The sequence below is a fragment of the Liolophura sinensis genome, chromosome 6 (genome assembly GCF_032854445.1).
Source record: "Liolophura sinensis isolate JHLJ2023 chromosome 6, CUHK_Ljap_v2, whole genome shotgun sequence".
Lineage (NCBI taxonomy): Eukaryota > Metazoa > Mollusca > Polyplacophora > Chitonida > Chitonidae > Liolophura > Liolophura sinensis.
The window spans coordinates 56277393-56409672 of record NC_088300.1 but is presented as its reverse complement, the minus strand read 5'-3'; the positions used below and the strand labels follow the sequence as shown (position 1 = coordinate 56409672).

At 39.7% G+C, this 132280-nt stretch overlaps 3 protein-coding genes across 6 annotated transcripts; 2 read left to right on the top strand and 1 right to left on the bottom strand.

Moving 5' to 3' along the window:
• Nucleotides 1-13889: 13889 nt before the first annotated feature.
• Nucleotides 13890-35318, bottom strand: LOC135468534 (N-acetylneuraminate 9-O-acetyltransferase-like). 2 transcript variants are annotated; one of them, XM_064746835.1, is made up of 21 exons: nucleotides 35073-35318; nucleotides 32923-33034; nucleotides 32023-32206; nucleotides 31408-31512; nucleotides 28718-28766; nucleotides 28280-28351; nucleotides 27929-28019; nucleotides 27071-27155; nucleotides 26068-26192; nucleotides 25551-25612; nucleotides 24669-24765; nucleotides 23060-23174; nucleotides 22066-22155; nucleotides 19721-19840; nucleotides 19127-19283; nucleotides 18264-18352; nucleotides 17886-17987; nucleotides 17208-17348; nucleotides 16621-16698; nucleotides 15624-15716; nucleotides 13890-14728 (listed from the first exon to the last, which is right to left on the bottom strand). In XM_064746835.1, the coding sequence occupies exons 1-21, from the start codon at nucleotides 35179-35181 to the stop codon at nucleotides 14522-14524; spliced, it is 2283 nt and encodes a 760-aa protein (XP_064602905.1). In that variant the 5' UTR covers nucleotides 35182-35318; the 3' UTR covers nucleotides 13890-14521. The 2 variants fall into 2 exon arrangements, with proteins under 2 accessions (XP_064602905.1, XP_064602906.1); XM_064746836.1 differs by lacking the exon at nucleotides 35073-35318 and adding an exon at nucleotides 34388-34481.
• A 24096-nt stretch (nucleotides 35319-59414) lies between these two features.
• Nucleotides 59415-98424, top strand: LOC135467821 (fibroblast growth factor receptor-like 1). 3 transcript variants are annotated; one of them, XM_064745700.1, is made up of 8 exons: nucleotides 59415-59519; nucleotides 61291-61371; nucleotides 73581-73853; nucleotides 88628-88699; nucleotides 90104-90388; nucleotides 95523-95641; nucleotides 96097-96334; nucleotides 96588-98424. In XM_064745700.1, the coding sequence occupies exons 2-8, from the start codon at nucleotides 61305-61307 to the stop codon at nucleotides 96953-96955; spliced, it is 1422 nt and encodes a 473-aa protein (XP_064601770.1). In that variant the 5' UTR covers nucleotides 59415-59519; nucleotides 61291-61304; the 3' UTR covers nucleotides 96956-98424. The 3 variants fall into 3 exon arrangements, with proteins under 3 accessions (XP_064601770.1, XP_064601768.1, XP_064601769.1); XM_064745698.1 differs by lacking the exon at nucleotides 59415-59519 and adding an exon at nucleotides 60453-60577; XM_064745699.1 differs by lacking the exon at nucleotides 59415-59519 and adding an exon at nucleotides 60975-61197.
• Nucleotides 98425-105988: 7564 nt separating this feature from the next.
• LOC135466452 (leucine-rich repeat and IQ domain-containing protein 1-like) lies at nucleotides 105989-126958 on the top strand. Its single transcript, XM_064743925.1, has 29 exons — nucleotides 105989-106256; nucleotides 107201-107370; nucleotides 107532-107652; nucleotides 107911-108002; nucleotides 110957-111221; nucleotides 111507-111619; nucleotides 112048-112164; nucleotides 112506-112580; nucleotides 113326-113465; nucleotides 113666-113803; nucleotides 114018-114773; nucleotides 115222-115360; nucleotides 115961-116113; nucleotides 116417-116567; nucleotides 117048-117241; nucleotides 117764-117891; nucleotides 118316-118389; nucleotides 118680-118773; nucleotides 119532-119699; nucleotides 120575-121124; nucleotides 121502-121630; nucleotides 122323-122375; nucleotides 122606-122845; nucleotides 123452-123546; nucleotides 123760-123870; nucleotides 124060-124186; nucleotides 124622-124700; nucleotides 125316-125409; nucleotides 125714-126958. The coding sequence occupies exons 1-29, from the start codon at nucleotides 106247-106249 to the stop codon at nucleotides 125857-125859; spliced, it is 4722 nt and encodes a 1573-aa protein (XP_064599995.1). The 5' UTR covers nucleotides 105989-106246; the 3' UTR covers nucleotides 125860-126958.
• The last annotated feature ends 5322 nt before the right edge of the window (nucleotides 126959-132280 follow it).

The window sequence follows — 132280 nt, the reverse complement described above, 5'->3', positions numbered from 1 at the left end:
GAAATTTTGTATTTCGGAAACTTAGCGTAGAAACAGCAGTTACAAAGCGAGAGTGTATGTATCAGTGTGAGGCGCGAGGAGCCTTATGTGGTGCCTTCACGTTCAGCTACGAGGAGACGCGATTCCGCTGTCAGCTGCTGACAAACATCACCCTGCCGTTCACCGGAAGCGAGTTGGTAATTCCCTCCCACGAAATCGTCATGGTGAGAGACAGAGGTGAGTTACCGAAAAAACACACCAATATCGGTTTTGTCGCAAAAACCTGCCAATAGAACGCATTTGTAGAAAAGTTATATATAGGTGTCCAACAGCGCTAAATTCCACTTACACTGTAGCTGGGAGCTGCAAATAGCTTCTTAAAGGTCACCACTTGATCCTCAAGGAAAGAGATCTTCCCTTAGATGACTTACCAAAATATATTGGATGCCCTGATAGCACAAAGTATCACATATAACACCAGATTTATAGCTGCATGAAGAAAATACATGGTCACCCTTCTGTTCACGTTACTAGCTAAAGTTATACAAGAAGTTAAAACATTTTCGGAAACATGTTTTTCAGTTATACGAAAAAAGAGGCATAATACATGTGGATACTAAAAATTTCAAGACAATAATGAAAAAAAGATTCGAAGGGTCCAGTGCCATACAAATATGTATCTACATGAGAATTCTTGACTTTCTAGACTACTATCCCTCATCATGATGTTATAAAGTGATAAGCTTAGTTTGCCTGATTTTGTCAAGGGACAGGCCACGGCTTGATAAACGTCACAGCTCACTGCTTCGTGAACGTCACAGCTCACAGCTACATAAACGTCACAGCTCACGGCTTCATTAACGTCATTGCTCACTGCTTTATGAACGTCACAGCTTACAGCTACATAAACGTCACAGCTCATTTGTTCATAAACGTCACAGCTCACGGCTTCACAAACGTCAAAGCTCACGGGCTCACGAACGTTACAGCTCACGGCTTCATAAAAGTCACATCTCACACTTTCATAAACGTCACAGCTCACTTCTTCATAAACGTCACAGCTCACAGCTACATAAACGTCATTGCTCACTGCTTTATGAACGTCACAGCTTACAGCTACATAAACGTCACAGCTCACTTCTTCATAAACGTCACAGCTCATGGCTTCATAAAAGTCACATCTCACGGCTTCATAAACGTCACAGCTCACGGCTTCATAAACGTCACAACTCACGGCTTCATGAACGTCACAGCTCACAAGGCATGAAACGATCAGAGCTCTCCTCGCGTCGAGTATATATGGCACAAGATACACATGTTAACTATCCATTTATGAATGGCAATATCCCAGAATCTAAGGGGAAAATTCGACATTCATATACTACTCGTAATGCGCAAAAGGGCGTTCTAAATCGATAATCGCAAGGCCTTCTTCCGAAACGACGTAAGCCAACAGTTCCCAAAGGAACATGAGCGAAAAAATATATAAACAGAAAAATAAGGCTGATAACATGTAAAGTAAAAGTCATTTTCAAATGATGCAGTGAATACAGTCGATATTCCAGGCATGGCATCCATTTCAAATTTTGAACTCCTAACCTGTGAATAATTTCCAAGTCTAATTCAAATATAGGTATCTTGCTTGCGCTTTGGTTGCATAAATAAACCTCAAGCGAAAAAAATCTACGATAACCTAAATTTCAGGGGAAAAAACTATGCATAACGGTAGGTTAAAGTTTGTGCATTCGAGTATGTTTATTTATAGGATGATCGGTACATGTATATGTTTATGGGGCCTGGCTGGCACGTTCAACTGAAGAGTTGGTCTCGTCGAAGTGATCAGTGAAGTCACAGGATCGAAACCGTCTCTTGCTAATTCGACTGAGGTTTGAGTCAGAAGGGTTGTCAGGTACCTAGCAGCGGGCGGGGATTTTATGTACTCTGGTTCCCCCACCTATATAAACCCAGCTGCATGCATCAAATCCGTTTCTTTTCTCTCTCTGTTTTGTGCATTCAAAGCCTCTACTAAGTTTGGCAAAATCCGCTGTTATCAGGTATCAAGATTTTTTTCATTTACAGGGCAGACTCTCCGTGTGCTTGTGTTCCGGGCGTCAAAAGGCACCGGTCATAAGGTGTACAATCTCTACAGCTCAGCAGCTTTCTCTGGGTACAACCGGTTATCAGCAGCCCATGACCTTTCCACTCCACTCAACCAGCACTTCAAACACCCTGTTCTCGAGAAGCAGCCATGGGTCATACAACAGGTAATAACTTACTGTAAAAATTACGTACGAATTACGCCGGGTTTTGTTAATTTGTGTTCAGGCCTACAACTTAGCTATTTAACTAAACAGTGGCGATTTAATATCTATACCACGGTGGTCACATTGCCAGACATTCTTCGGTCCCAGTTCTTCGGGATAGGCTTCATGAAAACCAACCAGCGAATCCACGAAGAAACCTTTACAAATCGCCAAGTAGCTGACAAGCCTCCTGGCGTAAGCCTGCAATCGGGCGAAGTTTTGTCACGTGCGAAGGGTGGGGGATACCACAACTTGCATACCAGTGTTTAAATGAACTAGATTTAGCACAAAGTCAGATCTCATTCATAATAAAACAAGTAAATAAAATTCATTTCACATTTCCACAGCTAAAATTCTGACAGTTGTCTGAATGCAATGCCAAGTCGAGCAACGGTGTCATAAAGATTCAGCTCTGCAAGGCTAGTTAGAATTTACCATTCATACATTGGAAGTGGTCATTGATCAGTAGACCACAAAAAATCAGAAACCACCTGCTCCACCGATGTGGGACGATTTCCTATTTAGCTGCAAGGAGTCCTTTAGTACCATGAAATCAGAATCGCCAATATATGGCTGAAATATTCCTAAGCCATAATCATTCATTTATTCAATCTACAGGAATAAGTGAAAGAGACGTCTTAACCCAAAATACGGACGTGAGAGTACGATTGAATCAGTATCTAAGGAGTATTAACAATTTCTGATTTTAGGGAGGTTGGGATGTTCACACAATCACCAATCTTGCCAGTAACACTTGTTCTTTTCTCACAAGCAGATGTCGTTGTAATACTGCAACGGACACCTCCTCTCAATGCTCTTGTCTTTAGTACAGAATGACTGCAAACCTTTTGGCAGGAATGAAAATGGTAGGACTTCTACAACAAAGTCAAAACTCATCTCTACTGGATTGAGAGTAGGTTAAACGACCACAGCCATCTTGCGTGGTAACTAAATAAATCAAGTTTTAATCTGGAATTCTTACCGGGCCAAAGGGCACGTCATTTTAGAGCAACCGGAACACGATGTGGAAAACAGCTGTATTCTTGGGTGCATTATAGAAATAAACCGCACCTGATTGGTTAATACTGATAAAATGGCGACAATATTGATTGTCACTGTTTTCGATTTTTCCTCTTTTGAGTCGCGATACCTCGGTTATGAAACATCACGAAAATGAACGTTTTAACTTCATGGGGAATACTTCATTGATTCATATATACATGCACATTTGTTCTTGTGTTGTCGCTTCTTTCAAGGGATTCAAGCCAAACAAACACATGCACATGTGAAGTTCAAAGAATGTGTACGCATCAACCACGAGGCCACTCTTAATGGGGCCCAGTTCTATGAAGCGCACTCATGCAGTGTTAAGTAGCTAAGACAAGTTTACATCTCTACAACATACGTTGTCATGGTAGTTTAGGGCTTACTTACTAAAATGCGCCTCGTGAAACTGGGGCGTAAACAATACATGTCTTTGTCTTTAGAGTTAAGTTTCTGATGAGGAAAACAACACTTTGAATAGATGTTTCAATAGAAGTCAACTCTTATCTGTTGTTTTCTAAGTTACACTAGTTTTAGCACCTGTGCAGTGTGTACTATTCTTTACTCTCAGATGACAGCACAGGTTTGGAAGAGCGGAAACGTAGCAGCCGAACTAGCATTTAATGCAACGGGGGCGGAGAAACTCAACTGGTTCAGATTTCAAAGAATGGAGAGATCTGATTGGACAGATCTGACACCGGGCGACGGAAGCAATATTAAGAAATTTCTAATAAGAAGCAAGTAAGTGACTTGTCACTGATCTGTTCACGATACTGAGTATAGTACTGTAAACACAGAGTAGCTTACTGAAAACACAGGGTAACGTACTGAAAACACAGAGTACAGTACTGAAAACACAGAGTAGCGTACTAAAAACACAGAGTACAGTACTGAAAACACAGTACTGAAAACACAGAGTAGCGTACTAAAAACACAGAGTACAGTACTGAAAACACAGAGTAGCTTACTGAAAACACAGAATAGCGTACTGAAAACACAGAATAGCGTACTTGAAACACAGACGAGCTTAGTGAAAACAAAGAGTATCTTACTTAAGACACAGAGTATCTTACTTAATACACAGTATCTTACTTAAGACACTGAGTATCTTACTTAATACACAGAGTAGTATCTTACTTAATACACAGAGTATCTTACTGAAGACACAGAGTATCTTACTGAAGACACAGAGTATCTTACTGAAGACACGGTGGAGCGCACTGAAGACACGGTGGAGCGCACTGAATACACAGAGTACGTTACTGACAACGCAGATAATCCAAATGAAGGCAGGGAGTTTACTGTCTACATAGACAAAAACAAGAGTAGTGTACTGAAGATATAGAGTAGTGTACTGACGACACAGAGTAATCTATTGGCGACTCAGGGGAGCGTACTGACGACACAGAGAAGCATGCTGACCATATAGATTATCTTGCTGACCACACAGTGTGTCTTACTGACGACACGAAGAAGCGTACTAACGACACAGAGAAGCGCACTGAAGACATAGAGTAATGTATTGATGACGCAGAGTAACATACTGACGACAAAGGGCCACTTGAAACCGGTGATATACTTTGCCAATCTACCTCAGTCATTGGCGTTGCCAAGCTTAGAGCATTGTCTGGTTAACGGTTTAGATTTATTGAATGTCAAATGCAATACAAGAGATCGGGCCACACATTAGGTGAATAAATATGACAAGAAGCCGTATTTCACCGAGTAAGTGTGACCATTTCCCAATTATCATACTTTTGTTGCTGCTTTGCTTTTATTCTCTGTGCTGTACGACTGTATTACATTCTTTGTAAATGAAAATATATAGTAACAAATAAGAAAAACAATTTAAATAAATGCTTTCTATAACTGTCATTCGTTGTGAATGCCACCTACACGGACATTGGATGGCTATGTCTCCTACACAGACATTTGAGGGATTGGATGGACTGCCACTTACACAGCCATTGGTGGTGAATACCACACACACGGACATTTGTTAGGTTCCACCTATATAGACATCTGAGGGATTGGATGGACTGCCTCTTACACATCCACTGGTAGTGAATACCACACACACAGACATTAGTTAGAATCTCACCTACATAGACATTTGAGGGATTGGATGGACTGCCTCTTACACATCCACTGGTGGTGAATACCACACACACGGACATTAGTTAGAATCTCACCTACATAGACATTTGAGGGATTGGATGGACTGCCTCTTATACATCCACTGGTGGTGAATACCACACACACGGTCATTAGATGACGCGGTCATTGGTTGTGAATGGCCCGTACACAGACAATGTTTGGCTATGCCTCCTACACGGTCATTGATGGTGAATGTCACCTACATATACATTGGTTGGACAGCCACCTACACAGTTCATGAATGGTCAGCCATCTACATGGTCACTGGATGAACAGCCATATACACGGTCAATGGTTGCTTATACGGTAATTGGTTGGACAGTCACCGACACGTGTCACTGGATGGGAATTTGACTTATCTAAATGGTCAGTGGTTGTGAATGTCGCCTACACAAACATTGGTTAGGAATGTATGGTCATTGGATGGAATGCTACCCACACTGACACTGGCTTGACTGCCACCTATACGCTTATTGGTTTTGAATGCCGCTTACAAGGTCATTGGTTGTGACTGCCACCTATAATGTCATTCGTTGTGAATGCGGCCTACAAGGTCATTGGTTGTGAATGACTCCTACACGGTCAGTGGTTCCGAATGCCTCAGTCACGGTCAGTGGTTGTGAATAACTCCTACACGAGCATTTGTTGCGAACGTCTCCTACACGGTCAGTGATTGTAAATGCCTCCTATAAGGACATTGGTTGTGAAAAACTCCTACATTATCGTTGGTTGTAATGACTCCTAAACGGCCAGTGGCTGTAAATATACGAACAGTGGTTGTGATTGACTCCTACACGGTCAGTGGTTGTGAATGACTCCTACCCGATCATTGGTTGCGAACGTCTCCTACACGGTCAGTGATTGTAAATGCCTCCTATAAGGACATTGATTGTGAAAAACTCCTACATTATCGTTGGTTGTAACGACTCCTAAACGGCCAGTGGCTGTAAATATACGAACAGTGGTTATGAATGATTCCTACACGGTCATTGGTTATGAATGATTCCTACACGGTCATTGGTTGTGAATGATTTCTACATGGTCATTGGTTATGAATGACTCCTACACGGCATTGGTTACGAATACCTCCTACACGGTCATTGGTTGTGAATGTCTCCTACATGGTCATTGGTTGTGAATGATTCCTACACGATCATTGGTTGTGAATGATTCCTACACGGTCATTGGTTGTGAATGTCTCCTACATGGTCATTGGTTGTGAATGATTCCTACACGATCATTGGTTGTGAATGATTCCTACACGGCATTGGTTGTGAATGATTCTTACACGGCATTGGTTGTGAATGATTCCTTCACGGCATTGGTTGTGAATGATTCCTACCCGAGCATTGGTTGTGAATTACTCCTACACGGTCATTGGTTGTGAATGACTCCTACACGGTCATTGGTTGTGAATGATTCCTACACGGCATTGGTTGTGAATGATTCCTACACGGTCATTGGTTGTGAATGATTCCTACACGGCATTGGTTGTGAATGATTCCTACACGATCATTGGTTGTGAATGATTCCTACACGGCATTGGTTGTGAATGATTCCTTCACGGCATTGGTTGTGAATGATTCCTACCCGAGCATTGGTTGTGAATGACTCCTACACGGTCATTGGTTGTGAATGACTCCTACACGGTCATTGGTTGTGAATGATTCCTACACGGTCATTGGTTGTGAATGACTCCTACACGGTCATTGGTTGTGAATGACTCCTACACGGAATTGGTTGTGAATGACACGATCATATCGGTGTGATGTCACCAAAATGGGCAGCTTGAGAATTATTATGCCATAACAATTTATCATACATCTCATGATATCATCAGTTGATAATTATTAATGAATCCTATTATATGTCTTATTATGTATAAATTTTTATCAATTCGTATTGACAGTGAAGAACGCAGTTTCTGGATATCCAAATATGGTGGACAGTGTGTAGACGGAGGCTGGCTGGCTGTCATTGACGGACGAGATCATTGTTCATGGGGTCAGTTCGGAAGCTATCCTCAATTTTTGTACAGTGACCAGGATTACGGCATCACATGGACTAGCGCAGGTATGTGAGTAACGTTAGGGTTTCACCGCCAGTTATTTGAGTGTAAACCGTGGCGAATAGGATTGTGAAGCTCGGACAAGCGTCCAGTTTTGAATGTTTTAAGAAGTTTCTCAGAATGAAACCAAGCCACAAAGGGCGGGTAAATGATTTCCCTTTCATAAGTCCTTTCCATGCAAGAAACATACACGAAATTCTTCTTAGCTGCAAACATTTTCCGGAGAAAAGAATAATTTATACAAATACTTTCATTTCTTTTCCAGATACAAGGAGAGCTGACGATTTCTTGTTACTAGCGGATATTGAGGTCTAAGAGAAAAGTGTTTTTTGGTGGACGGGGTACCAATAGTAAGGGCCTTTATTTTTCCAGGAATGACAGCTAAACTATAGAACATTGCAGTCATAGATATGCCAGGATCGCCTTTTTGGGGGGTAATTGTCATCGTACGCTGCTATTTGCCGACTGCTGTTTGGTGGCCATGTGGCCATTGCAACGTGATCAAATTCCCAGTGAATGTGGGAGAGAATTTGAAGAATTGAAATATTGTCCAGCATCTGTTTTACACGTCCTTTTTGTGATTCATTTTTTCGGTGTGTAATAACGTATCACGGCCTGGGTGAGGCTCCACCATACCTCTTCTGAGGCCTGACACAGAACGACTTTGTTAGGCTAATAGGAAAAATTAACATGTGTAAAAGTGTATCGTATCCTTATATACCATACGAATGATCTTGCTCAATGGGCAGACAATACAAATAAACTTTTTATAATTATCTTCACATGAATTATGCTGCAAATGAGTTACAATCAGTGTTCTGCTTTTTTAGTCGCGACAAGCAGCTCTATATTTCGCTCGGTAAAAGCCTGTCAGTCGATCGATTTTATTATCTTTTAAGATGGGTCATAAGATCTTAAATGTTATATCGTAGCTTGAATTGGAGCTTGATTTTTTTTCTTATTGTCAAAGAAATATTTCAGACACAATTCCCATGGGTTGTCTCGGTGGCTGTAATTCATTTTCGTTGTCTTAAATTCTTCTTACTTTGTACAAAACAAGCATGCAAAAAGTTCTTGTATGAAAGAAAATGGATTTTGTGTAAAACTTTCATATGTAAAGTAAAACTTTCATATGTAAAGTAAAACTTTCATATGTAAAGTAAAAATATATTTCTAAATGTAATAAACTGTTAAACGTGTTCAGACGCCCTAACAGCAGACACGGTACGCCGCACTAGGTGCAAAATCACTGTAACAATAAACACTCAAGGAACTCGGGTATCCTGCCTGTCCAATCACATTTTAGAAATTTAACCTCAAAAAATGGCAGTTATCCATTCACTTGTATTCAGATCTCACGAATAAACAAGCTACAGATCGTGTTCTTAGCGGAAAAACTCTATGGATATCTATACTACCAATAAACCGACGCAGAGTAACTCTTATCAAGCTTACCAGCGCTTCAGTTCTTTTGGTCGCATTGCACACACATGTCAGAAAACGGCCATAGACCATAAACGGTTTTACATTTACTTACATGTTAAATTCAGCGCTACAGCTCGGACCCTATTTCTCCACGGCTTTTGGGACAAATATGGTCGAAAAAACAATAGAACGTGCATGACCAGCTTTTGTGGGATTCACAGAGCAGAATGGTGAAGATATCTTACTTGCATGGCTGCAATTCAACCTCTCTCATCGGGAGTGGGGAAGACAACATCTAGGAACAAACAAAAATGACTGGAATACAAAAATATACAGACACTGTATTATTCTTGAATTCGGGGGTACATCTCGAAATGATGACAAAGCACACGTTTAAAGTGAAACACAGGGCCGGAGTAATGTTTATGCCCATTGAAAGTATCTTAAATTGTCATTAAATATTTTTTAGATTTTTTTCAAACCAGTAAAATTTTTGTGAAACTTCGTCATCACACAGTTCACACGGCCGGCGTATTTCTGGTTCAGGTCGTGTCCTCCGAAGGGGTTGTTCTGGTAATTTTGACTCCTATAAATGTTTACAAAATTACAATAGGATTGTTGTACAACTAGATTCATGCTCAGTTCAGAAACAAATGGATATCAATCTAAGCACCACTGAGGCTGACTGTTGCTGGATTTTATGCTTCAGTTTTGTAGCGGTGGCCTCCAAGATGAAAACAGTGCTGACTAGTTATCGCGGACGTCAGAGAAATGTTAGGTGCACGACTGCCGTCAGTTTCTAAATTTAGCTTGCCACTGTTTACATACGCTGAGTTCAGCGCCTGCTGTCTGCCTCTGCCTTAGAGTATTCCAGAATGCGCTCAGTTCGGTGCCTGTTTGTTTACATCAAGTGTTCAGGAATTTTCTTATTCTGGACAATTCCACCAGGCTATATAAGACCTATAAAAGCAGGCCAAAGGGGAGAGAACAGAGAAAAGAGAACGGAGAATTATTGAGAGTTTTGGATGCTTTCGCTGTGTATTACTTTAGTAGGCCTTTTGTGCTGAATTTTGGTGTCTTTATAGCCTCTGGCTTTGTTATATCTCCACCGAGCACTTGTTCAGTCCGAACTTGCATATTTGATTCGTGCTCTTGTGTACACAGTGCTTATTAGTACACGGACCCTGTCTGTGGAATTTTGTGTATATTTCGTCATACACTCAGTTATACTGTGGATTTTCCCTCTTGTGAATTTGCCTCTGAGCATTTATGCCTGTGTGGTATATATTGTGGAATATATGCGTCCGTTTGGACTTGACACCGTAAGTACTTTAGTATTTGTATAGATACTGCTATCCTTTCTTGTTAAACTTAAGTACTTTAGTATTTGTATAAGTCTTATTATCTGTTCTTGTTAAAGCTAATAAATTGTTGTAAAATAAAATCTGCTGGTTTTGGTTACTTTTTTGTGCGGCTAAACTGTCGTGTATTTCGAACAAGCCATCTCTTTATAATACAGACAGTTTGGGTCGTAACAGAAAGCACCTCGGCTTGAACGCGGCGCTTCAATAACTTTACTGTAGTTTACAGAAAAAAAACATCCCTTGTGTATGGACGAGGCAGCGAGGTCGCGAAACGAGGTAAGGACGTAAGGAGGCAACGAGGTAGCGAGTTAGCGATGCAAGGCAGCGAGGCAGCGATAAGAGACAGTGTGGAAGCGGGATTAATATTAACTGCTTCATTACCTCTCTGCCTCGCTACCTCGCTAACTCGACCTTTTGAAAGGGCGAGGCAGCTAGGTAGCGAGGCAGCGAAGTAGCGATGCGAGGTAGTGACGCAGTTAATGTAAATTTCGCTATAATATATTATTACATTATATATTATTATTATATAATAGCCCCAGTTAGGTCAGTACTTCAGCTTAGCTGAGATGTGAAGGGAAGCTTTAGGAATTCGGGTGCAGAAGGCCGGGGGATGGGGGATGTGGCGCTTGGGCAAGATTTTTGTTGGAGAATATATAGTGATCGCTTTAGCTTCCATCATTGCTCGTCTTATTAACCTTGACTGCGCTATATTTCAGTACTATTTGGTTGTAGGAATTTGAAATTTAATTTATTATTTATTTATTCGTTTATTTATTTATTACTCAATTGTTGCTTTATGCTGCACTCAAAAATATTTCACCTATACGACGCCATTATGATGGAAGGAAACCCGGCAGAGCCCGTGGAAAACCTACGGCCACTCGCAAGTTGCTGAGAGACCTTCTCATGTACGACCGGAATGGAAGCCGGTCAGAGCTGGACTTGAACTCATGGGAAAAGAGGCTGGTGGGTCATCACACTACGTTAGCGCACTAACCTCCTAGTCCACTGAAATTTTAGGGACAAGTTATTTTTTGATTTCGCTTTTATATGGTCATATCATTTTACATAATGCTAATAATTGCGTTGTGCTGTGTAGCATTATTGTTTCTGTAGAACCTCTGACACCTTTGATGACACCTTCGTCAGTTTGCCGCTATTATATTAGTTTATCTTTGGGTATTTACGCTTCTATATGTGGACATGAACGTAAAGCCCGGGTTCAAAGTAATGACTGGTGTATGTATTAAATATCTTACATCTGATTGAGAGCAATGTAACGTGTTTGAGATGTCACTGCCACGTTGCTTTTGTCGCTGTGTCTTTTATTTTCTTTTATTTTTGTTTATTTTATGTATTTGATTGCCGTCTTTTGCCCTATTCAAATGCGTATCGAGATGTAGATCCAATAAATCATAAAGGAACTCGTTTATGCCAGAATTATTGGAAACCTACGGTGGACCATTTGTACTATTTAAGACTTTCAACATTTCTCGTAATTTACACCTATTCACAGACATTCTCTCGGAAAATATCAGTAAAGTGATCTGCCACCATACTCTCTCCCCTATCTGCAATGTATCCCCCCCTCCCCCCTCTTCATCACAGCTTCGATGAACTCCATCCAGGTGCCTTTACCACTATACTTTGAACTGGCGCCCTCAGGTCACGGAGGTTACGTAATAATAGCTCCGCAAACTGATGTTATGAAAAAAAGACTCGGTTAGTATGATCGTCGTCAATATAATACTTAATAAGGCAGCGGGGTAATTTACAGTCAAATAACGACAGGTCACCAACAGCCATGCGTAGTGGAAGATTCACTACCTTCCTGAGTGTATTCGTTGCATGCCGATGCTGCCTCGCTACCTCGTTAACTCGCTTTGCTACCTCGCCCCGTATGAGAAAGGGCGGGGTAGCGAGATGTCGTCTATGGGCTTCCATACCTGTATGGGAGAAAGACGAAGGAACAAATTTAAATTCTTCAGTTGTAACATTCAGAGAAAAAAATATATATTAAGATTTAATTAATTTTAAGCTTTCTCAGGTGAGATGGCATCTTCTCTATCCCATAAACCTTCGGCATCCTTAATAAATTTTGCACTGACTGCTATCTGTTATTTAGAACCTGCTGACTGAACGCTAAAATGAATCACAAAAAAATGTATTTGGGGGGAAGAATGCAGTTTGGGCCGAGACCGTTTGACATAATTTGTGATAAAATAGTCGAATATTACACGGCTAGTAAATCAACTGATTTCACGTCAGTGATGATCAGTAAATGATACAGTCCTGCCCCACAGCACTTTGTGAAATGGCCCTTCGGCTACACGTATCTAAATCGTTGTAACCGTCTCAAAATGATGTCACTTCATGGAGTGAATAGGTAAAGGCTACGTCACAGCTTATGCCACACAGCCTGATAGCAACGTGTTTCATGGGATAAAATTCTCAAGATGGCTGCTTCAACTCACTTTCCAAGTGTGCAGTATTGTCATTTTGTTATACATGTTATTCGGTGAAATCTAATTAAAATAATAAAGAATGATACTTTTTAGAAAGCTTGAGTATCCTGCCTTCGGTTGAAATATGTTTCAGCCAGGCGCTGTCTTGTCTTTCAGTGTTGAGTCAGGGTGCATGTGAGAAACAACACTATTATGTGAAGTCCGACTGCCAGTAACGAACCAGTTTCAATGCAGAGTCCAGGTTCAATGCAGAGTCCAGGTTCAATGCAGAGTCCAGGTGCATGTGAGAAACCACATTATTATGTGACTGCCAGTAACGGACCATAGGTTCAATCTGGAGTCAGGGTGCATGTGATAAATAATTACTGTAGATTAACGATCAATACGGCTCACTGCTGGGAACCTCGAAGTTTTTGTTGATTGTGGCATTGAGCTTGGAAATATGAGATTTGGCTGAAAACAGTCAGTTGATTATAAACCACGATGCATGACCTAACTGTGGAACCAGTCTGTAACTGGTCAAATAATAAGTTTGGCAGGAACATGACAGCTGCTTTGAGTGAAACCAGATAGAGAAATGACAAACACCAGTGCGGAGAATTATAGAGTGAGTGAATGTGCTTGGATTTAACGTCGTACTTAACAATTTTTCGGTCATATGACAACGAAGGAATCCTTAGAGTGCATGTAATGTGCCTCCGTGTTGCAGGACAGATTTCCACCGCTCTTCTATCTAATGCTGCTTCACAGAGATGCCTTCCCGAAGGCAAGTAATCCGCCCCGCCCGAGCCATTATACTGATACGGGTCAACCCGTCATTCCATTATCCCCATTCATGCTGAACGCCAAGCGAGGAAGTTACAATTTCCTCTTTTAAGGTCAGGTGTGACTCCACCCAGGATTGATCCTGGATCTACCGCCACAGACGCGGGCGCTCTATCAACTGTGCTATTGGGGCCTGTGGAAAATTATGGAAACACTTTTTTAAAACAGTAAGAACTCAATGTAAAAAAACAATCAGCAAAATATTGTAAATATTTATTTCAAAACATTTACATATGATATATGTTAACGTCATGGGCTGTTTCTCTTTTCGCTGTTTTAAATAGTATAGTTGAGTAAAACCAAAAACGTTCCTCTAGTTCATCTATAGAGCCCCACAGAAAAATACACTTACAGTTAAATAACTTATTTCCTCCAAAACGTTTTGGTCACAGGTTCATCAGTCATCACAAAGACTAATATACCAGATAGCGCTTTCGAGCGCAGATAAGTACGCATGAACAGAACTGGTCTTTCTGGGGCAAGCAAAAGTACATGGCGATTTATGCCTAAGCTACAACACTGTACACTTTGGCGACAGGCGAGGATTCCGCTCTCTTCTCCTTGTGTGTGTAATTTTGTAACTAGTCGACTTGAAACTATGCTTAAATCCCGGAAAGTTTCGGATGTCCCAGTTCAAGATTCACATAAACTGAGCAAACTTTGATTATTGTGAGTTACTTCCGACGGCTGCAATACTTTAACGTTGGAGGTAACGTTATTTATCCCCTCTATGACCCGGATGTGTCACTCGACACCCCTGTTCGCTTTAAGTTCATAAACTTCGTTTTTTGTATATAATATACCATAAATTAACCCACACGCTGGGTGTAAAGTACCAAGTCATAAATAACAAAATGTACAATTATATAACAATTTCTTCATACAAACAAATCAAGATTTGGGTAGTAATGGCGGCTTTGTTACTTTCCTCTGGATGAAGTATGAGGCAAAATGAGCGGTTGCCGTCTGAATCTCGCAGCAGACGGCCACAAAGATGAGGGTTGTTGTTAGAACGTTGAGCACTGGATGACCTGGGATGAACACCAATATCTTGTGTGTGTCATCAGCAAGCCAGATGTGATACTGGGAGATAAACAACTGAAAACAGAACATTAGCTAGTAAATTTAACGTGTTTAAAGACAACCAGCAAACCTATGATGTGGTACATGTATATATTTCAGTTCATTTCAACACACAAAAGGTCTTGTCTGTTAACCTGTATTTAATATTATTGACATATCACGACGCTGTCTCCTTGGAGCTGGCCTGACATGATGTTGACGTGTTCCTACTGCTGCCTCGCTGGAACACTATACCTAAAACACTAGACTTAACGCCCTTTCAGTCTCACTGTGCCCTGGAGAATAGAGGAGCACATCTTAATCTGTCCCTTAAGTTGGACATCTGGAGAGGAGGTAAAAGATCACCTAAAACACCACACATGACGCGCCGCCCAGTGTCACAGTTCCCTGAGGATTAGAGGACCAAATCTTGATCTAAACAAGGAGGTACAAAGACCACCTAAAATATCAGACCTTGTACCCCATCCAGTCACACCGTACCCTGAGGATTGGAGGACCAAATCTTAGTCTCTCGTCTTGTGTAGGGCGTAAAGAGAAAAATGATTGAATGAATGCTTGAGATTTAATGTCATACTTTTTGAGTCAAATGACGATAAGGAGTCATTAGGTGTGTGTACATATACTATGTCTTCTTGGGGCATGGAGAATCCATGTCGCCAAAGTGCTCTCCCCACTGAAGTAAAATGTCGAAGATATTAGACATGGCACCCCACCCAGTTACATTGTACTAACACCGGGCCAACCAGTCCTGTTTCCTTGCACTAACCACTCAGTACTGAGCGCCAAGCGAGACAGCTACAAGTACCATTGTTACGCCAAGAGAGGAAGTACAAAGATGATTGTTAACCAGACGAGCATCGTTACTATACAAAGTTCCATGTTCACGATACCTAAAATACATAAGACTTACTTCCAGTGATATCTTGCCGAACCAGGCAAAAAGGGTACTATAGGAAGACCGGATAGTAGGATGAGTGTTCCTTAACAGCACAAAGCTCAAGACCTCAAAATGAAATAAAACGCTGGAATTAGTGTGAAAGAGACAATTTGCCTTGTTCAAATACAACATATATAATCCCAGTGGTATAACAAAAATTAACGAAAGATAAATGTCCACATTTAAAAAGATTTCTTTCAGAATCTTTCGGTAGTTGATGTATATGAGCAGGATAAGACCGGCTTTTTGTTTTCATTGTGTTACTCGTAATTTATTAATGTCAATAATGTTTCTTTTATACTTCTGCTGTATACGTAACGTCTTCCAGCAACCAGCAGGCTCTGACCGGTTTCCTCCCACCATAATGCTGGCCATGGTATAAGTGAAATATTCTTAGCTACGTCGTAATACACCAATCAAATAAATAAATATACGTAGCCTACGTTTTACTCACATATTATATGTAATTTATAGCAAAACAATGATACGATTGCACCAGAAGAAGACAACATATGATGTGTGGTTTTCAAACCACATTTGGCACAGTCGGTTAAATAGCTAGATTGGTTAAACCATAATACAATCAATATTTACAGGCGACATTTGAGGAAAAAATTTTGTGTCGCCGACTATTTCTTTGGTGTTTGGAACAATATTTTTATACATACTGCTTAAGACTCATAGCTGTACGTGAGTTCAATAATAATATTAATGAAGTCGAAGCATCACCACGTAAAGGTTTCACAAGCATTAGATCAACATGCTGGGTTCATTATTAATAATAGTAATAACTGGATAATGATCCCGGTATGTGGATCGAAAGTTTGTGAAACCTTTTACATTTTCGTGGTGATGCCTCGACTTCATTATTATTAATAATTTGTTTGCAGTAAACAGAGATACATCACTCCATATTAGCACCGTTCCACAAACAGAAAACACACCAGCTCACTCTGTTTATGATACTTACCGGTAAATATCCGAAATACGGATAAATTTCGTTGCAGCGGTATTTATCGGGACATAGAAGAGCAAATGCTGGGTATGCCTTAGAAGAGAAAAAGAACAACGGATCATACAATTGGTTTTGTGACATATACGAAACAGGGAGCCATTTATTTATCACGGAGTGTTATGACCAGGGTTTTCGTAGAAAGAACACTAGAGATGTTCATGTCAAACGCTGATTTAGAACATGTACACATCGTACACTGCATACTCCGTACAGCCCAAGCGTCGCTCTCTGCATTCACTTTACACCACTACCACCACTAGACATGCTTGACCTTTGCTGCACGTGCGATGCACGTGGGCTTGTTTTAGTCCGTCAGAATCATGTTGTGCATACTTTAGATAAACAAAATGCGTGTGTATAAGGTGCTATTAGAAGCAAAAGTTGAGAGAGTGTTTTCGTGTTTTCTGACATCATTCCATGCCTCATCACCGTGACTCGTTCAAGATTTCTGTACAAAATTTCCCAGTGGTGGCAGTGCTGTAAAATGAACGTTGATAGCGAAGCATGCGCTGTAAGAAATATGCGTAGATTGTAGAACTTACCGCCATTACCGCCAAGGCCATGGCTATTATGAGGCGCGTGAACCGAACTGAGAACAGCGGCTTGTCTGCAGACTCTTGTATCAGATGGTTCCTTTTCATATACTGATAAGCCAAAGCGCAAAACATTCCACAAACCACACTCTGTAACAGATACACAAACTGGGACATTGTGACGATTTCGACTGATATTCGGAGATATTGTGAAGGGGGGTATAATAGTTTTGTAAACGTTTGTGATGTTCGTAAATATGCACGGCTACTGTAGATATAATGAACAAGATTGCACGAATACACATACTTCAGGTAGGTAAGTAAACTATGATGCGGGAATGTATAGATTCGAATGGATTTTATGTACTTGATAAGTATGATTTACACTGATGCTCAGTTACCAGTCAAACTATCACTCCATCACATAGTACGAAAGAGAACTGGATCCATTTTCGAACTTTCAACTTATTTTTTTTGGAGACTTTTTGTTGAATTTTATAAGTCTTTCTGAGACACGTACATATCATTAGACAATTTTAAGATGTGAAAATTTAATAATCCGAAATACTGAAATACGTTGAGAACAACCTGTGATCCCGAATACTTTTCCATAGTTATAGGATCCTTTTGTTACAGTATATATGTAGGATAGTACTGCCAAAGCCGTGTGTGGCTGCTCTGACTTACGTATCTGTCCAGTTGCCAGCGAAAGCGCCACTCATGAACGCTGTCGTCCAGAACAAACATACGGGCCAAGACTGGGATCGAGAAAAGACAGTCAAACCCGGTCTGAGAATAGACAAAAGACATAATATATAGACAAATGTTCTTTTCCACAATAATACGCCGTTAGCTTTCAATTCTGGCAGGCATCAAAAGAGAGAGAAGTAATCAACTGGAGGCAAAATAAGAGGTTAATGACAGGTTAGTGAAAGGTCAACCTTACATGTTTAGACCCCAGATTTAACAGGAAATGTTCTCTTTAACAGGAAATGTTATTTTTACAGATCCCCAAAGGAAATTGTGAGCCCACACGAATGTTCAATCACACATCAGCATGCTTACCTTACAGACATACAATAACGTGATGACAATTGTCAATACGACAAGCTTTGATCCCATACCCGCGTACCAATAGCCTTGGTTCTGCTTACCTACAGAAAGGAAATAAAATATACCCTCAAATGGTGCAGTTGTTCCGTTCAGCAAATAACATCAGTGCCTGGCCTAAGTCAAATGTTGTTTGCAAGCTGTGTTATCAATAGCATGAATTAGCTATTCAACAACGACCCATTAATTGTTGATAACGCACCGTTAATAATTTTAATACCCTTGAAGGGATATAGAATAGACGCTTAATAGCTGACAGTATGATCTGCGGGGTTAAAACCTTGGACACGCCAGCATAAAGGCATCAGATACCTAAGTTCAGCCTAGGCTAGGGATAGACGGGGCTTGCTTATGTCTCACACCAGCCGATCGGCGACGATTCTGTATTCCTTTGAAATTATCTATTTATCTGTATATTTGATTGGTGTTTTTCTCCACACTGAAGATTATTTCACTTATACGGCGGCGAATCCATCTGAAATAACCATTAAATAATTACTACATACCTCAGTTCAACATACACAAAATGTCACATTATAATTCAACGCTAATCGAATTATCATCATTTTAAAGAATTCTGGGCAGTGATCGTCGATATACTCATTCGATGGACGGGTGGGTTAAGTCCCTGATCAACTCAGTTGTAGACTAGAATCCAGGGCTCATTGGTCAGGATATGACTTTGTCTCAAAGAGTAGCAGATGCTTTGTTACAGAAATAAATATGATCGCCGATATGGGATGAAAAACTTGATTGTGGAATTAGACACTTGTATATTAGAAGTTGGAACTTTATTTCATCAAGGATATACAACTCACTTTCTATCAGGCTCGTTGTGATCTTCGGATACATCGCCATTGTGGTATAGATGACGACAAACCAAAATGATACCAGAGGAACGAAATAATAGAACTGATAGGCTCGATTCATCACAACACAGAGTAACAGGACTAGAAGGTTTAGCCGGATGAAAGTCTACAACACAAGGAATGAGAATTACATCCAACCAGTCAACATGCTCAGGTATAGTATTCAGAAAGTATAAACTGGCTGGATTGAGAACAATAGCTTTACCGAACTCAACTGTATGCTAATTATAACTGAATGGAAATAGTGGAGACTATTTTATCGCTAAAGGTGAAGATGTCCTCCTGCATCATGTCAATAGGTTAGGCAACTGGATATATTTATTTTGATACATATTTTCTTTTTGTTAATCGTCAGTTTCGTGCTCCGGACAGCATTTAAATTTTGTAAGGAGAGCCAACAACACAATGTGTAAGCAGCAAAGGGTTATATGCTGTTTAAGGGTTTTACACTGTTCAACCGTTCGCAAGAACTCAGGTATTGTCAGACGCTGGCACGACCCATTGTTTATTTTACCCGACGATGACAACTAGTATAATACTCACCTGAAGAACCCGCTTGACACCAAAATCTCCTTTGAGAAAGAAAAATGTAAATTGCCCATATCCATTGAGGAATAAGTATGACGTCACAAGGAGCCTGACTACAAAATAAATAGGTAGGACCTGAAAAAAAAGAAAGTGCATTTTGATAATCCAAAACAAGTGAAAATTCTTATCCTGCTTTGAGACATACAGTGAATCTTTTGCCTATGGTGGCCATTTCCATTATCGGTGTCATAATCTGTACCCAATACTTTGTTATGTGCACGACTGCCGTCAGTTTCTAAATATAGCTTGCCACTGTTTAAATATGCTAAGTTCAGGGAGTGCTGTCTGCCTCTACCTTAGAATGTTCCAGAATACGCTCAGTTCGGTGCCTGTTTGTTTACATCAAATGTTCAGGAATTTCTTATTCTAGACAATTCCACCAGGCTATATAAGACCTATGAAAGCAGGTCAAAGGGAGAAAACGGAGAAAGGAGAATTATTGAGAGCTTGGATACTTTTGCTGTGTATTACTTTAGTAGGCCTTATGTGCTGAATTTGGGTGTCTCTATAGCCTCTGGCTTTGTTATATCCTATCTCCACCGAGCACTTGTTCAGTCTGAACTTGTATGTTTAATTTGTGCTCTTGTATACACAGTGCTTATTAGTACACGGACCCTGTCTGTGGAATTTTGTGTATATTTCGCCATACACTCAGTTATACTGTGGATTTTCCCTCTTGTGAATTTGCCTCTGAGCATTTATGTCTGTGTGGTATATATATTGTGGTATATATATTGTGGAATATATGCGTCCGTTTGGACTTGACATTGTAAGTACTTTAGTATTTGTATAGATACTGCTATCCTTTCTTGTTAAACTTAAGTACTATAGTATTTGTATAAGTCTTATTATCTGTTCTTGTTAAAGCTAATAAATTGTTGTAAAATAAAATCTGCAGGTTTTGGTTACTTTTTTGTGCGGCTAAACTGTCGTGTATTTCGAACAAGCCATCTCTTTATAATACAGACAGTTTGGGTCGTAACAACTTTCTTTTGTCGATCTCCTAATTCTTTTTGTTTTTTGCTTTTGGGCAGGTTTACGTCATATGATTTAGTTTAAAATGCAATTCTCTCACTAGCAATGGAAATTGTGAAATTCATTTTTACAAAATATTTATCTGACATATCTGATTTAAAAACAAATGATTTGGTGTAGCCAGTTTTAATTATTATATTCATATCTAAGGGACGACAAAACAGTGAGGTTATCCCAGGGTTTATATACTGGCTGTTCTTGTTTAACGCCATAGTCAAGAACTTTGCATTTATATACGATGGTACATGACCAGTATAGTATGGGTGGAGAAAACTGGAAGGGCAGGTGTGAGTGAGTGAGTGAGTGAGTGATTGCTAGGGATTTAACGTCGTACTTAACAATTTTCAGTCATATGACGACGAAGGAATCCTTAGAGTGCATGTAATGTGCCTCCTTGTTGCAGGACGGATTTCCACCGCTGTTTCATCTATTGCTGCTTCACTGAGGCCACGCCCGAGCCATTATACTGATACCGGTCAACCAGTCGTTGCACTATCCGAAGGGCAGGTGTGAACCGCCGGCAAGTTAACACTTGTTATGATTGGTCGTAACAACACCCGTGAAATTTTTGACGTATGACATGTAATACTGGTGGAAGGAAAGTGGTTTACAGCAAACTTTACGTAAGACGTCACGAAATAGTACCGCCGACACCTTATTGCTCAGGGGTCCAAAGAACAATGGATGGCAAATTTAATTTTGCAATTTGAATTTACCCACATCAAGGGAAATATAACACAACTGAACAACCTCACCGTGAGAGCCTCTAGATCACAAAACCATCCAACGACATGCACAACAGTCAAGACTGAACCTTACCTGTTTTCACCTAATTATATGCAAAGTGGGTGAGCTGATGGCCTACGGCGACCAGAATAAATCAATAGATCAGTTGATTCCTTCATTTAGACAATTGTCATCATATTTATAGCGCTAGTTCATGTGCATGTCACCAAGATCAGACACAGACGAGGTAAGTAGTTCAGTTGCTCAAAAGTGTATTAACAGTTAAGCTCGGTGTTAAGTTTAGCCTGGACTGAAGACCCATTAGTTCTGCTTTAGTACCAGATAAGATTTAAGGCTGGCTTAAGTTTAATACACTGTTGAACAACTGGGCGCACCAGGGTTACCTCAAACACGAGAATCGTGAAGCTAAGAGGCCCTATATAAATTGTAATTTTGAGAAAGTACATGTACGTCGTAGGGCTGAACTTCCCGGCATATCCGGCTAACGCCCTGACACGTTTTAATGGAGACAGGCTTACCTTACTGGCCCCTGTGAAATGATAGACAAGGATGACAAGCTGCATCCAGCCCTTCCACTCTTCCGTCTGCTGTCTGTGTAACAATGACACCTGAACCAAGAGAGGACATGCCCAAAACGATGTACATTCTGCCATAGGTAGCCATATTTAATAGGTATGTTTAATCTGATAACACTATTACTAAAAGAATAGCTAATTAACATAATACATTTCCTGAAAGATCTGAGGGCTAAGATTTTTTTCAAATTTGTGTGTATGTATGCACAAGGTTTTAGGCAAATTTGTTATCTTGTATATAATGCAAACCAAATGAATGATAACAAAAGGTTAACGACGAATGTCCGATTAGAGGCAGCCACACATTGAGTGATTTTTCAAGTTGTTTAGGTTAACTTGCCAATGCAATACACTTGGACGTTCAATTTACGTCACCGGAAGTTGGCTACTTCCATATATGGTCAGGTTATTCTCTCGTACGTGTGCAAACGTTTCTGAACCAGTTTGAATATTTCATTAATACAATGGCGGCCAGTTATGGTGAGAGGAAACAAGGTAGAGTCCGGACGAAAACTACGACTATCCGCAGGTTGCTGGAAGACGTACGTACACATACGACCGCAAAGGAAGCCTGCCTGAGCTGGACTCACAGCGACAGCATTGGTGAGAGTCTCCTGGGTCATTTCCACGGAGGCCCTCCAGAAAAAAATGTAAAAATTAGTTGACTGCATATTTGAAAATAGCAGATATTTGTGATATTCAAAATCGCTTCCAACATTATTGCGTCATATCGGTCATATGCTGGCCACCGTCGTATTAGTGAAATATTCTTGAGTATGGCGTGAAAGGCCAATCAACTAACTAAATAATTCCGACTTATTTAATATAATGATGCCTCATAATAAAGACACACCGAAGACACCAGAAATAACACCCAGCTACAGTATACTAGTTTACGGCTAAATTAATATCTGAAACATCCTCAAGCCCAACTTACGTCATCTGACTTCTTGAGAGTTAGAAAACCGGCAAGGGCGACAAGTGATAGAGAAATGAAGAACCTGAGATGTGAATACTGCTTGACCTCCTTTATGATCCAGTCAACATCCTCACTGCAATGAGAGAAAATCATGTAAAGACGTTATCTGTACCCACACCCTTTGTCTGACTGCATGAAAAGCAACCACTGTAACCATTTAGCCATAACCCACTCAACCTAACGGTCTCGTGGACCATGCGCAGTTCAAGGGAAAAACTAACAAAACTCCACATTAAGCTGATAGTACCTCGTGACTTTCAGACAGCTTGATCTTCTCACCGTACCCTCCAATATTACCACGTAATTATACCAAACGTTCTAGTTGCTGGAATTGTTTCTTTGTGCATTTGTTTGCTCTTAAATCGAGGAACACGAAGTTTTGGAAGAGTTGCGCAGAGAAACTGCTTCTAATGTGTCGAATCGGCGGTAAACAACATTTACTGCATCTTCACATGAGCATTAAAACTTCCCTAGCGTAAATCGATGTCTCCCGAGTGGTCCCCATAATCAAATAACGTGTTCTGTGTCCGACGAGCCAAAAATGATCCATGGCAACCGCACAAATTCACTAAAATAAATACATTTTCAGAAATTACACCCACTGTGGGCACCATCTCGTTCTAATAGTCGTACATACACGTGATCGGTGTGAGCAATCATTGGAGTAAAACTAGGCAAGTTGACTGTTCCACTCCCCCTGTCGTCAGATGGCTTGAATCGCGTCAGTCTCGCTTGTCCTCCCAAGTGATCATAATGGTGACAAACAGCTTTCGGACACTTTGTGTGTAGTGTCAGTGCGGTTGTCATGGATCTTTTTTTGTTCGGTGAGACTCAGAACACGTTAGTTGATTATGCGGACCACTCGACTGACATCGATTTACGCTAAGGGAGTTTTAATGTGCATGTGAAAACGCTGTAAATGTTGTTTACCGTCGGTTGAACACATTAGAAGCACTTTCTAAACGTAATCTCTCCCAACACTTCGTGTAGCTCGATTTAAGAGTTACATTCCGCAACTACTAATACACACTCTCCGACGAATAGTGACTCAACCCATTGACAAAAAGTATAACGTTGCAAAAACGCTCCATACACCATTCATTAAAAGAAATTGGCTGATCAGTAGATCAAATTTAATTGAAAGCTGATATTGTTTACCAAGTATTAACCATAAAACAAAACCCGATACGAGATAAATTTATGTAGTATATTAACACAAATTCACAAAAAATATTAAATACATGAAAGTAGCAAAGAAAATAATACGCTGTTGTTCATGACTTCCTGTAAATATACAAGATGTCCTAGCAAACAAGTTAGAGAGACATACGTTTAAAAGAGCGATTGACATTCCGCTACGAGATAAATTTATGCAGTATAGTAACACAAACTCACAAAAATATTAAATACATGCAAGTAGCGAACAAAACAATACGATGTTGTTCATGACTTCCGGTAGATATACAAGATGTTCTAGCAAACAAGTTAGAAAGAAATCCTTTGGAAAGAGGGATTGACATTCCTAGGCAAGTCGAGTTGTGTTACAGTTGCTGCTGATCCATCTTACCGATCACATAAATGGAAGTACGCCATGATTAGTCCGAGTTTGATGATGGAGCCCAGTAATTCCAGTTTGTGGCCCATTTTCTTGGCTTGATCACTGTCTAGAAAGTAAATGTACGAAATCAATAAGATAACAATCTGAGCGCTGCTCCAGGAAATATGCGCAGGTTACGTTGACCGTAACTACCATGGAGATCACGTCAAAGCTATATGTTGACAAGGTATTTACAATATACCTAATCTATACACGTCTGCTTTGAGGAACAAAGCGTTGAGGTTAGCTGGTAGTCAAACATGTCTGCACCGTGTTTAAAATATCTGTGTTTACAGTATATGTATTAGCAATATCTGTGTTTATAATATCTGTATTTTACAATATACATGTTTACAATATTTGTTTTAACCATGTGAAACCAAACCCAACTTCATTTCATGAACCTACATTTCATTTATCATCCACAGAGTTATTTTCGCTCTCAGATATATAAGAGGTGAAAATATACAAATATGGAAGGAATGAATGAATGAATGATTGGGGTGTAACGCCGTATTTCACATTTTTTCAGGCAAATTATGATATAGATTATAGAAGGAGAACATGACACCAAATGATATTTAACAGCATGGAGGGCTGAGGAGTGCTGAACCAAATGTGATTAATCAGGAGAGCTGGCTGCAATTTGAATCAGTCTGTTCAAATCAACATCAGCTACTGTGCGTGACATCATTTCACGCAGCTATACACAACACACTCCTGGTGTTAACGGAGACAAATCTCTTTACGATCTGAAAAGTTGTCCAGTGCCTATTAAACACATTTCCAAACAAAACGTGTAGTTTGACCATTTATATCCGGGAGACCCGTGACCCGGCTAGCTCAACTCACCTGTAGTATTCCCTAGCCAACATCGTCGTATGTAAACTGATACACATTCGTAGATTATAAACCTGGAAAAGGGAAACACGAAAATATTGCTGATTTTGCAGGTTACTTCAGCATAACGATCTGTCACCAATATAAGTCTATATAAATATATCAATAAATATATGTCTGGTTTTCTGCCATATGACTAGCTGATGTGGGTATAAATATATGCATACTACTTATTAAATCACATCTACGGACATTAAAGAAAAAATGAAACGTTAATAATTTGGCTGAAGCAATTATACTTAAATCTTATTTGTTTGAAACTGTAAGAAAATAAAATACTGTCACTTAAGACCAGACATAAAAAGGCAATAAGTATTACTTATATCACTGTAACTTCTTAAATACGGTCTATTGTTCAAATTAAAATAGGAAAAAACGTTCTTTCCACATTTGATTTCCCTGTTTAGAATTTGCTAACATTTAAAAGTGTGTTTATGGTTAATCAGTTAATGTAATTCAGCACACTTACAATATGACAACAACTGGAGTGAGAAAAGTGAACAGGGACTTCTTCTCGTTGCCACCAGTAAAACAGGTGTGAAGTTTGGAATGTAAATCTCTGTTACAGTGCCAGTTCCACAAAAGCTGAGATTTCTGCGAAGAAGAGTGAATTAAGTTCAGATGAGAAACTTGTAATTTCTGGTTTCAGTGAAAGTTCAACGAAAGCTGAAAGTCCTGCATGCGAAAAATAGTGAAATAAAATGCTTAAAATGTTTAAATATTTAAGAAAAGTTTCTGTGTACAAAAAAAATCGGCTGATTTGGTTGCGGCTTTAAGTCAGGCGTTTTTAAAGATACTTTGCGATATACGGTAGTTTCGTGCTCGATCACAAACCTGCATGACCGCCGTCATGTAAACAAAATATTGTTAAACATGTGCGGCGTAAAACTCTAATAAAATAAAAAATTGCATAAAAAGGAATTATGGCACTCAGAGAGCGTAAACCGCCACTACAAAAAAGGGGACAATACTCTGCATTTCTGTGGTAAATTGTTCATGCTAAAGAATCAACAGCATTCCAGGATCCCCAAATCACGACCAAAATTAATTAATCTGTAGCTCAAGGTCAAAATATGCACAACATTACATCCAAACTGAGATCCCTGCATAAAATTTTCCTAATTTATGTTGCTGACAGGCAGACAGATAAATTAACGTCAGTAAAAACATGACCCCCTACGGCGGGTGCTGTAAATCTGTCTTGTGATTACAACTGTTACATATCTAAATACAAGGGTAAAGACAAGGTGGAATCCGGCTCGGCCCGTTCTTGTATACATTCAGACTGGGGATATTTTATGTCAATTCCATTCTTATTCTATAGGCTATTATCTTTTCCTTTTACAATACAATGGCCCGTTTCACTACTGTACATGTCTGTACCAAACAATATATTTGTTCACTTACAGTTCAAACTAATAAAAAAGGATGTGGACAGTAATTCATATAAGACGTGTGAATATAAAGCTTACCAGATAGACGGCCTTCGAATGATCGGATGCTTTAAAGTTTGCGATTTTCAAAGCTGACATCCAAAATGTAACATGTGCTCTATCCCTGGAACATCAAAAAGTTTAAACATTTGTAATAAATCAGTTACAGTATTAAAGGAGAAGAAAATTTAAATATCAAACAAATACCACTGAAAAGAGTATGCATTTCCTCGCAGGTGCATGCCATAAAAATATTCTGATATGTGCCTCAAGCTGATAAATTATAAGTAAATTCAGCGCCAAAATCCGTTGTGGGCGTCTCTGTGAACTAGTCCTGAAGCCTCCTGTGTTAAGAGGAGAATTTCTGTCGGAAACCGCCGAAGTGCAGTTCGTACATTTCCGGTAGAAAATGTACGTGACAGCCGGTTGCTTCGGTGATTTCCGCTTGACGACCGGGAAACCGGAATCCTGGATGTAGGTTCCGAGTTTACACGAACAAGCCGGCAGGTTTAACGACTCTCACTGGCTGAAAGGCAACACACCCTCAGCATAGATTACAAGGTGTTAAAGATGGAGGATCAGCCTATAGTGCCATTTTAACAATTTTCTTCTCCTTTAAGATGCTCTTCATACTTTCAGCACAGCCTCACTTTTTCTTAGCCCCAAGACTCAGTCAGTCTACCATTTCATTTCCATGAAAATTTGTACAATACTATTCATAACAAAACACACAGGCAGAAAGCTACGAAAATAAGAAACAAAACTGGATATACAGTGAAAGAGATGATATCTAGTCCAACTGGTGACACAGAAAACAGAAAAATTTCAACTTGTTTTGTCCAAAACTTAAAGCCTCGCCCAAGGATCAGTTTATGAAAAGACTTTGACAAAACTTACAAGAACTTTTTGGACAAATTATTATATAGTGTCTCCTCTTTTGACAGGTGGAGAGATCCAAGTTCAGCAGAGGTCGCTTTCGTCTGAGTTTCTAAAAGAATGAAGAATAAAATAAGGGTATATGACATGAACAACAGAGGAAACCAAAGGAATTAAGATTGCTGTGACAGTTGGATAACAGTAGGAACAAAAACAGTTAGGATTGTTGTGATCTCCAGACAACAGAGAAAATCTACAGGATATGGATTGTTGTGACCTTCAGACGACAGAATAAACGATGAGGATTAAAATCGTTGTAAAAGCGTATGGATTGTTGGAATTATTACTTCGAAGACCGGTCAAAACACATACCAAGTAGCATCCACAGACAAAGGGTGTTCTGACAGGCTTTCTCAATGGTGGGCAAGGCCAAGGTCCAGTTAGCTGAAACAAACCAAGATAAAAACATTATCGATACTTGGGGTGTTTATTCCTAGGATACTCTATAGTCACAATAACCGGTTTATCATGCTTTATGACAATTACGCGTTGATATCATTCAGTAACTCAAGAAGTAGGTTTATTTCACAAAATTATGACAACGCTGGCATTCAATGAAGGTATTTTCAAGATGTATAAAATATGCCATATTATTCTTTTTTTTTTAATATATGAACCATTTTCGTGTTTTACGTTCTACAATTGCTACGAGACAAAAAAGGACAATTCTTGACTTAAGTATTATGAATTATACTTGAATGATATGGATTTACAATTTTTTCTGGTCCATTTATGTTGCCTGAATATTACCTTCCATAGATTCCTCATCCAGTCCCCCGTCCAACTTTCTTTCATTCTGCTGCAATTATTAACCAGTAGGTATCATTAAAGCTACGATTGATTTGTGCGTGTTTTAAATACGCATTTAATATTATACAGAGTAACTATGCTATTGTTTGACTGAAAAGTTTACTTTGTAAGACGTAAAAAGTCCATACCTAAAATCTTCAAATTACCGAAAGGGAAGAAAACGTATCCTTGCATGCATGAAATACCCAATATGCTAGACACGCAGGTCTATAGTTTTCATACACAACACAGGCCAATTTCAACAGCTGACACCTAAATTTACCCAGAGGCCTCCACGTGCCACACGTGCAGTGGCAACATGTGTTTCATATGCTAATTGCTTCACAATGCTTAAGTTCAAGGTAAAATAAAACAAATCAACTTAATTCAGCTTAAGTAAGAGAGGTTCAAGAAACTGTGGCACGCAACCGACATTTAATATACATATAACATTTATTGACTACCATAACGGAAAAATTTTTAAAAATTAAAAACAGACTACGTTTAATGAAGTGCGCATAATCTAAAAGACAATTTCTTCCTGATTTTAAACATGATCTCCACGATTTTTGTTCACCTTTTTGTAGTGAATAAATTAAAATTTGTGGTTCTACTTTGGGCCATATTGAATAAGCTGGCAGTGACGTCACCGATTCTTTGTGGCTGATAAACACACCCTGATTGCTGTACTTCTACGTTCAACATTGAATATACATGAAGTACTACATTTATAGGTGCACTTAATGTAGAAGTATAATAGTTACCAAAATAGAATCTGTGACGTCATTGTGCTTCAACTTCAATAAAACAATTAAAACCTTTTAACAAAAAATCGATCTCAACGATTGAAATTATTTATTGTCATGGATGTTTCTAAATTGTCAGTATCGAATGACAGTACATATCATTTACAGAAAAAGTATAGAAATTAAAACCATTATATAAGCAGGCAGCGTAAATTTTTTTCCATTTATGTAATCATATTGTAAAAACATTATTAAATGAAAGGCCTCAATTAGTATTTTAGGATATTACATCGTTAAACAGTGATAAATGGGACACACTTCAACTGTTTATAATTTAAAGTGAAAAAAAGCATAGCCTCGACTAGCATCTAAGACAAAATGACCCTTATTACTCAGAGTCCGGAAGAAACTACAAACGGGGACATAATGACCTGTGAAAATGGCGACAGTGTAACTAAAGGCAGAAATTACTTAATGGCCATATTGTATTGACGAAATCTTAGTCTCTATGAGTCGACGTTATGCAGAAATTACTTAATGGCTATACTGTATTGACGAAATCTTAGTCTCTGTTATTCGAGGTTATGCAGAAATCACTTAATGGTCATACTGTATTGACGAAATCTTAGTCTCTGTGAGTCGACGTTATGCAGAAATCTTAGTCTCTGTGAGTCGAGGTTATGCAGAAATTACCAAATGACCATATTACTGACGAAATCTTGGTCGAGATTACTTAGTTAAGTAATTTCTGCATAACCTCGACTCACAGAAGCTAAGATTTCGTCAATGCAATATGGCCATTAAGTAATTTCTGCATAACGTCGACTCGGAGACTAAGATGTCAATACAATAGGGCCATTAAGTAATTTCTGCCTGTAGTTACACTGTCCCCATTTCCACAGGTCATTATGTCCCCGTTTGTATTTTCTTCCGGAAGTGACGTATTACATACGGAGAATTTTCGTAGTTTACTCTGAGTAATAAGGGTCATCTTGTATAACAGTGTTGATAAATCATCGGTTCACGAGACTTAATTTCTTTGAACGAAAAATAAATGTTAGTTGTTCGCTATACGGGCAACAGAGACAGTAGGGACGGTATGGACACGCAGAAAACGTATACCAAGATACCACGATGGGCGTCCACAAAATTCAGATCGAATGGCACTTTCTCGTACTCGTTTGGGGTTAAAGATAAACATCAAAAAAGAAAATACTGGTGGATTTATGACCTTGATCTTTTCCCCTTCGTTGAGATTTCCCCGGCATTCTCTTTTAAGTTGGTAACAAAATAAACAATAGAATCTACAGGAGAAAGATCATACCTGAATTCAGAGGTTTATCTCCATAAAATGAAAATCATTAATAAATCATAAAATCTCCATAAAATGAAAATCATTAATTAATCATAAAATCTTCATTTTTTTGTTTTTGGTGAAATCTTATTCAAGCTCTATCTCGCCGGTGTTAAATTTGCTTTTTCACCTCCAGTGCTTTAGTCATGTGACAGACAGTCCCTGATGGTTGATTCAGGGCAGCTATGACATCATTGCCGAACACTGAGTAGCGTTAAACACCATACATACATAATTTTATAAATCAAATATATAAGGGAGAAATGTACCGCACGAGACCATATCGGGAACTACATGGTCGCCGTGGCTTAACTGTTAGCGCGCACGCGCGGCTAAGTGACCCAGTAAGCTCTCAACAATGCGATCGCTGTGAGGTCCCAGCCCATGTTGGCTTCCTCTTCGGCCGTGCGTGAGAATATCTGTCAGCAACCTGTGGATGGTCGTGGGTTTCTGCCCGGTTCCCTCCCACCATAAGCGGCAAAACGCCAGTCAAAGGAATCAATAAAACTCTAAACTTTAAAATGGGGGAAATTAAATACCGAGTAACTTACCCATCCCATTCCATGAACCACCAAGTTTGGGGCAAAGTTGCTCCGTTCTGTTAAAACCTTATACTCTAGACGAAGTTCATTAATGCTCTTGGCAGATCGGTATTCCTGTGAAAGCATATACATAGCACTGCATTATTTCATATCGGCATAACGGTGGCAAAGTCAAGTCTAAAAGGAAATACTGGGTTGAACAACAATACTCTCAACCCCAGGGAACCTTTCTGTCCAAACTGGTATACATGTACGCCTATAGCGACTAGAGGCTGATTCCATAGCATAGAGCTATTTCTGAATCTTTAAGTTGAAATACGATTGTAAAGCCTGAAGAAATCAAAATTTTGGTGACCATATCGGTGTTATCTTAAAGGTAAATGTTCCACAATTCCACTGCTAGTACCAAAAGCTGAGCATCGTGACATGGTTTCAAATGTCGAGTTTTGTGCAAATCGGATAGCTCCTTTGGGAGAGATGGCGGTGTCACACGCAAGGTAACAAGCTCTGAATGGATGATGTAATATTTCGACTGAGATCGACGTTGGGTCAAAAATGCTCTGAGGATAGCACAGTACTTCCTCTGTCGTCACCAGTAAGAGACAGCCTTTCTCGGATACTTACGAAATCGACACCCAGTATATTATCAGTCAGTGCTGCCGACTTGGTATCTTCAGGCACGACGTAGTCAGGTTTGACAAACGCCACCATTGATGTGAACAAATCTCTCGCCTGAGAATCTCCGATGAACAGTAAGCTGGTATTTCTTTTGTCTGTCGCCTTATGACTTAAACAATCCCGCACATCACTGTAACCAAAGAGTACTACTAATAAAACTTCACTTCATTCAGCCCCTGACATATATAGTATAATGGGTATAGACTTACACACATATCGCGTCTGCCACAAAAACCTAAATTTTAAACATTTTTAATGATTGCCAATTTAAGAAACTGCCTCTTAAATAGGCAATCATTGAAAGTGTTAAAAATCTAGGACTTTGATAATTCATACAAATTATTTAATGGATTTAGACAAATTTCAGCATCATTGGAGAAATTGTATTTGACAGCAACAAATAGTGAGAATACAGGCTATTTTGACGCTTTTGTGGATCACAAATCTCCATTTTTCTGTATTGTCGTCCATAAAACTGAAACATACGGGACTCCATGATACCAGAAGATTATAATTAAAGAGACGTGTGCTACTACAAAGTACTCTAATGCACAGTGAGTGGTGCATACACAAGCGAAACAACCGATCTCAGATTTCTGGTGCTAAAGCAACAATTAAAATAAATTTATATGTAGCAATCTCACGTTTCTACTTTATCGACGACTGCGATGCATTCTGGTAAGTTTAACAGTTCTCACTGTGGATCACGACTTGCAGACGACAAAATATTTCCCATAACTCCCCAGTATCGCCTTGTATATTTCTGAAACGGGTTAGTCACACTGGAAATGCGAAGTATCATATAAAAGGTATGGGTATATGCCATGTTAATATGACCCACAGTACCTGCTTTGATACCCATACATAGAGCATCCCTCCGGCTGAAACCAGGGCGGGCTCGTGTTGGCTAACGGGACATCTTCAAATATGGCAGCTCCACCTTTCGTCAAAGACCGACCTAAAATGATTAAGATTCGTTATACAAACAATGAAAACACAATAATACACTAAACTTTTACACGGGCTAAAATATTCCATTTCATTTATTCATCTTGAAAATAGATTTTGTTCACAATCTTTTAGACAAACGCGTCTGGCGGGAATAAAATCTCATGGGGCTTGATCTATCCCTTGTAGTGGATAAACAAGAATGTATAAAAACAGTCCGACGAATATCATCAATAAATATTCACAATATTCACAATAACAAAGCAGTAATGGACAGGTGTAAACATTAATATAACATAAAAGCGGCCACAATATTGCAGCACCACGTAGTATTAACTTGTGCTGTCCAGTAAGTATATCGTAAGGACAATTGTAGACAGAATTTCAGAGAAATACGTTTTTCTTTTTCAGATCCAGTTTTGACAGGTATAACGGTGGTACACACGTCCCCACCGGTCAAAGAACGAATAATTCGAATTTGAGTAACTCTGCTTGTACTATCATTGGTGTCGTCAGTGACAGTTATCACGAAATAGGTATTCAATGCATCCATAGAACACCGGTAGATCGCCTGATTGATTTATTTTATATGTTTGATTGGTGTTTTACGCCGTACTCAAAAACATTTCACTTATACAACGGCGGCCAGCATTATGGTGGGAGGAAACCGGGCAGAGCCCGGGGGAAACCCACGACCATCCGCAGGTTGCCAGGAAGCCAGCATGAGCTGGACTTGAACTCACAGTGACCGCATTGGTGAGAGACTCCTGGGTCATTACGCCGCGCTAGCGCGCTAACCGACTGAGCCACGGAACCCCCCCTCCCTCGCCTGATTAAGTAGTTCGTAAAACTGTACGGTCTTAAATTGTATGATATATGTTCAAATGCTGTGTTCTAAACCAAAAAAAAGTATAATGACACTGTTATACACAAATATTATTCCTTCATCAGACAGTGCTCAGATCTTGCCATTAAGTCAAAAAGAAGGGCCAAAATTATTATTCTGTAATTGACCAACCTTTTATGACACTCACCGAGCCCAAAGGGTTCAAGGCAATCACGCCTGTTCATGAAAAATAACCAAATTTTCCCAGACTATACCATAGCAGTTTGTCAGTTATTGAGATGGCCCCCGCCGGGAAGTGTAGACTCTGGATTTGTTCTCTTTTTTTCTCATTTTGTGTTATTGCAATGGATCATTTCTGGTTGGTTCAACTATGAACAGGTTAGTAAATTAGACAGTAGATTTATGCTAGCAGTTAATGTGCCTCACGGTCAGACCGACACATTTGGGACTGTTACTCTCCGTAAGGCTCTCGCAAATGTGTTGCTCGATGAGAGTTCTCCCACTCGGCAAACATACCTTAACCACTGAGGTCCAGTTTACCAATCTGGATTCCGTTGGTTCTGTTGCCTTTCCTAAAGTGGTTTGTCTGGTATCTGGCTATAGGGCCTTTTTTCATGGTTTTTCCATGTACTCACAAACTGATGTCAATAAGATAAACACTTTGCGGTTGTAGCACATGCGTTGAAGTTAACTGAGTGGCCTAAATGAGGCAAATATTTTGATGTCTACCAGGAGGTCGAAGCAATGCTAACTGATAGTTCACTTTCTGTGCTGCGCTACATGAAGGTGCAGTAGAAGTAAGTCAGATCTGTTCGTGGAAATTCACGTTTCCATTCCCCACCCACCACTCATCGCTGCGTAGACCAGCCAATGGAATTCCCGCTTCACTGACAACAGAACCAAGCGTCTCAAACATTCATTCAGAGCTTCAAATAGAAGTGGTCATGCACGACAAATATACATGGCGGTGTGGCTGGTTTATTTATAGACAGTATAGTCGCATGTTTGAAAGACCGAGTTGTGCGTGTACCCTGTGGGGTTGATGTGCACAACTGACAACTGTTCATGGCGTAAACCGACATAAAACAGGGTGCAGCTAATATTTATTTACTCAATTAATAACCGCAGTTGTAAATGACAGTTTCGCCCACAAGTTTTTTTTAACTACGAGAGGACAAGGCTGTATAAGGATTGAATTTACCTGGGTTTATACAATGGTAGATGAGAATGGCAGCGCTCAGGTAAAAGCCGATCTTCACCAGGTAGTCACCAAGCGAGCATCTATTGCTGAGAGCGATGAGAGAGTCCATCGCTGTTATCTCGGGCTGCCGCCTTTCTCCTCAGGGTCGGAAGTTCTTGTCTACCTTCACCACACCGAGGTCACACCCTCGCCACTGTACGTCGGTCTTAATAACACTGAGCCAGTGCTCACTGTGTGTAGTCAGTCGATCAGATCGAGGCCAGCAATATGCAGGCTATTAACTTCGCAAAATGGAAATGTGTACAGCCTCCCTGGCCACCAACAATCGTAGCCTGTCCTGTGTGCACCAATAGTGTATAGGCCTATATGTGAAACCTACCAATCCTGTCCTAACTTGTTACAGGCATTATATGCAATCCGATCAACCGGCCTATATAAACTGCTGTTCGTTCGCTGTCAGCGTGAATAGCTGTTCTAGGGATCTACGTAATACAAGTCCAAATGTCAACAAATCATAGATTTCTCCACTACAAGTATGCTATGTGAAGCGACTCCGACTTACGGTTCCGTCTCTTTCTCTCTCTCGCTGTGATCACAGACTCAATGATTTTGTGTAAGTAAGCTGACTGCGATGTGTATAGCACATGTACTGTATCCAGTTTGATACTAGATAGAGACGCCGTCTGTGAGTTCCCAGAGGTCTCTGGTCAATAATCCATTGTTATTCTATTCTATTATACTCTAGTTTTAAATGAAAGTTCATATTTATACGCTAACCACTGAATATATTCACACCAATAGTTGAAGAGCGAGCGGGCTATATAAGAGTGCAATATTTGTTGATAGGCCCTCCATGAAACAGTTCTAATGTTCTTTACAAAAAGACTTATATTCTTTTAAATTAAGTAAAATTGATATTCTCTACAGGAACATTGATCATTTATGCCAGCGCATAACATCAGTTCGATACCTCAAAAATATCCGGGGGCCTCCGTGGCTCAGTCGGTTAAAGCGCTAGCGCAGCGTAATGACCCAGGAGTCTCTCACCAATGCGGTCGCTGTGAGTTCAAGTCCAGCTCATGCTGGCTTCCTCTCCGGCCGTACGTGAGAAGGTCTGTCAGCAACCTGCGGATGGTCGTGTGTTTCCTCCCGGCTCTGCCCGGTTTCCACCCACCATAATGCTGGCCGCCGTCGTATAAGTGAAATATTCTTGAGTACGGCGTAAAACACCAATCAAAAAAAAAAAAAAAGAGTTTACCGAGGCCATATGGTTTCCTTGCACGCTCATACCTGACGCCATCATATGTGGGACTTTCATGCCGCATAAAAACTCAATCAAGTAGGTTTATAAATAAATGAAAACAGCGGACAGTGTTCTTTCTTCGCGATGAAAGCAGCTTTTTGATCAAGCGGTATGCAAGGTATACGTATATATGGAGTTATTTCGTTACCTCAAAATAGACACAGTTTTGAAACTTATCTACCTGGCAATGCACAGGTATTGTTTCTATGCATTGACTGTAAATGTTACTTTATCAGTTCATAATACAGACAGTATTAATTTAGTACAAAAATATGAACAATAATAATAATAATAAAATAAAATGTTACATATGGAAAAATTTGGTCATACGTATCGCAAAACAATACGGTGTAAAACATACACTGCATGGCGGGAATAAAACTCCACAGAGCTTGTTACTTCCCTAGAAAAATAAAACCGATTCTTCCACATCAATATATGTACTAAATACATAAATGCATAATTCTATAATATATGTTGTGGGTATATCTAATTTTTAAACATGTGAATAGAGTTATTTACAGGCTTTTACATAATTAAACTCCATTTGAAAGGTATTGTTTTAATCACGGCTTAAATACAGATAGCGACTGGACATGTTTATCGATAAGGTGTCCCATGCATATTCTATGTGCTGCTACGTTTGTCGATCAATATGAGAGGTTCGACCAATTACATGTTCCTCCCAGTGACACCTGTCGGTATAAATACAAATCCAGATGCACATGTCTTATAACGCAATGCACACAATCGCATGAATCATTTCAGTATACACACTTTGGGAACTGGAGTAAATACACTAGTCAACGCATAAGTGAATTACAGGCACGGTACGGTAATTTTCCAGTTATCACTGTAATGTTTCCACTGTACATTGAAGGTCGTTTGGAAGGTAAGTTTAGAGTTTGGGGTCACATGACTGCCACATGTACAGTGAAATTCACTGTAAGCGTAAATTACAAAACCATTGGCTGTATATTTACTGTTTAAAAAACATGCAAAGAAGCCCTTGCAATTAGATAGGAAACCGTCCTGTCATTGGGTTGCACAATATCGCGTTTCTAAAAATCTGGAACACTGAGGAATTGTATATGATCAGTAGCAGCTTTATTCCCGAGCTTGAATGTACTTTGGCATTCAGCTCCCGGGTTATAAAGGCTGTTGACGATGAAATAGGCCAAGCTAAAAATATTCGTTGCTAACCATCAGTCTACTGTTTGCCGTTTGATGCATACGATAATATCGTTGTCCGTCTATAAGGTTGGTATTTGAGACAAGTTTTGTCTTAAGAATTATATCGTGAATATACGTGTCTTTAATAGACATTCCTTGTGAAGCTTAACTGATTAACAGGTGCCCACTTTCTCAATGTAATTGTACGATATGCTGTTAGCTGACGTCAATACTAGTAACGCTTGTGTAAAAGTGTGCAACAATAGGAATCAAATTCGTTATTCTATTGGAGACAAGGGTTTGAACGGACGCAGGTTACCACTGGACCAACGTGGACAACGCCTTAGAAGTCAAGAAATATTATTATAATGCATGTAGTTCCTCAGAGTTCCTCTGAATTTCCAAATTTTTTTTTCATCTTATGAAAATATAGTTGCGTGAGCCAACACGATACTTCGTTATAGATCACTATTCCCTAACTTGACATCAAATATGTAGAAATGATACTGTTTCACGTAATGATACTTTTATTATGAAGGGAATTCATAAAAAGTATAAAGTGCATCACTCCAGTTTTTCACACACATGTTCTTCAGTAATTGTCCTTTATATTCCAGTAAGTTTCATTTATTTTTGTGCATGAAAATGAACCTCACTGCTGCGACAAAGTGGGGCGTTTTTCTATTTAGTTGCAAGGGGTCCTTTACCAACTTTTTGACAGTGTATATGCACACCGTATGACTTGTAATTGCATTCAAATGGGTCGAACAACCTACAGGTAAATAAATTTTGCCCCAGAATCAACCCCTGGGGCCTCCGTGGCTCAGTTGGTTAGCGCGCTAGCGCAGCATAATGACCCAGAAGCCTCTCACCAATGCGGTCGATGTGAGTTCAAGTCCAGCTCATGCTGGCTTCCTCTCCAGCCGTACGTGGGAAGGTCTGGCAGTAACCTACGGATGATTGTGAGTTTCCCCCGGGCTCTGCCCGTTTTCCTCCCACCATAATGCTGGCTGCCGTCGTATAAGTGAAATATTCACTCATAAAATAACAAGGGCTCCTTTCGTCTTTCACCTCTGAGTCGCCCCAGAGGCATCCCTCCTTTCTCTTAACTGCCATATAAATAATCTCACTGTGGTTGCACCTAGTTTATTTAGGCTACTGCTAGTCATTTAAGCCACACTGGTGGACGATGGCGACGATATAGATTTCACTTAGGTGCAACCTTCAGGGCGGGGCAAGCGGGTGCGAAATTGGAATGATTGTGAGGAAGGCGAGGGCGGAAAGAAAACAAGAGAAACTGAAACAAACTGTACTTTAGATGTTATATCTGGTGTGGGTGGATTCCCTTTATGCTCGTTGAATCCTGTGAACTTTGGTGAAGCCTTACATGAAGTTGTTGGGAGTCCGTGAAAAGACTGCCATCACGCGATTTACAGGTAACATGCTCTGGCAGTTTGATTAGGCTGACTTCTATATTGGGCAAAGGCATACAATGCTGCCAGCCATCTATGTCATGTCATGTAAGATGTTGAAGGAAGTGTAACAACTTTGGAAATCCAGGTGGCTTTACGTAAAGAGAAATGCATTAAAGCTGAACGGATGAAAAAAGGTAAAGATCGTCAGGTATCATCTTTCATTTTGCTTTATTTTGATCGAGATGACCTGCCAACAGAAGTGTCATTAGGATATGAGAAATTTACTGTAAAGCGTTATATTCCCCCTGTACTGAGATATTTCCGTTGCCAGCACCCGAATCATACGTCGAAATCTTGTAGAGGTTCCTCTCGCTGCTCCCGCTGTGGTGGCTCTCATAACTATGAGCAATGTCCAAACATAACCTCCCCTAAATGTGTCAACTGCGGAGGTAGCCATAGTGCTGCTTGTGGCGGCTGTCCTGCCAGGAAGGAGGCAAGTAAGACTCAGTATATCAGAATTACCGAGAATGTTTCGTGCTCCGCAGCTTTAAAATCTGTTCGCAACGCTCGTCCCGAACACATTTATCCCGACCATGTGCAGTCCGACCAAAACGATGTACAGTGTTCCCAGGCAACTAGAAGCCTTGAGCGTGTATCACACCCGAAACCATTTATCCTTAAACACAGACTACAAACTAATTCTATTGGCGTAAAGGCTGACAATGACATGGCTATCCAGACGGACTACTGGGTGTTACCCTCGCGAATGTTGTGGTAATGATAACAGAAATTTTGTTTCATTGTGCTAAAGTTCCTAAGAACTCGGAGTTATCAGTTTCATCGCTGACTGCACTCGTCGCCATCCTGGTAGTGAGATCGTTGTTCCCTGTGGCTCTGCTGAAGCAAAGGAACATCGCCGGTAAATGATGGATTATACAAGAAATCTAAACATCCGTGTGTATATTCCTCACGATGGCTTTCTGTATACTGCATTAAAACATTCAGTCTTTGTTTGCTCATGGTCAAGAATTCAAAGTTTTCTTAGCTGATGTTAATGTTGAGCCTGATGTAATTTGTCTCCAAGACACATTTCTGAAACCTAAGTATAACGTTACATTCCCAAGATATCTCATAAAAAGAAATGACAGAATTGGTATAGCCAGGGGTGGGCTGGATATGTTAATGAAAAGTGGTATTTCATTCACGAAAATTCACTTCCCAGAATTCTGTAGTATTGAAGTCCAGGGATTTCAAATTTTCTTTACAGAGGGTCGGGTTGAGAATAGATAAACTAGATATAATAGTCTGGATATTTCTGAGCGCAGTGTCAGTTTCGACTGCTAAGGGCCCTAAAATAATTTGTGGTGATTTTAATGCACGTAATGTGTTGTGGGGTAGCTCATCAACTCATGCCAGTGGTTCTGTAGTTGAAGACTTCGTCGATGATAATGATTTAATTATGTTAAAAGACGGATGTGGGACAAGACTCGACGTCCGCTCGGGCAAGTTATCTGCCCTTGGTTTGGCTTTGCGTTCCAATGAGTTATGTCCTGGTTTTTCATTGTATGTCTACTATGATTCACCTTATGGAAGTGATCACCACCCTGTGGCTGCTACATTCGTGGTATCACCACAATATAATGATGTAGGTAACCTGCCTAGATCGAAAATACAAAGAGCTGATTGGAGTACCTATGCCACTGAATGCTTGTCGTCATTTAATGAATCTGTTGTTTCTGATAACGTTGATCAATTTACTGACAACATTATAGGCGCTATCAACTCTGCAGCCAGTATCTCCATACCGAAGTCAGAGGCGGTCTGGTCGAAGCCCCCAGTTCCATGGTGGACGACAGAGTGTGCTGATGCCATACGTCAGCGTAAAAGAGCAAAGAACAGAGAGTCCCACACCCGCTTGATCAACGATATGGTTTTTTTTTATCGGAAATGTAAGGTTATTGCACAGCGTACAACCAAGCAAGCCCAGAAAGCCTATTGTCGAAAGTACTGCTCTGACATTACTAGTTCAGCACCACTAAAGAGGGTATAGGCCCAGGTAAAGGCAGTAAGTGGTGCTAAGAAGTCTAATAGTATTCCTACATTGATATCTGATAATTCATCCTGTGTTAGTGACTTTGATAAGTGTAATCTGCCAGTGGAAAAGTTTGCATACGTTTCAAGTTCTAGTAGCATTGATTCTGATTTTATCAAACACAAAAAACAACAAGAACTATTCCATAGTTTTGATAATATTTTATTCGATGATTTGGCCATTAATGACGAATTCTCTCTCCTGGAACTTCAGCAAGCTCTGAATAGGAAAAAAGATTCCACATCAGGGGAGGATGGGTATATGAATCTATGTTTAAAAAAGAGGGCCTCCGTGGCTCAGCTGGTTAGCGCGCTAACGCAGCATAATGACCCAGAAGCCTCTCACCAATGCGGTCGCTGTGAGTTCAAGTCCAGCTCATGCTGGCTTCTTTTCCGGCCGTAACTGGGAAGATCTCCAGCAACCTGCGATGGTCATGGGCTTCCCCCGGGTACTGCCCAGTTTCCTCCCACCATAATGCTGGCCGCTGTCGTATAAGTGAAATATTCTTGAGTACGGCGTAAAACATCAATCAAATAAAAAAATAAATGTTAAAAAATCTACCTGATGAATGCCTTAAAGCTATATTGCTGTTGTACAACACTATTTGGTCAAGAATGAGTCTTCCAGCGTGCTGGAAACAGCCATGGTGATTCCAATTGCCCAGAAAGAATGCTGCAGGGCCGGGGTGGTACCGTCCGATAGCATCAACATCGGAGCTGTATGAAATGGTGACCATGGTAAACTCCAGACTTGTGTGGTTTCTAACTAAAAATAATTTTCATATGTGCAGAGTGGGTATAGAAATAACCGTTGCACATCAGATCATTTAGTGCATTTAGAGTCCTCTGTCCAAAAGCCGTTTTTATACAGAGAGCCTGTCTTGGCTGTGTTCTTGGTTATCGAGAAGGCATACGACATGATATGGAGAAGAGGGTTACTCATCAAGGTGCAGGATATTGGTATCGGAGATAAAATGCTCGGCTGGGTGAAAAGCTTTTTGTCTGAGCGAGTTACGCGAGTTCGAATTGGTAAGACCTACTCAAATCCAATGAATATTGAGAATGGTACTCCTTAGGGTAGTGTAATATCTCCCGCTCTTTTCAACATTGCTACAAATGATCTGCCCTCTGTCCTTCATCTTATCATCCCTTGTACTCTTTTTTGCAGACGACAAAGCTCTGTGGTTCTAGTGCCAGGATCTGAACGCTGCACATCCAACAGGCTCGAGACGCAATAATACGATGGAGTAAGCTTTGGGGGTTCCGTTTTTCGTGTATGAAGTCAGAGGCGGTTGTGTTCACGAAAAGGAGGATTTTGCCGCACATATCGCTTAAGCTCGGTAACACCAATATAAAGCTGTCTTCATTCTTCCGATACTTGGGTGTTACTTTTGACACCAAATTAACCTGGCACAAACATATTGATAATGTTGTTCTCAAATGCAAAAAAAGTGCTTAACTTGATGAGGTTTATATATCGGAAAAGCCGTGGAGCTGATTATAAATCCTTATTCTTAATATATAGGTCGTTAATTCGATCCAGGCTGATTATGGATGTGAAGCTTTTGATTCGGCTTGCGATACTTTAACGTTTAGACTTGACTCTATCCAGTGTGCAGCGTTACGAATTTGCACTGTAGAGATGAAAACTACTACTCTAAATGTTCTTCAGGTCCACTACCGCTCTCAATTAGACGCAAACAGCACACAGCAAAATTTGGGATGGAGTTAGAAAGCTCTCTACATAATTAAGCCAGTTCAGTGTTTATGATTCTCTCTATAATGCCAAAAAAGTCACAGCCTTTTAATGTTCGTGCTCAGGATATTTTGCAGAGTGCTGGGGTCAGTACCGGAAGTTTACAGAAGGAATGTGTCCAGGCATCTCCCACCCCCTCCCACCCAGAAAGGTCCAAACACCATTTGTATCCATGGACCTGCACTCTCAGGTCAAGAAATCAGACAGTTCTCACTATATTTCTGTGATTTCTAACGAATACGTAAGCAGCAATTGGTCTGCATACATGCAAATTTATATCGATGCCTCTAAGTGTCATGCTACTGGTAAGACTGGGGCTTTGGTTTGCCTACCAGAATTGCGATATGAAATAGTTCTTAGATTGTCGGATAACCTGTCTGTATATTCAGCCGAACTCTGTGCAATTCTTAATGCTCTGCTCTTTCTTTTGGATTTAAGACCATTAAGAGCTGTTATATTCACAGATTCTCTTAGTGCTTTACAGTCAATAACGTCATTTAATGGGACAAAATGCCACCCTGTCCTGTACGAATTAGTTTTTCTGTCGTCCTCTCTATTCTTTGCTGGTCTTGACATTTGCTTCGCTTGGGTCCCAGGGCATTCTGGGGTGCCTGGTAATAAATCCTCATGTTGTAAACATCCACTAGGGTAAACAGTCACCAGCATAACTCCTCCGCTTGCTTCGACGTCAACCAGGTCCCCCAAGTAAAAAGAGACTGAAGCGCAGGGGACGCTGACCAGCAACCAGAACCCTTCAACAGTGGCCGTACGTTGCCTGTGGAATATCCGCATGGACTAAGCTAATGTTTCTTGTAAATGGTAGTAGGCATACTGTTTGAACAGTTTAAAGCGGTGGGGAAAATAATATCGTCTTAATGTGTGATTTCCAGGAAAGCATATCTAATGATTCATCATTTGGGCTTTCATCACGAATGAATAAGCTTCAAGATTAAATGGGTTTAAAAACTCCCCCCAAAATTAATGACAGTTTAAGATACTACATGCATTTGATTGGTGTTTTACATCGTACTCAAGAATAATCCACTTATACGACGTGGAATAGCTTTATGGTTGGAGGAAACCGGGGGAAATCTGACAGACCTTCCCGCGTAGCCAACAAGAGCTGGATATATATATATATATATATATATATATATATATATATATATATATATATATATATATATATATATATATATATATAAATTATAGGAAGACCATACATATATCACCATACAGAGGTGTAATGCACATACAGGTAAATTAATAATCATCTGTAAGACAATAGCCACGAGGCCTTTGTCAGAGATGAACAGACGACAGCCAGATGTGCCGAGTCAGAACAGTTATACTGCCACATGTAGGTGCGTGTGAACGATCGATATTGACAATCTACCCTACAGTCAATAAACAAAGGAGTTTTGCAGTTCTGTAACAGTATTTTTGTTATTTAAGAATATGGTTTAATTCCAGCTTTATTTTGTACAATACTGCCCTCATGGAAATGAGAAAAGTCTAAAGCACAATGACCAAGTTTATATGGTTTTTGTTAGAGTGTCTCTAAATATTTTTCTTTTTGAAATATTTAGGATACTTTCTAAACAATTTGTGACATATGTTAACCCATACTTAAGTCAGCCTGAGCATGGTAAGTATGACAGTGTATTTTCTATATTTTAATCATTTTTCTATGCTAGAAGATGCACAAAAATCCTACGTGCGATCATCACATTTTAGCTTCGGTCAATCGCTTTGCAGTATATTTGTCATCGTGTCGCAGTATCGTGTCATCGCAGTGTTGTTCCATACTTTCGCTATCGTGACATCACTTCGCACTATCCTGCCACCATTTCGTTCCATCGTCAGGTACAATCTGATGAAATTGGAACAATGTGAACGTAATTAAGAACCCCCTTAATTTTCATTGTGGCGATTTTCTACACAAGCGATTAATGTTCTTTATATCAAGAAGAGTAAAATGTGATTGGCAGTGAACCGTGTGACCCTTTGGTTAATGAAAAACATCGAAATGATTGAAATCCATGTGTTTTAATGATAACACACATGCATTTCTATCATCACTGGTTTTGAAGTGGAACAATGGCTTTACAAGTATGATTCTGAATGAACAGTGTTTAAGCTGTGGTTGAAATTAGTCAGTAAAAGCGTCACTTGATGTATTTTAAAGCGTCTTGATAAATGAGTTATTGACTGGATTTTGGCAGAAATTAAGACTATAGCTTAGCCGACGCATCAAGGTTGTAAACGGAAAGATATAAAAGTGTAGCGATATATGTATTGCCTGAAGATTTCATTTCGACTTCATTTCAAATGCATATTACAGGTTTAGGCCCATGAAGTACCAGAGCGAAGGAGCTGTTGTGACCAATAAGCGTGTCCGTCCAGTGTACAAGACAGTGGAATAAGAAACAGCATGTGACTGAAGATACATGTGCTGAGACATTCCATTGGACGGCTTAGTTATAAGACTAAGCTCTATAACTGGGTGCCGGCCGTATGTGGGAAGGTTTTCTAACCTCTCAGTGCTGAGTGCCATGCAAGCGAGGCAAAAACAAGTATACCATTTTTAAGTCTTTGGTATGACCCGACACGGGTTTGACTTGAGTGTACCGAATTGGACAACAAATAAATAACTTCACCATCTATTTACATGCAGCTGATTACATTTTTTTTCGCCATGCGGACTGGCGACATTGTTACTTGCTGAATTCTAAATGCGGTTTAGGTGTGTGGTGCATACTGAGCGGCTCCCTATACATAAAATGTACCACAGCCTGTACTATACTTTTTATTAAGTAACTCACTCTCACTTTTCCTAGGAGCTATAGTGACGGTATGCTATCTTACACATGCAAAATCACTAATTATCTTCCATCAATATAGATTATGCATATTTGTATGTCGCATGTGTGACTCAGTAACTTGTCAAAGGTCTGCGATTTTCCGTTTTTACTCCACCTACATGTAAAACATGACCATCATCGTATCAGTGGAAGGTTTCCGGTTTACTCCACCCACAAAACATGACCGCCATCGTATCAGTGGAAGGTTTCCAGTTTGCTCCACCCACAAAACATGACCGCCATCGTATCAGTGGAAGGTTTCCGGTTTACTCCACCCACAAAACATGACCGCCATCGTATCAGTGGAAGGTTTCCGGTTGACTCCACCCACAAAACATGACCGCCATCGTATCAGTGGAAGGTTTCCGGTTTGCTCCACCCACAAAACATGACCGCCATCGTATCAGTGGAAGGTTTCCGGTTTACTCCACCCACAAAACATGACCGCCATTGTATCAGTGGAAGGTTTCCGGTTTACTCCACCAACAAAACATGACCGCCATCGTATCAGTGGAAGGTTTCCGGTTTACTCCACCAACAAAACATGGCCGCCATCGTGTCAGTGGAAGGTTTCCGGTTTACCTCCACCCACAAAACATGACCGCCATCATATCAGTGGAAGGTTCTGGAGAATGCATGACGTAAAACAACAGTCAGATAAAAAATATAAAAATAATTGTTCATTATTATCCATTCACTTGCTATTCAAAATGGAATATCACCGCTGAGTACTTTACAATTCGAAACTGTTATACTTCTAGGACTCCTAGCTTGCAATTCTAATATCGATTTTGGTAAGTGTAACAGCAAATCTGTAGCCTCATACAATAGTTATGGCTATGTACGTCGTAGGGAAATCAACATATCTACGTATCAAAAACTAATAATTAGGATTTAAGTGAGCAGGATAAGTTTTGAATCAAAATTGTATAATTTGTTGGGGTTTTGTGTAGCTTATCCGCATCGCTATTCCCGGTGCAGATACAATTTCTTTTAATCGTAGAGAGAGGATATTGCATGATAACCTATACATGAATATTGCAAATATTGCTCCATGCGGCATAACGTCATGAGACGTCCTCACTGGCTCTGGTCTTTAAAGCCTTATATCGCTGCAACAATGAGTATGGAAGGCGAACAGCGCCAAAAATACATCTCCCAAATGAAAAAACCATCTCACAAACCAAACAAGCATTTTCCAAACTGAATAAGCATCTCCGAAACCAAACCACCATCTCCAAAACTAAACAAACATCTCCGGAACAGAACAAGCATATTCCAAACCAAACAACCATCTCCCCGAACTGAATAAGCATATCCCAAACCAAGTAAACATGATGTAAAATACATGGATTCCGTTGGCGATTGTCATTTTAATTTTGTATGTTATATCTGTAAATGTATTTTGATTGTTGTAGCTGCGTGGCGTTAGATGCACGCCTCGCTAAGCTTGTAAAGTGCACACACGCTCGATGTATTGCTTGTTTTCAGTTCCGCTCGCTTTTAGGTCACATGCTTTAAATCAAACAATATCATATACTCCCGGAATTACTCTATATTAATCACTGCATTGTTTCTGATAGATGGGTCGAGTACGATGCATTGTTATTACCTGTGCCAAAAACGTCGTATGATTTGTTTTTTCGGCAAAAAGGTAAGGTTGGTCGCACCGGGAACACTCCGAATTTAATTCGGAAAGAATTCCTGGCATACAAGACGGGCTTGATATAAGCCTATGATTCTCCGAGCACAGGGGGACAATTCGGTAAAGTCAAGCACAAGGTGGTGTGCGGTCACGGTGGGTTTCCATAATTTGGAAGCGTTCCCATTTCAGCCCTAAATTCAGTCTCCTGGCGGAGAGTTGCATGATCATTAAGTGTTTCCTGTGCAGACCACCCACCAGCCATCAACAAAGGGGCCGTCGACAAAAATATTGGCGTCTGTTCATCCGTCACACCTTTGCTGGCAACGGGTATGGAAGGCGAACACCGCCCAATATATATCTCCCAAACCAAACAAGCATGTCCCAAACCAAACAAGCGTGTCCCAAACCAAACAAGCATCACCCAAACCAAACAAGCATCACCCAAACCAAACAAGCATGTCCCAAACCAAACAAGCATGTCCCAAACCAAACAAGCATCACCCAAACTAAACAAGCATGTCCCAAACCAAACAAGCATCTCCCAAACCAAAAGCATATCCAAAACCAAACAAGCATCTCCCAAACCAAACAAACATCACCCAAACCAAACAATCATACCCTATACCAAACAAACATCTCCCACACCGAATAAGCACCTCTCAAAACAGCCAAGCATATATATAGGCATCACCCAAACCAAATAAGCATATGTCAAACCAAAGAAAGGTTCACCAGATAAGCATCTCCTAAACCGAATAAACATCCCCCGATAAAGCTAAGTGAAAGAAGCAACTTTCACCAATAAACAGAGGGCTCTTTAGGCGACTAAAAGAGAGAGAGAGAGGTAATTAACAGGGCTGGGTAAATGAGTTCAGTAATCAAACACTGCCAACTTGAGCATATGATCTTGTGAGATAATGTATAAAGAAATGTCTTTAATTATACATCGGAGATTATTAATGAGCCTAAAAGCAGCTCACAATGTAATTAAATTCAAGTGTTTGCCTGTTCCTACCATTTTAATTTTAACAGGAGAGGGGGCATGAGTTACAGTTCGGTTCTTTAAATTCAATTTGTGATTAGATTATATGTTTTATATTTGTATTAACACTAATGCTGCTCTTATTTTTTTAACATATTGTGGAGGTAATGTATTGCATCATTGAATATATATTACATTTAGCCTTTGACTGCCCCCTTCGACATGGCAATAATAAAGCTCTGCATGGTAATCTATGATATGCAGGCCTAGATATACAATCTGATATGATTGCAAACTATACTTATAAAGACTGATATCAAATTGTAGGCTGCAGACGAACTATTGGCTTACTCCATGACACTGACGACAATGAAATTAGTGCCTGTGTATTAATTACACGCATCATTTGTATTAATAGACATATGTATAAGTCGTTATATATACAGATACATGCTATATTAAAAAGGAAAAGATCACTCGAAGACCACATAAGTGTATGCGCATATTTTAAGGACATTTGAAGTGTTATATTTTTAGCTATACTCCTACTAGACTGTTTCTGTCTCAATACTTAATTGTATCCCATTGTTGAATATTTGTACTGTTTTCTTGTCGATTAATACATCTAACTTTCAAACATTATTATAGGAACATTGTATAGATATGCCAGATGATTACAACAACATTCCAAACAGTAGCCTATGTGCGGAATATCCTGTTACCCAGGCCACATGGGTATTGCGCGAGCACTGTAAATTCTTGGTCAACAGTCAATAATTTATGCTTATACGGGTATGTCCCGGGCTAAATAATAATAAAAAAGTAATAAAAAGTTGTTCACAATGCTGTCTTTATTTACACCAGAACCGCCTATACGCTACAACAATTTACTTATCAGAATGTATTTTTCGCCTCGATGAATGTATAGGTTAGCCCATGATTGACGGGGACTACACCACCTTGCCAGGCGAATCCGAGATACAATGTTGTGTTGTCAAAAACCGTGGGCACTATAGACAAATCCTCTCGATTGAGTGGTTGAGCGCGACGAGAAAAAAGATGGTATGTGTTAAAATACAACACTACAGTTTAGGATGCATACTTAACATTTAACCTCAAATTGTATTCATTTAAATTGTGCTGGGCCGTGCCCGTGTGCTTCATGGAGGGCTTGTTTTACTTAATTAACGCTGTGATGGCAGTGGGTTTTAAGCGTGAAGGAAAGCGGAATGTCCGCAGTTCACCGACCTTTCAAAATTGCCATGAGCCACAATTGACTTTCATGCAGAATGATATTTTGGTTCAGTTTAATGTTTAATACCACCGTGGTGTAGTTGTGTGATCCGTTACTGATGAGCTTAGTACCGAGTCAATTTCCGAGATTTTCATATATATATTTATATATATATATATGTATCCCAATGTCGAATAAAATTTTATTGGCCATCTGTGTAATTCCTTTGAATATGTTTGGAAATGTTATACATGTCATGATAATCATGAAGTTATTTAGAATCTTATGAGACCAGAATTTCCCTTTTCATTTTAAATCTTGGTTAGAGAAAAAAAGAAGCAAGAGTTTACTACGATAGTTTAAAGACCAAGCGAATTGCAGGGAAAAATATCGGAATTGGGAAAATGCACTCAATATAAGAAATACAGATTGGCGTGATGTTTTTATTGCCGCTTTCCACCGTTCTCCGAATATATATCTGAAAGACATGCAATATGAGTTTTTACATAGAATAATTCCAACCAATGCATATCTTCATACAATTGGACGAACATCAGATAATACTTGCTGTAAGCTAAATAAAGAAACAATAGTGCACTTATTTTTAAAATTCTCAACTGTTCAGCATTTTTGGGATCAATACGAAAACTTGATCAAAACTAACGGCGGGTTGCGAGGTAAAGCAAAAAATGTATTTATTTATTTATTTATTTATTTGATTGGTGTTTTACGGCGTACTCAAGAATATTTCACGACGGTGGCCAGCATTATGGTGGGTGGAAACCGGGCAGAGCCCGGTGGAAACCCACGACCATCCGAAGGTTGCTGGAGACCTTCCCACGTACGACCGGAGAGGAAGCCAGCAAGAGCTGGACTTGAACTCACAGCGACCGCATTGGTGAAAGGCTCCTGGGTCAGCGCGCTAACCAACTGAGCCACAGAGGCCCCTAAAGCAAAAAAAGAAACATAATTGTCCAATGTCCTAAATAATTTCATGACGCCTTATATAAGGCGATGTGATTTACCGGCAACCTTTCGAAACATTAGTTTAGACTTATTTTAGGCTTCTCGGGAGTGACTCGACGTTAACTCTGTACACGTTAGTCTGCTGGTGGGAGGTAAGTTTAAAATGTAAAGGGACAGTACTTTTGCACAAATAATGCTTGAATTGCCTCCCTTGCAAACTCCTGATTCAGTATGAACACTAACCACCTGTCCCAATCCATCATCATTCATAAACCTGACTGCCGTTATCTAAGTTAAATAAATTGACGTTAAGTAGAACGTTGAACATCCATCATCTGTACAGATCCTCAAGCACACATAAGACTGACCACGATCCTATGAGTGGCATCTTGAGATTGACGAAAAACCAACTATGAAAAGACAAATAGTTATTAAATAGATACCTATCAAACGAGCAAACACAAAATGATCAATCATGCACCAGTGACTTCATTTGAAATATGAATATAGCTAAGTAAGTCAAATCATAAGTCTGTCAAATGAGCAAACACATAATTCATAATTTTACATGTATGATTTCATTCTAGGCGACGAACTGACTAGCAGTGTTGATCATATTTGTTTATTTATTTGATTGGTGGTTTACGCCGTACTCAAGAATATTTTACTTATACGACGGCGGCCAGCATTTTGGTGGGGGAGACTGGGCAGAGCCTGGGGGAAACCCACGACCATCCGCAGGTTGCTTAAAGAGCTTCCCACTTACGGCCGGAGAGGAAGCCAGCATGAGCTGGACTTGAACTCACAGCGACCGCATTGGTGAGAGACTCCTCGGTCATTACGCTGCGCTAGCGCGCTAACCAACTGAGCCACGGTGTTGATCATAAAATTATCTTCCCGTTGTGCAACATAACCTTGAGGTCGCGTGTTCGAATCCAGCTCTTCGAATACCAAGCAGAATTTCACACTGGAGTATCTGGCCTCAAGGTTGTATGATGCATTGATTGGTACTCGAATGGGTTGGTTGTATGATGCATTGCTTAGTTCACGGATGGATTGGTTGTATGCTGTATTGCTCGGTTCACGGATGGATTGCTTGTATGATGCATTGCTCGGTTTCACGGATGGATTGGTTATATGATGCATTGCTTGGTTCACGGATGGATTGGTTGTATGATGTATTGCTCGGTTCACGGATGGATTGGTTGTATGATGTATTGCTTGGTTCACGGATGGATTGGTTGTATGATGTATTGCTCGGTTCACGGATGGATTGGTTGTATGATGCATTGCTCGGTTCACGGATGGATTGGTTGTATGATGTATTGCTTGGTTCACGATGGATTGGTTGTATGATGTATTGCTCGGTTCACGGATGGATAGGTTGTATGATGCATTGCTTGGTTCACGGATGGATTGGTTGTATGATGCATTGATTGGGTTATGAGTCGGTTGATCGTTCAATGGGATGGATGAGCTAGATCCATTAAATGCTTTTGCTCCTTTGTGGTGGTATTTTTACTGACCATATTGACAACCTTTGCTGTAAGTCCATGGTGTGAAACCGAGGGGTTTTTTTATACTTATACCTATTATTTTGTTTTACAAAAAAGGTGGTTTTTATTTCTAACTGTTTTTAACAAGAAATTCTTGTAAGTTTTCTGTTGTAATCTTTGCTTATGTATTCGGTGTTTGGGGTGCAAAGAAGTTTGTGACGCCACTGACATGCGTGTTCTATATGTCCACTATATCTGTTATCTCACTCTTTTCATAACGGAACATTTTGTGAAACCTATATTTGGGTAGGGGATAAATCAAATCGAACATAGCGCTACCCTTCAGTGCCAATTCTGCATGGGTTTGCTTCTTCCACCAAAACGTTCTAGCTGTTTCTCCACTTGCTCACAATTTTACACAGCATGTTCTTTGGCCACCCTATATAACTAAATGCCCTTCCCCGACGGCAGTGGTAAACTCACTGGGTGTTAATAATGCGCAGCGGTGACGGAATAATTGTCTGTAGTTCGAGCTGAGAGAGGTTTGGAGGGCAGGGTGTGAAGTGGCCGGGACTGGGTGGCGTGTCAGTCAACCCAGGCCTCAGATCCGACCGAACCAGCCACATTCACTGACAACCTGTCACTCACAACTCATCTACACAGTCAAATTCTATTTGGCTAAAAACTTAAAATGATTCAGGATTTAGAATCCTAAAGACCGGAAAGATAAAATGTCAGGCGATAAGATAGCGTTACACGTTAACTCTGCGAGCCTATAGGGGCGCGGGAAAAAGAGCCTGGCTCGCCAGCGGCAGCTGTTCTTGTGCTGGTGGTTGTTACGATGTCTATAGCCTGACCGCTGCAGTTACTTCATCGCCTAATCACAGCCACATCTCTTAAAAAGTCAGATTACTGATAAGATTGGGAACAAAAGCTTCATTTCAAGCGACGACAAGCTTTTTGTCAGCTACTGATTTTATTTAACCTAGTTATGATTTTAGAGCGCCATATTCTATTCAGACCGGGTACGAGGACGATGTCAGTCCTGTACTTCAAACGAACCGATATTCATTAAAGATGTTTCATTCCATCCGAGTGAAAGATCCTTCGTCTTGCCCAAAGTGGACCCCGGCCACTCACCGCACCTGTGTCCGAGCCGGCCAAGCAGATAACATCAGCCCCACTCAGCAGCTTCCATTAGCCTGGTGTCTGTCTTGTAAACTGGATTAAATATAGGCCATCCTGATCATAATCCGCTTATATGCGAGTTCCGAGACAAGAGGTGAACAGTGCCACGGAAAATCTGGCGGGCTTTATACCGGGTAGCAAACAGCATTTCCCATCGGTAAAAGATATGGGATTTCTGCCAAATATTAAAAGTATTCTGTCTCGAGTAAGACATTTTGTCAAAAATCAATCCTAATCTCGTTTTGAAACGGAAATTGTTTTGAAGATAATAAAATCCGATTTCAGGTGTGCTTTGGACAAGGGGTTGCAAAAGAATCCTCTTTCCCGCTGTTACATTGATGAGTATAGTGGCGACATGATCATGCAGAACAATCAATCGGACCATTAGACCATTCACGAACATAACATTATGCCAAAGAATCATATCGTCGAAAATTAATCCCACACGGTCACATAACGAAAACTCAATTACGCGCTAATCACCATAATCACCTGACCACATGATCAGACATTGTAACTCACATCATCACATGATGAGACATTTTAACCCACATCATCACCTGATGAGACATTGTAACTCACATCATCACCTGATCAGACATTGTAACTCACATCATCACCTGATCAGACATTGTAATTCACATCATCACCTGATCAGAAATTGTAACTCACATCATCATCTGATCAGACATTGTAACTTACATCATCACCTGATCAGACATTGTAACTCACATCATCACCTGATCAGACATTGTAACTCACATCATCACCTGATCAGACATTGTAACTCACATCATCACCTGATCAGACATTGTAACTCACATCATCACCTGATCAGACATTGTAACTCACATCATCGCCTGATCAGACATTGTAACTCACATCATCGCCTGATCAGACATTGTAACTCACATCATCATCTGATCAGACATTTTTACTCACATCATCACATAATCAGACATTATAACCCAAGTCGTCACATGATCAGACATTATCACCCACATCATCACCTGATAAGACATTATTTATTAATAGTCTCTAAATAAGCGTTATATCTGTTCAGGAAAGGAAGCATCCTTTATTCTCACGAGATTCGGCATCTATGGGTTCTTTATGGTTCATCAGGAGATTCCATCAGGCATATGTTAAGACATTGCGTTCAGCATCTTTAAGCTCACTATCATAACACTTACAGGCGCATTGCGTCCCACTCTTACCTTGGCTTTACATCACTGCCATCACCAGACAAACTTGGCCTTTGGAGCCTGTAAGACGCACGTAGGCTTCTTTAGGCTTAGCCTCATCACTTGTCTCCTCCCGCGGAACTACTTAATCAGCATTCATCAATAAAATGTTTCACCTTTTGGTAAGAATCATATTGTACATACTCTAGATAAAGAGAATGCATTTGTATAAAGTATAAAGTAAAGATAGATTGTTTGTGTTTTCTCACATGAATTCCTTTTTTCATCACCGTGACCTCAGTGACATCGGCGTTGTTCAAGATTTGTGTAGAAAATTTTCCATTGGTAGGTAGAAAGCGATGCATGTGCTGTAAGGAGTATGGCTCATTATAAGTGAGCGACACATGCGCTGTGAGGACTATAATTAATTTGATGTCACATGTCACCTAAACTAATTTGGATCTCTTGTATAACATTGTTTTCCATTTCATATTATATACTATTAGCGCATCCCAGTTGACCCCTGTTGGATGTTATTATTCATTAAGCTTAGCACCCACCTATATCTTGGTCCCTCGTGCACCTGGTGTGATATAAATTGGCTTCCTTCATGTGAAACCATGAAGTCAGCGTGTACATCAAAAGGGAGTGAAGTGGACAAAGGTATTAAGAATTGTCTCCATAAGGGGGGCTTGGGGAATCTAAGATGGTCGGCTTCAAGGAATTTCCCCTAGGATTGTCAGAATGAGTAAAACCCTAAGTGTTCTTGAGCACTTGAAGTCATCGATGGGTAACGGTGGACAGCAAAAGGCTTTGAAAGGCCGTAGCCATCTTCTCAGCTCCTACTCAGTGCGGAACATAACCCAGCGCTTCACCTGTCTGCCAGAGGGCCCACCTTATCTCTAAGAGTCCCAGCTTCACCGATGACGCTGTTTGTTTTTCTACTCTTTGCCTGTCAGTTATTAGTTGTGTTTGTTTGTTTCACTCAACTTTAATCCAACCAAAGAGATAACACACCTCGAATCGTGACCCTAAAAATTAAGAATTGGGCCAGTCCGGACTGAGGTGTTGTGATCATGTAGACTTGACTCAGATTACGATCTACGATACCACATTATACACACACTGTGTCCACGCTATCGTCCGTCAACTACGCACGTTCTGCTTTTCTGTCATCCTGTTCTTTTAACATCTATGTTTGTGAAAATTCTGAAGGCCCGCAATATGAAGCACTCACCAGGCATTCCAGTCGTCAGCAGGGAAGTGTTCTCACGGCCATTATCTCTGCACAAATCCCCCAACAGGAATTTCCTATTTAAAATAGACACAACAAATGACAACAGCGTCTCCAGTTATTAGATCATCTCCTAAATAAACATTTTAAGTGACAACCATGATTTTAGTGCAGTGTTGTTTTCACAAAAGCAAGACAAACTGAACTGAAAGAATGAACAGTATATATATCCATGTGTTCGCAATATATCAAATAATGTCCACCTGTTTGACTGCATGGGTCGTGATCAGTTAAGAACTTTAACTGTCAATTAGTGTAGCCTAATATTTTGAAGCTCAGTTCAGCTAAAATAAACATGGAGGCCACGTTAATTGCACCCACGGGTTCCAAACTCTGTGAATACGTTGTAGTCACACGGAGATAATCCGCGAGCCCCTCGAAATGATACTTTGCTTAATATCCTGCAGGTCGTGCGAGCTGATTAACATATTCGGTTATTCGGTTCTCTGTTCTGAATTAAACCTTAGCTGAAAGTACCAGTACCATCTGCGTTTCAAACCATTTGGAATTTTTCTTTTTTTTTTTGTGGGGGGGGGGGGATTTTTTTCAAGCCAGAATTTGGGCTCTGTTTATTTGTTTGATTGTTTTACGCCGTACTCAAGAGTATTTAACTTATACGACGGCGACCAGCACTATGGTGGGAGGAAACCCACGACTATCCGCAGATTGTTGGCAGACCTTCCCACGTACGGCCGGAGAGGAAGTAGGTTCTATGGATACCATATCTGACCATATTGGGGCCAGTGACGTCACTTCTGCTTTTTGCCATTTATACATGGCTTGGTTTCATGGTTCTGATGGCATATACATATAGATCTGTGAATGCACTGGCCACATGGGCCTTTAACGAACTATTTCAAGGAAAAAACACGGATGTTGTGAAACTGATACCCTCTGGGTCACTACAGATCAAGGTTGATTCTGATATTTTAAAACTATTCTACACGGTTGGAAAAATCCAAATAAAATAAATTGAATTATTTTCATGGACAGTGTTTAATGGTCTTTCATCTGATATACATTTCATTTTAGTGTTTTCTTTATCTTCAGCCTGGATCATATGACATCAGCTAATCTGGAATTTGTTTCATTTGTTTTCCTATGTAAACTCTGCTCTCTTTCTCGTCCAAACTGATCATGCAAGCCCCATCAAACTTTTGATAGTGCGGCAGCACTATTTCCTTATCTGATCAGTGTATTATTTCGCATGCATGCAGCTCGTGGTGTTCATACCTATACTGACACAGCTACAAAGATTCTTCATTGGCAGCATTGTTACTGTTGTCGCTCGATGTGCAGGCTCAAAAGCTTAATTGCCTTAATTGCAATGTACAACACTGAGATTCCGGGATACAATTGACGCTTAATTGTAACTAAACAACGATATCAATTTCATTGTGATACTTTATATGACACATGTATGACATTACTGTCTGTGTCAACTTAATTGTTGTTCCTTTTTATACTAATTGGTATTGATTGCATTAATGGTGCATTTATCTATCTAGCCTGAATACATGCCATGAGACATCGTCAGATAATACATGTACATGTATGTCGCTGATATACGGAAGAGAATATAATATCGTGCAGGCCATATATACAAAATTATAGAGCACAAGTAAAATAAACACACGAATACAAAATTATGCTACACCTATTGTTCATTCAAGCTCGTGTTGACTTTCAGAAACGCATGGTTTTGTTACTTTCATATATATATATATATATATATATATATATATATATATATATATATATATATATATAGGGCTCTCTCACATATTGCTGCTGGGCGCCTGATACACGCATACGAAATTTTGGCTCACTTTACAAATATTTAAGATTTTTTCGCTTAGGCTTTTGGATTGCATTCGTCTAACTGTAACAGTCACTTGAAATTTTTTATTCGTATACACACCATACATACAGCTGTAATTTCACAAGTGCTGATTAATTTTCTCGTGATAAAAACTATGCACGTGACGTACAAATGAGTATATGCTTTACTGGTACTGAATATTTACTCATACCAACATATTGTATTTACATGTATATATCGAATTATCCAGTAATACGTGCACCGGTTGGTACAAAAGGCGGGGCTTATGTAAAGCGCGTTTGTATACTAAACGGTTTATCAATACGTATTAATTCCCTTAACTAAGCAAGTTAATAAATGTATCACACGCGTTAATCCTTCGGCATCTTGCCAGGTGTTGTTTATTGAAATCTTATATTTATGCATAGTTTGTCAAGAATGCACGTAAATACCTGCGTAAATAATACAGGCTATATATGTAAACCATTCAAATGATACGTTTGCATGGCGTAGATATATACCTGAGGTTTTGAAAATTGTGGACCAGGACCAAAATACGGAAGTCGTGTATCTTTAAAGCTATAAAGTCTCCTTCTGCTCTATATTAGATAAAATGTTGTCTGAAATTAACAAACAGATGTGATATTATTATCTATATGTGGAAGTTAGATTAAAGCATTCTTCTAAAATTCTACAAAATGTATTTGAATATATTAACTTTTTTATAGCACATAAATATTGTTATAAATCAACTTGCAAATTGATTCTATACTTCCTTTCTAACATCACCAATAATTAATATACAATTGCATTATACCATTAATGCTGCTGAATTTGAGTGTTGCATTCCACGTATATGCTTACATAGGGTCGATCTTTCCTTCAGATTGGGGGTTTACTGACAGACGTTTATGCGCACGTCATACCCACATGCATGGTGGGGGGTCACATCGAGTACTATACGTATTATACATATACTCACCTCAGAGCTCTTGAAATTAACTATATGGAAGGAACATGTTTTAAATATCGATACAAATAAAATACGTCACAGTTTAGTAAAACACATCGTCGTCCCATCTATACAGGCGTTATAAAAATATAATCTCGCGCAGGGAAATTATTTACACTGTTGTTATGTAAAACGTGTGTTGTATAAATTTCTTTGTGTACTCCATTAGATTCTTAATGTTTATATTTGTTTATTTATTTATTTAGTTAGTTAGTTATTCAGTTAGTTATTTATTTAGACTGTTGTTTTACGCCGTACTCCGAACATTTCACTCTGACGACGGCGGTCAGCATTATGGTGCCTTGAAACCTTAAAGAGCCCAGAAGAAACTCAAGACCATCCGCATCCTACATTTTTTTTTTCACATAGAAGATAATCTCTGCATGCGCTTGAAATCGTCCGGAAACAGTATTATGTTACCTGAACACATTCGCGCTATTATACAAACTAAATACGGCTTTAGTTTATCGAGTTAACAAGGCGTCGCGTGAAGGCTATAGGTGCCTTGGTATCAGTCCCTCGACAGGACCTTATTGTCGGAAAGTAAAACTTAGAACTGGGCAGAGGGATCCAAACCCCCTGACAAGGGCATGGTTAGCGAATACAACATTGGAATTATTTGAAACGTAAGATGTGCAAAAGTGCGCCGATTTCAATACGAAGGTGGCCGGACTGCTCCGTGGGTGTATTGTGTTACTTGTGAGCTTTGTCCGGGTTACGTGCAGTCTATAATCTGTGCGGATACCTTATATCATCCGTGTCCCCTACCCCCGTAATTCTATACCCACGGGCAATGGTCAACACGCTAGGCCGGCTCCTCGCCCAACCACATTACACAAGAGCCGGTATATTTGAGAGCGGAAGGCCTCCGTACTATCATAGCAGCACGTGGAAAAACGTGGATCAGTAGATGATTTATACTATGGCCCCACAGCTCCACCTACTGGCACTTGGTTCACGCGTGTAAAAATCGGGAAGGGTTTCGGAGATACACTTTGTACTTTTTAACGCTCAACTCGATGGTAAGTACACCAGCAAAGTATATATGCGCTTCTAAAACTTTGGTTTCCAGATGTCGTATACCCAATCTTACATCTGACCGGACGAACACCGAACCCGGCCCTAGTCGAGTGGACGCCAGCTGACCACTATTGTTGTTTGCTAATGACGTGTTTTCTCGCAGTGGCTAGCCCCGGGGGCAGAGCCCACAAACCCAGGCACACACATAGGGGGACGGAGGCGGCCAGCTAGTCCTAACAGCAAAGCCGCTCGAAAGCGACATGTCAAGCGTGTCACGCCTTTCATTGCAACTTCGTCAGGGTTTCACTTACTTCATTGAAAACTGATTGGCTGACCGTCCTTTCATATAGAAGGGACCAAAGATCTGCTTTATATGATAATGAGACTTTCCCTTTCAATCCTCAGTTGAGCTTAAGTAGAAAATAGCCCGGAGCCTAGACTGGACAGAGATTATTGAGGTGCGTTATCCAACCCTCGTCAACAAGTGCTTTATTGCCAAAGTTTCATCGATGTTCAGATGAAACGGTGTATAGTGTGTAACACATGAATCAGTCGCTCCCCAGGCCAATAGATAGGAGTGTGCATATACAGTAAGCGACTTCATTAAGGGTGGGCCTTCCGTATATAAATGTTGTTAATTATAGATTCGTTGAAAAGCAACGGAAGAATTTCCGACATCATAACTTAATGTTTGTGTTAAAAGGTTTCTTTCTTTGATGCAAAGTTTACATCAGTTATGGGTGGTGCACGCATGCCTTGTCTCTCGCGCTGTACGTCCCTAAAGCAAACACTGGATTATACTGACCGCGCTCGAGAGTAGGGGACGAGCCGGCCCGTCACTGGCTCTCACTCAGTACAGGCAGCAGACTCGACCAGTCAGGCAGCGATGAGTTAACCAGGAACTAACTACCCCCGGACTTGTGTAACCGTGTTTGCCTCCTGAACAGCTCTAATCTTTATTGGAATGTACACTTATTAATCGACAGTCTATATACTTGGTGCGCTGGGGACGATATATTAGCTCGCCATGGATGGGATTTAGAGAGACACCCAGTCACAGGTATACCATTACAATTCTGTCTGCATGACAACTGATCAGACGCTCGCTTTAGCAGATCTGTATGTAATATCGAAGTTGTGCTGGAGTTCTCTCTTTGACTGGATACGTGTAAGGCTACAGTATAGGGCTAAGGGGAGAAATATGCGCTATGAGTTGATCTAGTTTCCTATTTCGTTCGTGGCCAGGTAAAGTTGACAGAGTTGACGAACGTTCAACAGGGAGAGGTAAACAGGCAGTCGGGCTAGATCGGGGCACACTGGAGCCAACCACTTCCCTTCATACAAACTCAATCAATTACCCGGCCAGGCCAACGCGCTTTGATTCCCCTTGTCTTTATCGCGCTCATAAACTGACCATAACATAGCTGTAGTGCTGTGCAGTGGTATGACAGTTCATAGCAGAATTGTCGAGCAGTGGCTGTACAGCAGAACTGTGACAGAGAGTTGGTCTTCCTTGAACAGGTATCCATACAACACCCCGGCAGGTCTTGTCCGCGCGGACCGTGAGTTTTAGACTACGACAACCTAGATTGACACGAACCAACGGGTTTGTACGTTGTGGGGACGACTTCAAATCTGACCACATAGTTCTCAGGCGATTGCTGTCTAGGATGCTCTGAGGTAATCAGTAGTTATGGAGAACGCACCAAACACGCACCTGCCGGTCAAACCTTGGATACATATGCTATAAATCTGCTTCATTTTCTACTCCAGGTTCGCTCGTAAAGATGGACCGCCTTAAGCCGTGGCAACTTCTACTTGTCCTGCAGCTTGTCGGATTCTCAGCCTCCATCGGTATGTTTACTTTATCTTATGACAATGTTTATTCCAAGCTTTCCCGAGTTTTACCATGAAAATCTCCGCAAATGCTGACGTTTGACACTGTCTTTGCCATTCACTTTTTAACTGATGCTTGCACCATAGACACCGGACTATATCCTGCACGGATAATTAGCTTTGCTGTTCATTAAAAACTTTGTTCAATATCTTCGGCTTCGTTTTAAATCCCCTAAAATTGCTCAAGTCGGCCTGCTCAGCTTTAGATCGCTGTGTAAATATTTAACTTATACACCATAAACTTCCTAAGTTTTTTTTCACTGCCCGGAAAGAAGCGACGGGTCGGGCCACCGACGCGCACTCGGCGGTTGTCGGGAGAGATACATCATAAAATATGGAGGCGGAGGAGAACAAGTGTTACAGTTATTGTAGCGGATTGTAGATAGTGACATTTTATGGGAATTTAATGGCCTGGTTGGTCATAATCGAATTTGCTCGCGAGTAGCGAGTCGCGTGGCTTGGCCCTTAACACTCCATTGTCGCTTTTATCAGGCTGTCAGTTTTATGGCTTCTTGGGACATTAAATTTATTTTATCGTCACACGGTCATTGAGATTGAGCCGTAGACTCGCCAGTGGTCATCTCAGCGTTACTTACACCCCTGGCTTTTACTGAGCCAGGGAAAACAATCAGTAGTCGCTTGATAAAACTGCTGATGGCGATTACAAATAAAGTTGTCACATTTCGAAGACGCGCCCCACGAGCGAAACAAAGCAGCATTTACTGAGCCATTTATTTACACACCATTATTCCTTTACGCGGGGAAATGGTTAAAGAATTTTTTGGGGTGAGCAAATAGATAAGATGTTTTTTTGATTGCAATGTCCTGTTTTGTGAATTCTGCCCGGGTCACAAGTTGTGGAGTTGTCGAAGGCCATTGTGCGTGTTGCTGGACTTCATGAAAGCGGTCGGCTGTACTTCATTATTGCTTTGTAAGGCTCGCTCGGTTCAACAAGCCCTATTGATACTCTACTGTTTGGTCGTGTACACTATTGAGCTAGGTCGTGTAAAGGCTTTTTTATATTCCTTTCTTCACTGCCTGAAAAGACCGCCTAGACCTCCAGTGGGTCGAGTTGGATTCAGACCAGGCTCATTTTGCAGGTTTAATAACATCAAATTTTACGAAACTATATTCCTAGGAGAAATCCTTTCGGTTAAGACAGATAAAAAGCCGGCTAAGAACTAGAGCTAAACTCTCCCACGTAAGGAGCTTAAGAAAGGCTTAGACTCAAAGCTGAGAGTAGTGACACTACTGAAAGTCTTGCCATGGAATATAAACGCTCTAGTACGAACAATCAGTGGCTACTCCACATTGCTGCAAAGTCTCAAACAGCCTGGGGGTGATGCATAGATAGATTATAGAGTGGGGATTTAGTTTCTTTATCTTTGCAGGTTTTTGTTAGTTTTAGTCCTCAGGCAAATGCTGGGTTGTTTTGTCAGTATAGCACAGTACCTCTCAGTGCATGCATGGGGAGGGGAAACAGTAAAATTTGACATAGTAGTTTTTACCATGAAGTGCATTTTATTTACTGCAGAAATATACACCATTCCCGTGAAATTAAAAAAATTCACTGCTGTAAAACAAAATTCTTAGCTGTGAACAAGTGTAATTCTTTTAATTACTCTCTGAATTTTACATTTAATTTACTTTGCATTTTCCATTTTAAATTAAGAAAATGTGCTTATTAAGGATTCAGAAGCCTGAACCATGTCAATAAAACATAGTGTTGTAGTTAGCAACATTTGATAAGACTGGAATCTTGTGGTTAAACCCTGGAAATATTTTTTTCAAGAACTGGTGTAAAACTTTTTACATGTCTTAATTTTGAATTTAAACCACATTTAATGAAGAATTAATAACTGTCAAGAGTTTCGAAGATATTTGTTGTAATGAACACATTTTAGAAATATAAAAATATCTGATATCTGGTTTGATGTCAGTTAGCATATATATATATATATATATATATATATATATATATATATATATATATAGTAAACCTGAAGTTTGTTTGAAAATGTGTACAAAATACTGGTAATGTTTAAAGATTCAGACATATTGCAGAATGATTTGTGGTAGTACTCATGTAGTTTTGTACAGAGAAATCCATACAGGTTTATGTAGAAGAACTTAGATACACACAGATGTAAGTTTAATCAATAGGGGAGATACTGTCAGCCTACCACCTGTCTGTAAATAGCAAAGATTTTCTCAGCCTTAGACTAATCCCAGAACTATTTACCTAGGCATGTTCTAAACGAGGTCTACCTTAATTAAGCCTGGCTGTGATAGAGCCCTTTCCAGTACATTAGAGTCATTAAAGAGATTTCTGCAGTGACAAGGTTACGACCAGGTATCACCAGTTTGTACTTGTTCTATCCTGGCCTGTTACTTGTAGAACTGACAATACACTTGTCAGATATATGCATAAAATGGAAATGATTTACAGTAACAAAAATCATGTTTGAATTACAGTATAGATATATTGATTTTAACAGCCTTCTGAGAGCCTTGGAGAGAAAAAAAATGACAAATAGCAAGGTCATTTGGTTCATTTCAGTGTGTGTATGTGTTTTTTTTTTTTTGGTTTGTTTTTTTTTTTTTTTTAAATTGATTTGGAATGAGATTTGAAAAAAAAACATGTTTTTAGAGCTCTGTATTGCAGAATAATGATAGGCAAAGGAGTTTTATTTGTAACTGTGTAAAATGGATGAATATATTACCTTCAGTATTCCTGGAAGAATGAGGTTCATGGTGTATTGTAATTCTTCAATCATTTCACATTTTTTGCAAGATATTTATTCAAGCTCAAAGTAAAGTTATAATTTCTGTGAAGCCCTAAAAAATGTAATTTTGTCTCAGATCAAATTAAAAACATGCACGAATTGCACTGAATTAAGGAGTTAGGGTACAACTACATTTGAAAAAGCTTTGGGTAAAGATGTGTGGTAGTATTTAGGGGACATGTGGCCAGTATTTAAGAGACAGACCAAGGTAATCGCCTGTTATGTTGTGAGAGCGGAGCATGGGCTGTATAAGAGCACAGGTAAACGTAGCCAGGCGAGGCCCTCTAGGGTTGACTTGGCCTAGGGCCACAGCCACAGCCACAGAGGCCCAGGTACAGCGGCCAGGTACATGCCTGCAGGAACGAGTCAGAGAGGAAACAAACTGGACTGCGCTGAAACCCCGAGAAAGTCATGAATGGAGGTCTGCGCATACACCTCTGTTGGTCATGGTACATATTTTCAGTGGAGTCCTGTGCAATGCTCAGGCAGTTTTTGTTGATTAAGCGAGTGTACTGAACTAGTTGGAGCAGAGCTCAGCTCAATAAGTGACCACAGATTAATTGTAGAATCAGGGGTTGACTCAGAGCTTTGACAATAACGTCTGTGTTTGCTGTACAAGCCATGCACAGTTCTTTACCATATTTGAAAACTCACATTGCAGCTGTGTGCAAAGAAAGAAAATAAATGTGAGAAGTGTAAGAGCACAGTGAGAAAATAAACCTTATGAACTTATTTGTTTCACGATGGCACACACTGGGTGGCAGTACAAGGCTCTGAAAATTAATCAATTTAATTATTGTAGTTTTCGGCCCAGAATGAATGATGTCATGCATGAGCTGGATACAAAAAGAAAGAAAACTGAGGTCAAAATTCAGCCTGCAAAACTTCTGTGATGTAATAACACTTTTATCACAAGAATTAGAAGTGAACATTTTTTTTTTACAGATGTTTGGTCATTTGATTAAAGCTTGTTAAAATAAAGCTGGAGCTTGTGAAGGATGTTGAGCCAGATCAGGTCAGGAAAAATGACAAGCAGAAACAGACTTGTGTAAATTTTGAACATTTTTCAAAAAAAAAAAAAAAGAGTAAGCCATGAGCAGTTTGGAATGAAGAGCTGAACTCATATTTACCCATCAGCATACATTAGAAGATAATGAGAGATTGACCAACTTCTTGAATGTGGAGAAGAAATCAGGGCTTTTGACAATCTACACTGCAAAAGCTGAAACTGTCTTTGTCTCACAATGGCTTTATAGTCTTCATCTTCCAATGTAATTTTATGAAAGCAGACATAATTGCTCTATCATGTTGAAATTGGAAATTTCTCTCTACACAGATTGCCGACAAACTGCAATTTTCAGTTGAGCATATCAGTTTTTGCGAAGGATCGCCAGTAAATGTGATTACAGTTGATGGGGTTTTTGTCGGTGGGCTGGAGTCATTAGTGAGTCTGTCAGGGGGGCTGACTGTCATTACTTGATGGCCTTGGGGCCTTCACTAACCCGCACCATTACAAGTGCTCCGTTGTTCCCCTCAAGTGCCAACACTTTTTGTCTTCATAAATATCGGGCTGGTTTCCAGTGACGGACATGGAAAGTGTTACACCCAGCGATTGACTTGAGATGGGCCGCCTCATCAGACGGACATGTCCGCTGGCCGCAGGCTCTTCCAGATGATGCATTCTCCCACGACATCAGACATGCAATCTTACTTGCCGCTGGTGTTTGTGCAGTGAGGCTGGTGTCCAAAACAGCAGACATCTGCAGCAATGTCCCCTCTGTCATGGACAGTGGCCAATAAAGTGGTAATGTAAAGTGTGGCAAATTTAGATGGAAAGTGAACTGCCTGGGGCACATTTCTTCCTTTTCCTCCCTCTCTTTTCAAATCCTGTAATTGTCCAATCATCATTGTCCTCTGTCCCTGTGAGCTCTGTTCCCATCTTTGACCCCTGTCCCTTCACTAGTGGTCAGATGGGATGGATCTAGGGTTCAGCAACACCAGTCTAACTTTACAAGTCTCATTCAGCTATATCAAGTGATCTCCAGCCACAAAGCTTGATTACACCTTCTTTTCCTCTATTTTTTTTGGGGGGGTGGGGGGGGAGAGGGAACATTTTTCTTAGAAACTGAAACAAATTTACCCAAAGCGTTAATTGAATGTCAAGTGGTTGGCCATATGGATGATTGATTGCTGAGGAAGGGGGAGGGGTTGACGGGGTTTGGTGGGGTGGAGCTGGGGTGTGGTGTGTATTAAAATGGCTCTGGACATGTATTCCATCAGAATCAGAAACTGACCATGTAACTTGAGAACTTTGTCGCATTGTGAAAATAACCCAATGAAAAAAAAAGTAATGTGATTGGGCGGTGTGAAGAATAGATTGGTTTAGGTGGCAGGAGAGCGGTGTGGTTTAGGTTAGCCCCTGCGTCGTCTGTCAGGCATCTGTCAAACAATAAACTTAATGCTATTGGAAAAAGATGAACTAACTCTGCAGTTCATCAAATGAAAAAATCAATGAGGAAAATTTTTACACCACATGTTTAAAAACTCTTCACACTTTGAGGTTTTGTAGCCGATGTTTTTTATTGCTTTTGGAGTATGACTGAGAAGATGGCAGATGCGGTCACGACTGAATATAATGTGTCTGGCATCCATGAATACTTGCCAAAAGCACATAAACAATACAGTTCATATATATCACAAATATAAGCGCTTCCAGACCACATCTTGTGCACACGTGCAATGACAAGTTATATTTATCGTGGGAATTGTGCAGAAACATCCTGACTGATTGTGGCAGGGTATATGAAGGGTTACTCATGGTCAGGTGGCTAGGCGGGTGGAATTCAAAGAACAAGATTTCTGTCTGATAAAAAACTACTAAGGCTCACAGGTGAATGGGCTAGCGTGTCCGCTACTACTATTGGCAAGTTTATTTGTTGATGGGGGGTGGGGGCAGGGGGCATTTGAACTGCCAGACTCAAAGATTTGGTCTGAACAAAGCTGGTTGCTCTTTTCGAGTTTCCAAAGGGTATTCAGTAGGTACATGGCCAGACAAAGTGCAAAGGGTGTACCAATCAGTTAACTTATCCTGATCAATATGCCAGTAATGACCAATCTATACAAGAGCAGTGGAGTATAAGACTTTTCTAAGGTTCTTTTGCACATAAGTAAATTTTCCATTAGAGTCCCTGATTGTGATAAACTGAAGACTATTGGAAAACTTTCTTGTCCTGTGTGAGAGGGAAAAGTGACTGTTTGCAGGTTTCTGTCAGAGCACTTCAGGAATCTTTAGAACAAGTCTTCTTCCTGGGACTTAATTAGTGACAAGGTCAATTTCTGGGCCCGGGTTTATGAAGTGTAAACTTGAAGCATGTTTCCTCTGTTGTTCCCTTCCAACTAGTGATGTTAGTCCTCAATAGGGTATTGGGTGGTGATCGACCCTGTCACAAGGAAGCCCTCTAAAAGAAGCCCTTGAGTTGAGAATGTGAATGGGGCCAGGTCGGCAGGAGACAAACAGCCCTGAGAACTGTTTACAGCATCTGTAAACAAGCACCTCTGCTCCCTGCTATTGACGTTAAGGGCAAACCTACACTCTCACTGGGTCTCAAGCATGGCTGGGCCGCCCTTTTTTTCCCAAAATGTCACCAGTTTACAACATGAACACTTCCTGGCATTGTTTACCTCAACAGCAAATATGTGACTGAAATATTTAGGTTAGAGAACATTCTACAGGATAAAAATCCTGTGGTGTATAATTTATTATCGGGCTATATGATGTGTACAGCTTCACTTAGTCAGCAGTTTTGTGGTAACAGGCAGCATAAGAGAGGGGTCATCGATTCTCGCTGACAGTAGATACATGCATCCACCAGCCAGACACATAAGACCAGCATGAATTACAGAGTCACATCATATCAGATCTATTTGGCAGAGATGCTCCTAGTAGTGTAGGTCAAGCATTTGGGATTTTGACACAACGATCAAAAGAAAGTGAAATGTGTGTGAAAAGTTTGTGTAGTAGAAAAAGAAGATAAGGATAGATTGCTGTAGAGAGGTCCAAAGTAAGGGGCATGTATGTAAAATCATGATCATGTTCTTGAGTTACAACCATGGCAAAAAGCTGTATGTTTGAAAATATAGGGCTAATCTAAATCACTTTGTGGTGTTGTATCATGGCACTTAAACAGTTTACAGATACTGAGTCATGAACTGCAATACGTGATCAATTTGTTAGATATGTGTAGTTGCTGAAGGACTGGCTATTCAGTATGCTGCGTTGTAAGGATGTGGTGTTGCACACTCAGTTGTAGGATTGGGGGCTGTTAGTTATACATAGGTTCTGCAACAGGACTTGATCAGTTGATTACTGGGGATATATGCTGCGTTGTAAGGATGTGGTGTTGCACACTCAGTTGTAGGATTGGGGCTGTTAGTTATACAGAGGTTCTGCAAGAGGACTTAATCAGTTCATTACCGGGGATATATGGTGTGTTGTAAGGATGTGATGTTGCAGTCTCAGTTGTAGGATTGGGGCTGTTAGTTATACAGAGGTTCTGCAAGAGGACTTGGTCAGTTGATTACTGGGGGTATATGCTGTGTTGTAAGGACGTGATGTTGCACACTCAGTTGTAGGATTGGGGCTGGTACTTATACAGAGGTTCTGCAAGAGGACTTGATCAGTGTATTACTGGGGAAATATGCTGTGTTGCACTCTCAGTTGTGGGATTAAAGGTGTTAGTTATACAGGGGTTCTGTAAGAGGACTTGATCAGTTGATTACCGGGGATATATGCTATGTTGTAAGGACGTGATGTTGCACTCTCAGTTGTAGGATTGGGGCTGGTACTTATACAGAGGTCCTGCAAGAGGACTTGATCAGTTGATTACTGGGGATATATGCGGTGTTGCACTCTCATTTGTGGGATTAAAGCTGTTAGTTATACAGAGGTTCTGTAAGAGGACTTGATCAGTTGATTACCGGGGATATATGCTGTGTTGTAAGGATGTGATGTTGCACTCTCAGTTATAGGATTGGGGCTGGTACTTATACATAGGTTCTGCAAGAGGACTTGATCAGTTGATAACTGGGGATATATGCTGTGTTGTAGGGATGTGATGTTGCATTCTCAGTTATAGGATTGGGGTTGGTATTTATACATAGGTTCTGCAAGAGGACTTGATCAGTTGATAACTGGGGATATATGGTGTGTTGTAGGGATGTGATGTTGCACTCTCAGTTATAGGATTGGGGCTGGTACTTATACATAGGTTCTGCAAGAGGACTTGATCAGTTGATAACTGGGGATATATGGTGTGTTGTAAGGATGTGATGTTGCACACTCAGTTGTAGGATTGGGATTGTTAGTTATACGTAGGTTCTGCAAGAGGACTTGGTCAGTTGATAACTGGGGATATATGGTGTGTTGTAAGGATGTGATGTTGCACACTCAGTTGTAGGATTGGGGCTGTTAGTTATACATAGGTTCTGCAAGAGGACTTGGTCAGTTGATTACCAGGGATATATGCCGTGTTGTAAGGATGTGGTGTTGCACACTCAGTTGTAGGATTGGGATTGTTAGTTATACATAGGTTCTGCAAGAGGACTTGGTCAGTTGATTACCAGGGATATATGCCGTGTTGTAAGGATGTGGTGTTGCACTCTCAGTTATAGGATTGGCGTTGTTAGTTATACATAGGTTCTGCAAGAGGACTTGATCAGTTGATTACCGGGGATATATGCTGTGTTGTAAGGATGTGATGTTGCACACTCAGTTGTAGGATTGGGGCTGTTAGTTATACATAGGTTCTGCAAGAGGACTCGGTCAGTTGATTATATATGCCCTGTTGTAAGGATCTGAAGTCATGTGTTGTAGGATTGGGCTGTAGGGTATATATGGGTTGTGCAAGGGGACTTGGTCAGTTGATTATGTGCAGAACATGGTACATATGATAACCAAAGGTTGAAGAGGGAGTCTCATCTGGCAGCAGTTAGTGATAATCTCTGACCTCTAGCCTCTCCACATTGTTTATTTGTTGTCTTTCTGGTCTACAGTGTGGTACCATTTGTCTGAGAGCTGTTTTAGGTAGAGGCATGTCTGACAAAATCATAGCCAGGGACTAGCCTCTGCTTGACAGTCTAGCTGGTCTCCTGTCTGCAGGAGTCATGGGTTATATGGAGCTGTTCTCAGTGCTTGCCTGTTGACATGTGGCTCCATCCCAGCACTAGCCCAGAGACTCTGTGTATTTGTTTAGCTGGAGCAGGATGGAGTCCAGCTGAGAGACACATCTTTTGTTTCTGGTCAGATTTGTCATACATACAATCAGGATGTGTTGGCACATGATGCCAGTGCTTCCCCCACCAGTTGCCAATTATCACCAGCCCAAAGACCATTTCTACTTCCCTGCCTACCTCCTTGAGCTTCCTTTCCTGATCTATTCCACCTGCAAGTCTTTGTCTCACACAATCACCAACAGCTTTTTTGAAAATCTTCCTGGGAAATTTGGAGTTCACCAACATTTATGTCTCTTCTGCATTGGCTTGTCATCAGAAATTCCAGAACATTTGAAAACATATAAGTTGGACAACACTAGATACCTAATCACTCAAACAAAGCTCTAATCAGTTTTTGTCAGCAAAACAACAACATGAAACTTATGTAGAAATGAGGTTTTGCTATAGTTTGTTATGGCAGAATATGTTTCATGACTAACAATTAAATCACAGTATCACATTTTTGGAGTATTTGGAGAATGGATTACTGTCAATATTGGTTTGGTAATGTCAGAGAGCTGTGATTAGTCATGAAGGCAAAATCTGAGGGAACATTGACACAGATATTAAGGTAAAACTGGTGGTATTTGCTGTACTGACAGAGATGAAGAGCTGTTTGATGTTGAACATGTTACCTGGTCTCACCTGGCATCAATACCTGATTGGTAATTGTGTGTATAATGGAGTGTTGGGCTCACAGAGAGCTTGGTAATGAGGAGAGCTCACACAGTTTCTATCATCATAGCGGACAGAAGGTCAGGAACCTCGTGGAGGAAGTCTTACAATGGCACCCAGAACACTGATGGGGCCCAGACAGCCCTTCATACAAGGCAGCTTTCATCTTAATTGTACCTGATATGACACATGTTTTCCTAGGACTTCCTTATCTTGCTGGCTGCTGTGTTGATCTGCCCACAAAGCCATGTCAAGCAATCATGATGTTCCTGATACTATTCTGTAAAACACTGAAGCATTTGACCTTGCCTCTTACCATTTTCCAATTTAGCAATTGTATTCAGGGACGGCAAGGCATAGACCATTCATTGTAAAGTGCAGAAAACTGTGAAAACCAGCATTGAAAGTCTTCAGATGGGCTTTCTGAGCTTGTATTGTTAATGCTGAAGTTAGCTTATCCTAGATGGGGATAGCGTGGAATCCCTATTGGCATTTGGCTTGTGATGGTTTTGAATAATGGTGGTAGCTACACGAACATGGATTTTCTCTCCTTTCATGTTCACAATTTACTTAATACATTTTGGTTACAATTCAGAAATAACCAGTATAATATCAGCACCCATGAGAAATGAGAATGTTATTTCACACTCTATCCATTTTTTTGTCTGACTATTTGGTGTTCCAGTTATATTTACTCACATTTCTAGGACAGGGGATTACTGTATATTATTTATGAAATGCTGTATTTACTTGACATCTTGTATGTGAGCTTGTATTTTAGTTTTTAATATTAATATCCCCAGATAATAATGGGGTACTGTTGAATGCATTACGAATACAAAGTTTTCATACTTGGTGAGTTGAACTAATAGCAAAAAGAGAGACTTTTGAGAATTGGTCTTTGAAATAGAAACAAGCACATTGATTGGGATATTGTTACCTATGTGTGGGCTTTTTCCCTTTATCCCCATCATGTTTATCTGATGGCCATCTAGGGATTATATGCGAAGAGAATCATGTTGTGATCTGGGTTAGGGATAAAGCAGAACATCCTGTATGGCAGTTGTATTATTGATAATTATACTTTGTGTATGTTTGTGAATTTCCGACTGTATCGGTGTTGCCCTCACAATTAGTCAGTGCTAATCTGCCTGTAGAGAAACACATGGGACAGGCTATTTCTCTATGCAATTATCTTCTGTAGAAAAAAACTTCCTGCATGGATATGTCAGTTTGAATCACATCGCAATTGAGGGCTCTTGACCTTTGTTAATGATGCCTAAGTGGAGGGTCTAGTTTGGGTAGACAAGTGCCCTGGTGGAATAGCCTAGTACTGTCATAACAGTTCCCTTGGCCTTGCCAGAAAGGCGTGGAAGCCAATGTACAGCCAGACAAGGTGTGCCAGCCAGGCATGAAGAACATAGTCTCCAGAGAACCAGAAAGATGTATTTTGTCCAGATTTCACCAGGTCTCCCTGATTAGATTTTGGTTTTCTCCCATGATTATGGTTTTGAGTATACTGAGGTTGGGATAAACTGGTGAATCTTATCCCATCCTGTATGGAGATAAAGTGGCACTAATGATTACCATATGGCCTGTGTAAGGCAGTGCTGTTGAGGCTTGGATGGATTAATACTCTGACTGTTAGCTAGGACCCGTGATGAGTAACAGAACATTTAACATGGCAGTAAGCTTTACTAGACAGCAAGATGATCCAGCTAATACCCAGCTATGTTTCCTGTTTAGATTTGTCTGGTTATCACCAAATCTTGGAGTTTGAGTTTCTATCACTGTCTTCAGCCTAAAAATAACTGAACGGTTGTCACAGAGAAGCATGGTTATACTGTTTGATCTGTAAAACCCATACAAGAAAACAAACAAATGGGAAAGTCAGTTCCTCGTGGTCCTGTATGACTCACCTATAAGGTGACAATTTCCGATAATGTACAGTGTAGAAAGCACTCTGTATACTGTAATAATATTAAACTTTAATAACAATTGTGTTGGAAGTGAAACAACCTATCAATCAACAGTTACTTTGATATAAGCGGATCATTTGCAACAATGAATGATTGATAATTACAAGAATCTGAATGTGGTCTTCAGATGAGAAGAGTGTGCCATGCTTGTCTCTTGGATAAATGAAAATTTTGTCCAAAAGTATCTCCCACAAAGGATATATGAAAGATTGACAATCTGTCTTGTGGTGTTGTCAAGAAAAGCAATCTTCTGGTGTACAACTGATGTGAAAAGAAACCTATCTACTTCCGTGACAAGTCAAACAAATCAAAACATTTGTATGATTATTATGAATTGACAGTTGTAATTTGTGTCTGTCACTGAATATTTTCTCAAACAATCAAATTATTATGTAACCTGTATACTGGCATGTTTGCACATCATTGTTTCATAATTAACTTTATCTGCTTATTTCAGGTCCCCCTCGCTTGGTTGGACAAGCCACACAACAGGTGACTGCCAGAGTGAGTTCTGTCATCAAACTACCATGTCCCGTAGAGGCGGAACCAGCAGCACTGATGCAATGGTTCAAGGACAAGTACCTGATACACCAGGGCTGGGAGAGATTCAAAGTCACCCAGAAGTGGCTCAAGATTAAAGAAATTGTGATGGAAGATGCTGGGCTTTATGTTTGTAAAGCCATCAACGGATTTGGCAGTGTCAGCATCAACGTCACCTTGAGAGTTGTTGGTAAGTTATGATTTCCTCAACCATAACAAAAGATATCATGATTTAATTAATTACTTTAATCACCCATCAGTTATTTCAGAATAAATAAGAAATTTAGCAGGTTTTCTGTTCAGTGTCCTTTAAAGTGACATAAATAATCTGCCCAGATTTGGGCATACAATAACAGCTTAAATAGAGATGTCTGGGAAAAGTATTCTTAATGACATCTGGAGACTTGAAGTCGCAGGTATAAAATGATTACTTTTATAATTTGTGAGGCTATGGTGTGTAAATGTAAGTATAAACTGAAAGACTTCCCAGCATAAGTGATATAGAGTTTTAGCATGTTCCAAAAGCCAGTCTTTAGTACTGTCTTGTATACTTCAACATCTGGAGGACTTCAGCACCCATTAGCAGACAAGTCCCCACGCTGGGCAATGTGGGTAAATAGAGAAAAAAGTGACTGTAGAAATATACACATGTTTACACCTGGTGCCATGAGCTGTCAATCAAAAGCTGGGATTTATCACCTGGTTTAGCAGTGTTTAATAGACACAAGATGGATGGGTCTGGCAGAGGACTGGGTTTGTTGCTCTCTGGGCACAGCTGTTAGAGCATACTCACTGTTCATCATTCTCACTGTTCATCATTCTCAGCTGATATAACACTGTTAGTGTCCACATTGTCCACAGAGCAGCCATAGTTACAAGGGATTTGTGAGGTCATTGTATACAACTGCATTCTTTAACCTTGTTTCTTGTCAACACCTTGTCAATTTACACCTGAGGAAGCAAGTCACAGCTGTTTGTGGAATATGTCCAGAAGTTAAGATTTGATATTCTCCTATTAAGAAACCGTCTAATTTAATTTCTTGTAGCCATATATATGTTTCTAGAAATGTGCATACACTGTAGTATAACTGTAGATACACAAAGCTAGCTTAAATGTTGGAATGTTTTTCCAAACGATCAGTATGTTAATTCCAATGAAATACACTTGATGTCCAGTTGAAAGAACCATAGCTATGTCATGAATTTATTGTGGCCATCTATACGTGTAGCCTACATATACGTGGGGCGAGTGATTTGGGTCGTGAGGTGAGTGAGTTGGGTAGGGTGGCGAGTGAGTTGGGTAGGGTGGCGAGTGAGTTGAGTACTGAGGCGAGTCAGTTGGGTAGGGTGGCGAGTGAGTTGGGTAGGGTGGCAAGTGAGTTGGGTACTGAGGTGAGTGAGTTGGGTACTGAGGCAAGTGAGTTAGGTTCTGAGAAGAGTGAGTTGGGTATTGAGAGGAGTGAGTTGGGTATTGAGGCAAGTGAGTTGTGTACTGAGGCAAGTGAGTAGGGTACTGAGAAGAGTGAGTTAGGTTCTGAGAAGAGTGAGTTGGGTAGTGAGGTGAGTCAGTTGTATACTGAGATGAGTGAGTTAGGTACTGAGAGGAGTGAGTTGGGTAGTAAGGTGGGTGAGTTCTATAGTAAAGCGAGTGAGTTGTGTAGTGAGGCGAGTGAGGGGCACTGAGAGGAGTGAGTTGGGTACTGAGAGGAGTGAGTTTGGTACTGAGAGGGGTGAGTTGAGTACTGAGAGGAGTGAGTTTGGTACTGAGAGGAGTGAGTTTGGTACAGAGAGGAGTGAGTTGAGTACTGAGAGGAGTGAGTTTGGTACTGAGGCGAGTGAGTTGAGTACTGAGGCAGTTCATCAGGAGATAAATTAAGCCTAATTGTTGAATCAGCATGATGTTTACCCTAGATTTTGACATGTTGTTAATTTTGAAGATGGGGAGAAGGCTGGCATTTCATCTGACCCTTGGTCTGAGGGTCAGTATCAGGGGGTGTAGGGGGTCATTGGAGAAGAGAGTGCAGCCCAGTAGGTTGGGGTAAACAGGAAGGGTCAGTTATAAGCGAAAAGGTCCAGTGTGTTGTGGTACTGGGTAAGTGCAAGGACTAGGGTTGGTCTCAGTTCATGTCTCAACACCCAACCCGGGGAGCGAGCAGAGGGCTGCCTTCCTGCCAGCGCAACAGGGTGGTTTTGACAGCATCTGAGCGACAGCTGGCTGGGAAAGGTCAAATCTTGACAAGAATTCAGCCATTAATGAGAAGCAATTGTCAAAACTACCTGCCTGATCTGCATGGTGTATACACATGTGTAAGAGATGAGGGCTCCGTGCTTTGATCAGTCACATGGAGACTATAGTGCTGGAGAGGAGGTGCCCCATCCCCCCAGGAGCAATAGGCCTCTCCGTAGTGTAAACACAGTTGTTGGTAGAGGGCAGTCATTAAGAGGATGGGCGTTAAAATACACAGTGCTGTCTGTAGTACTAAGTGTGTAGGTCATTCTGTGTGTAACCTACAGCAGCCAGATAGACTTGTGATTTGTTCCACCCACTGTGTGTGCACTCCTGATGAGGCAGTTTCTGGTCTGAATGAACAAACCACACTGCTACACTCTTGTCAATGTAGCTCACTATCCATCTGCTTTAAGGGGACATAAAAGCATTATGGCAGTCTGGTTTTTAAAAGCAAGGCACTATTAAAAAGTTGTTTGCTTAGGGTAACCCTGTTCACTTACCAGAGTCAAAATCAGCATTTTACGATTTGAAATAATTTTTTTTTTTTGTTTAAATCTGGTGGCACAGTCTGGTGGGTATATCTGTTGTAATTAACTTGCAAATATATCTAAGAGTAAATCAGGTCATCAGTGGAGATTTTTAATAATCTCTAAAATAACTTTCACATGAAAATCAAATTAAGATAATGGATGTAATTTTAGCCCAAATAGTTTATATTACTTTCATTCATAATCTTCTTTTGGGAAGGAAATTAGCTTATATTATATTAAGTATAAGTATATGTATTTACACTGGGTCTGGCTGAGGACCACTTTTTGTTGAAATGTGTGATGAAGCCCTTCGAACTTTGATACCCCGCAGAGGTTCTTCTCATTCTGTCCTCTTTGAAATTTAAATTTCTCAGTATATATGATATTACCAGTTGCACTAATAGCACACATTTAAACTACTGGTGACTTTGCAAAGTAATATCAACAGCCTCACAAAACTGCTCACTCACGGGGCACTATATTTCTGACTGGGTTATAGTGCCAAAGAATAAAATGAAGTGCCATTGAATTATGCCTTGTTTAAGATACCCGACATTAACTCTAAATTTGTAGTAGCATTAATCTACATTTGGTATTCTACATTCTACAGTAATATTTGTATATTTACAAAACATTAATACATGCCTGTTTTTTTTTTAATTGATGTGGATGTGTTAATAGCAGTTACAGTGAATGAACATAAGTGTTTAAATCGGACTGACGAGCACAGGGTGAAAACTTATTGCATGGCACATCACCAAGCTGTTATCCAAGTATTCAAATTATTATTCAAGTAAATTTTAAAAAAATCTTCAGCTTGTTGATTAACAACAATCAAGCACAATAAACAAGTAATGATATGTGATTGTACTGAAGGTTTATTTTGTTAACTTAAAAGTTTTTGATGATTTTTAACCCATGTGCAATAATTATTTGATCAACCTGAAAGAACTCATAGCATCATTGACAGACACATTTTGGGGGGGGAAAAGTTTTTGGGGATTGTTTTAAACAGGAAATTTAAGTTGTGTTCAGTGTGAACACTAATTTGATACAGGTGTGATTTTGGGAATGAGTTGTTTAAAGAGGGCAGGTGTAGTTCAGTATTGTCCACAGTTAAGGGAGCAGAAATACCTTGACATCCTGTTGTAAGACAAACTTCATAGTTGGGGTTAGGGGCAGACAAAGGAGGGGTGAAGGCCTGTAGTGGCAGGGTGGCAGGAGATTGTGTGTGGAGCCTGACACACACACTGCTGTCACCCAGTCACAGGATACCCTTTTGGGGTGCCCATTTCTGGCACATCTCCAATTAAGCTGGTCAGTCTGGTAGACCTGTGCCAGTTCTTTCCAGGGCTCTGTGCTGACACCAGGGTGTTTGGGAGGCTCAGATGACCCCAGGACCAGGCTGACCAGCATTTTCTCAGTTCTGTCCACTTTGTAAACAGTGAGCACAAATATTTTGTTTTCATTAACTCTGTGGGTTTGTGGATGAGGAGGTGTCAGCTGTAAGAGGCAGGGGTTTGTACAGCTCTAGAGATCAGCCCTTTTGGGACCTGTGACATAATGAGCTCTGTCTTTATCAGCAGTGCTAAGCCCTCTCATCTCTACAGCTATCAGTAATACCATCTCTGGGATTGGAACACTCATCAACATTGAAATATTTTTCTGCAAAACCCTGATGGTTGCTTGTGTGTGCTATTTTTTTATCTACAATTCGGGATAAAAAATAAGTAAAATGAAGTTGATGAGTTGAAAAGGAATGGAGAAAGTTCTTTCGTCCATCATATGTCGTGGACAACTGGTTATGGATATATGATGTAAAAGCTTTTAAAGTACCTTTCAAGATGTTTCTGATATCTGGAATTTAGAATAAAAAAAATTAAGTTTTGATATGTCATGCAATGTAAGACTAACAGCTCTGTGAAGAGAAACTGATGTGGGTGAAAAGTTGTGGTGTTGATGGGTGGTTAATTAAGGGGGTTGATTAGTGAAAATAGGCAGACTTGCTATAGATTAGATTTGGACTGAAAGTTAAAAGGGCGATGTGTTTTACCCAGGCTTATCACATGGAATACTGGTGGAGTGGGGTAGACTTGGAGCCTCCTAAGGGCACTTTAAAGAACCCACTGACCCTGGACCACTTAATGAATTCTAGTCAGTGTGTCTAGCTGTAAAGAGCTAGGGGTGGAGGCTGCTGTGCCTGGCCGCTGGATGGTTTATCAGAAGCTTTGGATCTTGCTTAGTTCTGCCCCATGTCAGTGTCCAATCCTCCTAACCATTGGTGACTGGTTGTCTGATCCTCCTACAACCCTGTGCACAGGGTTATCAGCCCCAGGGTGCAACGATTTGCCTAATTTGAAATATGTAAATCAAGGATCACTTAGAATAACTTAAAAACTGTCACTCTGCATTGTTTCAATTTGACACAAATGTCATGTAACATGACACCAATAATGATTTTATTTTATGGAACCCTTTTTAAAAAGTGTATTATCAGACAAAATTAATGATAAAATGATGACTACAAGTTGATACCTAGTTTTTCTACTCATGAAAATAACAGTTTTACCCACATTTTGTTAGTAGAATTTAAAGCTCAACATCCTTTAACATTGGATGCATCTTTTGAAGAATTTAATAGAAATTAATTATACAAATTAATTTTGATAGAATGTTATATATTATATAAATTGCCTTGAGCAGAGAATTCACAATCTTTAATACCTACATGTAACTGAAGGTGAAATTAGCCCGTAGATGCACAGGAAACATTTCCTTTCTGGGGTGTTGTATATTGGGTGTCACAGTCTAACCTTAAGATTTAAGCCTTATTCTGTACTTTCGAAACACGATTACCTGTTCTGCACCTCCTTTGCTCAGGTATATAGGTGTGTCAGACTGTGTATACCTGTAAGTAAGAAGATGAAAGACAGTGTCAGTCCAGCAATGTCCTCAGTCAGGTGAAGCTGTTCTCAAGTCTATCAGCAATCTAAATGGTCTGTTTTAGGGAGGGTAAGGCGCTGCAAAGATAATATCATTATCTCCCTACTGTGATAATGGCTGTTTGGAACACTCAGTAAATAACAGTAACACTTATAACAGTTCTGAGTGTGTGCCTACTGCCAGCCTCCAACCCATTACCTTGATGTATTGGTCAATAAAAATTAGGCAGTTGTGGTCATTTAGATGGTCAGTGGTTAGAGCCTGAGGCCAGTGCTTCTCAGAGTACACTGTCTGCCAGTGATGACAGGAGAAGAAAGGATCGAGTTACTGATGTCCAGTTTGATCACCTCCCCTACCCCCACCCAGCCTGTCTTTTCCCCACTTCTGTAAGAGTGGACATTCAGGGCATTCTTTGTGTCCAGCTCATGAATATGCTGGTTTGATGACTGTCTGTGAATCTTATCTTCCACTCAGCTGGTTTGGCTTACAGTAAAAGCCTGGATAGAATATATAATCTGCAGCAGTTTACATTAACAGTCCTGCTTGGCTTCACTCAGTTGTCCCATGTAAGTGAACTTCTGTGAGAAAGCTCTGAGACTTGTGTAATACATGAATATATTAATTCTTGAACAGGGCTTTGCTCAAAGTGTTTACTAATTGCAAAACGAACAGGTCTATGTTCACAAGAGTTTTTGTATGAAAGTTTTCAATACATATTTGTTAGATGTATTAGATTGTTAGAAATATAACCGAGACATCATCAGATGAAAGCTAGAACCTGTTAGATATGTCCGTCAACTTTTCAAACAATGGAAAATATTTATTTATTTATTTGACTTGTATTTAATGCCATACTCAAGAATTTTTCATTTACTTGACTGGAGTAAACCTCAGTAAGCTTAGATCACAAATCCCCTGATGTGAATCAGTAAACCTCAGTAAGCTTAGCTCACAAATCTCCTGATGTGAATCAGTAAACCTCAGTAAGCTCACCTCACAAATCTCCTGATGTGAAGCAGTAAACCTCAGTAAGCTCACCTCACAAATCTCCTGATGTGAAGCAGTAAACCTCAGTAAGCTCACCTCACAAATCTCCTGATGTGAAGCAGTAAACCTCAGTAAGCTCACCTCACAAATCTCCTGATGTGAAGCAGTAAACCTCAGTAAGCTCACCTCACAAATCTCCTGATGTGAAGCAGTAAACCTCAGTAAGCTTAGCTCACAAATCTCCTGATGTGAAGCAGTAAACCTCAGTAAGCTTAGCTAACAAATCTCCTGATGTGAAGCAGTAAACCTCAGTAAGCTTAGCTCACAAATCTCCTGATGTGAAGCAGTAAACCTCAGTAAGCTTAGATCACAAATCCCCTGATGTGAATCAGTAAACCTCAGTAAGCTCACCTCACAAATCTCCTGATGTGAAGCAGTAAACCTCAGTAAGCTTAGCTCACAAATCTCCTGATGTGAAGCAGTAAACCTCAGTAAGCTCACCTCACAAATCTCCTGATGTGAAGCAGTAAACCTCAGTAAGCTTAGCTCACAAATCTCCTGATGTGAAGCAGTAAACCTCAGTAAGCTTAGCTCACAAATCTCCTGATGTGAAGCAGTAAAACTCAGTAAGCTCACCTCACAAATCTCCTGATGTGAAGCAGTAAACCTCAGTAAGCTCACCTCACAAATCTCCTGATGTGAAGCAGTAAACCTCAGTAAGCTCACCACACAAATCTCCTGATGTGAAGCAGTAAACCTCAGTAAGCTCACCTCACAAATCTCCTGATGTGAAGCAGTAAACCTCAGTAAGCTCACCTTACAAATCTCCTGATGTGAAGCAGTAAACCTCAGTAAGCTCACCACACAAATCTCATGATGTGAAGCAGTAAACCTCATTAAGCTCACCACACAAATCTCCTGATGTGAAGCAGAAAGCCTCATTAAGCTCACCTCACAAATCTCCTGATGTGAAGCAGAAAACCTCAGTAAGCTCTCCTCACAAATCTCCTGATGTTAAGCAGCAGCGGAAACAGCGGCATCTTGATTCAAACATGCAAACTCTTTGTAAACGACCTATTAATCCCAGCCAGCCAGTGTTTGAACAATCTGAGCCAGTGAGGTGCCCAACTAGAAACATATTAAATTCAAACCTAAATTCCTTCTCTGGGTCAACATTATTAGTGTACATATCCATGTTTCAAGATGAAACATTGGTAGACTGTCATGAATTTTTTTTATCTTTGAACCAAATGGAACAAGCTGGAACTTCGTCATTACCTTTTTGATTTTTATCTAAGTCATAGCTGATTAGTCAGTGGAATGTTAATTAATTCTAATGAACAAGTGTTGGAGTGAGGGCTGTTGAGGGGTGGGGGAGTTGTAATGAATACTGCTTGGGTCCGGGGCAGATTGGTGGGGGAAGTTAGACTGAGGTAATTGAGGTGGGATCAGGTGATGCGTATGGGACTGTGTGACCAGAGCTGAGGGACAGGGGCTGGGGTGGAGGGGAGCCAGCCTGAAATCAAACCCTCAAATCAAGTCTCCCCAGCAGTTCTGATTGCAGAGATGGCCTGGCTGCTGGAGCCTACCCCTATAGGATAACCATGGCCTGTTTTGAATAAAGAACATCAAAGGGGGTCTGACAGTTAGAGAGAGGCCCAGCCTTCCAGCCCGTGCAAACATTGGCTGGCCCCTGCAGGCCTTGTTGCTTACATTACATGCTTGGGTTACATGGAGCCTCTTGTGCTAAGGGGCGCTTAATACCTTGTCAGCTTTTCTTTTTGAAGATCTTCCATAGAGAAAATCTGACATTTCCCTGGCTGGTCAGGGGGAGCGTAGTATGCGAGAAAGCACCTGTGATGGTGGAAGATAATCCACTCTGTGGGTTTTATCACAAGCTAGCCACAAAGATTCCTGGTGTGGAGAGGAGTGAAGTAAACTAGCGCAAGTAATGAGGATTTCACCTCAGACTGAGCCCCTTAAGCTAGTCTGTTAGCAGGGGTGAGCCGGGCCAATTACCATGGTCACTCAACCTGTTTTCTTTATTAAACCTCCACATTATTATAGATATGCTCAAGCCCTGAACATATGTTCGTTGATATAACATTGTGTAACAAGGCTAGAGCCTCTGAAGCCAGACATTACTGAGACAGCAGGGTCGGTTGGGCTTTATAGCCCAGCCCAGTGCCACTTGAAACATTGTTTGAAAACATCTGTCGATGTTGTGTAGAATGAGGTGAATTTGATCTGGGTAAGGAGGCAGAAAGGAGGGCTGAGTGTACACCTGATGCTGCTAGAGAGTATCCAGGATGAAATCAGTCGAAACCTTCCCACCCTCAGTCATGACATAAGCTACTGCCATATTACCCACACTGTCTTCTCTAATACACTCTCCAAATCATCTGTTTACTCCAACACCTGTAGGCTCTTAGCTCGTTAACAGACCCATGGTGCTCCCGTCCACATGAGCGCTGCTAAAGTCCATTAAGTTATTGTGTTACAAAAGCCGTAATAACGCCTCACAAAGCGGTTTGGTATTTGTCTAATATTTGAGATCCACTGTGGACAAAATTGCTCGTATTTTTGCAGCACGGCCCCCCACGTGTGTGCAGTTGGCTAAAATTACATGTGATGGCCGAATGGAATTCCAAGCGTTGTAATGGCAGAAGTTTGGCCCGTGTCATGTCATGGGTTCAATCATTGAGTAATTAAAGATGCATGTATTGATTTAACATCACAGGGCCGAATTTGAGCTGCCTTGTATTGTGCTAGCCACAGGTAATAACATTTGGCATGTTTACCCTGTGGAATATAAAGCCATTTCTGACATGCAGTGTGTCTCTGAACAGACACAAGTGTTAACATCCAATTTCACATGATCCCTCACAGAATGAGCATTAAAACAGGGGTTTGTGTGGAAAATGAGTTGATACCAACAGCCACTCACCCCCTCACTGTATCTCAGCATGGTTTACACAGTTGCGGAAATGTACTCATGTTCTCATCTCTAAATGTTAGGGCTCTGACACAGGTTAGGCACATGTAGATCTGAAAAGGTTGCAGACTTTACATATGGATGCTGACATGAAACTTCCAGCCCCTTACTATTGTAAGCACATGTCTGTGCCACTGCCCTCTACTCTATTGTTCATGTTGTCAGGTTAAAGGTCAAACTTTAGGCATAGAACTATTGTGGCAGCTAGCCTCAGTGATATTTTGTTAGGATTAGATACATTTGGTTTATATTTTACAAAGGCAAACACATTGTAACAAGCTGTTCCAGATAATTTATGTTTATTGCTATGCTTGTCCATAAATTAGTTATTGTTGTAATAATTTATTACATTTCAGGCTTGTCTGTATGAATGCAACATTCACATATTTGTCTGTATGAATGCAGCATTCACATACTTGTCCGTCTAATTCATCATTTTTCACTTCTGGACAAAGAGAAGCATTACAGTTCCAAATTTTAACAAAATTGATCAAAACTAAGCTGCCTGTTAAAATACATATTGATGACCAGTCTTAAATATCTTTTTCTGTATTTTACATAAAGAAATCGTTAAGAATCGTTTTAATTTGTACGAGAGTAAAAATGGAACGATTCAAAGTGTTGTCTGGCTGATTTAGTACTTTTCATTCCGCACAGAAAAAAATGTTATGCAACAGAATTCTGACAAAACATTCCCTTGGATTAAAGGTGATAGCCAGTCCTCATTATGCTATAAAGATAAAACTTCAGAATATAAGTTCCTAGTTAAGAGTGTCTTAGTCTAGTCTCAAGGCTGGCACATGGTTCTCTGCAGTGTTGTGACTGAGGCCTTGTGGGAGAAGAACAAGGAAAGGCCACAAGATACAGGTGCTGATAAACTATCGTTTCATAGACACTATTAAGACAAGACTGCAGTTTAATTGACTGGCTTGAGATGAACATGTTGTAGGAAGCGGGGCTGAGGGTATGATTGTAGCCTGTGTTTCCCAGGCTTGTGATTGGTGGAGGTCTGATAACAAGGCTGTAGAAGGGGTCTGAGGCTATCTTCATCAGCCTGCCTATCTCTCCTGTCCAGCCCCCTGGGTGACATCCAGCCCAGACACATCAACCCCTGACCCTTCATAAACACTCCCTGACACCTCACCCCATTATATTCCACAGTCTCAATGCCCCCATAAACTGTATTGTGTATTATGATAAGCAGTGATGTAAGGGGCTAGTAAAACACCAATTGTCCCAGTTAACAGGGTTAGTTGATTAGATATGTGATACACCTGAAGCTTGGCTAACACTGTCATTGTTTATATCACACCTGGCACTTGTCTCCCCTCATTATGTCAAAACAGATAGCAGCTGCCATCTGCTCCCCAACCCATACTAGATAATCCCCAAACTTCCCATGCCACTTTGCCCACTGTGAATGTCAGCCTGCTACACTGTAGTACTACACACTATCAGATTTTAAGTCCTTGACATGAAACACTTGATCAATGTGATGGTGTGTGACAATTTTCTGTTCTCCCAGTTTGCCTTTGAGACATCCAGTACTTACACATGTCATGCTTTATGCACAAGTTTATGCGTTTTTGTCAGTTTGATATACATGTATGCCTGTGTTTAGACAACACCTGCAAGTGTCATTATATTTATGTCACAGTCACAAGTATGACACTTCATTTTGACAATTTTAGCATGTAACAACTCATGTCAGATCGTTGTAACTTAAAATGCTTACATGTGCTCCATGCACTTGTGGCTAATAGTGCGAACACTGCCAGTGGTGTATTTCTTTCATAGAGATGCCATATAGGCCTACATTTAAGGCAAAATGATCTGATGATATTTATTAAGGGTATCCTAGGGTGATTTATTGTGTGATATAAAGCCGTCTTGTGAAGAGAGGTGGTGACAGATAAATGGTTTATGGTATACTGATGGTGAATATGGAGGTAGACAAAATACTCGTGTGCTGTGGAATTTGGCTGTGGTTTTCTTTCTCAGGGTACTATACTGTCAGGATACTATACAAGCGATTCAGACAGTGTAGGGCCACATGGCCATATTCAGCAGACTTTAGCCTCATTATGTGCCTCTAATACCAGTTCCGTTTTGGGGCACACAATGAAATTCCTCGTCAAAGTACAGTCTGTAGCCTGTAGTATATTGGACAGAGGGGGAGGGACAAAGTGAATAGAGTTCCCAGGGTTTTTGAAAACAAGCAAACAGCAGTCTAAACTGAATGTGTGTCTGAAAGGTTCATTGGGCTTGTGAAGAAAATTGTAGATGTGGGGGAATTTTTGCTAAATGAAAGTGGACAGGTTTTGGACTAGAGTCATCAGCAGCATATTGAGACAGTTGCTGCAGCCATCAAAAGCAGCCCTCATTTCACAGCAGGGTAATTGCCTGTGAAGTCCTCAGACAGTTTCTGAGATGCTATCAAATGGTTATGGGGTGGCCACTCCAGCCGCCAGCTTCACAAGTGGCTCAAGCCTCTTTAAAGTCTCACTGATGGCTGACCAGATTGGTAGATCCAAAGGCCGTGGAAACAAAGTGGCTCTTGAGACTTCAGCTGAAAAATGCTTTGCAGGCTGTAACAAAGTGTCGGTAAAAAATGTCTGTTTGGCTTTCACCATCTCAACCAACTAAACAGGTGAAACACTGCTTAATGAAGATGTCAGTGTGTACTAATCAACTCTGCTTCATGCTCTCCATGCCTGTATGAGCTGCGGACATGATAGCATTTCTTTTTTACAAAACTTTGAACTGCTAAAATTGGATTAAAACTTGTGTATACAATGAATGGTGGCATATGCACACCTATGTGTTACCTGTTTATATATACCTGTCATAAAGGTATGAAGATTCAAGTCGTGTGTATAGGTAAGGTAGTTACCGGTGAGGGGCTGTCACAAAGCTCAAGGGGAAAACTGAGCTGATAATTAGGGAGTGTGTTGTGGGGCTTACACAGCCCTAATATCTATGACAAAGGCAGGGCACAATGGCATGGGCCTGTACTGTCTTGTCATAGTGAAGCCTGCTATAAACATGTCTACTGCTATTATATGTAATGGATCATCGCTGTGATGGCTGGGCCAGTAATTGGTCGGGATCCCTGTGATCTCCCTTACATCTACAGCCCCTTCATGGCCCCTTTATCAGTCTGTAATTGTCAATGACCTGAACACAACAGATGTCTCTTCTTTGGAAACTATCTAACTGTCACGAGATAGGTGAGGCCTGGGCTCTGGAATTTCCAGCTTGGCTCCTCCGCTGGCCCAAACATATGAAAAATAACTAATATTAGTTTAGACATGTTTGAATGAAACCATTTTACCCAACTATGTGTGGCTTGTGAAAGAACTGTCATGGTATTTTGGAGGAAGATAAGGAAGGAAACTGATGTAGTCTTATTGAATTACGTGTAGTGTAGGTGTAGTCTGTGTATTTCAAGTTCAATCTAGCTACTTGTATCTGCTTAAATGTATATCTGTAGGGTTTCAGTGAATACTGTATTTCACATAAAGTTTAAGCTGTAAAAATTTACCTTCAGAAGCACATAGCAATGATACTTTTGATGAGAAATTAAACCAACTTCACAAAAAATTCTTAAGGGGCCCTAAAAGGTTAAAGAATCAATCAGAATCAAGTCAGATGTGCAGCTTGAAAATTTGGGTAAACAGTACATTTCCTCATATAGGTGTCTTCAGTATAACTGTATCCTTGCCATTCTTATTAAATATTGAGAGAAAAAACAGAATTAATATTCTGATAATGCTGAAAATTAATGTCAGAATGATAGAAATCCTATGACAGTCTGACTAAATGTGTACAGTTGTTTCTGACAGTTCCCATTGAGGGCGTGTAGCGAAGCTGCCCAGACAGATTGCATGTAAGTCACCCAGAGCAGGCTTTACCCTGGGCTCTGTCTGTCTTGTCCATGACACCCACAGATAGGCTTTGGGTACAGTGGGATTTAGTATCCTGCACTCAGCACCATTAATTTAGTAAGGTTATCAGAAGAGGGGATAAACTCAGCCTTCTTCCTCAACAGTCTAAAGCTGGGAAAGGTACAGTGAAGCCCTTATCATCAAGGCTAAAGCGGACATTTCCACCCGGTGTTTCGTATGACTTATTTACAACGGCCGGGCATCCTGCAAATTAAAAAGTGGAAGACAGTACACATTCTATTTGTGATCTAGTGGAAAATTTCACAGTATGAAGAGCTGGAAGTGTACGCATACTGCAAATTATAAAGTGAAAGACAGTATGCATTTTATCTGTGACCTATATTAAATTTCACATTATGAAGTAATCAGCTGGAAGTTTAACTGGGTCATGCATGGTCTGAAGGAACCACTAACTTTTGTGAACATGTATGCTTGTGAAAGTGCTGTAAACCATCTTTTTATTTTTAATTTCTTATTTCATCACAGATATCATTGATCTTTTTTGTAAATACTGATTGGCAGATAGTAGCCACATTTTTGGCGTTGGTGAGATTTGGACAAATAAAAGGACCTTTCTTCGAAATGAAGACCTCGATCAGTATAAGATGATGTAGATAAAGAGTAAGCTTTAGATTCAAAGATGTTTTGATGGAAGTCTAAACAGGATATTAGCTATTTAAACAAAAATATTTTAAAAATTCAAGTCCAAGTTGGACATGTTTTATTTAGAAAGTAATTAAAATTCATTGTTGGTAAGTATTGTAAGCTTTTGTGTCATCAGAGTCGTCTGGCTGATGATCCAATAAGGCTGAAACTGTTGCTGTGTACCAGCAATAATCTACTCATAGTTTTGCTATGTGATGTCATAGCTGATCTGAGCCAATCATCAAGCACACTATTTGGTCACGTGACTAAAGCTAACTGAACCCAGGTTAGATATAGCTTTTTGGTACAAAAGTCTTTCTGGAAAAGTAATCAGAATGTGACTTACCTTTAAATATGATAGTTTCAGTGGCCTGTATTTCTTTTAACTCTAGAAATTGGCAAAAATCATTCATTTTGCTCATTCATCTTTATGTGATTTATCACCCGTGTTCCTCACCAGGAACCCTCGTGCTCAAAGTTATGAATCATAGTGAATAATTTAGGGTCAAAATTTTGAGGTTTACTATCAACAAAAACATTGTGCATAATCCAATAAAGGACAAAATATTTAGACTTGTCTATTAATAAATTAATAATCTTTGGAGCTTCACATTGTACATATAGGTGAACTACATGTAATTCATTGGACCAAATTGAAGTTGACATCATTTGTTGGTCGTGTTTCAGATGGGTCATCATCAGTGAAGAAGCATAACTTGTTTGCACAGACGCCTGAAGAGGACCATAAGATGGGATTGGGTGAGTGCTAATCTTGTGATGTAGTTCACTACTCTGCTGGCCTGTAGTGCTTGTAGTGAGGGGTGGGGCTGGGTAGGGCTCCGTAACCATGGGCGTGTCTCTGCTGAATGTTTGAGTGTTGTCATTTCAACAGGGTTATGTATACAGACTGGATGTAAATGTAACTTTATGTGCATGACATTGTGTCCACACATGTATATTTGTGGAATCCTATTGTACAGTGCATTGTATACCAAACATAAATAACAGATTGGATATACAGGGACTTGATGTTGTGATTGTCAGTTGGACTCACCTGGACAAGGATGTAACATTTATATCAGTTATAGTGTACTAATAAGACGCAAAATGCAAACCTTCAGGAAAAACAGTGCATAGGATGGTAATGATTTGAATACATATACATGTTGGGGGCACCCAAATGTGTTCGTGGAGATACTGGAGGTACTCACTCTGCATTGAATGTCCTCTAGATGCAGTTTGCCTGTTGGTTTCATATTCGGCATAGATATTCACTGATGACAAGTTTCAGTGTGAAGTAAAGCAGGATATTGATTAAAGAATGGAGGAATGGATATCTTTGGTTCCTGGGCTGGGTGTGGCTGGCTGTCCACAGAAGAGCCCTGGATCTTGTGTCTGAGACAGCATTGACACTGTGCAGGTCTGATGCTAAGCATTGATGGCAACCCAGTTGAAACCTTATCAGTGATCCAGCGACAGAGATATTGGCGGAGAACATTGATCGACTGCTAAGGAGATGTTTGCCTCCGTGTTGATCTGCGTTAACTGCTATTGTTAAACTATCGACTATTTATAACAGTCTGCAAAAACACTGCCAACAGCATTACTTTCTCCGGTTACCAAGATCAAGAATGATTTGGACCAGACAAAATTGTGTTTAAAAATTCTTCAGTTTGGTAATAGTTCTGGAGGAATGGCTCCTTAAATATAACCTGTTGGAATGTGGCTAAAATTGGCTGGTCGCTTTATCTACCATTAGAGCTAAAGTAAACAGTTACGTAGTCTTGTGGTTTTGTTAATGGTCCTTTAAAACGCCATTAGGAGCTGTGGGCCGATTTCGCGGCATAGTGTGACTAAGGGCCCGCCTCTTCACCCCACTGCACTCAATCTGAGGCTTGCTGGCATGCCACATACATATAGTACTGTTTTGAGTGGTGTGCTTTGTCAGTGTATGGTTCAAAAACTTGTTGTTTAGTCTGTGCAGTCCTCTTGAAAGTGAACTGAACTCTGTTTGTTGAGAGTGCATGGACAATTCCTATCAGCCTGTAATCCCTGATATGTGGGGGTTGAACTAACACTACAGCTTACCCTGTTTTGACAACCTGGATATAGGTAAACAGGGGTGTTGATTCCTCTCTCAGATAATGAATACTTTTCTTTCAGTCAAACCCCGGTTTTCCTACCCTGATAAAATGCGGCGGAGTTCCATGGACAGGCCTACAGGCAGCTCTGTGCGCTTTAAGTGTAAAGCGGTTGGTCATCCACACCCTCAAATCGAGTGGTACAAGGACGGTCAGCGTCTGGCTCTTGAGGATCTTGGACATGCTAAAAAAACACCATGGACTTTAAAATTGCATGATCTTACCAAAGAAAAGAGCGGCAAATATATGTGTCGAGTGTTTAACAGTGAAGGGGTGATCAACTACACGTATACGTTAGAGGTTATAGGTGGGTGACAGCAGTGGCTCCACATGACACTCTATCCATATTTACCGTCTCTGACAGGTTGTCAAAATGTCAGGTTTTAGTGTTAGTTTCACTAGCATGAAGGTATAGCCTTGTGTCTGTGGTTCTGTTTGCATGTTGTCATGTAGCTTTTAGATGTGGTGTTTGTGTGGACTGGGATTGCTTTCAGTTAAGACAGGACAACCAACTGACTGACTGATGGACAGGTAAGACAGACTACATGCACTCCTGAAAGTACTCATTTTGTCTAATACAGGCAAAACACTCCCTGTCTCTAGAATCAAACAAATTCAACTTAAATTTTTTTATCAGCTGGGACAAACCAAATACACCTTTTTTCCCAGTGCAGATTAAGTACATTTTTTTTTATAGTGTTATTAAATACACCTCTTCTCCATTGCACATTTAATATACCTTTTCTCCTGCAGTGCACACTAGTAGCCCCTTATCACAAGTGCACACAAAATCCAACTTTTTCTCCTTTGCGTACTAAATTAATTCATCTTTTCTCCAGTGCACACTAAATTAATGCACCTTTTCTCCAGTGCACACTCAATTAATGCACCTTTTCTCCACTGCACACTAAATGCACCTTCTCTCCACTGCACACTAAATGCACCTTTTCTCCAGTGTACAACAAATACACCTTTTCTCCAGTGCATACTAAATACCACAAGCTTGTAGTTCAGGCTAAACATTTAAGGCCTTAATTATTTTCAGTACACCTCTCTTCTGAGACAAGTGCATGTTTTCTGAAGCATACACTTAACACATCTTGTCTCCTGTAAATTCATCTTGCCTGCAGTTAGCCATATTTCTTTTGCCTCCAGTAAACCTAATTCATCATGCCTCCAGTAAACCAGATTCATCTTTTATTGAATTCCTTTCCCTGCCAGATCAAATTTATACATATCAAAATTGCTTTATCTCTGGTATACCAAAATGATACAGTCTAAGTTAGACCAATTCTGACTACTTCTTTGAAACAAATTCTGCATGTGCGTGGTGGAACAAATTCCATTTTTGTCTGATTGAACATTCGGTGTCTGGTAGCAGATCAAATTCACTTTGTATCTGGTACTGGAACAAATTCACTGTGTGTCTGGTACTGGAACAAATTCACCTTGTGGTTGGTACTGGAACAAATTCACCTTGTCTCTGGTATTAGAACAAATTCAAATTGTATCTAAGTAGAATAAATTCATCTTGTCTGGTACTGGAACAAATTCACCTTGTGTCTGTAAGTAGAACAAATTCACTTTGCATCCTGTAGAATAAATTCACCTTGTGTCTGTAAAGAGAACAAATTCACCTTGTGTCCTGTAGAACAAATTCACCTTGTGTCTAAGTAGAACAAATTCACATTGTGTCTGTCACATTGAACCATAGCAGTCTACAGTGCACAGATGTGTGTAAATGTGCCTTGATTTTGTTGGTCGCCATTAAATTGGTTTGACATTACTTTTGATTTATTAGGAGTTTTTAATATTTTGGGGTTTTTTGTTTGTTTTTATTTTTGGGTTTTTTGGGGGGGGTTTTTTGGTATGACCATGTACTGCTTGCGACGCCACTGATTGAGGTATGTAGAGCATCGGGTACACCTTATCCTTGTCTCTGGTGAAGCATATTGTTTCCCTACTAAACCATACACAACTGTCAACAGTACCTAAGTTGCTTTATAAAGGCTACTATTTGAAAGTGTCCATGAGATGTTTTAGGCATTCTGCTTTTCAGCATGAATAACAACATTCAAGCATGCCATAAACACTTTTTAGTCGGTCTGGGCAGTAATGTAACTGGGGGCATGCTTAGCTACTTGAAACACCTTAATCAGATATTTCTTTGCTTTGTAGTTCAGTTTTGCCGTAGGCTTTCTCACATAGAAAGTGTGTGAGCAAGGCAAAGCGAAGGAAGCAGTGAATAGCAGGAGTTTTACAGTTGACTAGATGCACACAGATTGGAAGAAATTGGTGCTCTTTGATAGCAGTCTAGCAGAATCTGAAGAGTACAGAATATTGTAATCTGGTGGTGTAGTTGTGAGGATATGGCAACCAGCACAACATTCATCACTGAGTCAACAGCTTGGCTGGTGTCGCTGCATGTATAAATACCTAGATGGAGATATAATCGACGATCATTGTTGACACACCGCAGCATTTCTGCTCTTTGGTGCCATTGATTTTTATGAAAATAGCTAAAAAAGAAACCCGGCCGAAGCCACAGCTTCGAGGGATTCTCTTTGTTATAAATTCAGCAGTGAATGGTAGAATCTTGGGAAGTGATTGAAACCAACACACAGTTTGCTCTGCTTCCAAGCTGTATAATTTTCCTGGAACATGTGTTTGTCAATGCTGGAACATAAGCCCACCAAGCATCTTCTTTAAGATTTTTCCTTCCCTTGGGGCGAGAAAGGATGTTTTCTTTCCCTTTTTCTTCACAGCACGACAGAAGCTTCTTGGCACAAGTGGATTTCATGGTTGCTAGGCAATTCGGGGGCTGAGAGTGTCTAAGACGGGACTTATGTTTGTGTTCCTGACTGGGGATGATCCCATCTCGCCAGAAACACTCCGCCATAATCCCCTTATTGAAATCATTTATCGCATCAGCTACCATAGAGTTTATAGTACAGTAAAGGAATAACAGCAACAGCTGGGCAACTCAGAGTTAACTCTGAAATACACAGCCATGTCAAAAAAGTGTCTATGAAGTTAGTGGTGTGTTAAACAAGAATTAAAACAATAGTAGGGATGTTGCATGTTATCATAGTGACAGACACAGAGAGAGACTGTGGTCATTTGGACTGACAGCTTGTCTGTTAACTATTGGGCACCAATCTGGACTCGATTATTCTGTATAAATAGAGTGCATTGTGAGAGGGGAGGGCAGGTCATGTCTAACACACACCATTCTCTCCATTCTGACTGGGCAGACAAAAGATCAGGTGCTGCAAGTGTGTGATTTCACACGCTGTGCTCGAGGTGAAACAATGGCAGAACAGCTCGGAGCAGACCATTCCAAGCCACTCCCATTGTCAGAGTTCAGCTTTACCAGGCGGGAGCAAGCGCACAATTCTTTACCCTCCATCAACTCAATTTCAGATTAGTTCCTTTCAATGGTGCATCCAGAATGCTATTTAAACAAATGAGTCATATTTTCGTGATACCCGATATTGAATTTTTTGGGCCTGTATTGGGAAATACATCAAATCTTAGCTCCAAACTTCATCCGAAGCCCAAAGCCATGTTAAGACCTTTGGCTGATCTGGAGAGGGGAAATGTTTGGCTTATGTCAATACATGGCCAATCTAACCACAATCTTTCCAGTCGTTTTTGGCCAAAGACCCTACAGGACCATCTGTTGGAAGGGATGACACAACTGCATGTTCGATATCAATATTGAAATTCTAAGATAAAGAACCTCTGTAGAAAATCCTCAAGAAACCTCAAAACATGGTCATTTATTGATAGGATCTGTAATGGGAAATGCCTTGTCCTAGGGACTGTGGCATCAGGGCTGGCCCCTTGGCTAGGCACTGACAGGCAATCCCCATGCTATACTCTTAAATGGGAAGACTATCTAGGGGTATCTGTCAATAAAATACAGCCTCTCATTCCTCAAAGCCTTCCCTTTGTTACTGATATGGAAGTGACATGTGAAAAATGTCTTAAACTGTTATTCGGTAACTGTTTCATGTTTTTACACCTAACCTTTTTATGCTATGTCAGCATGAAGAAAAATAATATCTATGTTTCAGACAATACTACAATGAAATATGTCTTTACATCTGACCAAACCATACAAATATTTCCTTACTTCTGAACAAACCTCATTGAAATGTCAGCACATCTAGCCACTGCACTCTGAAATGTGTGTATATGTCTATCCATACCACACTGAAACATGTCAATACATCTATCCATACCACACTGAAATATGTCAATACATCTATCCATACCACACTGACATATGTCAATACATCTATCCATACCACACTGACATATGTCAATACATCTATCCATACCACACTGACATATGTCAATACATCTATCCATACCACACTGAAATATGTCAATACATCTATCCATACCACACTGAAATATGTCAATACATCTATCCATACCACACTGAAATATGTCCATACATCTATCCATACCACACTGACATATGTTTTATGCACTTGACCATGCTGCCCTGAGGTACATGTATATGTCTATATTTCACCGTACTACACTGAAATCTATTTCACTATCACCCACCTGTTCTTGACCGTAAGATAAACTGCCCTACCCCAGTACTCACTGACCACCTGACAGTACCCAACCTGTACACTAACTGTTGGACTGACCAGATGTTTAGGTATATTGACCTCTATGCACCATGTTGACTGAGAAATGCACTGGGTGACACATCACTGTATGTCAAATGACTAGACCATGACCAGCATGCCAGCCTAGTAGTCAGTTACCCTGGTAATGCTGATTACAGGGTGGTGGTTGTAAACCTGAGCAGACATAATGAGTGTGTGGTGGGGTGGTGGGGGGGGGGGGGGAGTGTTCACTGATGAAGTTCTGTGACCTGACTTAAGAACAGCTCCCCGTCTTTCTACTGTCTCCTAGTCGTTTGCTTTGCTTCTAGATACGCAGATTTTAGCCTAGATACGCAAATTTTAGCCTAGATTTTCTCATTACCTTGAACTTTTATTACTGACATTTTTATGACACATGCCAGAAAGGTTTCTCATGGTCAGTGAGAATCTCAGCAATGTACTTCATTAACTTCATGTAAAAGGCTTCGTCGTACTGCACACCATACAAATAAGTGTTATGACTGCTCATTAATATATAAGATAACATCTGACTAATATAGAAATGCTTTCCATCTTTAAATAGTAGTCAAATGATTACAGGAAAATGTATTAATTTAACATATTCTGACATTATCTTGTTTTGGACCATGCCCAGTATTTTTACATATACATGTACATATGTATTTGTTAAATGTAGCCATTTAGTTTTGGCTTCAAACTTTTTTAATCAGCAGATATTATACTATTGCAAATAAATCCAGTGGAAAGTTAACACATGTATATTCAAATCAATTTTCTTCTGTTTTTCAGAAAAAATAAAAACCAAGCCAGAAATTTTGCCTCCCCACCCGATGAACATAACAGTGAAATATGGAAGCACAGCATCATTTCAGTGTCGTGTGAAAAGTGTTGTTCAACCTCATATACAGGTAAGGCAGAACTTCCCTTACAATGTCTGTATGCATTTTTAATCTGTGTGCAAATTTTTTACACTATATATTCTTTCATGAAATAACATGTCATATAAGTTGGTGTAGTCCTGATGACTCTCATGTGTATTTCTTTAGTTATTACTCACAATTATTGTCTTATCCAGTATGTTAGAAGTTTGTCCAATTTTTCACTTATATGTAAGTGTAGAGATTCCTGACCCTCCCATTTGTTTTATTTCTTGCCTGCATGCTACCAATTAATATCTACCTGAAAATATTAAACACCAATGAAGAAAGCTATGCATGCATGGCTCTTTGTAAAGATTCTCTGAGAGAGTCATGTACCACAGGTTTTTGATATATCTAATATCTCTATGGTGAAGCTTGATTTAGATGATCTTCATGTACAGTGACTTGAAATTACAATGATATGGAATGTTTTGTTGTTGCAGTGGTTGAAGAGAGTGGAGGAGCATGGAGACAAGGTTAATCAGAACACAACCATTGTGGTCAAAGGTCACAGATTCATTGTGTTGGAGACAGGGAGTGTTCTGCACACCACAGATGGGGCCTACCTCAATAAACTTGTCATTCCACATGCAACAGAGAAAAGTGCAGGGATGTACATCTGTTTGGGGGCCAACAGTATGGGTTACAGTTATAGAGAAGCTTTCCTAATCGTCTCAACAGGTAACACACCGTTCAAAGACCATACAATGTGGTTTCACATCCTTATCTTCAATTTAATACAAATGTATTGTCTTCATTTTTAGAGACTCCCACTTATTTATTTTGAATAATTATCATAGTATTGATTGAATGCCAGAAGCCTAAGTCAATACATTTCTGGTTTTACTTATTCATAATTCTGGTTCATTATCTGAAAATGTGAGAAGCAAGACTTTATAAACAGTTGATAGTTACTGTTATTTGTCTTTTTCAGACCGAAGCCAGCACCGAGCCTCAGCACCCTCTGGTAGCTCATCCAACGGGTCGTCTCTGCCGTTAGTGATAGCTCTCCCATCAGTGCTTGGCTTTGTTCTCATTGGAGTGGTTATCTACCTTATACAGCAGAGGCAAAAAGGGTGCAATTCTCGCTCCCCTGCTGTGCAGAGATTCCCCGTCCCCACCCACGATAAAGACGTTTATCCCGCGGTGCATAACCCTCACATGTACCCTGTGACACATAACGTAGCCAGGGAAAAGTTCTCTAAACCTTACAGTGCAGTAGACTATTACACAGACATTTCCTCTGCGTCGCGTAGCCATCCCAGCCATCATCAACATCAACACACGCACTATAACTACTGAGTTACCCGCCCTTACTGAGCCCATTAACATCAGAAGGAATGGCCTGTTGGGGTGATGGCAAACTCAGTGGCTATGCTCCTAACTGTTGTTCCTCTTGGTGGGCATACTTTGGTACTACTGGTCCACAGTATCACCATTATGACTCTGTGGTGAACTATTGGGATGTGTGGTGACTTGGTGGCTATGCCCTTAACTGTTGTTCCTGATGAAGGGGAACCATTGGTTCTTGTTCACAGCGCCACCATTATGACAGGCATTAAATAGCAGGATGTTGTTACACTCTGCCATGAACAGAACAGGTGTACTCAGAACATAAGCAGTGTGTTGGGTGCTTTTAAGAACTAATGTGCTGTGACCAACAAAATTACTCAAAAGCAGAACAGATTACCTCTTAACTGATTGGGAACAAGGGACTGCCTATATTATATACAGCCTACAAATGTACAGGCACGCCTCAGATTGTTCAGACAGAGACTGAGTCAGGTGTGCCATGCTTACCTGCTGCACAGGTGTGCTTTATTACTCTACTGTTCCCAGGTGTTGTGTGTCGATTATTTGGAAGACTACAGAATGCATGTTGAAGAAAGTGGTTTATTGTGTGTACGTGTGTAAAATGTATGTGTAATGTGCATGAGTGTATTGGGGACCTTTGATCTACAGCTATGCAACAACCCCTATGGACACGTGGAGAGTACAGGGTATTTTGTAAAACTCCATGTTATTATACTTAAGTGCTATATAGACATTCAGCAGTATGACACATTCTGTGTAATACAGAATTGGTCTGTTATGGATATGAATAAAAATAACCATAGAAATAGGAGGTTCTCAATATCAGAATAACAGTTTGATACCATTAGGGCTGTATGCTGCTCTTGCTATTGTACAACCGCAAGTATATGCAGGCTGACCATGGCTGTGGAGTCCATGGGAGAAGTTTTGATTTGTACCGCTCACCCACCTTTTGTAAGGAATATACAAACATATGTGGTAATTTGGAGATTAATAGATTAGCTATAGTCTGTAAGACTGGACATGTATCATTTATAAAGAGCCTAGAGGACGGAATTATACATTTGAAATGAAAGGGCAATTTTGTGTATAAAGTGGGTGGGTTGTTATCATTGTTTATTGTTTGTTAATTTGCTTCAGGAAGCTTCACATTAGATATAATGATAGGATGTGTAGATAGTTGGGAAGATACTGTTTGGTATATTTCTGCTTATACTGAGTTTCAACAAGTTATATGCAGTTTGGTCAGTCCCACATATTTTCAGTTTTTCTGGAACTTTTCCACACATAACTTTGGTTCTTTGCATACGTGTTAAAATGCTTCACTGGCAGTTTAGGAAAATATAAATTCAGAGCAGATGAGGAAATCATACTATGCTCAGCTTATATGTTGGAGTTTTAAAATCCTGAGTTCTGATTGTCAGATTTTTAGAATGTTAAAACTGATAGTCAGCATTTTTATTTTTTTTTATTTTTTTTTTTTTGGAAAAAAGCTTCCATGATTTTTTGATTTTCTGATTTTCTAAATTTGTAAATGCCAGTCAGATTTGTTTTTTCTTCCAGGCGTATTTAACTTAAATGTTGCCTTTTACCTTTTAGAACATCTCACATTCTCAACATTTATGGCAAGGTCAAGTGTGATGTGATTTTGGGAATTTCTTGACCTGTGATATGGGTTTCAACATTATGAAAGTCATATCATACAATTTATGTCTACGTAAATACAATCTATATTTTGCAGAGAATTGCAAGTTTATGATATAGCTGTAATCAAGCCAGTTTCTTGGAAATGTTGTTAAACGTTGTTCAGTTGAAGTATATAACGCCAAAGGCTTGTCTAGATCATATGTTGGGTTGGGAAGGCTGTTGTATATTGTTGTATGTATGAGTGCACCTGCACTGGCTCCTGGTCCGCAGGCTGTTGTTGTGGATTGTCACAGGGTAATCGTTGTTATTGTTGGGTGATAGAGAGCTGTACTAAACGTGTACTCTTGTCCTCCCTTATCACAGATAACCGTGTACATAGAAACAAGCTGTAATTTATTTGTGTGTCACAAAGTTTTATTATACAGATGGTTTAACAATGTATATATATCTATAAATGTGTGGTAGATAAAGCTATACTAATATTGTTATTTAAAGGTCAAACCAAATACGGACGAAACAGGGTATGTTTTTAGAATTTGGGCCTTTTGCGCAGAATGTTGTAAAGTTGTATTGTGTTTAAGTTGGTGATATTGAGTGGAACTCAGCCGGAAGCGGTCTGTATATGAAACTCGCGCAGTTCTTTAAGTGACAGTTGGAAAAATGTAAGTGTTTAGGACAGATAAAATCATCTGTGGTAATTACCGATCCATCACACGTCCGTGTCGGCGAAGAAACCGGGTATATGGCATTGTCAGCAATCGTGACTAACAATCGCTTCCAGAAAGGTTCTGTTCATGGGCCGAACAATAAGCTTTTGGCAAAGAACATTGTCTAAGTTTTCCGATTTTTACCGTCGGGCATTGACAAGATAACTGGCCATTCACTCCACACGCATTCCTTCTAAAGACTCACATTGAGTTCAGAATCAATAAGATCACCAATGCGGAGAGCAAATTTACCAAAGAAACTATCGGCAGTAAGGTCGTGTTAGTGGAAGTGTTAGCGATGACGTGAAGCTTGTCATAGGGCTGTATCCCTGCCGTTACATCCTCGTGCCTCCGGCCGTCGGGGGAGCCTTGCGCTCTCTATAATCCCTACCCAACAGGCACTGTCACGCTCAGCCCAGGGCACGATTGATTGTGAGCAGAGAGTGCCCGAGACCAGATACCAGCTTTACCAATCTTGCTGGTCATCTGATTGTTTCAGACACATGTTGCGAATTTATTATTGACCAGCTAACCATATCAAGGAATTCCCACTTTTATCGACCACATTTATGCACCTTTACCGCCCGAATGCCACTTAACAGAACAAAGTATTACTTTATCATAAAGTATATGTTATTATTTTGTTGCATTTTTTTCTTCATTTAGTTGTTTTTGATATAAAAGTATGCGATTAATTTTTTCAAAGAGCAGTTCTTGTTAGCAACATTTGTATACAGCTGTCGCTTTCAAATTTGTATTTTAGAAACTTGTTTTAAAATATTTAACACTTCATGCCTTTCTGAGCCTTTTGCATTTATAACATTCATCGGAGACTGATTGAATTTCTGGAAATGCCATGTAGGGTACAACGCACAACAGGGAAAAGACACCTGTATACTTACTATATTCCTGATATGCTGATGTTAAACTGACGCTTTGCAGCTTTATCAATGTCTTCTGTTAAATAATTTCTTTGCATAATATTTTCTTCCAGAAACTAAGGTTTCAGCTTATGGTTTATTACGTTTCCATGCTGTTTCTCCAAGTACATTGGTATCGCGCACGTCCAAGCTTCACCTTTGCTAAACACATCGACTGCTCTCAGTGTACTATGGTTTAATTTAACACTCGGTGTCATTTTTGTGAATTAAATCCAAATTGTCTCGCATATACCTATGTTAGTGTATACTGAAGACATGAGAAAATAAAAACGTATAATTTTGTGTTTATTACGTTGTTCATTTGTCCTTTATATGGTGTATTGTTTTGTATCGATTCTCATGTATAGACTCTAGAAGCTGTGCATTTCCAAAAGGCTTGTTTTAGATAAAGATTAAACTTGCCAATAATTTTAATTTAAATGCCAAATAAGAGTATGGTATATATCGAACTAAATTTATTACAATCTGAATTATATGCGCAAAAAAGCCTGGATTTATAAAGCTACAATCTATATAGTGCGGATTCTATAAAGCGAATATTGGATGGTCTGGCAGCAACCTGCGAGTGACAATGGGTTTTCCAGTGCTCTGCTCGGTTTCGTGCCACCATAATGCTGTGGTGTATAAATGAAATGTTCTTGAGTACGGCGTAAAACACCAATAAAATAAATAAAGCGAATTCTTAGTGCTTCCAAAGTAAACTTTTAATACTAAGCCTAATGTGCAGTTGCTGATTCCGAAAAGTTACGATCTGGTGTGACTGTCATCAGTCATCTATATCATGGTTCAAATCCAAGCGTCTATGTCACGTGTCTGAGCTCTGGCTGGCAAAGTCTCTAACGAGTGCGTCAGCTTAAAAGGCGACCATGCCGGTGGTCAGTGGGATAATAGGATTGAATTACGTTCATTCAGGTGTGTAGTTCGCCTTCGAGGCCTTACGTCAGAAGATGCGGTGTGAAATCTTGTTGAAAACGACGTCAGATCTAGACATACACTTATATTAATTAATTAGACGTTGTCGGCGCTCGTTGATGGCGCAGTTATCAAAGGTGTTGCTCTCGTAGTAGACGACGAACGTTCGTCGCGCTCTCGATTCATTTGCTGCTGGATTAGCTATGGATTTAATTTCATTAATCGAGCCCGGTTTCCTCCACGAAACATTCTTGAATAAATTAGACCATAGTAAAAATACGTAGTAAATTAGACCTTTCTTCAACCAAACTATCTCTCTCACGGGTATGGGTAATGGTGTATAAAATTAAAGCGTCAGGCTTTAAATATAAAGTTTTCCACAGGACGGAAGTAAAATCTATGTTCATAGGAAAATGGCCAGTCAAGTAAATAAACAAAATAAATAAACATATATGTTAACCAAGTTTAGCAATTTCTGAGAAATAATACGAAAATATCTTTTTGAAGTTATTAACAATGTACTCTCGGAGAATCAACATGGTATTAGGGCCCATCATTCAACAAGTTTAGCAGCTACTCCATTGTACGATAAATTAATCCAAGCCAAGGAAAGTAAAAAAACTCACCGTGGCAGTCTTTCTATATCTATCAAAAGCGTTTGATACAGTTAAACATGATATTCTGCTGTTTAAGTTATCACACTATGGCTTTAGAGATATATCTAATAATTGGTTTAATAGTTACCTCTGTGGCCGTTTTCAGAAAGTAACATATAATGGCACACTCTCTGAAATAGGACCTATCTTGTTTGGAGTACCACAAAGTTAGATATTACGATCGTCTCTCCTTTTATTATATATTAATGATATAGCTAATGCATCTAATCTGTTAGATCTTATCTTATTTGCTGATGATACTAGAGCCACTTATTCTGACACCGAAGCAAACGCTACTGTAGACATTATGTCTCTTGAGATGGATAAGATATATAGATGAGATGGATGCGTGGTTATGTACCAACCGTCTTATACTCAGTCTGAGTAAAACTAAATATATGCTTATTAAGCCTCAATCTAGACGGATTACACATTCCTTACCTTCATTATTAATTTCGAATATTGCTATAGAATGCGTGTCTAATGTTAAATTTCTCGGTATAATCTTTAGCGACAAGTTAAATTGGAAAAGCCATATTCAGTACATCTGTGGGAAAATTTCCAGAAATATTGGTATCATCAACTACATTAAATTCTCTATCAATAAAAAGAGTGTGTTTATTTTGTACTATTCCTTGATTTATCCATACTTTAGCCATGGCAATATCCTTTGGGGAAATACTTTTTCCATCTCATTTAATCCTTTGGTAATTCTTCAAAAAAGAGCACTACGTACAATAACACTTTCCCATACATTGGAACATACCACGCCTCTCTTTTCCGAGCTAAAGTTGCTGACTTTACACCAAATCACCACCTTTTCCTGCCTGCGGTTTTATTCACAAGTATATATACCACTATGAAAACATTCCTAAAAGTTTCTCCGGTTATTTTCTGAGGCAATCAGAAGTTCACCAATACAATACACGTGGTCAGCAACTAAACTTATGTAAGCCTATATTTTGGTCTGCATGTTCTTATTATTCACTTAAAATAATTGGACCACGCGAATGGAATACTTGCGTCTTCGTTATTAAAATGTCGTCTAAAGTCGTACTTAGTATAGGTATTATTCCTACGGTTATTCTCCCTCAGGTCGTCTCGGGTTAAACATATACATATTAGTTTATCGTTATTTACTTATCTATGTATTTTATTCTCCTGTATATGATATTATCATGGCTTTAATCTTTATATTTGTATAGGATATATCAGGCTCAACTGAGCCTTATTCCCGCCCGACAATTTATACTGTCTATGACTATGTTTACTGCATGTGTTGGTGAATAAATATTAAATTGAGTTGAATTAAAATTATTGTGTATCTGGCTAGTAATGTAGTTATGTGGCCTATGCGCATAATGGGTTCTCTATACCTACGCAGATGAGAACAGCAGATGAAAGGGTATACATCTAGTCATTTAGTGGTACTGAAGGTCACCACATCTAGTCATTTAGTGTACTGAAGGTCACCACATCTAGTCATTTAGTGGTGCTGAAGGTTATCAAGGAAGGTTGTCGTCGAGAAGTTAGGATGAACCACCGCTGTTTTAAGATGTTAAATTTGCATATCATCGTGATACACAGTAGCCTATTTCTGGCTTTTGCGCAGTTTTGCATTTCTTGTATATGTTGTTCTTAGTTCAACCACTTGCGACTACATACTTACATGTCTTTAGAACAATGCACGAGGGGCCCATGTATAACTTCGTAGTGGTGTTCAATTTTTCATTCAGTATGCAAAAAGAGTGAGCTATAATTCTGTACATTATAACCATTTCCGCATTTTCCTGCACATCGACAGTATAGAATGGCACGGGCCAAACCATGAACAGCATTCATGCCGTCATATATTGATCTTTTGATCGGAATGGGCACACCACATGTATATAGCTTCATATAGAAGAATATAGTGCCCATATATATACAATAGTGTTATCTCCACACAGAATATCGTCGCTGGTGAAAACTGCGGTTAAATGTAAATAGTTTAAATCATATGTACATATACTTGTCTATATAGTTGGTATATACACGCTGGTCTGAGTAACGAGCATACAGTTCTTTGAAGGCATCTCTCGAGAGAATGAATTTATATATAGGAATCCTTACATTATATATAAAGATTGACAGGCGTAGATAGAAAAAAATATATATATATATATGTACATACACATCATGGGAGAATGAAGTAGCTAGTGCAACATGCACTGGATCCGCCTGTGAGGTGTGGTGGAATTTAGACGGAGCGGGGTGATTTAAAATTGAATTAAAGGACACTGTTTTGCCGAAGAAGACGTCATTTCCAACTTACATTTCATTTACGACAAGCAAACCATGACACCAATAAGGATCTTATATATAACATCACACCATATGCATAGGCCAGAAATAAGATGATAAATGTCGGCGTGTATGACAAGCAACACTGGAAGATGTAGTTTGCATGCAGTTTCAATACAAACATATTTATTAAACAATTGTCTATAACTGAGAGCCAATATGGCTCGTGTCTAACGGTAACATATATAACAGCAGTCCAGATTGACTGTCAGTGTGTCAAGATTTTATGCCTGGTTTTTCAGAGGTGGGACAAAATATATACAAAGACACCAACGCGCACTGGGCTGAGTTCGAGTGCTAAACGTTAATATTGTGGCTTATACAAATTAGTATCTGGGGACCTGTGGCTTAACACTGTAAACACAAGAAATGAGAAAATAGTCCAAGGGGGGAAACTCTGGGTAAACAAAGTCCAGCATAAAGCATCTTGGTCAATGTAATGACATAATGTCGTCTATCACACATATAATGGAATATATGTCTTACTGCTCGGCTACCCATGAAGATGCCCATTTAATGTTTGCACAGTTAAACCACCGACATTTGGACAAGTACTGACAAACTTACACATGCATATTCACACCATTTTCATGAAAACCTTTGATCCTCAATAACCGTTAGACTGCAAGGGCAAAGAGCCACGTGCTTGTCGTCAAACGCTTACTGTCACCAAGGCCCAATTAGCAATTAATGGGAGGGGGAATCAACAAATATATCCCATATGTATAGGGCCGGATTAAACCCACACATCGTGTATATTCGAAATAAGAAAAGCATCTTCCACAACTCGGCCAAGACCCATTGCCACTAAATAAATCAATGAATTAATAAATCAGTAAATGAGTAAAAGTATAGTGTGGTGTCAGACAGGTCTCCCAAACACATGCAACAAGAGAGCAGCATTGTAATGTGCTTAATCTAGAAACGCAAAATCACGAAGACGATTTGAGGTAGCTCACGTCATTTTCATCGTTTTGATAATCGAAACAAAATTTGCGGAAAAGTTGTGGGTTAAATGTAGCATTGGTGCCTCGTATAAGGACTGTAGTGCGAGTCTTCATATTAAACCGTCTTTAATATCTGAGTAAATATCTTATATGCTTATTAGGAAATATTATGACACCCTAAAACTATATCGCAGTCTTAAAATGCATTATCATTCCATGAATACCCTCACTAGATAAATGTGCACTGTCATATAAAAAACTATTTATTTATTTGATTGATTTTTATTTTTGTTAATTGCCACATAAAGTAATTTAGAAGTAGCCGGGTATAAACTTTAGGACGTGAATGGTTTTATATATGTAATGTTAATTTTCAGGTGGATGGGAGAACATCAAGTACTAGTTCACACGTAGCTGGTGATCATGGATTTGCATCACCGTGTTTTTTGGACAACTATGTGGCCTGACTTTGAAGCATGACAGATGATAAAAATATTAATACATGTATTTGGAAACTTTGCGTGAGTGGTTCATAATATATAGGGCCTGGATACATGTTGAAACTTTGTTGGAAGTGAAAATTTCATGTACGCTGGTCACTTTTAGTGCTCCTAGCAGTTTGCTTTTTGAAATTTAAGTATACATGCACCTTACTTTTGTTAAGATCAATGTCGCGAGAGGCCCTGTTCCTAATGTTAAGCAAAAGAAAATTTTGCAACTTATCCAACGTCTAGGAAAGTCGAGGCAATTGGATTTACTGAAAAGATACGTGTAGCCTATATCTTACTCTTGGGCTGTGTGACACATTTATCTCCCCTCGCCGTCACTCTTTGGTGCTTCACCTCACATACCAACGTCATGGCGGCCGTAAACAAGTGTCACCAAGTTGACATGTCTCGTTAGTTTTGTCGTCTTTCAGGGCTTCATTAGCATGAGCTGTTGTTGTTTTATAACTCTGAAGTACCAACACTCAGTTAATCCTTTAAACTATTTACTCAAAAGATATGTTGTCTACAAATGCCACGGAAAATGCGCCCTGGTAAAGAAGAGAAAATTCGCCGTCAGTGATTGATATCGGTTGCTTTAAGTCACATTGGTTGATTACTCCACAGTTCCAAGCACTGACATGCCCACAGGTAATTATCTAACTGAGTTTTTATCTTACTTCCCTATGCCCGTTGCATTTTGACTGTGGCAGACTAAACTAAAGAATAACGAATCAATTTTTTTCGGGGTCATTTTATTCAAATTTTACTTTGAGACTTACTTTGATACGATAGTGACGGGCACATGCTTGTGCCGTTGTTTACCTGAGCAGACACTTAGACCTTATTCTTGTTAGTATGTTCCAGTTAATATGTACATATTATTTCAAATTCCGTTCAATTCAGTGACAATTAATAGGCTTAAATAGTTTGTTTATTTATTTTTTTTAATGGTGTTTTACGCCATACTCAGGAATATTTCACTTATAGGACTGCAGGCAGCATTATGGTTGGAGGATTCCCGGCAGAGCCAGGGGGAAATTCATGACCATCCGCAGGTTGCTGGTAGACCTTCCCACATACAGCTGGAGAAGAAGCCAGCACTAGCTGGATTCGAACTAGGATGTACATTTGTGACAAAAATGTGGTCAAAATTAAAGTCCAGTAATCTGCATATGTAGAATAGTGCACTTACCACGAACTAACAGCTCATTTCACTTTAGATTCACATTCTGTAACCATTAATATAGGTTAAACTTTGTCAAATCTCCTGTTTTTCTGTGCACTGGCCTCCTGTCATGGTTGGGAATTCGATGATACGAAGTAAGGTTTTTGTACCTATCCTCGTGGAAACATGCCTACGTATTTGGCCCCATTGAAAACAAAAATGTTTGATTCTCACAGAACGCAAGCACCTCTATGTCGGATCTAACTGCAAAAAACAGCTTTTTTTGAAGCAAGTGACTTTCTTGAGAAAGTGGCTAAGGATATAGAAAATTATTTTTCTTCCCATTATTGGTGACCGTGGTTTACACTATAAGACACAGCCATATTGTTTAGGACTATCCTCATAGTAACCAGAGTTTGTGGTACAGGTTCCGGCATGAGCATGACACCCAAGAGAACAGAACGAGATGAGGATAGTTATTACGATCTGCTGATAGAGCAAGAGCTGGAGAGGATCAATCTGGAAGATGAGGATTTACCTGAGGGTGAAGGAGGAGAAGGGGTGGAGGAAGCAGAGGAAGAACTTCCTCAGGAAGAGGTATGCTTTTCTTAAAGGCTAAATTTATCACCATTTACTTTTCTGAAACAAGTTGGAACTTAGGCCTAGAGAATCTGTTGTTGTGTACTTAAAGACCTTGCCTGCTTTATTAATTGCCTTACACATTCCAAAACAAATTCAGTTTTATTGCTCACGTACAGGACCTACCATCTGCAATGGAGGAGTATCTGAAGAGAATCCGTGTACAGAACGAGTTATTTGAGGATGAGCTGAAAGAGTGTGATGAGCTGATTCAGCATGAAGGCCCAGTGTCTGATGCAGGTAACATTCAAGTACTTCACCATCACAGGGGATAATTTACCTGAAATATTTAGAGCTGCCTATGTATCATTTTGAACTATATTGCATGTAATATATTCAGATATAATTAGACTGATAGGCAATAAAAAGGACAACTCACTGATACAGCTTTGATATAGAAATAATAACTGGGTGATGATTAAAAATTGGTTTTGATGAATGATGTTTTCACACTTACATTAAGCATATGGATTAACCGTATGTCTGATGTGTTCACAGGTAGTGTTGCTCTGGTTCCACTTGTGCAGATGGAAATGTTACAGCTGGCTGCAGCAGAGCATGGACTGGATCCTGAGGCTTACCGAAAACAGGTGAGTGTGATTTCCCTCTTTTTTATGGACATAGCTGTTAATGTGTCTGTCTATATGAGGCATGACATTTTTCTAGGGTCCATGTGGTATTCTCTGTATTTTATGGTAATGCCATGCTTAAAGAATGTCAGACTGCAAGCCTTGCTTGTATTAAACATATTATTCACATCATTTCTCCAGGGTACCCAAAGGGTTGAGGATCATTAATACTACAGATAGCTTCATTGTGTTGAGTGTGTGTATTCACTGTTCTTCGGTCAGATTCTGGCATTGCGAATGACTTCGACTGTATGTCAAGTATACACCCCTGAGTTCCATGTAAATGTGGGTGTGCCGGCGTCTGTGATCATAACGATGTTGCCAACGTGGAACTGACGTATTTAATCCTTTATATATCCAGTATTAGAATATATGTATGCTGAGGGTAGTGCTGAAAATGAAAAGGCAGTATCATGGATGATGATGTCTTCATCAGATGAAGATAATTCTGATTCTATTAGCCTTCGATTCCTTTTTATTACATACAATGCACTGCTTGGCTCTATGCCAAGTGCACATTATCTGAGTTGTTAGATACCCCCCATCACGAGACAGAAGCATTTGACTTCTGGACGGGTCTGTTGTAGTTCTATGGGTGGATAGAGGTTGTTGTTTACATTGAATAAAGCATTTGACAAATATAAACAAAGAAACAAAATGGCTATTTTTTCTGTCAGAGCGAACGTTTATTTTAAAGAAGAAAAGTATCAGGTTACAGATAATTTAAAGCCCATAGGATGTTTGAATGCTACACAATAAGAGATAATAATGGTTTTACGAAAAATTTTTTTTTTTACATACGGACTTGATAATTCTTCCTGCGAGTCTTTCTTTCAGCGGCCTCTCCTAAACTTCCAGTTGACCACAAACCATGGTATGGCAATCAACCAATGGGTCACAAAACGATCAGACCCATGATGTCTGATATTTCCCGCGATGCAAAACTTAACCGCCGGTACACGAATCACTGCGTCCGGGCTACAACAGCCACAGTTCTTGCTGATGCCGGGGTTTCTGTGATGGACGTTATTATCTGTGACTGACCACCGCAATGAATCCAGTGTACGGAATTATGTCACCAAACCGTCGCTTTCAAAACGCCGTGAAATCAGCAATATCCTGCATGCTTCAAGTGTGTTATCAGAAAATGCTGAAAGTGAAAATGTCCTTGAGTGAAAATACTTCCATGTCAGTCACGCCACTCCCAGTGCAAATGCCCGACGCTGTCAACTGTAATGTTACACGTAACAGTAGGAATTCCATCCAAATGGCAAAATCCCAGTTTTCAGTCACGCCTCAAAGTTTTGGAGGGCTGTTCAACAATGCAACAATAAATAACAGCAGAGTTCACATCAACTTCACATCCTCTGGATAGCGAACTGGCTGCAGATCGTCCTTTTCAACTCCCAGTCCTTGTTTGATGTTTATCCGAGTTAAACTTGTTTTTTTTTCCACAATATTCAGTCCATTTACTCATGTTTTCTCTCTGACTGGTGCCAATATATTGCCGTTGACCCAGATCTTCAAATTTGGTACATCAGTACATCATGTGACCTTTATGCATGAGTGTGACGTGTATATTTTACGTAACTGGCACGGCGCACTGAGCGAAACATGTACATGGGGCTGGTTTAATGTACATATAACTTTGTTCAGATTGCGTCATTACAAATTTAAATTGTGATAGCCATTCATTGTATTTCACAATACGGTAAACGCAAATCATATTTATTTTCATACTACCGTCAATATATAAATTATAATATATTTATTTGTTTACTTTTTATAAGCATAAACACATATCTATGATGTTTTTATTGTTTTGTTATTTATCAACATATGTTGAGAAATTAATATTGAATTGAAAATGTAAACTGAAGTGTTCCATTATTTCAACATTCGTTACCCAGTGTTTATGACTTTGATACAGAATACAAGACAACCGCAAGGCATTTACACAAGTAAACCAAATAAAATTTAGTATCAAACTATTGTTAACCTAATTTTGGGTGTTTCAATTATTTTTTTGTACGTAATTCAAACTTTAATTATGTTTAAACAGTTGAGCTTCCCACTTTTGTTGTCATTTTGCTGATGCTAGAGGTTTCCAGCTCCTTTAGCTCTGTCAGACAGAGTTTAAGAAAACTTTTGATCTGCCCGAACTCTCGCTGCCAGCAACCAGCGACCTCCCCGGCTCACTCTCAGTGTGGTCGCTGTTTGACACCGTGCCTCTCTCACCGAAGCCTACCCTGATAACAGCGTCTTAGCTGAAATATGAAAGCAATCCTGCAGATGTGTTATTTTATAGTGCTATATTTTATAGTCAGAATTGTTTTCGAGAAACACAAGTATTCTTTTTATTATTCTATCTTAATCGTGCAGCACGTCCGTAATATTTAGCATCATATTTTAACACCCCCTGTAAAACACATCATAGTTTTGTCCAGAATTAGGTCACGCCCCTTTAGAACGTTTGGTTGGACGAAAACAACGTGTCAGGGAAAGTGGGGGCGTTTTTTGCTGTTAATCTATACCGCAATGGTGTTCTTGTTATAATTACGAAAACATTTTGCTGCTACCAAGGTAATAGAATAGAAATAATGTTCGCGTCAGGGTAGTCTAACGGTAGTTTTACATCAAATCTATGTGGAAGAGTTTATATTTTAGGTCGAAGGCGCAGTCTTTTAGGTCGAAGGCAAAGTCTAATGGTAGTTTTACATCAAATCGATGTGGAAGAGGCAAAGCCTGAGACCTAAAATTTGTTAACTCTTCCACATCGATTTGATGTAAAACTACCGTTAGACTACCCCGACGCGAACATTATTTCTTAAATATTGCCCAGTCATTTGTTGAAGCTGCTCACAAATTACTGGCATTCTAATGAAATGTATCAAATACTTGGATTTTTTCTTCAGATTCTGTCCCAGCTAGACAAGGATGATGATTCACTAAGTCTAGAGGGAGAGGAGGAGATATTCTCTGCTGACAGTTACCACAGTAATAGTGCAGTAAATGAGGGAGGTGAGCCTGGTGTGTTACTGACGGAGGTGACAGTGGATAGCGGGATCTGTGAGGGTGATGCCAGCCACGAGGGACAGGACGACAAGTCATTAGCAGGAAGTAGTGTCATCAATCAGGGTGTGGCTGACCACAACCAGGGGGATGGAGAAGTTATACAGGGTCAGTATTAACATTACTTTTAGCCATTTCACCTGTCCAGGCATTAAGTGTTGACTGTAAGTTAAATTATGTCATAAATGAATTCCAAACTGTATGATTGATATTGATATTCATAATCATTCAGTTTGACTCTTTGATGTGTGTTCTTTGTCATGATTGCCAGTAGGTATTTATACAGGTATCACATAACTTAGGTCAGAATCCATGCCTTTTACATCTGGCCTTTCCTGAATTACATAAGCCACTTGCTGCCATTTTCACAACTTGAATTGATTATGTTTCCAGAGATTGGAGCTGTTGTTTTGGCTGACCCTTCCTGTCAGTTCAGAGCATTTCTCCGTGATCAGTGGCATCAGGCAACAGAGAAACAACGACGAAGAGAAGCTCTTTTCAGAGAGGTATGAGAGGGTATTTTTTGTGTCCTGTCTTTCTTCTCCGTGATGTAACAATATGTCACTTATGATCTATGATAAATAGCTTGACAGTTTCTGTACAACTGGCTGGTGACTTGGTTGGCTATGAACAAAAACGGTTACTAAATTTTTTCCGTCATAACAAAATATTGCACTGACCTCTGCAACCTTTAAAGTTAACTTACATTATGAAAAGAGGCTTATGATAAGACTGGGTATGTATCATGCAAATTCAGATTTTTCAGTGCTGTCTCAGTTTAGTTTGGAATCTGTTGTAATTCATTGGCTTATCACTTTGTTCAGTAGGTTCTTTTGGATTAGTTTGGTGTACAATCTCACATTAAAATCTTACCATCAAAATGCATACATGTAAATGTGTATTGAAATGCTCTGGTCTAAATGCATTTTTGCAGAAATCTGAATTAACACGAAGGCAAGCTGAGCTATATGAACAAGATGCTATCAGCAGAAGGCAAAAAAAGATGGAAGAATTGTCCATGGAAGAGAAGCAACTAACTGAAATGAATGCTGTAAGAATGTGTCAGGGCTGCTTGAGATACTTGTATACCCCTAGTGGTGTATATTATATGAAAGTTCAATGGATTTCTATATTAAACTTTATCTCTGGTTTAGATAGGCAGGTGTAACCACACTGTGTCCATGCTATAATGCCAGTTGGTGAATGCTTCATTCAGGGAACTGGTTAGCCCACTAACCATGTACATGTACACAATTAAAATGAAGTGGTGTGCGCTAATTATTTGCATAATATTACCATTTTTCTTTTTGGTGAGAGCACAAATGCTTCAACTGTCCATTCTCTTATATTTATACATAACACTGATTTTTGTTCTGATTTTCTTTTGTGTAGGCCAAGACTGCAGAACTTGAGAAAAAGCTTGAACAAAAGCAGAAGGAAGTTGAGAGAGAACTGAAACAGTATGAGGTAAGGATTGATTCTATTTTCACATTTAAACCATAATCAATATGTGCATTGATTGATTTGCTCTTTGTTTGTGTGGAATTTAATCTTATATTAAACATAATATTAATTATCATATCACTGATGAGAGCAGTAGAGCCAATTCAAAGAGGGGTGGCTCAGTGTCAAATTTGATGAGGGTCCATGGGTCACATAAAAAACTGGCAGATCTGAATGGATTGAAGACCTGTCGATTGAATGTCTTATGAACAACATGTCTATAGTGCTGCCTCACTGATAGGAGATGTTCAAGACAACAGTACCTTTCAGTTATTTTATAAAGAGTAGCAAGTGTGGGAGAATATTGAACCATCATTGTTCTTTGATCCTAAGCATGACCCCAACATTTTGAATCTAGGTTTAGTGCTAACAAGGTTAACACTCTAAACGCTTGTCCATCACTGCACAGTTTTTATATAGTGAAGTGAAATACCTCTCAACAACCACTCAGTCATACTGCCAAAACCTTTATACTACTATTTAGGCATTATGAAATGTTTTACCAGCTTTGATTAAGCACCCCACCTGAGAAAGTTTCACATGGACAAGGGCAGTCAGTATTTTGGGAGGAAGATGGATGGAGTGCCCAGTGGTAAAGCACTGATGAACCTTTGTTATACCAGCTTGTTCAGTTCCATACATTTAGGCTATTGGTTGCCTTATTTATCATCATTTTTCTTGTAATAAATTTGCTTCTATGATATTGTAGATGTCTATTGATGAACTGGAGAGAAAAACAGAATTGGAAAGGAAAGAACTTCAAAATCAGCTGGAATTAGAAAGGGAGAAACAGGGGAGACAACTCGAGGGGGCAGCTGTCAAGATACAATCGGTGTACCGGGGATACAGGTAAGTTACTGTCACAATAACAAGGCCTGTAATTAAGAAAATCTAATTTAATCTAGATGAACTATACCAAGAATTTCTGCATAAAAATTGTGTTATGTTTTTGGCTTTTTGGCTAAATCAGGTTTCGATTTATTCTTGAAAACAGAATAAATCGAAACCTGATGAATATTATCAATTCCTTTGTTTGTTGTTTATTTAAGGGTAAAAAAAGTATACAGAGATGAGCTGGACAAAAAAAGGCAAACACGTAGAGAGGAGATTGAAGCAAGGAAAATAAGGGAGAAAGAAATAGAACTCAAACAATTAGAAGAGAAGAGGAAAGCTGCAGAATTGGAACGGTATAGTAGAGAAAGTGCAAATGGAGTTACACATAGCTGTACCTTTAAATGCATCGAATTGTCTCTCTCCCTCTCTTTCACTATTATTATCCACACACTTGAATTTTCGTTTCTGTGTAATCAACTTAGTGAACATTTGAAACTAAGCATAGCATATGTCAGTGGAATAAAATTCAAGCATGGATTCATAACTTTCTTCTTTGGTTTATGGTAGAAAGAGGCAAGAGGAACAAGAGAAGGAGGATAAACTGAGAAAAGAGAAAGAAGAACAAATGAAGAAAGAAGAAGAATTGAGGAAAGAGAAAGAAGAGCAGTTAAGGAAAGAGAAAGAAGAGCAGTTAAGGAAAGAGAAAGATGAGCAGTTAAGGAAAGAGAAAGAAGAGCAACTAAAGAAAGAGAAAGAAGAGAAGCTGAAGAAAGAGGAAGAAGAACAGATGAAGAAGGAAAAAGAAGAGCAGGTTAAGAAGGAGAAAGAAGAGCAACAAAGAAAAGAGAGGGAAGAAAGAATGCAGAAAGAGAAAGAAGAGCAGATAAGAAAAGAAAAAGAAGAGCTACTTAGGCAGGAAAAAGAGGAAAAGCTAAGGAAAGAAAAGGAAGAACTAATCAGAAAAGAGAGAGAAGAACGGCTTCAGAAAGAGGAAGCAGAAGAGCTTTTAAGAAAAGAAAAGGAGGAGCAATTAAGGAAAGTGAAAGAAGAGCAGTTACAGAGAGAAAAAGAAGAACAATCAAGAAGAGAGAAAGAAGAACAAATTAGGATAGAGACTGAAGAAAAATTAAGAAAAGAAAAGGAAGAGCAAAGCAAGAGTGAGAAAGATTTGAAAAAAAAAGCAGATGGGGTTTTGCAGCAAATGCAAGAAGAACATAATAAGAAAGAGAAGGAAGATGAAAGCAAAGAGCTATTAATTGGAAGCCTATCTGAAGATCTTGAGAAGAGACGTCGTAAGTGGATGAGTGAATGTGTCTTTTGGAGGTAAGTGACCTACAATTTGAAGGTAAATTTGGCCCATGACAAAGTTGCACATTTTACTTGATTCTATTGATCACACAAAGATGATTTGAGATTTGTTTGGATCGTAGGATGATAGCCAACTGAAGAAATATAAATTTGAGCACCGAAAGTAATATTTAATGACATTTATTTCCTCTAAAGGTGGACTTTTTTGAAAGTTTACTGATTGCTGTTGTATGCCGTACTCAAGACTATTTCACTTATACCACTTCAGACAACAATATTGTGGGAGGAAACCAGGCAGAGCCCAGGGGAAACCAACAACCATCCGCATGTTGCTAGAAGACCTTCCCTCGTATGGGAGTCCTGTCCTATGCAACCTTCCTGCCCTAAAAATCCCAATGTTGTGGAACTAACCTTTTTGTGTTGCTTAAATTGTAATTTTGAACTTTACTTTATTACTTTACAGCAAAATCAGCAACGAACCTTGGAAAACAATGAAAAAGACCACGAAAAAGCTTGTTAAGAGACCATCTTCTGCTAAGAAATTGCCTGCCATGTCAGTTGATGTGATTCTAACTCAGGCCCGGGTAAACAGTCTGCAACAGGTGAGGTGTCTATTTTTCTGTTGCACAATGAAAAGTTAATTTCTACACTGAAATTAAGAGAGGTCCTTTCAATTTTTACACTAATGACATCAAAACAAAAAACTCACTCACACATTGGCTTTCATATAGTCATGAGAGACACACATCTTATTAAAATCACATTATCGAAAGCATGATATCATGTTGTAATTTCAACAGGGCTGAGATTATTTATTTATTTTGTTTGATTGGTGTTTTACGCCGTACTCAAGAATATTTCACTTATATGACGGTGGCCAGTAGACCAGGCAAAGCCCGGGGGCGACTCACAACCATCCGCAGGTTGTTGACAGACCTTCCCACTGACGCCCAGAGGAAGCCAAAACGAGCTGGACTCACAGTGACCGAATTGGTGAGAGGCTCCTGGGTCTACACTGCGCAAGTGCAACTGAGCCGTGGAGGTCTCCTGGTTGGGATTTAGATAGACTTATCTTAACTCCAGATCAGAGCTATGACCAATTCATATCCTTATCAAAATGAAATTTAACTCTGGGTTATATACATGAGCTCAGAAGGTAATTAAGCACGATTAAGATTTGATTTATATGCATGTTTCTTCAGGTGACCACTGTCCAGTTAGCTGACCTTCCTGGCTGCTCAGTGTCCACTCTTGGTCAGTGTGTCCATCTTCAGTACCTGGAGCTGACCGACTGTGGGGTGAAGGCTTTGGAGGGATTGACCAGTTGTAAACAGCTTCATTATATCAACCTACAGGTGAAATTTGACCATATGAAAGAGTCAATACCTTTGCTAAAATAGACGAACTTACAAGATCCTGTATACATGATCCTGTATGTGTATTTCAGTCAATTCTGTTCCATTTCTGCATGTATCTTAATTGAAAAATTCGTAATATTCTGTTTTGTATATTTAAAATCCATGCCAAGGTAAATTTAAAGGTGTTACCTCAAAAGTACCTCATGTACGGAGTTACAGTACGTACAATATAGTTTTGCCAAAAGGCGAGATCTATTTTTACCTGTTTTTGAGTTTCTGCTCTTTCCTTTCTACTCACAGAACAATCATGTCCAGTTTGTCGACTTAGGTGATTTGGAAAATTTAGAATATGTCAATCTGTCATCCAATCAGCTGACAGCAGTCCACGGATTGGAGGATTGCTCAAACCTCCGCTGGCTGGATCTGTCCAACAACAAAATCATCAAACTAGGTACTGAGAAAGCCTTGCATAGATTTAGAATTCTGCTTGCTAAAGGATAATAGTTAAATGACAAAAATGTTTTACATGGCCTTAACCATTTTTGATGCACCATCCAGTAATACAGCAATTTAAACTACAAGTATATATATGGAAATTTAAGCAGGGATTCATTCCCAGCCTTGGGCACGGAATTTGTAGATTCCCCCACTGATTGTTTCTTGTGCTTTGGTCACGGTAAGCGGTCTACTGGGTTCGTGGGACCATTTGCCAAGTTTTGTGCTGGTTGAAGGTCTCTGTCTTGTCTTCCACGAATGTGGCATGCAAGTCACTTTGTCAGAATAAACTTTCTAATGGCCGAGGGTTAACTCTGGTTACTCGTTTTCCTTCACCTGACTGAAAGCGAACAATTCTTGAATGTGGTGTTAAACAACAATCAAATAAATAAATGAAATTTGAAAAGTCGATTTTATGAAGGGTGATATTTTCCAGGCTCTCTTGTTGGATTACGTCACCTTCACACCTTGAAGCTGTGTCACAATCAGCTGATCAGCACTCAGGGGGTGGGGGATGTCCCCACACTCCAGGACCTACACGCCTCTCACAACCACTTACAGTCATTGGAGGACATAGACAAACTGTGTTTGCTTCAGACATTGGTGCTCACAGGCAACAATATGCTAGAGGTGGGTGCAGATTTGTATAAAGGAGTCAAACGGAATACAATACAGTATTAAGGTTGCATGTTCTAATCCAGCTCTCACTGACTCGGCTACAGCGTTTTTATCAGGACATGTGTTACATACATGGTTAGGTGCAGAGGTTTCCTTCATCAGTTTACCTGAGAACTGTTTATCGTTCAGGTGTTCTTAATAACTGTAAAACACTTAAATTAAACATAACTATTAAATGAGAAAATAATCGTCACCATACTCGAAAGCTGCATTTTTTTGTGTGTGTGTTCAAGCAGCAAGAGAAAAAAATCTGTTTTCCTGTGCTTAAATAGGATGTATTACTTAGGCCTTTCCAGGGCATGTCTAATGAAGCCGTGTCGTGGGACACGGTAATTGAATTTGTATGTGAAAAATGTACATCATTTTTTTGTTCTGTAACTCAAAAGTCATTTCTATATTTATACTTACTGTATATTTGGAAATATGTAAGTATAAAATGAAGTGAATGTTATGATGTATGTTAACTTTTTTCAGTTTCCTGTCTTGTCAAATCACGTCCTACTGCAGAATTTACTACTTGACGACAACAGTATTACCTCCCTTGACAGCCTGCAGTCATCATGGTTACCCTGTCTGAAGGTGCTGAATTTGGCTCAGAACAGGTAAGCTATAACCAAAGTAGTTTATGACTGCATTATTATTTTTTTATTTATTTATTTAATTGGTGTTTTACACCATACTCAAGAATATTTCGCTTATACGACAGCCAGTATTGTGGTGGGCTGAAACCGGGCAGAGCCCGGGGGAAACACACAACCATTTGCAGGTGTGCATTATTATATTTACTAGATTTAGTAAACTTTTGTAGTATTTATGCAGACAGAATATGATAAATGTATGATATTTTTGAAATACATGCACATAATGCAACGTTTATAATTATATTTACTCAGTCCTTTGTTTATTGTTACTTTTATTTAACATTTGCTATCTACAGCATAATCTGTCAGTATGCTAGCACAGGTGTTTTTATATAACCGAAAGCCACAGTAGATCTGGTTGCTAAAATCTATCGACATTCCCCAGTATTCCTGATTTAGGACAGATGTCGTCTTTTGTGGTGCTGAAGGATCTGGATGTCAGCAATAATCAGCTCTTAGGTAAGCAGCATTATGTGCACTGATTTGTTGGAGCAGAAGTTTTTTTTTTTTTTTTTTGCTGTACTGCCTTCTGGGAAATTCTGGTAATTGTAGTATTTTTAATGCTACAGATTTTTACAGATTTGTCAAATCTTTGTACAAAGTATCATGGATTCATGGAAAACCAGAAAGAAATCAAGTTTTGATAGAACATGTGCTTTTAAGTTGGAATATTTCTTAAAACAAGAGTAAACAGGACAATGCAAGACAACTGCATTTTATCTTAATGTTGTCTCATATTTGTTGTGCAGATGGTGAAGAGATGCTGAAGTCATTGATGCTATGTAGACATTTAGAGAGGCTGTGTGTTGAGGGAAACCCTGGAGGGGAAGAGTCCACTTTTCTGTATGTATTCACAGATATCTTGTATATATTTGAGCTGTTTCAGTGGGCACAGATGAGTTTTAACAGCCTATAATGTACCCTAATTGACCATGATTTCGTCCATGACTAACTAGCCCATTTTTTTCTGATTCTGAGAGCTCCTTTGATTTTAAAAAGGTGTCTTGAGGTTTTCTTGGAACATAGGATGATATTCTGCTGGAAAATTAAAAGTTTCAGCACCAAAACGCATATTGTGATATTTGTTTGCTTCTAAAAGTGCACTTTTGTGGGTGAAACTTTAGGCCATTTAGGGCAGTTCTTTGAAAAGGGATATTCTTGTAGTGCCTTTGTCTTCAGCCGTGGTTATAAGACACTAAGGAAATTTGAAACAACAGGTTCAGATAATGCAAATGTTTTGTTTTATGTTACATTTGAGGTTTACTCAAAATAATGTAGGAAAAAATATGAAGCCTGTTTTATCTTTCCTGAATTTAATAGTTGTGTACAAATATAGTATATATGTATGTCACATATTCAATTTTAAAGATGAAGTCCATGTAGAGAATACTGTCCTTCTTTATACACACTTACACAAGGTACATAAAATACTAGTATGAACATTTCCTGTGGACATATGTAAAGCGGTCCTGTACAAAGTCATAACATTTCAGAAAGTGAAATGTTGTATAATAAGGTAAAATAGCAGTTGTAAGCGAAGTATTTGTTTGCACTTTGTTTTATTCCTACACATGTATATGTTTCTTATATCACATCATCAGGTCCAGAGCATGTTCACAGTTTAAGAGGCTATCATTAGTGGACAATCAACCCGTACAGAGAGCTCAGCCACCACCAGCAGTTCCACCCAAGTGCTCATTTGAAGCCACGTGTCTGGCTCAAACACTAGCCATACAGCAGATCTGGGATTGTCATCATCAAAAAATCGAGTAAGTTTGTGGTTCCTAAGACTGTCAGTGTTGTATGTTCTTTACTGTGAGATGAGCAAAAATATGTGTATATGAGCTTGTGTTGGTCACAGTGTTGAACCTATATGAAATCTTGCAGATCTACCGGATGTCTGGGTTTCAAAGCATTGGAGCATGAACATTTGGGAAAAAAAACATTGGAAACATTTGTTTTAGCTTTTCACCAGATTGAGTTTGACATCATACCCATGCTTGTTTCACATTTGAGATGGCACATATGCACATTGTCCCATGCATCTTCACAATTTCAAAGTTTGTACACCATGTCCTTTCAGAGTCTTGCCTTGATATTGTGAAGATGGTTCACATGTGTAGTTGTGTCTTGTTTTTGCAGCTAGTGTGGAGCATTTCTTGTGCTGCTTATTCCTCCGTGTACCAAAGCTCATTTGATTGGGCTATAATGTATTGTCTTGTTTATCCCCAGATCCCTCAGTCCCACAGATCTAGCAGGTGCTTGTGCTGCTTATTCCTCCATGTGCCAAAGCTCATTTGATTGGGCTATAATGTATTGTCTTGTTTATCCCCAGATCCCTCAGTCCCACAGATCTAGCAGGTGCTTGTGCTGCTTATTCCTCCATGTGCCAAAGCTCATTTGATTGGGCTATAATGTATTGTCTTGTTTATCCCCAGATCCCTCAGTCCCACAGATCTAGCAGGTGCTTGTGCTGCTTATTCCTCCATGTGCCAAAGCTCATTTGATTGGGCTATAATGTATTGTCTTGTTTATCCCCAGATCCCTCAGTCCCACAGATCTAGCAGGTGCTTGTGCTGCCTATTCCTCCATGTGCCAAAGCTCATTTGATCTGGTTGTAATGTATTGTCTTGTTTGCCTCCAGATCCCTGAACCCCACAGATCTAGCAGGTGCTTGTGCTGCTCATTCCTCTATGTGCCATACCACCTTTGATCTGGCTGTAGAGCACCGCTATGCCCATGAGTATGGTGAAGTGATCATCAACTGGCCAGCAGCCCCATCTGTACCTAAACCAACAGGCAGGACAACTAGTAGGGGAAGGTGTAAAGTAAGTGATGTCAAGGTACCAAGACAGACTAATACATTTACCAGTGTTACAAATGATGAACACAAAGCTGTGACAGCTGAGGGAGGTAGTGAGTTTGTAAATGTGGGGAGGACACCTGAGGCTGGGTGTGCGTGTGTGTCATCCGTAGATCCCACAAGCAGCAGTACTGCTGACACCTATGTCCATACAGACTCACTAGGCCACGTGAGCAGTGATCAGTCAGTGACGTTGGCAGCTGAGTTAATCCAGGCTGCCTGGCAGGGCTACAAAGCTCGTCAGTACTATAATGAAGAGAGGAAGAGAAGGAGACTGGCAGGATTGTCAAGGCAGTGGACATATGAAGATGAGGCTGCAACTACGATTCAGGTGAGTGGATCATTATGGGAGCAAAAGGAAGCCAGCAATGCAACACACTGAATGGTGATTTTCATAAGTTGCAGAATTATATTATATGATGTATATTTCAGAAGTGCAAAGAGATTAATTATTGTCAGCAGGCTGATACCAGAATAGTATGTTTAAGAAAAACAATTTGGTGGTAAATTTAAGTCTGGGAGGTGGTATGAAGCATGAGATCTTTTTGTGATTATATATATATATATATATATATATATATATATATATATATATATATATACCTATACACTATGTTCCATTTATCAATGTTGAAATGTCATCGCACTGTGTGGGTATCAACTTTCCACAAAAGGTCACTTACATGTATTTGAGTATTCGTAATGCAGGCGGTGTGGCGAGGGTACAGCCTGAGGAGCCGTTTGCTGATGGCTCTGGAGTATGCCCATCTGGAGGAGGAAGAGGAGGGGGAGGAGGAGTTTGTGGAGGTTGACCTGGACGATTTCTGTCTGGATATGGTACGCCATTTAAACATTGCTTTAGTAATGAAAAAAAAATTATTATTTTAAATAATATAGATTTAGTATTAGGTTAAGCACCATTGTTATCATCCTTTGGCAGGGTATTTCTGCCACCAGAAGTGTATAAATGGAGAGCAGTTTGTCACTGCATTATATGGTATTTGTAGTTTTATATGTCTATACTACCTGTGGTCGGATAGGTCACTAGGACAATGTTACTTAAAAATCACATGGCAATACCGAGAAATTATGGGGATATAATTTGCAGAGCTTTATCAGCATCATTAAATATGGTCATTTACAGATAACTCTGCTGATTATGTACTCTTTATATAGATTTTGTGCTGACTGAAAGATAAAGGGGTATCATAATATATTGGAATTACATCAAAGATAAAAATAATGCTAACCTTGTTTGCAAAGCCAGCCCCATACTTTTTGCGCCATAGCACATAGACACTGGTATGTGTAAGTGTCAGTATGAAATTGAAGGCTTCTATGGTTTCACTGACACATAGTAAACGGTCATCAATTACCTGGTAAAGATGAAGAGATCTAGAATTTTTTATTTTTGATCAGCATTGTCAGCTAGTGTTGGCTGTACTTTTTTTAACATTTTCCCTAACAACAAAGTGCGTGAGAAATTTCCTTCATGCAGCTGTTTGTTAATCTGCGTTGTATTTTCACAGGATGATCTGGATGCTGACTGGAAACCCCCGCCCACTCCAAGGATCCCATCCAGGTGTGGAAAACATTAACAACATTTTATCAGCCAGCACACTTCTTGTTTGTAAACAATGTAAATTTCTGCTCTCAGATCTGTTATTATTCAACTCACTGTCAAAGTACCTGTTTCTAACGTGATGAGTATTCCCTAACCAAATTACAACAGACTATGCCTAACATGTGTTTGCAACAATTCAGATCTGCTAGAAATGGTGGCAGGTCACAATTTTTGTCCATTGCTTACAGCCATGCACTATTGAGTAAACCACCCTCGGGGCGCCCCACAGCTTTACACACTGGAGGAGAGCTTAACACGCCCCACCCCCCTGCCTTCCCAAGACAGGCTTGGCGAAACCTCACATCTCCACTCACCAATAGATCCTCACCCCATGGGCGACAGCCAAGGCCACCCTCATCTCAGGCAAGCGGAACTGACACACATCGCACAGGACTGTCAAAAAAGGAAGAAATGCTGTCTGAGGAATGGTACGTCGGAGAGATCACTGTGAAATCATTAATACACTCTTTCAGTACTCTAATAAAGCAAGTGTGGAAATAGATTTCTTATGTTTTTTAAAACAACCATTTGGAGAAGTGAGAAGATCCATATGTTTCATCGTCCAGATATTGAACCAATGTTTCTTGTCAAACTTTTTGAACCCCATGTTATTTAATATGGACCATCCAATAATACACATGTTTAACATGGAATCGGAGGATATCGGTCTTTACACTACTTTCTGCAAAGGGGTGTTTGCAAATCTGTAAGGCACCTGTTTTCAGGCATGTTAAATCACTGATCTCTGAATCCATGTTTGTTAATTGTGATGACTTTATGTGATAAATGGGTTTCCTGTTTGTCCTCTTCCCAGTACATAATGTGAATTGTTATCGCTTGACTAATGACAAGACAATAAACCTTCACATACCATATGAAACAGCCATGAAAGACTAAATATATAGAGAAATTTTCTACTGTGAATCACAGATTGTAGTAAAGGTTGTCTTTTGTGAGTGATTATCTTGCAGGAGCATCTACTGTTATTTGTATGTGTAGTAAAGAGTTGTTATCCTGTCTGTATTATCCTTTAGGGGTTTCAAGGACAGTCGCACTGCAGAGCTTATGCTGCAGAGGGCAAAGAAGATGAAGTATAATGCAGACAAGAAGAAAAAAATAAGTAAACTAGGTAAGTCATCTGAACCATTTGCCATTGTACATTTGTACACATGCTCTGGAATATATATATATATATATATATATATGAATGATTATGGCCTTATTAATCCCATCTCATCGTTATTATAGTCATATTGTATATTTATACAAGCAGATACATAAGTGTGTTGCAGTCATTTATTTCTGGTGATAATTAATTGTCCTGATACACTGTGGTTTCCAGATCCCAAACAGAAGTTGGCCTTGTTTAAGAAGCTGACAGAGTCTACCAGGATGTTAATACCTGTCCAACACCCAACACGCAAAGTTATGCCTCGCAAGGAATATTTTCAAGGTAAGTTAAAATTTGAGTGAGCCTATGAATGCAGAATGATATATTTGGCATGAGATCTGTCCCATGGATATAGCATTTGATAATTAAGGTAGCGAGAATGGTTTGCCACTGTGTTTTGACATTTTACATCTTTCAATGTTTGTTTAATATTGTTGAGTTGTAACACATCTTATCTGGTGTGTTGTACAGCTCGCGCTCGTGAAGCAGAGGAGAAAGAGAGAGAGAAGAGGTCTGAGGTTGCCACCCGTGCCTCCAGGACATTTGAGTGGTTACATACACAGGTGGGGGAATTCCCCACCTCAGACCCGGTCAAGGTGTAAGTCAGCAAAGTTTTCTTCTCAAATGTTACAAGAGTTATTGTCACATAAAGCAGTATCACTGGTTGGAGTGACCCAAGAATGGTTTGCAACATTGCATTGCCATAAATCCACAAAGCCATTTGCTGTATTTCATTGTGAGATAAAATTCTACAAGAGTAAGGTAAGAGTTCTTGGTCCACTTGCACAAAGGCCTGTTGACTTTACAAGCACATAACTGCCCTGACAATATAATTCCGACAGTGTTTTTTTGCCATGGTCCTTACATGCACGAAATGCAATGAAGTGGGCTACATGCAAACAGGCCATGATATTTATCTGACTGAACTAAGTTATGATTCATACCTTAATGATGAGATGTCTCTTTTATTCAAGTCACATGAAGCTAATATCTTACCGGATTGACCATAGCCTTGGTTTCTGTTGTGTTACAGGTTGATACGAAGCGAGAGTGAGAATGGCTTACCCAGATTAGATAGTGACATTACAGCCGGGAGGAGGGTTCAGCTAGTGGTAAGCCTGCCGGGTGTTCACAATACCTGTTATCCACAACTACCCAATTATATCAGCTTAGTATCCATCGTTCATGTTGGCAATTAAACCGTTCTGCAGAGTGTTTCACTTTTGTATTTATCTGTGTGGTGTGTCTGTGTCCTTCATGACTGAAGCCGTACTCCTCCTTGTTAAGAGTATACAGCACCCTGTCACTTTCATTTTCATCTCCATCCTGAATGAGATTCTCCTTAAGACTAAGATTGATAGTGCTGTATTTGCATTCAGTATAAGGGAATAGCTAGTGCAAGTAACTGGTTGGCCTTGAATCAGTGCACTGTGACAAGGTTGAGAGTCATGTCTAATGTCCTTGACGTACCATTCTACCTCAAACACTGTAGTGAAAAGACTGAGATAATGGTAAAATCAAAATTTAACCTCAAGCATAACAAAGTAACAAACAAGTTGTACCTTTGGATTTGCAGACATAATATCAATATACATGCACAGGTAACTTATCCCAGTCTCCAGTGCTATGTGTGAATCTTGTACTCTTTGTCTGTGCATTTACCCCTGTATTTATTTTAGACCAGGCGCTGGCATATGTATAACAGTTCTCTTTTGCTGCTGTTTCAGGCCAGCCCTGCTCAATTAGACTTAGAGAGCGTAAGTTCCCTGGGGGAGAACCGCTTGCGCAGTTTCTCCATGGATGAATCTTCACCTTTGGGAGGTAAGGAAGTCTTTGCCTGTCTGTTGGTCCTTTTTTGGGGTGTACATTGAGACGAACGTTTGTTCTGATTAAAATCTAGATATAGGTCTTTCACAAAGTGTGAACTTGCCAATATTCTATGCTTGTAGAATACATGTAGTGCATGAACATACATGTACACAACTAAGTCTGGTGTCAAACTGTCCTTAGATGCTCTTACAGGAAGGGCAGCGCTAAAATGAATCACATACTTGTATTGGATATTGTGAGCAAAATCAGTCAATTTCACTAAATTACAGTAAGTTCTTTTAATTTGTGTTTGCAGTTCAACAGGTGCCAGTGCAGTTACCACCAATTAAGACAAATTCGGCCCCATCAAACAGAGTGAAGGAGCGGATGTCTTGGAGAACCCCAAAGAAAAACACGGACATCGGCTGGGGTGGTGGCCGTAAGCGCTCTCTGAAGAGCTGAGAAGCAGATTTCACAGCTTTGGTCACTTCAAGAATTACTGTCATGTTGCTTGTCATAATATTTTGGTAAGGAGTGTAAATGGCATAAGTGTGACGAAAAAGGGGGGTTTCCTGTCCTGTAGTTTGCATAAGGTGATTCTGTGTTACTACAGATCACAGCAGAAGGAATTATATATATACTTCTACATGTATATATATTATTTATATGATGAAGATGGTGTATGTGTAGGGTGAGATATGTAGAGATCAGCTGTGAGTTTCATCTCAGAGACACACCTGGGAATAACTTACTTGTAATCTACAGGAAGATGGTGTTTGTGTAGGGTGAGGTATGTAGGGATCAGCTGTGAGGTTCATCTCAGAGACACACCTGGGAATAACTTACTTGTAATCTACAGGAAGATGGTGTATGTGTAGGGTGAGGTATGTAGGGACCAGCTGTGAGGTTCACCTCAGAGACACACCTGGGAACAACTTACTTGTAATCTAGAGGAAGATGGTGAACATATAGGGTGAGATGTGAAGGAATGTAGGACATTATCCCCCCTGACATTTTCCCCTCCTGGACATTTTCCCCTCCTTGACATTTTCCCTCCTGGACATTTTCCCCTCCCTATATATCTACATGCATATATGATCAGTGGGAAATATAAATATGATATTCTAAGTGAGATTTCTTGTAATGAATAGCCCAAGGGGTGAAAATTAGCAGTTGTTTTTACTTATTCACAAAATTCAGGTATTTATCTTCGTATAGTGAAGATTTGAAGGCCTCTGTAGCATGTCAGGGGGTAAAAACAGTCAGTGTTTTATTTTGATATATTCACAAAATTCAGGTAGTTGTCTTCATGTGGTGAAGATATTATGTAGATAATTAAAGTAGAACTTCCATCATATAATACAGTAACAAAACAGTATTGTGATAAAAGCTTAATGAATAAAGTTCTGAGTTCTCTAGAATTTGGGGTAAACTAATAGGCTAATCAGTTCTTTGTCAAGGGATTAACCCAAAAGCCAGGTATACTGGCTACAGTCATTTTATTTACATTGTTGGTTTACCCTTCACAGATAATAATCTCCTGTCCAAGTAATGACAAAATCTGTTTATGATGAATAAGCTATCTGTTTATTTTGTCTACTGTCCTCTGCTGGGGGTGGGGGATGTTCAGGGGGGGGGGGGGGGGTATATGTCCGTACCTGATGTGGAGGGACCAGCTGTGAGGTTCACCTCAGAGACACATCTGGGAACAACTTACACAATCCACTAGAAGATGGTGTGAGGTGAAGTAGGAAAGGACAGCTGTGAGGTTCATCTGGGAGGCACACCTGAATCAGCTGAGAGGTGTATCTGAGAGAGAAAAACTTACATAATCCTGTAAAGGGACTTGTAGTGCAGACTTCAGTGAAGACAACAAGCAGCAATGACAAACTACATAAAATAAAAGCTGACATAATCTTTGAATAGCAGTGGTCTGGATCAGATTATTTCATAGACCTACTTGTAGACCGTGGATATTCAGTCTGGTTTGGTTGCTAAATTGTGGCAGGAACTTGCAATCAGATCTGAATCTACTTAACGCACTACCTAGTTCGAAGCAAAGAGTAGATTGATGTTCATATTCTATCAGAGCCTTGGTCCAGTCATTGAACAGGTGATCTGGGCCTAATATTTCTGTGTATATAATACACCACCTGCACATGTACTGCAACTCACATATGTATCATTAAATGATAAAACAAAGTGAACAATTTTGATAAGTTACAAATTATTGATTATTGCCTGAAACATATTACCAATTGCATAAATAAATAAATTACAAATGGCTATGCTCTTTTATCAGTGAGAACCACTGAGAAAACAATTTGCACCCTTTCACAGGGAGTGAAACAGGGTATAAAAAATCATCAACTTGCTTCATTTGTAACAGAAATCAATATACCATAGAAGTATTGTTTTAATCAATATTAAGTTGTCTGCCATAGACATTCTGAGGATTATCTGTTTTCACTTTGGAGTTCTTTCCTTATTTCTGATTTTCATTGTGACATGTGTATATTACTGCTGTACATATTTTTCACTACTTTAACCTTTGGTTTTTTGTACATTATAACTGAAAAAGGAAAGGTATTATTTATATGTATACAATAGAAAATGCAATAGTGATTGAATTTCAATGTGAATAATAGGGGCATCCATGGCTGAGGGGGTTAGCACTCCAGCACAATGACGCAGTGTTATAACCCAGGAGCCTCTCACCAATGCAGTCAGTGTGAGTTCAAGTCCAGCTCATGCTGGCTTCCTCTCCGGCCATATGTGGGAAGGTCTACTGGCATCCGGCGGATGGTCATGGGTTTCTCCAAGGTTATGTCCAGTTTCCTCCCACTGTAATGCTGCCTGCTGTGGTATAAGTGAAATGTTCTTGAGTAGGGCGTAAAGCACCACTCAAATAAATAAGTAATGTCAATGTGAATGATACAATTATTAAAAGATTATGGCATCATTTGTTCATTGCCAGCTCGTTTTTTATAGGTTGCTGCACAACAAAATTAAGTTGCCTTCTTGTAAAATTCCTAATTAAATAAATCACTGATTCAGAGAAGACAGCGCCACCTTTAGTTATGCCTAAAGTTAAATATCGCGTTTCAATTCACGCAACTACTAACATGTGTGACTTAAAATTGTTTACATGTCATTGCACATTAAACATCTTTTCACAGGCTTAAACTTGTGAAATTGTCTTTGATCTTTGGCTCTTGAATGCTCACATTTTGTTTTGGAACTGTGGCATGATTTATGGCAGGATATTATATTGCTCCATTATCCTTTGTTCAAACCCTTTCAAACTTTAGACATTCAAATGATATGATTTTATTAACATACTGACCAGTTTTCAAGGTCATAGCTTGAGTAGTCTGTACTCAGGGTTAAAATGAAAAGATAGCCTCAAAAATACACGTTCCGTGTGACGTGTCAATCAAGTGTCCTCTGGAAAAATTGTCTGGCTCTAGTGTCAGGAAAGCCTTTCTTCCAGATAGGCACAAGTGTTGCTGAATCAAGATGGTTTTCTCTGCGAGGGACAAGGAATTGATCACTTTTTCAAGTAAAACAAGGTAGAACATCATTTTGAAATGTCTGGAACATGCTTTTTTGACTCGTTTTGGATTATGGTCCCATGAACAGAAATCTTAAAGAAAATTTGAAATTTGGTCTGTATACTTAGGACATAATGGCTTTTGAGTGTGTAAATTTTGAAAAGCTGACCTAAGATGGTTTCGGAGATATTGAATGTCAAAGTACGGCCCATTTTTTTTATGCCCACCCTCACTGTGTTATACATTGGTGCTACTCAAGCTCAATCCGGCACACAAGGCTGCTGGACAAGCTCACTTTGTTATAAAGTGGAGCTACTCAAGCTCAATCCGGCACACAAGGCTGCTGGACAAGCTCACTTTGTTATACAGTGGAGCTACTCAAGCTCAATCCGGTACACGAGGCTACTGGACAAGCTCACTTCGTTATACAGTGGAGCTACTCAAGCTCAATCCGGTACACAAGGCTACTGGACAAGCTCACTTCGTTATACAGTGGAGCTACTCAAGCTCAATCCGGTACACAAGGCTACTGGACAAGCTCACTTCGTTATACAGTGGAGCTACTCAAGCTCAATCCGGTACACAAGGCTACTGGACAAGCTCACTTCGTTATACAGTGGAGCTACTCAAGCTCAATCCGTCACACAAGGCTGCCGGACAAGCTCACTTTGTCACACAATGGAGCTACACGTAGAAGTTGAATTTGGTGCTCTGGACGGCTGGACAGGCTCACTTTTTCACACAGTGGAGCTACACAGGCACAAAATGGCACACTGTGAACGACTTGACAAATCGAGAGGCCGACTCGATTTGTAGCATCTGAAATTGGTACAGACAGTTTGTCGGAAGATCCCCTGCCTGTTTCAGTCTGGCTTCAGAGGGCTCGGAAGAGCTTCTGGACGCAGACGAGCGCAAATTGAGTTGATACAAAACATAATTCGGAAGAAGAGGACAAATAGAGTCCGCCACATTTATTGGTTGGAATATGACATATTGTATCACAAAAATCATACGTCGCGCGTGACGAAACTTTGTCATACCCGGGATTTAGATAGATGAAATCCAATGTCGTACAATGACTCATGACAAAGTAGCTATGGAAAGGTTTCAAGATCGTGATGTTGGTAACGTTTTTTTGTCTACAGACAACCAGAATGACCCTAACGCTATAACGCCATGCATGGCATCCGTTGAAATGAGGGAATTCTATTTATAAACAGATGCAGGGTTTATGGTGTTGAACGCTCCAAAAACACTATCGCCCACGGACTATACGACATATAGGTTCAAATTTCCTCAGGTACACAAATCCATGCATCAACTCCGTGGAAAGTCGATAATTGTATAATACTGGCCAGAAAAAAAAATGGCACTGACCCCAAGTTTCGATCTGAGTCAGTATTGCTTTTGCCTGGTCAATGTACTGTCAGTTATATCATATTTGCATTCACTTGTGTATTGTCCATCACCTGAGCTGCTAGGAGGGATTATCCCGATCTATACGATTAAATAAATGATGGCTGACGTTTCGTTTAAATCTTGTCTTTCTCTGTATGCAGCAGACAGATTATCACCAATGAGGTCGCGCGTTCTGTTTGATTTGATTTGATTTTGTTTGTTGTTTTACGCCGCACTCAAGAATATTTCACCTATACGATGGTGGCCAGTATTATGGTGGGTGAAAACCGGGCATCGCGCGTTCGAACCCCTTTAGCTATTACTATGTCAGGTTCGGTTTTTCGTTACCCGATCTTTCCTAAGTGTACACGGCGAACAACGACGATTGTCGCCGTATATGTATATATAAGTTATATTCTTGAGTACGACCTAAAAAGTCAAATGAATAATCATATATAGATATACATGCATGCGGTGAGGGCTCGGACAGAGTTCACTCCATTGTAATGGGTATATGTCAGATGTAAGCCGCTTTATACGCGATATGTTTGTCTCCATCACTAACAAAATATATAATAAAAACAGATTTTAGTGAAAATGCTTTCTGTCTTGGCTTTTTAAAAAAAAAAACCTGTGCCGATGTTGACATTCTTTCGTTGACATGCATGAAATATATTCACAGCTGCTCTCGCAGTATGGCTGGTGCTTTTACATTCTGTTAATCATGCTGTTAGCATCTATACAGCGTAAGACGGCCGAGGCTCTGTCATTTTTAAAGAATGTATAGTATAGTAGTATACGCCTATATTGCATGCGATGCTTTGATTTCGGCAGTTCTCGTTAAATGGGAACTTTGCAAGTATACAACCAAGCTTTATTCTTATGGGTGTTAAGCTTTATTCATGTGGATGCCCGTGTCATGATTGGGCTGTACACTGTTTGTCAGGACAACAGTTTCTGTTGTTCTGTTTCTGTTTATATAACGATGTAAATGTCGATGATACGGGTTCATATAGGGTGCTGTTTAACGCACTCAAAAACATACCAGGAAACGTTTCGGTACGATCATGACATATTTCTGCCCAGAAGACAAAGCGTAACTGTTAATTGCTAATATTCAAGACGGATATTTAACATCATTTATTGGATGTGACAACTTTCTTGAAAATTTCAACACCATACCTTGTGTGAAATAGTGTTAAAATATGCTGCAACAAATTTGAAAGAGCATGCAAGTATATGCATGCCTGAAAAATACATTGTCAGACAGAGTGCATGACATCAATTTATATGGTACATTTGTGATAAATGTATAAATTTGTTGAAATGTTCATTTCCATTTCACCTGAAATATAATGTGCTGAAATGTTCAGATTGTGTGTCTAATAATCTTCATTAATTGATAGGCCTACATGTAATGGCTTTAGTACTTGCAAGTACTTGTACATTTCAGTTTTGCACATTCAAATGCCGATTTAATATTGTTTCGCATATATATGGTGCTGCCACTTCCCTGAAAGGTGTCTAAAATCCATTAAATAAGGTATGTGATATATCAGTCCTATCTTGGAAACATTTTGAATGTTTATATATATATATATATAATATATATAAATTATACTCTGTATCATTTGGAAGTTACGAATCCTTTACCTATATGAAATTGGCGGAACACAAGATTTATTTATTTTTAGTATACTGTCAACTTCTATAAACAAATTGAAGATGTTTATTTATTTCATTCTTTTTTATTACTGGAGAACATTCTAGCTCCTTGTACTTGAAAAGTAGTGGTCAACTATAATAAATCGTATTTCCATATTAATTTTGATTATAAATATCATCCTGCGATTGGCTAAATTTGACAATTTATGCATGTGTTCTGAAGAAATTAACTTTTTGTGGCATCCGTCGGCAACATAAACTAACAA

What these genes read in the sequence shown, in the direction of transcription:
- LOC135468534 (XM_064746835.1), bottom strand. Translation starts at nt 35,181, where the DNA reads ATGGACTCTCTCATCGCTCTCAGCAATAGATGCTCGCTTGGTGACTAC. An exon ending in ATGTATGGGTATCAAAGCAG is followed by an intron (nt 32,207 to 32,922) that starts GTACTGTGGGTC and finishes CTTTGGTTACAG; the next exon opens with TGATGTGCGGGATTGTTTAA. An exon ending in ACTCCAGTTGTTGTCATATT is followed by an intron (nt 25,613 to 26,067) that starts GTAAGTGTGCTG and finishes TCCCTTTTCCAG; the next exon opens with GTTTATAATCTACGAATGTG.
- LOC135467821 (XM_064745700.1), top strand. Translation starts at nt 61,305, where the DNA reads ATGGACCGCCTTAAGCCGTGGCAACTTCTACTTGTCCTGCAGCTTGTC. An exon ending in CGGATTCTCAGCCTCCATCG is followed by an intron (nt 61,372 to 73,580) that starts GTATGTTTACTT and finishes TGCTTATTTCAG; the next exon opens with GTCCCCCTCGCTTGGTTGGA. An exon ending in TTGTTCAACCTCATATACAG is followed by an intron (nt 95,642 to 96,096) that starts GTAAGGCAGAAC and finishes TTGTTGTTGCAG; the next exon opens with TGGTTGAAGAGAGTGGAGGA.
- LOC135466452 (XM_064743925.1), top strand. An exon ending in ACCTCAGACCCGGTCAAGGT is followed by an intron (nt 124,187 to 124,621) that starts GTAAGTCAGCAA and finishes GTTGTGTTACAG; the next exon opens with GTTGATACGAAGCGAGAGTG. An exon ending in GGAGGAGGGTTCAGCTAGTG is followed by an intron (nt 124,701 to 125,315) that starts GTAAGCCTGCCG and finishes CTGCTGTTTCAG; the next exon opens with GCCAGCCCTGCTCAATTAGA.